Below are 144,179 nucleotides of genomic sequence, written 5' to 3' on the forward strand. Positions count from 1 at the left end.
TAACTAGATAATACACTTCTCAATACGTATTTTAAGTTATTACATTCTTTTATACATGTTACATCTGAAAGTTGAGTTATTGTTTCTCCTTCGGTTTATTTTTCAATAAACATAAAAAAAAAAAAAAAAAAGATGCACTATTTTTGTGCGATCGATTAAATATAATGTGTATGATGAAATTTTTGTTTCAAAAGTGAATCATTCAAGTTGTATTAATTTTTTTTGATAAAATAAAAAGTATCTTTGTAATGCTATTTAACAAATTTTGTAATGTCACGATAAATAAACCTCATAGTAATTAAATTGTTTACTCTAATTAAAGCAAGGGGATGGTATGAATAAATAAAAAACACAGATGCATTTGTTTATTATTAACCTTATGTAATATTGTTTCAAGTTTTCAATTACAATATTATGTATAATATTAATAATATGACGATGTATACAGGTTAGATACAATTTCTTTGTCTCGTATGAAGTTTATGGTTCTCATCCACATCATTTTGTCGTCGCATTATTCACCTTTTCGTATTATTTTATAAGTCGATTGGTTTTTGTTCCTTACATGTTAGCGCGTTATTCCTTTTTTTTTTTTATTTATTATTATTTACTATATACTCTCATTCACTCTGCACATGCTCCGATCGGTGGCGTTCAATTGACGATCGAGACGCGTATTTTCTTTCTCTCGAATGTGTATATGTATAATAATAATGTTAATAATAATTAATAAGTTCCTCGATGGACGCTTGCTCGCCACTTTGCAGGCATTTATCAGTCGTATTGTAGTATAATTCTTCTGAACACAATGTTTTTACACATGACTTTAGGAAACTTACGTTATTTCTGGCGGTACATGTTCCAAAGATTCGTTACTTAGTACATTCAAGCGTCATAATTAAATAAGGTATGGTGTAATATACAAATTAATGGTTTTCCAAACGAAAGAAATGCATTCATAGAATGTGAAAAAAAAAGGATTATACAACTAACAAAGAAAAATTGAAGTAACACTTACGTATATATGTTTGAGAAATAATTATAATACAAGCACCTTTGATTTCCAAAAATCAGCGCACATTAATATAATTTCATCGCTACAATTAAGGATACAAACATCATCAGACGACACGAGAATAACGATTTGGAAAAAAGGTGTGAATTACAAAAATTTAAATCTTGCGGAGCATGTATCGCTGATATCTTATGCTATGTAATGTGTACAATCCTGTCATTTGCTAATTGGCTTAAATACTCGGTATTAAAGGGTCAACTGTTGTTAAGTGGCGAAAGTCTCCGGATTCATCCAGGATCGTCCAGGAACGACGTGTACATTAAAAAAAAAAATATATGTATGTATATATTTATGTATATGTAACGAAAATAAAGAACGCAATTCTTTGATTTTTATAAATTACGAACTAACAATGATTGAATGATCATTCGAAAAAATTTTAAAACTTCACTATACATAATTTCGAGTTCGTAATAATCATTACACATATTTGCCACGAAAGAAATTGTCCCCAATCAACAGAAATATAAAAAGAACCATAGTGACATTAATCGTGTACCAAAAAATACCAATTTTTAATGATCGCTAAAATTATGTTTGCAATTAAAAAAGTTTATTTCATAAAAAAATGTACAGCAGCTTGTTTCGATTAAAATAATCAAAATTTACCAATACTTTTAATTGCTCCATAACAATTTCATTTGAATGCACTGAAAAATCAATATTCTAATAAATATCACTCAGATTCTCTTTTGTACTTCATACATTTTAGCAACATAAATTTAGACTTAAATAAATGACTGAACTAGAATACTAAATGACATGAAAATTAATTGAAAAAAAATTAATGATCGTCATGTGAAAGAGAAAAACTCAATGTAATGAAATAAAGAACAAAATGCCTTGATGCGACTGGTTAAAGGTAACTCTGTACCCAAAAATCACCGCTATAATTGGGTGGTCCTTTTTGCATTTCGCTTTTATTTCATTGAAGGAAAAACAACAAACATTTTGTAAGACGTAAAATGTTCAATTGCTAAAGATTTGCCTAAAAAATCAAGCTAAAATATCCACTTTTGAAACGAGTCACGCCATGACTGCATCGCAAAGGCGTAGTGAAAACTTTCGCGTACGGAATCTTAACAGAGAGATTTGGAAGAGGTTTCACCCGAAAAGTCATACCGTTTGTTTCTTATTTGCTTTATATTTTCTTGAAGTGTACTGATTTTTGCCGTTTCGCTCAGAGATTATTTCTTACGTTTTACTCTTATTCTCTTTTTTCTTCTCATCATTTCTGAGAATGTCAGAATTTATCACAGAAAATTCTGAGCATCGCTCGTACTCGTCAAGAGACCTAGTGATTAATTAATATTAATTTTTAATTTTTACTTTAACCGTGTCCAACGTGCATCAATTTTATTATTACATAATATTTGCTCGGTTAACATGCTCGACTTTTATCCGTTTGGCTGCGGCAAATTCGACAGTTTCCTCGTTACGAACAAATTTTAAAAGTCACCTTTGATTCGTCCATCTAAACGATCGATCTCAAAGCGAGATAAAAATTACGATGCAGTTTTATCCAACAAAATTCGCTGATCTTAGAAAAAGGCTTTGAAACGGACGCGTATTTATATTCTCGACGTTTTGCGTGTAGAAGTAAAGAGAGACATAGCAATGTACACTTACACGCGCCGTCATCGACGCTGTGATATAAAAATATATAAACAATTTGATGAATCTGTACGTCATTCCAACGGAATTCGTCGTTTACAAGCTAAATGATCGATTACGAAATGGTTTTTTTTCTTTTCTTATTTTTTCCAAGAAGCTGAATGAAATATTCGCCCTGTGTGTTGCATTAATTACCATTGCGCTCGAATACGTAACAGCCAAACCGACACGAGAACACGACGCGAGAGTGCGAGGAAAGATTTTCCAACCTGCGTGTGAAAAGGTTGGCATCAACTGCGCGAATTTTATGTTCATTATCGTTAAAAATGCATACATCAGATTTTTTTTTTCTTTTTCTTTTTTTTTTTCTCAAAATTTGTCGTCGCTTTATTATTACAAATAGTGCAAATCATGCTAGTATTACAAAAATGAAACTATACGCTCGAAATGTACATGTATATGTATAATATATGATTCGTCAATTAATTAAATGGTTATTAAAATTCGTTAGTTTTTTTTTTTTTTTTCTTTCATTACCAGTATCTTTAAGCTTATGACATCAGACGCTTTAACAGTCTTGAGCGTTTAGGTATTAAAAAAGGAATTTATGGTTTCTTTTTCAAGAATTGGTAGTACAATCAACGCGCGTTCTCTGCGTGTATATTAATCGTCCGATCGCTCGTCAAAATACTGTGAATAAAAAAATCTTAACCATAGTTTCAGTGTTTTTATTTTATCTCTTCTTTCTCTCTATTATTCAGTACGTGTGAGTCTTCTCCGTTATGTGTTTTTTTTTTCTTTTTTTTTTTTTTTTTTTTTTTCTTATTCTCTTATAATTATCATTATTAATATTATTCTCTTATAATTATAATAATAATTATTATTATCATTATTTTTATTATTACTTTAATAATTCTTACTCTTATTTATATATCTCGAAAAAAAGCAGTTTCTAAAAAATTCGTGCAGCTCGCTATCGTTTCGCATTCTCTCTTTGAGCTCGGATGTAAAATTCAATTCACACTATTACAGGCTGAGAGCACAATAGCATTTTTACACGACAATATACGGTTAATGATAAAGGAATATTATAACGCGTTAATTGGGAGAAAAACGGCAAAAATCAATAACGACGTTGGGACTGCTTTCATGTTTACCTTGTGTGATACGCACATGTGTGTACTGTTTTATTACAAAGTACCTATATGTATGTTTTTTTTTTTTTTTTTAATTTTATTTTCGTATGGTTATATCATTCATGATGATTCTTAGCGTTTATACAATTTAAACTTTCTCATCAATACTTCAATACTTTTTTTTAAATTTTTTTATTTTTTTATTTTTTTTTTATAGTTTATGTATAAATATGTATTGTTAAGTCGCGCAAAGACTCGTTGAGTTTGTCTTGTTTTCTTATTATTTTTTTTACCTTTTTAAATATTTTTATTCAAGTCCCTGTATAAGCAACAGCTTGGAATTTGCGCCGCTCAGCGTGATCGATCCATACATCCACAACGCCTTTTCGAATCCAAAGTAAATAAAAAAAAAAATTGAAATTCACGAATCTCTCGTTCTCTCCCGTAGTATTTCATTTTCACATGCACGCTGTGTTTGTTTACGTCTCTCGCTCTCCCGCATACCAACAGTATTTTCCCCTCGTGCACAAAAAACACACGTTCTCTTTTCTTCGCTATTCTGCATTTACAAAGATAAGACCCTAAAGCTGCACTCACTTAAGCGCATTGTACAAAGAATCCTTTTTTTTATTATTATTATTATTTTGCATTTTTACTGCTGGTACGCGCTATATATACCTTTTACATCCGTCACATCATGTATAAAACTCTGTGAGAGTACATGATTATTACATTGTTTATTTGTATTGTTATTTATTTTATTTTTTTTTTTTTAATCCCCATTAAATTTTAATTATTACAATAATAGGTAATTATCACTTTTTTTCGTCTGTAGGCCACAGAGTTCATGTTTATTGGTAAAAGTTAATATTTGTCCCTAAATTTGCTTTGTCCTTGCAGTTTCTTCATCTTCTTCTTCATCTTCTTCTTCTTCTTTATCATCATCTTCTTCGATAAGCATCGTCATTATTGTTATTTATAACTATCATTGTTATTTGTTTTAAATAATTATTAATTACATTTTAATTAAGTTAATGGTGGGCAGGGCCCGCGAAAACAGAAGGCCAGGCTCGGGTTCCATCCTCACACTAGGCCGTGATTCCTCGCGCGTGCACGCAGATAAGGGTGACACGCGCGGCACGCACATCAACCCCTCTTCTCCACCTTCTCCGTCAACCTTCGCGTGCCTTTCATTGTTATTTTTATATTCGTATACTGCGGCGCTCATCATGTATACATCATTTCTTTAATATGTATATATATATATATACATACACAAGTTCCTTATTAATATTTACACACACATGTTACACACGCAAACGCGTGCGCGCTCGAGCGTTCAAACAATAATTGGAGTAAGTAACGTCTCGCGTGTAGCTCGCTCATCTTTGGCTCTTTAGCTACCAATTTACAGACAAGTCCTTTTATTTTATTTCTTCTTTCTTTTCTTTTCTCTTTTTTTTTTTTTTTTTTTTTTTTTTACTTCAAGCTAGTAGACTTCTAGCAAATCCTCCGATCGTCAGCCTGCTTATTTCGCTTATTCTTCTTCTGGTAAAGCGCAAGCCTTTCGTACGTGGTAAGATATGCTGCGATTCCTTCCCAAGGAATGATCTACTGCTACAGCTTAGAAGGCAAGGGACTTCCTTTCTCTCTTCAGACTGACACCAGGGGGGTCCACCCGATTAACCGATACCTCAATTTTTTTGGTTTTTCTCTTTCTTCTTGTCTCCTTTTGTCCAATAATTATTCGTCGAAACGACGAGAGTTACTTTTCGGCACCATAACTTCGTATTCAACTTGTTGCAACTTAAGCACGTAATCTTGAAAAAAATTATTTTTGCCCTCGATCAGAGATGACGCTCAGCCGCCGAAATAGCGTTCTCCGATGCTCGTCACTGCTGCACACTTTTGTCTTGAACTTCACGTTAAAATTTCGATAAAACTGATGGCCATTTAAAAAATAACATTTGCACCCATGAGTCTCTATGGTTTTTTTCCTCTTTTTTTTTCAATGCACGGAATCCAAAATTCATTTGCAGTTCGATGCAAACAGCCATCGGTGAGTTCACACACAAAGTTGGTCAAAAAAATTGCACTTAAATAATATAAACATATTGTCTTTTGTTCAAACGTGACTGACGAGACACTTGTCACACAATTATTCTTCCTCTTTGGCTCGAAGACAATCAAGCAACTAAAATGTCATTAATTTTTGGATAAACACATATCGCGTCCGTTTGCAGAAACAAGTTGATTTGTCCAAGATGAAATTAAATTAATATAGAAACAGACGATAACATTAACAACAACAACAACAACATCAACAAGAACAACCTCAATAACATTCTCAAAAAAAAAAACAGGTGCCAAAAAGACAATCTCTCGGAGGCGTTGGCCCAAAAGAAGACTCATGTACCAGTTATGTATGTATTATGTATGCGCGTGTGTGTGTGTGTGTGCGTGTAAGCGGATCCTTGACAGTCGAACGAAGAACGTCTCGGAGAAGTTTGGCCTCCTTCGCGGGCAGTTGACTGCCGTGCACAGTGAGCAGACAAACGGCCGCCGGCCACGACGACAAATCAGTGTATGGCCACCGGGCTCTGCTGCACGCAAACGCCCACCATCGGGCTGTCCTCCCGCTCGGCCGAGTCGGGCCCCGTCCGCTGCTTGGCTCCGGCGGCTGCCGCGACGACGACTTGCGAGGGCACGACGACCTGTCGGTGGTGGTGGTGGTGGCCCGCGACCTCCGAGCCCACGGAGCCGTAGCCCGAGTACGAGTTGTAAAAGCTCGGCTGGCTGTGGTGATGATGATGGTGGTGGTGGTGGTGGTGGTGATGGTGCTGTTGCTGCTGCTGCTGAGGATGGTGGAGAGCCGTAGACGAGGAGCCCATCGTGGTCGCGGGTAGGTGGGGAATGCTGGGAAGAATGAGGCTGCGGTTGTACGAGCCGAGGGAGCCCTGCACGAGGGAGGTGGTGGAGGAGGAGGAGGAAGAGGAGCCACCGGTGCCGGGGTCTATGGACGCGGGCGCCGAGTTGGACGGTAACGAGGTACTGGTGCCACCGGCGCTTGAGACCGGGCCAGCTCGCCTGGAGCCAAGCTGCTGCTGCTGGTGTCGGGGCGACGACTCGCACTCCATGGGCTGGTAGCCACAGGCGGAGCTCACGCCGCTCGGGCCCGCTGGCAACTGTTGCTGCTGCTGCGCGCTCGTGCCGCCGCTACCACTGCCAGCGCTCGCACTGCCGCTCCCGGTACTGCTGCTACTGCCTCCGCTGCTGCCCTGTCCGGACATGCTAACCAGTCCTAGAGAAATGGAAAAGATGGGCAAAGATTAGATGATACGCTTGTCAACGTTGACCTTACGGAGAGCCACTTTCCAGGTGTTTCATTGGCTGGGCGCTTGCTTATGCGGAGCTTGGACAAATCCCATCCAACAAATAAGACTTTGTCGAACGAACTTTATCCATAAGTCGCTCGCAAGGACAGTCGCTTCCGTAAGGTGGAAAGTACTAAAGAGATAAACATGAAAGTCTGGGACTACTGTTACTATAAGACTAGAATATATATGTATAGGTTATAGATATAAGTGTGTAATAAACAGTGGGTTGTTTCAATATCACGAAAATATAGGTAAAGGTCATCGAGAACAACATGACTGTTATGAGGATAACGCGAGAGACACACCCACGAGGTGAGGATAAAAAAAAAACGCTTGTGAAGCTTTGGGCTTTTAACTTGACTGAGGATTGCGTTAAAAAATGCTTGAAATCAATAGGTGATGTTTTTTTTAGTTTATAATAATAATTTGCAAAAGCATGCTCAACCAATGATTAAATGCAATTATGCAATAGATGAGACTGTGAATCGAAACCGTTATCCTCGATTTATTATCATTATTCTTCTCTCGATGCATCAAGTTAAGCTTCACATCGCGGTAAATATGACAATTGTAGAGGAATTATTGTATTTTTCATGCATTACTTCATGGTCACAGCAAGCAATTTTGAAAAAGAATGTATAATCTATGCTATGATGAAAAAATCGATATTTCTCTTAAAAAAAAAAAAAAAAAAAAAAATAGGGGGTAGGGGTTTGACATGCCACAAATCCAATTGATTCACCTTATGTAAAATTTACAAAGTACACAAGCCATCAAATACATGCGTAAATGGAATTCGAGGCAATAGATGATAATGATAGATCACACAGATGCTTGGAAGCTGGCACACATCGTTCGAATACATGTTATATAGACTGTTAACCATGTAAAATATACTGTTAGCATTCTCTCAAGCATATTTCATGGCTGGAAAGGTAACATATGCCGTACGAAATTCCTAAGGATGATGTTATGATAATGTACAGGATGCAATGAACAAAACGGAAGCCAGATCTACTGAATTTTCGACTGCAGAAATCAGATCCAAGCTTTGGGCTATGGAGACATACTTTGATCCATTGCTTGGTCATGTTTCTTTCGTTCATCTACCAATTCTTTTTTATGATATCAAGCACATGGTTATGCGCACAAAATTAAAGAGAAATACGTGAGACCAAAAGGGATAGACACAATCAGAGGTTTATACAAATCTCTCAAGATATTAATAATTCTCAGCATTAAAAAAAAAAAAAAAGTAGGAATTTGTGTTTGTTAGAATAGAACTTACTTATGTTAGTAAGTAAGATTAGGGTTGTGGGGCCTAGGACAGGTCGTCACCGCCCCGCGGATACGACAGTCATCGAGCCACGTACTGTCCCCCCATCATATCTACGGGCAACAACAACAAGTATTGTTTAGTTTGTGCAGAAAATAAACACAGTAAAGAGATATTAAATAAATTATTTTAGAAAGTAGAGGAAATAAAAGACATATATGTAGTTGTAGTATTGTTATTACTGTTCACTGACAAGTAAAGTTTTTTTATCTACATTGCGGCGTGCCATTACTTATGAAAAAAAAAAAATTTTAATAAGCTGCAGAGGACAGTATAAACTCTTAGATGGTCAAATGTTATTTTATGAGTAATCAGTGTGAATTTTAAACTAAATCATAAGCTGCGGATAAGATCTAGTTCATAATTCTAAAGAATGTTAGAACCATAAAAGCTTATAAAAAAAAGAAACTCAATCTCCGTACGGACAAAATAAGGACTATTGGTGTTGATGAAACTAAAAAAAAATGATTGACATTGATTTGATAGCTTAAAGTAAACTGCTATATGAGAAAAGACTCCTTACTTTCTGCACAAAACAAAACTTCTCAAATAGCCACTTACTGAGCAAATTGCAATAAATCGTTCAATCGACATTTTTTTTTTATATTTATACAAATATTTACTTTACAAATAATAATTTGCTGTTTTATCGAAAGGTAAATACACAAATTGAGATTCGAATTACATTGAAAACAAAAATGTCGATCAAATGCGTGAAGAAAAAAAAAAATTCCGTCAATATCAACACTTTTAATCGCTCATACGGACATCGTAACTAAAAACAAAAGTTAAATTACTAATGAAAAATGGATGATGAGTGACATTAAGCACATAGAGTATTTTTTTTTCTTTTGATCATTGGTAATTAATCAAGTTAACACGTTGTCCTCTAAAAATAGAAATCCAAAAATGATCAGTGACGTGTATGCGGACACTGCAAAAGTGTTATAACTTTGATCTTGTCTTTTTTTGTTATGAAAAAAAAAATATATATATTATTCGATAGGCATGATATATATATATCGTACAAAATGCTTTCCTGTGCTGACGATCAGTGTAATAAAAAATTTCATTGAAAACAACAAAGCACGAATGGACGTAAGGTTACAGTCAAGTATCAGGAAAGCATTCTCTCGAAAAGATTTTTAATAGAAAGAAAGAGAGAGAGAGAGAAAGGCAGCGTATTTAGACGGGTATATATATGTATATATATATTTGCTTATATCGACAAAGACGACTCACCGTGGTCCTGGGTCATCGACACGACCGCCGGACTCGTGTTGGCACTGTTGGCAGCGGCAATGTTCGTGTTGGTCCCCTCGTCGGCCGTCCTCTTGAAAAAGTTGTGCTGCAGCGCATAGTAAGGTGTGACTCGGGTTTTAGGATCAAAGTCGAGCATCCTGAGAATGAGATCCTTGAATTTGAGGTAGTCGGATATCGAGTGGCCGGGCTCGCCGTGCCGTCTGCCACCCGGACCGCCCGACTCGACGCCCAGTATGTCGTGCAGCCGCCTCGTGCCCGGCTGCTTGTACTTTTTGCCCTCCTTCGACTTTTTCAACACGTACGAGCCATCCGTGGGAACTTTGTCGAAGTACTTTCGCGCTTTGTGCGCTTGGTCCAATATGTGCTTTGGCGGCATTCCCAGCACCTCGACGATCTTGTTCATTTGGTCGACCTGCGCACAATCCCGACAATTAATCATTACTATACATGCGTTACGTGCTTGTGGAGTGTTGCACCTCTTAGTGAGCTATACTCAAGATAAATCTTATTTTTAATGAAACCCCGACTATCTGGTACACAGGCTAAAAACAACGATACTTATGTTATAGCTGTAATTATGAAAAAAAAAGATTTGCCTTTGATGTGCAAAGTGTTTCACTCGTTTTACCAACTTTTTCACATTACATCAGTAAAATACTATCGAAACGTCACAAGTGTACCAGACAGTCTTGTACTTTTGTTTTTGCCCGTAAATAACCCCTTTTGTCTAAACAGAATCCACACGTGTGCAATTAAAGAAGAAAAAAAAAAGACTTTCCGGTAAGCCTAGGTGTAAATATATATGGGCTGGCAACTCACCTCGTTGGCGCCGCTGAACAGGGGCTCTCCCGTGTGCATTTCCACCAAAATACAGCCCAGGCTCCACATGTCTATCGCAAGGTCGTACGGAATACCAAGCAACACTTCGGGCGACCGGTAAAACCTCGACTGTATGTACTGGTATATCTAAAAGACGAGTTGCACATAGTACCGTATGAGCAAAATTATATTTGGCTGATTGTAAAAAAAAAAAAAAATTAGATTACCCTCTGTCCGAGTTGACACGAGCTGCCAAAGTCGACGATTTTGATGGCGCTCCGTTTGGGATTGCAGAGGAGGATGTTCTCGGGTTTGAGATCACAGTGAATGATGTTCAATTCCGGGGTCGAGAGGAACAACAGGGCAGTGCACAGCTGCTGGGCGAACTTGCGCGTCAGGTTGAGCGAGACCCCCCGGAAATTCGTATTCCTGAGTAGGTCGTAGAGGTTGTAGGACAGCAACTCGAACACCAAGCACAAATGGTTCCGCCACATGAAATGCCTCTTTAGTTTAACTGTGGGGAAAAAATCAAGATTTTTAATTCACGAATTATGACGATTTTTCTTATTGAAGGCTACAAAAAGCTCGATTTACCTATATAATACTTGTTTTCGGTGTCCGCTCTGTTCATCATTTCCAACAGCCTGACTTCGATCTGCGCTTGGTTCAGGAAGGGCTTTTTGTTCTTGATGATCTTTATCGCCACCTGGGTCAGGTCCTCGTGGTCGTACGCTTTCACCACTTGGCCGAAACTACCTTTGCCTGTGAATGTTAAGAAAAAAACATATTTACATTTTTTCATTTTAGGCAAAAACTATATATTTTCGTTTATTCAGTACAGTCTGTCTCGGTTCACGTTTTTTTCTCGCAAACGAATGACTTTATCCCGTGCGAATTGTGATTCAGCTCTCAGGCGAGATGAGTAAACCCGTGAGTCATTTTTCTCGAGAAACTCATTTCGCGTCGCGTAAGGAAGATCGTGTTTTTTTTTTTTTTTTTTTTTTTTTTTTTTTTTTTTTTAATTTATGAATGGTATCAAATTGGTTTTTCAATAGCAGAGACAAAAATGTCAGTGAATCGGCTATAAGACGATTGCTTCAAAATCAAATAGAACTTTTGGAAGTTGTTCAGTGGGGTATACGGTGAATGTCCTAACTATCGCTCATACAAGCAGAGGTATTGTCCCAAATATCGGTCGCTTTATTTTTCTTCTCATAGGCCTCAGATATATTATACTTTCAATAAACAACAAGGTGGATTTGCATCAAAAAAATGATTTTTTGGTGCCACCAATAACATTTCATTCGTGTTTTAAAAAATGTATATTAAGAAAAATGATCGATAATCGGGACATTCACTTTAAAAACATATATAGATTGGTTTGCAAGCGAAAGTTAAACGAACACGAGCGATATATACAATATAACTTTCAAAAAAAAGCGATGTGTTCCCAGTCGAGGAAGGTTAGGATTGATTGCCATCATGTCTAATTGTACACTCCCCCATAAAATTTTAAGTTAGGTCAAATTCGGCAAAAACTTTTTGTTAACACTGCTAGATTTCAAAGATGTTTACTAAGCTATAGAAATAAAGTTTATATTTATACGCAATTTCATGCAGGTTATTCGACTTAAAATGATCATTACGAGGATCAAAATGATATTGACAATTAAACATAGACATATAATTGCTGATAACAACATTAGATTTGTTCGACGCTTCTTTAGCTCAGAGGTGCTCCTCCCCGAGGCCAAAATGTAGGTAATTTTTAATTATATCGTGCGGTAGTCATTTTATTAATCAAGTTACAAGCAGCGTAACTATCTTTAAAGCGTACATAACCTTATAACGGTGATATCCCCATTTGATTAAGGTAGTTTTTTCATGGTATGATTATGAACAGAATGGCATGAAATCTTGAGGAATCATTTATTGAGTTACAATACACTACCCTGCAAAATTTCACAGTAGGCTGACGAATATAAACGTAAGAAAATGATAAATGAAAATTAAATTCGGAATATGTGCTCTTATGGCAACTAAGCATTTTTTTACTGAAAGTTGTAGCCTACTTGTTTATTTACTGAACATTATTAAGTAAAAATCCGATACAATAAAGCTTATGCAATTCCAAATATACTATCATCTCGAAATATATGTGATCACGGACTTAATCAAAAGATATTAAAAGAAATACAGGCATACGTTTTCATTTCCTATGTTGAAAGCATAGGTAAGCATCCACTGCTGGTATTTTGAGGTTAAGCACGAATTTGAGATAATCATTCCTATGAATTTTTATATCGTATATTATGACATGAAACTTTAAATCAGTACTAAATTTGCCCAATAACCCCAATAACCCCAATAAATATCAACTTGACAGTCGCACCTTTGACTCGGGAGTCATGAAAGAACCCCCTTAACATTACTGTTCGACTCCTGCCTCTTTTTCTATGGGTCCTTACCATAGGTGTCCAACTTCAGCCGCAAACGACGTTAAGTTTTAAAATTAATTATTTTGGAGTGGAAACAATATTTTGTTTTTTCAATTAACACAAAAACAGGCTGTTTAGTGGTTAAAAAAACCATTTTTTTGTTGTTGAAAGAATCGAGAACTCGGAAAGAATGTGATATTTTGTCGTAGACAAAGGATATTACTTTCATCTTTTAAAAACTGTCTGGATATACCTTATACTTAACCTTACGTACATTTCAAATGTAGTTTTATGGGCCTTCACTAAAGCCTCACCGAACTAATCTATTGCCAATATATTGGAATTATGCCTCTACCACGTGACCTCAGTATATATATGACTAATATAGATGCGAAATAACACAGGTCTTATGGGAGGAATCTTGTTTTTATTTTTTTTTGCACTTAAAAAGATATTGAGCTTTAAAAGGTTGTTAATTCCATGTTACTGACATTATGAGAGTTACGTAGTTATTTTTTTCCTTTGGTGAATTCGTTCACGAAGGTTGAAACAGCGTTTTGAACGTATACGGAGTGCCGTTTAACCCTACTTTGAGCTGTTTGTTTCAGCTGTTGCTGCTACTGCGCCACTGCTGCTGATGCTCAGAGGTAAACAAACAGCTCAAAGTAGGGTTAAACGGCACTCCGTATACGTTCAAAACGCTGTTTCAACCTTCATGAACGAATTCACCAAAGGAAAAAAATAACTACGTAACTCTCATAATGTCAGTAACATGGAATTAACAACTTTTTTAAGCTCAATATCTTTTTAAGTGCGAAAAAAAAATAAAAACAAGATTCCTCCCATAAGACCTGTGTTATTTCGCATCTATATTAGTCATATATATACTGAGGTCACGTGGTAGAGGCATAATCCCAATAGCTTTGTCTGATACAATTTTGATGTTAAGCGCGATAATCTGACGAAAGTCATTTACCAAGACCATAATATTGTAAGTAACTACTCAAAACTCCACGCAAGTATAGGTATGCATAAAAATTGTTTCAACTCGGCAATTTTGACTATCGTCCAAAAGGCATCCTCGAAAGAGGGGCGTGCAATTGTAATGGAATCGAAAAAAAGGACTCACCTATCAACGAATCGATCTCGTACCGATCGAGGAACTTCTCCCCGTTCTTGATGATGTAGTCGTGGTTGTCGTCGTCCCAACCGTCGTTGTACAGCTTTCTCTCCTTCTTGTGCGAGCCGTCCTCGCCCTGCATCTGTTGCGCCCTTCTCTTCTTTTTGGCATAGTACACCTTTTTATCGGCAAAGCAACAGAAAACAGACAAACCCGTCATTAGTTGGTGGAATCTCGTGCTCCTCGGGTGGTTAAACGTCTCGGGGAATAAATACAGGTGTGGTCGGGGTATTGCGTGTTTATGAATAAAATACACCCTGGGCAACGAGACGACTTAATAAAGAGCCATCAATATTAGTGATAGGTATTGCAACTGTTACTTTCCGACTCACATCATTGTTTATTATATAATTTTACACTGATCACTTGTACGTAGTAGTACGTACTCGACGGGTCGTCGTCGAAACAAAGCGTTCGAGGTACCGATTGTTATTGCGAATCATGAAATGATGATAAAAGCGGGATATCTAAATAACGGACCGACTGAAACTCGGTAAAACCAAAAGTTGTGTTATAAGAGGCCTAAGGGAAGGGATTATGAGAAATACGCGGAAAAATACATACATGAGATCATGAGATAACAATAATAATACACATAAGTTGGGGAATGCCCGCATGTGTATACATGTTGTTTATACTAGCACACAATGGATGTAAGTAGATGAAGTGCAAAAAAAAAAAAAATACAAAGTCATTGATCGACATGCAACGAGAAGCGAGAGAAGTTGTTACCTCGAAATGATTTAATTTTTTTTTTTACTTCTTTAATTCCATACTAGTGCTGCTAGTAGTTGGGACTTTGTTTTATATTTATTTGTTGTACTAAGTGGTTAACTTTTTTCCAACGTGTTTAAAAAGTTACTTTGTTTTTCCAAGAAATTTTGCAGTAATGTATAGTGCATTATACGCAATCGGCAACTGGTTTGCCAAACTTTTATTCTTTACTACCACAAAAACAACGAGTGTTTTTCTTTAACCTAAATAATTTGTCATATCTTTACTAAAAGTTTTTTCGGGGAAATAAGCTCGTAAAAAGTTTTTTACAACTCAGATGAAGCTCGCAAAAAGAGCTTTTTAAATGAGACTCTTAATTGTTGGATAAAAATGAATATCCATAGGAGTAACATTTTTCTTCAAATTTCAATAAAAAATAAAGCGAGTAGTTGAAGAAAAAAACTCACTCTTTTCAATTGTAGCTTCGCCCGGACAGATTTGGAGGATATAAAGAGAAGATCAGATCAAAATTTACGGGTTAAGTTTCACTGATTTGATTCATTTTTGACGTAATGTCGCAAATTGCACGTGATTTTAAGGTATTATTTTCTAAATCAACCTTATTTTTGTGCAATTTACTTTAACCATCTTTAATGTTTGACTAAGCAAATGTTTTCCTGATAATGAAATGTTTGACCAAAAAATGCAATCAAAAAAAAAAAAGGATGATACACATCGGTCAAAAACTTGAGTAAATTTTCTCCAGAACCACGATAAAGCAATCAATTTTTCATAGAACTGCTCCTATACTTCTAAACGTAATATACACCTATACTAGATAGAGGCACAGATTTTCATAAAGAAAAAAAAATAAATAAAAATTTGGATTCACCCGCGCACAGCTGCAAGTGGACATGGGCGTGGGCATACGTACACTCGCCGTACCTTGATTTGCAAACCGCCAAGTTTGAAGTCTTAAATTTTTTTTTATGACAAATCAACATGAAATATGATTTTAACATTGTTCAATAGTTGTTAATATGATAGTTGTTTATCGTTGTATTTTAATTTTATGGTTATGGTTGTTCCTCGTGTTTTAATGCGATAAATTACTTCAAGAATTGAAACTTCGCGGTTTGCGAATCAAGGTACGGTGAATGTACTTACTTCGAAGAATTAGAAAGCAACGCATTATTAAAGATATCTTGCATTTTTCTCCCCATGCGGGTCCCTTTCTCAAAAAGATCCGGCAAACGAAGCAAAAAGGAAGTTGCACGCATATATATGTATACAAGTTACATAATGATTATATGTGTACATGTGGAGCTGCGCCATGCCGGCTGCGCTACTCCTTGTGATAAGAATCGCGGGAGAGACGGAGAGATAGCCGCCGCGCGCGGGAAGAGCCGTAGAGGGAGCGCCGCTCTTTCGAGGTCATTGACACTGCCGGGAGGGAGCAGCCCCCGAGCGGCGCACCGTCTCTCTCTCTCTCTCTCGCTCGACAACTTCGCGAACCCCCCCTCTGATTCCGTACTTCGCTTACCCTCTCGCGAGGGTATACACAATATACTCGCCCCGAAGCTATACCTTGCCTCCTCCTCCTCCTCGCGTCTGGCTATCGCATATAGTTCTCCTTGTCGTCTCTCTCGTTCGCGTTGATATCCCTTCGGTGCAGCTCTTTAACGTCGTCCTGTATATTATTATATACCCGTCGGACATGTGCGTGCTGTGTTTAAACTTCACGGGGCACCGAAGCTTCTATCTTTCCTTTCGTCCTTCCTGATGGATGGGGGCTTTTCCTCCCCCCCCCTTTTTTCGTATTTACACCCCGCGTTTTGGAAATTTTGGGAGATTGCAAGAAATTTCGATCCCACGCGCGTGTTTTTTAAAAAATGGTTGATTGAAAAAACAAATAAGGACGCTTTAGACAAATATTTCCAGAAACTATCTTAGTATGCTCATTTTTTTTTTTTTTTTTTTTTTTTTTTGTCTCTTGGTGAACTCAATCTCGTAGTATGGTTTTTCTAGAGCATTTTCAAAGTACGCAACGCACCTTCGGGTAATTAAAAAAAAACACTAAATTAATTTAAAAATGCGGCACCTGTCTGTCTGTTAGTATCCCTCAAAGTTACCTTTTCCTGTTTAATTTTTTTTTTTTAGCTGTTTTTTGTTTTTGTTTTTTCCTTTTTCCTTTATCCTACCATCTATGTTGGTGGTGCAAGTTTTGTCTATGAAGCCCAGTATATTCCTTTAGTGTACAAATCATCTTTTGACGTTTTTAATTTTTTTCTGTTACTTCATTTTTTTTTGCTATTTTAAGTTACGATCCTTTAACAAAGCGCCTTGCATTTGTACTAGAGAGAAATTTATGAACGACGTTTCATCACCTATCACTTTAATCAGTTTTGTTTTACCAACATATTAATATTTTGTGAATGTATATATTTAAAGATGCAAAAATCCAATCTAGCAGCTCAAACGTAAGTTTTTTCAGCAAGTTTTTGATAAATTTTACTAAATTCGGATAATTGTCTTTGAATAATCATAAATTGGTATTTTATTTTCAATTCAATGGCGTAAATTTAATTGATCACTTAGTTTTAAAATGACAGTAAATTTGCATAGAAAATTTTTTTGAGAAAAAAAAACGATAAAACTGAATGAAACCTAAATTTTTTCCATGTCATTACGTAGAAAATCGTCATTGGTTTTCTTGCTTTTATTTTTTTTATTTCATTCCAACTCGAAGAGATTCACGTTAATAATCAAAATTCTTGGTACGATAGAGACTAATACGCATAGTCGAACCGTTGGTTTTTGTACTTTTCACAATGACCCAATTTTTCTCCTTCCACCAGTACAGTACAGGACACAAATTTAGTAAAAAACGACATAGAAAAAAAATCTGAGTGTTTTGACCCCGAATCGAACTCTCGACCCCTTGTTGTTTCTGCGCGCTCACCACACTAAAGCCAACGACCGCTCTCTATAGTTGGATACTTAAACATATTTTTATTTATGCTTCGACCCCAAGGTATTGGAAAAATGCCTTTAATTTAAAAACAGCATTCTATATTTTTCTTTTTTTTTCTACTTTAATTTACGCCCAAATAGTATGAGTGGCGTAAAATCGAGCGTAAAATGCTCAAATCCTGTTGGCCAACAGTATGTTTTATCTCTTCTCACCATCAATACATAACCTACAACATAATTAAGATTTAAAAAACTTAAATCACATACGATTGGACTCTTTGGGGCATCGTAGTATCCACAGTATACTGCATCCTCGAGCATACAATACTATTGCCTCAGACAGGAGAAAATATAGAGCATATACATATTATTGATATGGGCTCCACTTATAGACTGGGGATAAGCTATTTTTATGATTGTGAGCTTTTCACGGGAGTTCGGCTATTATAGGACAGCGTAAAAATAGCATCTTGAACGGGAAGATATATTTTTAATTTTTTTATTTTTCAATTCCCTTGCACAGATTCAACGATATATATTTCGTGTACAATAGCAATCTGTGAGTTTAGCTATCGAATTTCGATCGTTGGGATAAAGATAACCTTTTATCCACGTGCAGCAACGTTGTTTTTTCATCAAAGGCTCTATTTGAACCAAACTACGTGACATCATTAATTTTGGAGTAATGTAGACCGTCATTTTTTTTTTTTTTTTTTAAAGGGATCTGGGCCCCTGCACACCAATCCCCTTCCCACATTTGTACAAGCATAGTTATTTTTATAATTAAAAAAAAATAATATCTCTGAATTTAAGATACCTACTTAAAAGCATCTTACTGTAAAAAAAATTTCAAATTGCTAAAAGTTCTGATTTGCATTATATTTTAGGTAGACATACTTGTTGTATACATTTATAAAAATTATGGGTTCCATATAAGAATACTGTATCGTTGTTCAGGATGGATAAAGTTCTAGATTTTTTTTTAACTACGAAAACCTACAGAAATAGTCGAAAATTTTTATGAATGTTTTAGTAGGCTGGTGAGTTTGTGGAACACGCTGCTTGTGTATACTCATAACACATTATGAGCCCCGTTGATCAGTGGAAGGGGGAGCTAAAAAAAGTTTCCTACAATTACTATGAGGCTATTCTTATGCGTATCGTACATTTTTTTTATATCCACTTTTTTATTTTTATTTTTATATTTATGGCTATATTACTGTATAAAATCTAAATCAAACACATCAACGATTTGTTAAATATTTGCCTAGCGATAGAAAGGCTGAGCCTAGAAATGATTCACAGTATTTTTTTTTTTTTTTTGCTATCTAAGAATTGAGCGCTTTTTCATAATTAATTTGGTTACTAGCGAAGTGGGCTAAGCCCACTAGTTAAGTTAAAATTGAAATATTCAGAAATGGTAAGAAAAATAATATGTATTTATTTGTAGATTAATTAATCATCAAGATTTATCTGATGGAGCTAATAATCTAATTTTTCTCATTAAAACATGACAAAAAAGTTATGTTAAACATAAATTCAAGGAGTTTAGGCATGTAGGGCGCAGGGGACGAAGCCCCTTAATATACACAAGAAAAATATTGATTTGACACAGTAGTGAGTTTTGAATTTCTGGTGCAATAATCGTAGACTAAAACAAATTATATTTAAAACAAAGAAGACATCTTTCGCAATGTAATTTGGTTAACGATAAACAATAATATTTGTTACTTAAATACGCAGTAAAACGTACTTTACCGCACAACTAAAATTAATATACGTATAATCTATAGTGTTGACAAATACGTATACTTTATCGTATACAAAAAAGTGTTTGTTGATAAAAAGTAAGTTACGACAATTTTTAATTTCACAAACTTCTTTGCGGAAGCTCAAAAAAAAAATTTTTACTTGGATATACAACGTAATAGCAGTTTGATAAGTAAAAACGAAGACGGAAACTATGTCGGAAAATGAGAGAAGACGACGAATACGACGCGTGTGAACGTTGGCTCGACGCAACAATAAAGAGAGAAAAAAAATTACGGCAATAACACTAGAGAGAGGGAGCGAAAAAAAAAAAAATATATATAGTAAGCAACATCGGAAAGGGCGCAGAATCCGTCGTGTGCCATTGCTATATACACCGAAGTCGATGACGACGCGCCCGAGAGCACAATCGATATTATTACAGGGCGGGTGAGACCACGTGAAAATCACGCTGTTGCCAGACACGCTGCTGCGACAACTTCCTTCGATCGCATGGGATTTTTGAGTTTTTTTTCCCTCATTTCCGCACAATATACTCTTGGCTTTTCACCAACGTGTTGGCAGCCATTGTGTACATGAATCGAATTATATAACCTACCGAAAATCTATTTGATCGCGTGTACTGCTCGTCACTCATTTTATTTACGTAAACATTACTCAAGGTTTCGGGTAACAATTTCATGCCTTACACAAGCCCGACGCGAAAGTTGTGGTTTGGTAAATACTGAAAATTAAAATTGTACCTCTTTGATGCTACAGTAAACCAACAACTATACAACGTTTATACGCAGTATCGTACGTATAAGCTTACTAAATGTATACCAACGCGTTATCTAACGATAACCATTATACGTGCCTCAAAATAGCAAACGAGGGGACGACCGCTACTTCTGTGTAACACACACACACACAGAGACCTGCTCCGCTCGATGGACGTAATTAGCGGAATAAATAATTCACTTGATTCGCTCGGTCGTTAGCGAGTAACGATTTTCACTCCCCAATTGGCAACCGATGTGTGCCATGGTACGAAAAATTTGTTTCATCCCGATGTATCGTGACGAAAATTCCAAAAATTTTGGGCGACTCGCAATCCACCAAAGTGAAAAAACGACAACACCAGCTTGGTACCCAAAAACAACAACCGGCCAGCCCAGAACCAATACCCACCCTTTAAAAATGTACACTCCGGTCCTAAAATGCAAATGCGTCCTCGAGCCCACCCCCTCCCCCAACCTGGCTCTTGCCTCGTCACTACACATTTTTAGCCCCCGAACAATAGTGAAACGTAATCCGGAAAATATCAGAAAAAAGTCCGCCAAGCGCAACGAAACGACAAAGGAAAAAAAAAAAAAAAAAAAAAATTATAGAAGGGGGAGAGGTAGAAAAAAAAAAAGAATATATAAGAGAGCTCTTACATCGGACTCGTAGATCGGCTTCCTCCCTCCCTCTCTCTGCTATATTACTTATCTTTCCACCCCCGCGCACGCATCTCTTGGTCCTATTACAAGGGGGAGGGGGGCAGCAACAATGTTGCCTATACGCAATACACGCGAAGAGAAATAATACGTATACGTGCCAGAGAGCGACCAACAAACGAAAGTGACTAAGAGAGGGCAAAAAAGGACGCGGGGCGCTTCCACGGGGAGACGGATAGGTATACGTATAAATATATATATATATATATATGGTCGGCCGTGTCTGTTGCTATGCGCGAGCGTCAAGAGACCACCGCGGCCCCATATGGTTCGCCATGGAGCACATTATACATATATACCTATGCAGCAGTAGAGCGCGAAAGCGAAGGAGCGGACCAGTAGATGGAGGGAGAAGGAAAACCTACACACCGGGCCAAAAGCGGAGAGGGTATAAAGGGGAGGGTGAACCATCGACTACGACTATATACTGGGGGGGTGCGCTGGCCCGCTGCTCAATAGGTACATCATGGTGTATATATATATATACGTGTGTATACGCAGCTGCCGTGATGTGCTATATATACATGTACGCCATTGGGGAAGGGATCCTTGATAATACGCGGAAAGGAGAGGATGCGTGTCCTCTTCCACCTTGTGTGTCGTTGGAAAAATCTTGGGGGAGAAGGACGCGCCGTCAGGAAGAAAATTTCCGCGATTCTCTCTGTTGTACACGCCTTGGCTCTCTGTATTTATAAAGGACACGTGTGGATGATGATGGATACATGTATATACCACCGTGCAAGCAAGCATGTATTATTTTGTTCACGGGAGAGGGCGCGCGGGAAAAAGGACACGTGCTAACCATGACGATGATTATTGTTACTTTCGTGCACATGTCTCAATCATTTTTAATACAAATTTGGATTATGAGCAGATTTGTTGTTGTTGTTGTTGTTTTTTTTTTATTCGTCATCAACATTACCTATTACGCATCGCAGACTTCGATACAGTTGAATCAGAAATTGGGTCATCGACTATTTCTGTTTTATGTCAATTCCACAAAGCAGTTAGTTCACGATTAGACTGTTGTGAGAGCCAATCACCTTACGATAAGCATTTACACACGCATATTTTAATGTAGTGGACAATTATTTATTTTTATCGATTCCATCAATTCATAATGTTAAACGTTACATTAATTAGTCATTTAATTATTATTATTATTTTTATAAAATGACTCAAAATTGGACCAATTATTTTTATTGGAAAAAAAACTTAAGAAATTCAAAGGTAGGAAATAATTAAGTCAAAATTATTGTTAATTAAAAATTCGTCAAAATGTCTGGAATTGAACATCCTGATTCATGCACTTGTGTCAACAGAATTTTAATGTTTAATTTACATGACGTTGCTATAGGGACTAGATACAACAGGGGTAAGTAGTAACACGCTAGCTTCGTTGATGGTGTAAGTTTAATTATCAGTACTTTTTGCTTGATTTACTTTTTATATTATACCGCGTCAGCTCATCTCAGTAAGTTTTCCGCCAGACAATGTGGCGGCTGTATGATTACGTATACACATGCGAGTACATATTATGATTAATTATTGTTAGATTACGTATTAAAAAATTGTCTTTGTAAAATTAATGAATTATTTTGTTTGTTAATGTACTTTTTGGTGGCAATTTATACCATTCATGTAAAACCTACTCAAGTTTTTACTCCTCAAATATTTCATCTGTTCGTTATGATTATATACGACATTTTTAGTTCTAGAATAAGGTATTATAAAAAAAATCCAAAAAGGACCGCTCGAAGTACATAAATATGAGTTAACTACACACTCGAAGTTATTAACGATTAACACCGTAGCATTCAAAAAGCTCGTTTAAATTATTTAATGGCCTGTTTTTTTCCCGAAGTTTTTAGTATTAAACATAACAAAACTAAAGCATGAATACGTAGAAAAATAGGCTTTATTTTTACTTTTACTTCCCGCTAGATGACTGTTATAACTATAGCTCCAAGAACGAGGTAAGTTGTAATAGCTATCAAGGATATTAAGGATAATAATTTCATATTTTTCTTTTTCGGTATGAAGAATAATTCAGCTGCCGACAGATGCATTTTAAATATTTAAACAACAAAGAGATGGTGAATCATACTGTTCTTTCTAAAAATTTTATTTTTTAGTTAAAAAGTGAATTGCTCACACGCATAAATACTGGCTTTGGAAGAACGTAGAGAAAATATAATATTCACATTTAACGCACCATCGAGAAATAGATGACATCTATAACATTTTTATAATTCAAAATTATTGAAATTACACATATTTGAAAATTCCAATCTACAATATTACAATGTGCTCGTAAAATAATTTAAAAATTTTTAAATATCAAAAACGCATACTTTTATTTATATGAACGAAAAGCAAACGTTATTGAAAAAAGACCATTTTCTCTTGAACAATTTCTGCGATCATAATTGGTAATTAGTGCACGTTCATTGCTTTTCCGTAGAGCTGATTATTCAGCGAGAAATTTTGGAAAGCGTTTCGAAACTTCGTCATGAACACACGAAAAAGAACGAAAATTACTGCCGCATTTCCGAGGCCCCGTTGCTTGCAAAGGAGAGCATACATATTATACCAGCACCAAAATATGATAATCGCCATCGATTTTTTGGGAGCAGCTGGCAGCAGCGCCCCGTTTCGACGTTCAAAATTTTATTCATGCCGTATCACGTAATTTTTGGAATCCATATATCTTCAGCCCATGTTTTTAGCTTGCAATCGATCTCGTTGTTTTCAATTATTTCCTTATGGTGTTCGAGTCAAATATCTTGGACTGATTTATGATGACATGTCGATATTTTCATGGTTTTACTGTGGTACTTAAATTTATGAGTGCAAAAACCGTCTTGTGAGACAAAAGTCTTTAGAAGAAAAAATCTTTAAAAATAGTAAGAAGGTGTGAAATTTAAGCTTTTTACACGGATAAAGAAATATTAGTTTTAAATAAACCATTAAAAAATTTAAACAATTATAATCTGGAAGATTTTCAATAATTTAAAGTAATTTTATACCGCCGTACTATACGATCACCATAGCAATTTGTCTACATGCAAAAATTCTTACAGTCGAACTACGGTTAAAGTACTATTATATTTTTCTTAAAAGATTTATTGTCACTAAGCTTTTTTTTCCTCGTATAATTGTTTAGTATAGATCACTTGATTTTTTGGTGGGTTTGCATGATTCATTTGGATCACATTGTAGAAATAATTTAAATTAAATAATTTGACAATAGTTTAGTAAACTACTGTTTTTGATTGAAGTTTATGTGGAATGAAATCATACGAAATGTATAATTTTAATTTAAAAATATCCCTTGTTTGTAAATATTAGAGTTATTATTACACTTTCGTTTTATTTTCATGAGAAACAAAAAATAAAGAAAAGAAAATTCATGTCCTACATTTTTGAATAATTTATCCGATAAATTTAAGAATCTCCAACAAAAGGCATTGCATTCTAATTTCTTTTCGTAATAGGGTGCGGAAAATTAATGTTTTCCACAGTATTTTTAGTGCTGCAAATCACATTGCCCACACTGATCATGAAAAAATCTTTGCGGAAAACTTTTTTCTTTTGGTGTGCGGCAAAGACTTATTTTTTAGTGTCCGAAAAATAATTTTCCACACTCCTAAAAATATTTTTACAAAAATTTTTAAAAAGTTGACAAAATATCATACGTTATTGGAAATGTAACTAATAAATCCATAATACACACAGAATATTGTGGAATTCATTAAAAATAACTTGCACATACTCTCTTTATAAATTTTTCAAGCTGTATTAAATTATACTCCATTTAATGTTAATATTATTTAATTAGACAGTTAAAATGCAAGACTTTTGAAACAAATTTATAAAATTTTAATAAAATTACGTTTATTTATATAGTTTTCAAAAAATAAAAATGTTTTTTTTTTAAAGAACAATTACTTTATTTGTAGCGATGACTAGCCAATAAATTATTAATGGAATCGGTTTGGTTCTTACAAGGACAGAGCCTAGTACAATGCTGCCCTCTGGTGGTAATTTTTTTTATAATGACACCCTCATTCCATCAAGTTTATTTTTTTTGTTTGGAAAATGGTTGTAAAATTTTTTTTCAAATTTTTTCAAATAATTGTTTGAAATCCAAACAGTTTTAACAAATATCTATTTGTTATTAATATCCCCCCTTCACTCGGGAGTCATGAAAGAACTCGAAAAAACCACCTGAAATATGCCCATACCAGTTTACAACACTATCTTTTTTTTCAAAAAAACCAATGCAACATATGCACGTAGATTAAATGCCGTTGAATCAGATCCAAATAACAATCAAGGCCCTGTGCTTCCACCATAAAATCGCAACGACAGTTGATGAAAATTTACCCGCAAAAGTCTTGTTACATTGATCTTGCAACCACTTCGGTACTCTAAAGATCCCCCCGTTCGCCATATATATTTCCCCTTCAAATCGCGTGATTTTTCCGGCTGTCGCACAAAAAAATGGCCCCACGAAATAAAACTAGTAGCGCAAAGAGGAAATAAGCGAATTAACTACTGTAAGTAAATGATACATCTGCATACTCAACGTACCATCAGCTGCAAGCTTCTGCAATTGTAAAAAGAAAAAAATTGTACGCGGCAGTCTCTTTAGGCGTAACGAGCGACTGTACAGGTCAAAAAAAAAAGGCTACGACGACGCCGAAAAAAAAAAAAAAGAGAAAAGCCCCTCGCGCATATACAAGCTCGGCCCTGGGAGTTATGAATGAAAGCGCACGCGAGCGCGGAAAAAAGACAACCACCGTCAGCCCGGCGTCTCTTTCTTTTCCATTTCTCCTCTCTCAGACCGCGCTCTCCATCTTCGTCCGATATTACATATGCGTATACACTAGCTGCCATACGTACCTATCGACCTTCTCTCGCTCGTATCTATACATCATAATATGCATGTCGGAGCTATTCGAGTCCTTCACGATTTGGATATGATTGCGCCGTACGTCTCTAGTCCGTCGCGACGTTTGACGTGCTCTCATAGGCAGATGCTCCGTGTGTAATATACATCATATTGTAACAGTCTCGTGTGGTGTTTTTGGTACATCGATGTAGTTTTACTTACTGTACGTACGAAAGGGAAATAATTTTACGGAAAGGCCATTTTTTTAAGGACTGATGCCGTCGTCTCTCGACACATCTTCGTGTACCGCAAAATTTTTATTTTTTTAACGCAATGTTCCTGGAATGGCGGGCGTTCGGTGTTCCATTGTACAGGTTCATGTGGGCGGACGAGACATGATTCGATTGACCAAAAAATGTGTATACATCATCGTTCGATAATATTTGGACGGACTACCAGTGGGTGGAATATATTGGAAGCACCGAACGATTGATTCTACCTCTACCATGCGTACATGCAAAAAGTGGTAAATGGCTCGTAGAAGTAAAATTTCAACCATGTGTATAAAAAAGAAAGGATTATTAAAATTATGTTTCTTTCACAGGTATCGTCATTATTGTCTTGAGTTTGTTATGATTATTTTGGTTCATGCCCCGCGAGATTTTTTCACTTTTACAATGGATACGCGAAAAAGTACAATAATATCGAAAGTATCAAAACTCGGCGAAAATATTACAGGGATGATAACTGTTTCATTGAAAATTTTCGTAAAATGAATCGAGAAATAAATTGTGCTCGAAAATAAATCAGTAGCATTTGGAATGAATAGCTGCGGGTGATGAAAATGTCGATCAAAACCGCGATTATTTATCGAGCGTGAAATTATAGGTTCATAATTCATTATTTAATTAATAATAAAATCTAATAAAATGAGCCGTTACTTTTAATCTGGTTCAACTTTTTAAAATTCACCAGTTGTATCAAAATTAAAGCTCGATTAAGCGCGTGCTTTTGACTTACTTTTGAGTAAACATCCTTTATTGCAAGCGGAGACTAACACTAGTTAGTATATACATAATTTGATAGAAGCAGACTCATTTTGGCTTTTAACTTTGATATCTTTACAAGCTAGTATTTTCCTAGGATGAAAATAGAGACCTTAAAGGGCGTTGCGTATCCAGAATGGATTAAATCATGAAAAAGGGGGTGTGCTGCGAGCAAAATTTAATTTTTTTATTTTTAGAGATTCCGACAAGTGTAAACTTAAAAAAGAGTGGAAAAGACCAGACAAAACAACAAAGAGATACAACGATGGAGTTTTTTGATTTCCAAATTCAGCTGCACGTCCACTTTGATACTTGAGCAGCATATACGTGTATGTCTTATCAGTGTCGTGTCCTTGAAAAAAGAGTGCAGACAAAATAAGATCATAATTAGAAAAAAAATAAATAAAAAAAAAACAAACAAACCAACTAACCGAAGATCTTACATTAGAACTTTTGAGCCACATGACCGGCTCGAGTTGTTATCAGTAGCCTGTCACTACACTCTCTCTCTTTCTTTTTATCATCGACGGCGTTAATGGGCAACCATTAAATCGTGGTGATTGGCCTTAAACTTCATTGAAATTACGTACACTAGAAAATAATTTGGTGTACCACTCACCTAATTTTTTTTCCCACTGAACAGTTCGTGGAACCTTGACCTGTCCATCCGGGTTGTCAACACGTGGTCAATAATGGTCATAACCTACGATAACCCGTAAATAACATAACGTCCATGAAATTTATTGACAAATCAGAGTCCTACTGACTGCACCTAATCAATAATTTTTTTAATAAATTTGAGGAATACAAAAACCCTTCGACCATTAAATTACTCTCAGAATAATTAATGAACCAGCATACTTTTATTGCTTTGTAATATCCTCTTGAAAACTATGATGCTGTCACTGGACAACACCACTTCCATACATTTCTTTATACTATTATCCTGAGAGTTGTATAATATACTTAATAAGTATCTTTAAATTTTTTTTTGTTTTTAAGGTAGTACTGTCGTATGAGTGAGGAGTGTAAGAGAGAAAGAGACAGATGCGATATTTTAAGGTCATAAATCTCCTACGTATAGATATAACTTTAACAGGAACTGTTGTTGATCATTAATTATTAACTTTCTGTACAGCCACCTAATCGATTAAAATTTTTTACGTGCATGTTCTGAAGCGTCTCTTTTATCATTGGCCTACTTTTTCATTGAAAATTTTTGAATCAATTTTAAGTAAAATCTAAATTTCGACCATTTCTCATAAGAAACTATGTTAAAATTAATAATTTGTTTTCATCATTTCCGATCCCCAAGGCAACCTAAGGTCTTGAATTTTTACAGTCGAGTATTTGTGTACTTGAATTAAACATAGGTAAAATATTTATAAAAATCTTTTAGATCAATGTATGTATGACATTACTACCTAAATTAAAGTAGTACTACCATTACGAAATTTGTGACGTGAAAATTCTCCTAACCAGCAGCTTTTTTCTTTTGCCGAATAAACCTAGCTTTTTTTCTTTTTTCGAGCCATCGATACGTGGAATTTAGTGGTAACAAACAAACTGTAAACCTATACAAAACATGCACATACGCAACTCGCGTTTATCGAAGACAGTAACATTCTCTGCACATGATACACTCGTGTTATTTTCGAATTCCTGAAATGACGTTGCAATTTCGTGCTCGATTTCGTGCGTACATGCTAGAAGCACGTGTTGCTATCCATGTCTTCCCGGTCTCATCGGCCCTGCAATGTATTTGATTCCGCATCAACCGGCGGAGCAAAGCTTCAGCTAACTGTCGTGTCCACACACATTGTAGTATCACATGTACATTACGCACTACTAAAAAAAAAAAAAAAAAAAAATTTGCTCGGTGTACGGAAGGCCAGATACTGCTTATCGCACTATTTTTCTCAGCTAACTTTATTTCTTTGTAGGAGTATATACAGGTACACTACGCGCGCCGCATCGAAAAAGACTACACGCACGATAATAATTGGTTTCATAAAAGCGGAGAGGGTATTGAATATCGTCCCGGAAATGGTATCGGTAATATAAATCAATGGATGCATCTTTGTTTACTGCTGTGATTTCACATGTCTGGTTACTATATACAAAGAGAAAATTGGTTCAGGGGTTTTCACCTCGGTTTTTACTGTAACAGTTGAGGGAATGTTGGGACACCAGGTTATTATTGTGCATTTTTAATTATTACCACAATGTTAGGATTATTTTAATATCGAGTACAAAAATTTAACTTGAGATTCTTTAATAAAGTTCTTTTTCCTTTTATGTACACCCACTTGATCGATTTTTACGGGCATATCTGGGTGATGCGTGTTAATTCTAACAGTCAAAGTGCGGTTAAGTTCAAACACATGACAGTTACTAAAATTTTTAGAGTAGTTTTTTGGTGAACATGACCCAATAATTACCATAAAATTTCAGAGTAAAATTTACTACCAAGCATTTAGTAACTAAAATTTTTGCTCCAAGTTCGTTTTAAAATTATATTATTGCAATATGTCACAGTTTTAGACGAGAAATAAATCATTCACCAATTCTATTTGTTTACCCGTATCGAATTAAGCTTTTGGATATAAATGAAACGCGAGTCAAGTTCGTCCAAACATATAAAAACTCGTAAAAACTTTCAAATAGCATGCAAGTATTCAATGAATACATAAATTATCCATTTAAAATTATTAAAAAATTGAAAAAAGAATCATTTCTAGCTGTTTACTATCAAGCATTTCTTGTGAGAAAAGTTACCGTACAGCGATACAATGAAAATGACAGTGATGGTTTAAAAAAAAATTCATCAGGGTGAAAATTATAGACCATTACCTTTATCTACTTTAGCTGTACCAACGTAATGTTCTCTCGTGTGCACACAGCTGCGGGGTCTGATTGAGTGCGAGCGACACACGCGATCGAGTTCAAGATTGATGGTCACCCCAACCTTCAGATCTCGTTGTTTTAAGTACTCTTGCGTGAAAGTCAATCTCAACCTCACGCAATTAGACCCTCGTACTTATAACTGACATTCCCGCTAGCGCGAGGACAACCTACCCAATAAGTAAGAATTTCACGTAAGATAACAAATGGAGATAGTCTACCAAAAACCTGTGCGCGACTCGTCCATAGAGTGAATTCGACACGTAGTGATCGCCTCTCGCTTCAAATTTCAACACGACAAATCACACTTGCCCTTTGAGTATTCCCACATCAATTCCAATTTACACGACAACCGTTATCTTGCACATGAGTACAGATCGAGAGTAGAAAATGCGAGATCACTCACAAGGCTCGTGTAACGAAAGACAACCCATGCATTGCGACCCAAACTATGGGCCCATTCATAGTGGCGTGTTTGTTTCATGTTGCCGGCTTTCTTCCAATGTTCTAATGCTTCATAAGATGCGAGGATTGAGGCATCACAAATGGACTTTTACGGAGAGCGTATCAAGGCACAGAAGCCACGCTGATGGCCGGAATTCGCGTGGAATGAAAAAAGAAATGCAAGGAGCGCTTCCGCTTCTTCTTGTGTTGCCTAAGGGGGTATAGTGAGCGAGATGTACAGAAGTCAGAAAAAAAAAAAAGATGGGCGGCAACTCTCCCCATCTTCCTCTCTTCAGCTGTTACGTGCCCAAATGACGGCTGTAGCGAAGGAGGGATAAAACTGTGGGTGAGTCACGCGTGATACGCACGAGATATAAGACGCAGCTAGACGGTCGGACGAGCAACGGTCAGTGGAAAGTTTTTGGCGCGGCATCCGTGCAGGCATGCGGTGTGAGGCAGAGCAGTGGTGGTGGCCGAGCTTATGGTAAACGACGGGAGGATATAATACAGGGATACTGTGGATGCTACACCAATCAGCATCCGCGTTTTTTGCTTATCATTGTTAAGTGAGTCCAGCACCGTGTGGCGGCCGAGTTTGGTACTAAGATGACCACGTGATTGGAGAGAATGAAAAATCACATAAACAACCACTTGAAAATCACAAAAATGAAAAAATAAAAGACTTTGAATGGGAGAGGAAATAGTGTTTTTGAGGGATGAAGTTTAAAATGACAGTGTGGAGTTAGTTTTGTTGGTTATCTTATATTGAAAGAAAACAAAAAATAAACCTGCACTTGTAAGGTTACGTTTTCGTAAACATTGATCTTTTCTGACGCCAATGTTTCGAGACACCTAACCTAGAAGGCACAGATTTATTCATGGTTATCTTTGATTACAACAGTTGGACAACCGTCAAAAGTACATTTTTTAAATCCTTATAAAAGCCATTTATTTTTTCTATTTTTGATTTTCAAATGATTTGTAATGTAACTTCATTCCATTCACCTGTCTACATGAATAAGTTGCACATATGAATAACTTGCACGTGAAAAAAATAAGTTATAATAATTTTTCGGCAATTTTTTTATCACAATAAAATTCTTTTAATTTAACTATGTGTTTTTTATTATAGAAACTACGGTAATTTTTACTTTAATTGAGGAAAAGGATCGTTAAATAGTCATATTATATAGCTGATGATTCAAAAAAAAAAAGTAATTAAAACTGTCGCGTGGATAAATTTTACTGCGTTATATTCGGGATGATAAGAAGTTATTCAAAATCTAGCTCGGTTTTCATTTGTTCTCAAAGTTCTGATTTTCTCAATAGACCAAGAGCTGAGGCCCGAGGGTGATGGTCATTTATGAAATAGACCATATGGCACTTCTAAAATGCCAACAAAACTTTTCACCAGAATAAAATATGAACAAAATATTTCGGATTTCCACGAATCATAAGGTTCTTCAATTCTGGTGAGAGTGGCGGCTGGTTAAGATTTTTGGCTACCCTTGGGCCTCAGCTCTTTGTCTACAATAAACGCGATGTTTTTTCTGTGTTTTCTTATCCTTATCCCTCCTTCTACCGATAATTTTGCCCCGAGGCTGTCATACGCAGATAATGACGATAAATACTTTAGGAACTCCAAAAACTCCTCGTTCCCGGGTTATGAGAAAGTTAGATTTGAAAATGGACGTAGCGCCCCGAGAATGTAATAAGGAAAGCCATTGGGAATATTGGTTTGTCAGAAAAATCAATTTCAGGTTTGACGTCTAGTTCCACAACAATTTTAGTTTTATAATTAATACTTTTTTTTGCAATTCATTACGCAAGATATTTTTTCACTATATTAATTTGTTAAAGGAAAGAAAAGCATTAAGAAGCTGTATATGCCTTAAGAAAAGTAAAATAAAAGAAGGATTATATTGTACAAATATAATGAAAAAAGTCCTTTACTTTTGTCGTGATTTTTTCAATATTTAATAATGTTTTTGACCGTAAGGTTTATTAATTAGGTGTATGAAATGAACAATTGTTGAATACTAGTAATTCTTTGTAAACTGTATTTAGTATTTAAAAATGTAATAAAATGTAATTCTACATTTAAATAGTACTCAAGTTCCCTATGTATCTTCAAAAATTTTAGTTATTTGGCAAAGTAGGAAAAGGGTAAACACACAATATGTTAAGTAGGTAAGGCTAATTTTTTGTTAATTACTCATTATACTTTGTTACTTTAATTTTTAAAATAAAATTTCAATCCTTGTAAGTTACATACAGGTATGATAAATACAGGATTAACAAATAAAACGCATTAAATATTATAAACGAGATTATGAAATAATAATAATAATATCCTACAGCCACCTAATCGATTAAAATTTTTTACGTGCATGTTCTTATGCGTCTCTTTCACCATTGGCCACGTTTTCATTGAAATTTTTAAGTCAATTTTAAATCTAAATTTTGACAATTTCTCATAAGAGGTTACGTTAAAATTGAAAATTTCTATTTCATCATTTCTCATCTCCAAGGCACCCTAAGGTCTTGAAACTTTAAAGTTGAGAATTTGTGTACTCGTACTTGAATAAATCTGAAGTAAAATATTTATAAAAAATTTTGTAGGCCAACCTATATATGCGACAGTGCCACCTTAAAAATCGATCATAAAATTTTGCCTGTAGCTACGAACATCCAGGCAGTACAAGTTAACTAAAAGCGCATAAAACTCGGGGAGTAATGTCGAAATCCATTAAAAAGAAAAAAAACAAAAAAAAACAAAAAAAACTCAAACAAACCACGGAGAATCCCCTGGAATTCTCACGACACTTGCGAATTCGGACCGGCGACGCAGCGCGGAAGCGTTCCGGATGTCCACACCGCGATTTTCCGCAGCTCTCCTCTAAAATCCTCGCGAGGACCAATATATACCAAAGTGACACATAATGCACGACGGAAGCGAAAAAGAATGCAATTGGCACGCCCACCGAGGTATTCCTTATTGTAGATGCGACGCGAGGGGAGCTGAGGGGTTATGTATGCGGAAGAGTCGTCGAGAGCGGAGTGAATCGAGAAAATGAGGAAAACCTGCAGTGGATGAACGAGATGAGGAAAAAAATACTACCGAGCGCGGATGGGAGGGGGAGTGGGCGGGGGCGCAGTACGACAGGAAGAATCCACGGAAGCCGGCGGCGGTACACGGGAAACCAATAAAATCAATCTGTACAGCTTCCGCGCGGCAGAAAACAAGGGGCTCTGTGTACATGGGTGTACGTGCCCGCATACACATCTACACGATCGCTTTACCACCGCGAAGCACTTAGCATATATACGAGGGGAAAACCGAGCGTGGACGTTGTCTCGCGACTTATGTACGGTGTGTGGATTAGTTTTTTTCCTTCTTTTCTCTCCATCTCTGAGTATTCGACCACACAAGAAGGATCGAAAGTTAAGATTCGAGAGGACGAGGTGGCACCCGATTGTTTTATAACTTTTACCGGACGCTTTTATTTTGATCGTCTGTGATGGACAAATGTCGAACCAATTTAGTTAATAAATGCTTCTTTGCTTTTGGAATTTTAGAATTTTTAGGTTACTGACTCGATGACCTGTCGGATCAACGAAAATAAAGTATGAAAATCATGATGCAATGAGGTTAACTTCTCCGTTAATTTACAAATTTTGAAGGACGAAGATTACATTGCGAAAACGATTTTTTTCTTTGTATCTTAGAAAGGTTCTGGAAATTTTTTTAAATAACGCTGAAAAAATTACTTTTCTTTACATTTTTTAAGAACATTATGTGTGTGTTGACAATTAAAAAAAAAAAGCCACACGAAAAATCTTCAAAAAAGTTACATTCAATAATAATGGCTCAGCCAATCAAGAGATATTTATAACCACCAATACTTAGCCAATAAAGATAATAAAAATTATTTTATTAATTTGTATGGATACATGAACTCCCCCCCCCCCTTGAAAAGTTTTTTCTGAAAAACTAAATTAGTCATTTCCTGCGTATATTTGGATCGCTGAATTGGAACCAAAATCTGAAATATCAGCTCTTGTCTTTTTCTTTGACAAAGAAGCTTCGCCCCTTGCATACTTCGCGTGCGAACCCTAAATTTTTGATCGAATGTTTATTTTTTCTTAAATAATTATTTTTTAAGTAACAAATGATTTTCATTTTCACGACAATCCAAATATCAAATTATACTAAATATTTGGAATAAATTGGCGAACCGCAAAATACACATAAGAAACGATTAGTCTTTGATAATAATAAAAATGGGAGGTGACTTCGTGATAATCGTTACCTTATGCTTATGAAAACTTACGAAGATTACAGTTGTAACCTCATACAGCAAGTATTTGTCCGGCTAACTGTATTTAACTCTCAATTGGATCGAAATTTATAAAAATAAGTGTAAATAACATCGCACACGGAGAAAAGAAACAAGGTTATTTTCACCATGAAACCACAGTCAAATTTAAACGCCCACGCCAGTTACTAAGTATAATTTTTCGGTTTTTCACGGTAACTTTTTACCTTCCTAGGACATCGATACTCTGGAGACGCGCATTTTTCGCGACTTAAGTACGATTGCGAAATTCCTACACGGTGTGATATCACGATGATAACTCCACAAAAACACGCATTGGAAAAATTATTTAGTAAAATATCTACTAAATGCTGAGTAATAGTTACTCAATGTAGTTGAGTGAACTACGTTGAGTATGATTTGTACATAGACTTGAGTAAAATTTACTTAACTTCTTAAGTAGAATTTTTACAAATGCTTGAGTTGAATTTTTTTTGCCTTGTGTCGCAATATACCATACAAGGGTTTTGCATTTTTATACGTTCGAAAGCTAAGAAAAATAAACCCTGTGTACCGTTAATTAAATTCAGAGTTTTATAACTTCCAGGACGGATATGTAATGTCATTGTAAGTTACACTGCAAATGCAATAGCGATAGAATGAATTTATGTTTATCGACAACAATTAAATATTGGAAATGACTAGGTCTACGCTCATATTAAAATGACGTAAATAAATGATTTACACGTGTAAATACAAAAATATGATTTATAATTATTAAGCACATTATCGTCAACTACACTGAAAGTTATCGTCTCTAAGCGTACAGTATTCTCAAACGTTAGCAGAGGTTATAACATAACATGCTTATTCTTATCTTTCACAGGTTACGATTAAAAAGCTTGGATCACTTACCTTCAAAATTAGCATTGAAAATTCAAGCTTCCATGATCTTAGCATGTCTTTTACAAAACTTTTGTTCATCATGAATTCCGAACGTTTAAATAAAAATTTCACGCTCATGCAAACTTCGCTGACTGCAGACAACGCATCATGTACAAACATAAGTATGGTTACATTGTAACGGTTACCCAACTATTTACGTAAATTTTACTCAACTTTAGTGTCAGTAAAATCTACTCAACTAGACTGAGCAAAACTCGTTTAAAAACTTGATTAATTTGTATTCAATAGCAATTTTACTAGCGTTTACTTAACTAGGTTAAATAAATTTTACTAAATAATTTTCCCCGTGATACTTTGATAATAATTATTTTTTATTCACATTATACTACAATAACCATCGTACGATTATTCGTTGCAAATTGTGAGGGCAGAGGAACGCAAGCTTGGCAATATCTACACGCACCGTGGCTTTGAGGACCTGTCTCTCCCTGATGCGTCTATACCTCGAGATGTTCCGTGCAAGGGCTGACCTACTGGTAGTTGCAGTCGACGCATAACTGCAGACAAGACACGTAAGGCATATCCGCTGGATTCCAGCGAGAGCGGCCCCTCTCTCTAGCGTATTTGTGTGCGTGTGAGTGTGTATTTATGATAGTCCTACACATGTACACGAGTGTTGTATGTATGCGTCGCAGCTTATAATATGTATAGATAGGAATGTGCGAGCCAAGTCCCTCCGTGTAATAAACCTGTTTTCCATTTTCTTTTTTTTTTGCCATCGACTCGTCGCCACCACACCGCGTGTTCATCACCGGAAACGAGATACTATATGGACGTAGTATGATGTATACTATTATAAGTTTGTCCGCGGTGGATGTGCCGTGAGTAATTTCCTTTTTCCTTGTCGTCCTTTGAGCTCTACTCAATCACACGTCGCGCAGAGCGAACGAGTTTGCGTGAAAAGTGTGCGACTTGTAATTGTTGACGCAGGAAATACAGATTGCGTTGGTGCGTGTACTTAGTTTTCTCGTTTTTTTTTTTTTTTTTCTTTGCGCACGAGTTGGGACACAGACGAAACGCAGAAAGGCGCAGTGACAAAGAAACACGCTCACTAAGATTAATTAGTGTAAAAATTGTGCGTTTACTTATATATTGAAACCTGTTTGGTGAGAGGAAAAAAAAGAATCTACCATTGCAAAACACGCGTATCCCGATGAAAGAAAAAACTTTGCCACTGTGTAAGCTGGTAGATGAAAAAAATCCTACAAAGTGCAACAACAAAAATCGGAGTATCGAATACAAATAATGGGATACTTTTTGTTCTCTTTCCATCGAGTTGAGGCGAGCTTTTTGTATGGTTTTTATGGGTTATGATAATTTTGCGAGCAAGAGCATTTTACTTTTATCTGTCGAAAATATTATTATTTAGTGGGAGAAAAAAAATTATGACACGTTTTATGGCCATCGTCTCTGATGAAAGTCATTGTTTATTGTCTCGAGTTCGTTTTCGAATGAGTGGGCTACAATAAATTGATCGTTCGTTTGTAGCTATATTTAATGTAAAAGAGTATACATTAATGGTTATCAGTCTTAATGAAATTTATATGGATTTCTCTTGATGACTCAAGGCAACGTAAATAAAGTTGGAAAGCATTGCAGGACATGAACCTCTAAATTATTCATCTCACTTACGTTGCACATCATTAAATTACTAAAATTGAAAAAAAACTATCTCATCATAGAGTTATATTTGATAGTTGCAATGAATTATAGTCCATGATTTTCTATACAGTACGAGGGTTACATGAGATTGGTTTGACAATGTCAAATTCGGCACTTTACTCAAACTACCAGAGATAATCTTTAAAACGAAAAAATTACTTTGAGTATATAACAAATTGTCTATTCCATGTAAAAGAACTGGTTTCCACTTATCATCAAATTTTAGTTATTTAACAGTGCGGAACACAATAAACAATTTAGAGATTCAGCGTGTTGCCTGTCATGCTTTACATTTCATACAGATGGACGGTAGCATATTATTACGTGGCTAGGCCAGAAAGTAAACTAATCATCGCTTGTGTGGCTAACTGTGGTAGTTTACTTGATGGCAGTGGTGCTTACTCTATTTTTTTGCAACACACGCTTGATGGTTTGTACTTTTTTGAACTTGAAAATTGTAAGGTTATGTTGCACAGGCACAGAAAATATGAACTTTCGGCGGGGTTGACAAAAAAATATATTTATAACAAAGAATGGCAGTTTGTTTTTCAATTCATCAACTAACTAGAATCAATTCCAGTTTGTAAAAAACTCCTACTTTGCGAGAAACGATTCCTCACAAAAGTCTTTTCGTTTTATCCTGATTGGAAGTTATTAATGGAGACACAAAACGTTGCAAAGTAAATTCTCAAGTTTCACCTAAAAGTGTGAGGTTCTGAAAAGGGCTGATTTCGTGATTTTTTAAATAGCGGTTCCATTGGTACCCTCTAAGCAACAAAGAAAATCCTTGTATATAATCCTACTGTGTAAACTGACCAGGAAATCGTCCATAACCTAATTTTTGAAACCCTCAAAAATCCATCCGACGCTAGCTTTAAAAGTTTATATTCGTATAAGTCAAGTTTTTTCGTGAATCCGTTAATCCTTGGAGCAGCTATAGTCCGCAACCGATGTATAAGTACCCACAATAACTGCCGGCAGTAAAATATCCCTGAAGCATCGTTTGTTATTTTCTCCCAAAAAATGTAAAGTTACAAGCTTACCGTGAGATGCAAGAAGTACGCATTATAACCATCAAGCTATCAGAGTTTTTTTAAAGAGCTTATGTCATTTGGGTAATATGTTTAAGGATTAACGGTTTTGTGAGCTACGGGGATTGAAATCTGATAAACCATAACTTACTGCACTCCATAATATTCTCTGAAGTGGTTCCAGTGAAACTTACACTATCAAAGTTGTAACAGTTCAACCTCATAACTTTTTATTGCTTTGTGCATGCGTGTAGCTTATCACGAACCAAAATTGTGTAAGAAACGAAGAATACCATTGCACGAATCGCATCACGCTGTTACTAAGCGTGGAATACTACTTAAACAACTGTGTTAACGCACACGCTTTCCATAGGGTATACGCGTGCATGTCCTAAAACCTCCAAAGCATCCACAGCACCGATGAAGCAACACGGTATATTATGCAAAACCCACTTAACGCCACTTCTCTCTTCCTCTGCGACTTGGGTGGCCTACATTTCGGACCGCCGTGGTTTTTTCAAAATCCCACACATCAATTTCAATAAATTTAGCACCGGAAACGTGTATCCTCCGCTTTCGCGCACGCGCTCAACCGCCTCGTGAGGAGGGGCGCCCATCAGGGAGCGAACACGGGGGGGGGGAAGACGACGGCGCGAGAGACAACGATTCCACTGAATATGCATGCGGCAATCGTGTCTTTGCGATACGTATATGCACTATTTGCATCTCGTGATACGATCCCCGGGATTTCGGCTCTTGGTCGTTTTGTTTTATGTGCTCGACGTATCAATTTTTGTTTCATCATTTGCCATCCATTCGTCCGCAAGGTGTGTTACAAGCATTGTTGAGTTTAAAAAAAAAATCTAGTCTATATTTTGTCGATAAGATTATAGGTCGTGTATTGGCGATTTCGTTGATTGTTGGGTGAGTTTGGGTTTTTAAAAACGTTAATACTTGAAAATACAAGAAATAAAATTGTACTTATTTGCGTAGCAGAAACGAAAAAAAAAAAAAAAAAAAAAAATTCAATGCAAGCCAAATTCGCTGTTCCCAAAGTAGAATCTTTGAAAATTCCACTTGCCAAAACAAAAGCACATAAATTAAAGCGTTAAATGTTTCCGACAGGATAGTGTCGTAGAAACAACAAACTTCCATCCAAATACCAGTTGTTTTTGTTCATACGTGGAAGTTTTGTGCACTTTAACGAAAACAAACAAACAAACAAACTAACAATTGGTGCTGATCTATGTTTAAAAAAAAGCGAGTGCAGTAATAGCGTGAAAAAAAAAATAGAAGCTTCTCTCTTCCAAAACGAGTTTGCAGAGCAATGAAATTTGACTTTCTGCAGATCGTTTCGCAAAATATGCCTGGATAATGTCCAAATGGTTAACCCAAGGCATATTTCAACGTTTCAACAATTGGATGTCACGCATCGTTTTCCAACGCGCTGCAGCAGCTCACAACTTTGTCCTGCATCGTTGCTGCTGCGGCATGGATATTTCTGCATATGACACAATAAATAAGTACGTACGAAATTTAGAAAAGTATAGTGCATTACAAAAGAATAAGATAACAATAACAACCCACTACTAAAACGTAATTTTACAACTTTAAATGTTCTTTGCTGTTTCACCGAATGTGAGTGTCTCTACTGAATCTCCACAGGTGACTGATACACCAACGCTTAGTATCATCTTTCTTGGATCTTCGAACCAACCAAAGTAGTCCCTTTACGCCAATCTTAAATTTTGTCAAGCTATTAGAGTCCAATTTTTCTCATATATTTAAAATTTGACCAAGGTGTGATTGTTTCACTATAATTACAGTAGATACAACAAAAAAAAACACACTCGCAGCACGTCCACGCATACCACAAGAGCGACTGTAAAAAAAACAATCAACAACACCAAGCATAACGTAACGAAAATTTCCAAGGAAAACACAGTAGATAAACGCAATCGGTGGCCTTCCCGCCCACCCGATTCACTTTGCCGATACAGCTTGCACTGCCCACTCGGGCATGATTTTGCTGAGAGAAGCGTGGGTGACGAGGCTCTTTTACGCTGTGTACGCTGTGCAGACATACATAAGTATATGTGTATCTCCGAAAAATATTTTTCGAGCGGAGCTGGTAATTCCTTCATAAAAAAAAAAAAACACCCTAATAGCTTCAGGGGCTCTTTATCAAGTCGTCACGTAAAACCTGAAAAAGGGAAGGGGGGGAAAAAAAACTCACCTCGTTGATGTGCTTGTAGGTCTTGATGAGGTCGACGCTGAGTTTCCTCAAGGGCGCGCTCGCGGGATCGCGAAACCTGTGCGGTATCCGGGCCTGCATCGCGTGAATGTCGGCCGGGGTCTCCTGCGGCGTGACCCCGGAGCTGGTACCGCCGCTGCTTCCTGTTCCGCATACCGCACCTGGTAGCGGCTCCTCGGCCACGAGCCTACCGTACAGAGGCGCTCCGCCCGTCACCGTTCTACCGCTCACTGAAACATCAACAGACACCTGCGTTATTGAGGGTCGATGGTTACATGTATATATGTACATAGCATCTTACTCCACTTTATACCTATAATCTCTAACTCTTCGCCTTGGAAGTCATCGATTGCCTGATCTAATATGTATAGGATACCACTACTAAGTTCTCTCTCTGTGTGTGTGTGTGTATTTACTACGGTAGTTGGCCCATCAGCCATAACCACGACTTACGCTGGCCTATCCATGAGTGGTCGACACTTTGTTCCCACTCTGTATCGCTCCTGTGAGCTTTCACGGTGTGATATTGCAGGTGCGCGTCAGTGTGTAGGTATATAACGACACGTGACATATGACGACGCGTGTGGGATAATCCGAAAGGACGCGTTCATGTAACTCGTAGAGGGGAGAGGAACACCTTGTGGCAGGTATAAATGGAGTTTTTACGTTTGCGAAATTTTAAACATTTCTTTTTTTTTATTATGATGATGTAACGAGATTGCAGTGTGTGGGTCTAGTTTGAATCAGAGGGCCATTTGAACCAAGGGTTTCTTCAGCTCAGCGATGCTCACAAAAAAGTGGAATTAAATTTTTTTTTTTTTTTTAATCAGGGAATGGACTGTGAACAGGAATTTACTGTTGACAGAAAGATTAGTGCTGCAACTTACTCCATCACAATGTACACTGTGAACATCTATCAATCAGGTATATTATCCGCGTATGTGTGTCTTGTTAATTTTCGCTTGACTTTATAAGCTATTTTTTTTCTACACAAGTTTATTAAGGGGAACGATTTCATTATAGTTTAGTTACAATCTCAGATTACGTATTCATTTAAGGATGTGTTAACATATCGTTAAACAATTTTTCTACTTGCATCGAGTTTTCACCGATTAGAGTGATTTGTATAAATTTCCTTTTTTTTATGTCATGACTTCAGCCTATTAGTCTACTGTATAGTACTTTAGGTATATATTTTATAGAGATGATAATAATAATAATAATAATAATAATAATAATAATAATAACTATATTGTTACATAATCCTGCAAATGATGAAAAATAAATTTACATCATGATAAATCACACGTAGCAGTAGTATTAATAGACAAGTGACGATTTTCAGTAGTACAGGTCAACACACGGTCAGACATTCGGCCAGTAGAGTAAAACCAAAAGATGAAAAATTTTCGTATACTTAAATAGTTTTTAGGTGCATATATGGCGATATATGTGGAGGTAGGCGCATATTCAACGCGTATATACTATATCGTACGTGGAAAACTCTGCTACGATTGTGCGTAAATTGGAAAATCCCACCCACGTTGATACCTCGTCTCTTTATTTTTTTTTTCTCCAATAACAAGACACATTGTAGCAAGCTTATACTCGTATCAACAAATCGTGGCATTCGAAACATGCGATGTCTCATCGATTGCTCGAGATCTCATCGTCATCACTCGAAAATATTATAGTATAATCAGTCTATAATTAGTTCCTATAAGCACGTACGTAATTGCTAATTTACTTAACGTCAGGAGGCATTTAAGACTTGTAGGGAGTTTATACAACGACTTATACTAGACAAACTACATTTTATCGCACCAATTTTCGAGTAATTTTCAACCCCAGCAGTAGTGAGTAGCAGCAGCCCATGGAGGGAAGATCGAGCATATAGTAAGGAGGGCTGGGACAGCGCGTTTAGATCGAAGTGCAGTGTTGCGCGCACAGGAAAGTGAAATATATATATAGATACACATACGTATGTGTACATATGTGTGTGTATAGCAGCCACACGAGCACGAGTATTACACCAACAACAGCCGAGAGGGAGGAGGCGAGCGAGGTGCGCCTGCCCGAGCGAGCGAAATGTAGGCCAGGGCGCGGCTGAATGAAAAAAATATCATTCATTAACGCGGTCGTGTAGAGGCTCTCAATCAGGCCATTCCCTCCCTCTCCCTTCACGAGGCTCTCTCTCTCTCTCTCTTTACACGCCAAAAGTGGGGAGGTCGCCGTCGTCCTCTCGCTCACCTGTCTGCTCCCCCCCGCCCCTTCTTACCTTTCAGTCCCTCCCCCGCCATCTCTCGCATGTACTCTTTCATCGCTGAATTTTCCGTCCGTTTCCCTCCTCCTCCTCCTCCCTGCATCTCCTCTCTACTACGCGCCAGCCAGCCACCTACTACGACTTTTTTTTTTTTTTTTTTTCTCCCAACACCCACACAACCCGCCCCGGTACTAAGCCGCACGTAGTAATCAGCCCCCGAACCACTCATCACCCCCTCCCCCGGGCAACGTCACAACTCTCGCTCGCTCATTTGCATGTCTGCCGCTGTGGAGGAACTCGCCACGCGACTCGGCTCCTGCCGTGCACTTCGGAAAAACGATAGTATACTACTACTCTATGTGTATATATGAATGTACATTCCAGGGGGGGGGGTGCAGACAGACTGGAGCACAGAGCAAAGAGAGCGCGGGGGGAGGAGGAGATATTCAAGACAGGAGGAGTGTGCCCACGGGCGAAGCCGCGAATCGATTGACAGCGGCGGATGAGAGAGGGAGAGAGGACGTCGAGCCTAGACCATGCAGTTCGCGGTTCGGGTGGGAGGCTGCAGCGTCTCGTCGTCGTGTGTGCGGGACCTCGCTGTGTGGGGGTGACTTTCGTTAGTGTATTGCTGTTATAGTGTTGGGGAAGTTCGATTGATGGTCCTTTTTTTACCTTTGTATATTAGTCACTGGTAAAAATAAGCAAGTTTGCGTAAGTCAAAATTTACTACGAAAAAAAAAAAAAAAAAAAAAAAAAAAAAAATTGTCAGTTAAGGAGGAAATTGAATTGGGAAAAGAAGGGGTTTCTCTCGTGGTTTTGGTCTTCAAAACAAAAATACGCCAAGATGAATAATGAAGTTTAAAAAAATAAATAAACAAAATACAAAGTAAAATTACGTTGTTATTTGTGAAAACGAGAGTCCCCAATGTATACGTTTCAACAGATGGTTCCATGACTCATGCGCTTTTGTCGTCAGTCCTGCGTATGATGAAAAATTATTTTCCACTTTTTAGTTCATCAATAACAGTGTATTTTTATTATTTTTTCGATACAAATACTTAGTTATGAATATGAATCTTCAATATAACATTTTGAATTGCATTCCGAGAGATTCTAGTCTGCGAAATGAATCAAGTAGATACAGACAAGTAAGGGAAGACAAGCCTGTGAGAAAGCGAAGAGCGACCAAACTTGGTCTGAGTAAATCTGTCACTTTGAATAAGAAACAAATGATGATAAAAAAAAATTTATAATAAATTTGTCAAAAAATATTCATTACACCTGGCAGCAAATATCTACCAGAGTAATACGTATGGTCTTTTGTGATTGCCGTGATCAGGTAAGGTTTCGCACCTTATTCACCATATTGAATTTGTCCTATTGGGGATACAAAAAACGCCAAAAAGTCATGAAAAACATTTTTATCTGCTTATCTAGAAGAAGGTTTTTAAATCAAATAAAAGATTTCACTCATCCCGCCACAGACAAACAAACAATACATTATAACATCATTAAAAAAACATAATCAGTGACAATTGTTGCATATCTCTTACAGTTTCCACTCAAGTTTGGGAAAAATTACAAAAAAAAAAAAAAAAAAAAAAACATCAATTAAAAGTGCGCGAAACAAGCTTTAACTCGAGATCTGAAGGTGTCAAAAATGTTTGTCAATGAGATTCCAGTTGAGGTTCGAAGTGTAAAACGTCATTGCCTATTGATGGGTGTCCGGTGTTGCGGGAGTTACAATTGAAGGAGCTTTAATTTTCATGGAATTTCTTAATAAAAATTCAACATTGGCCACAATTGTGCCACAACACATTGATGGACCAACCGTGCTCCTCGCCGTGCTCCTTACAATGTATACAGCGAATGATTATTACACGTTTATTAAGGAGCATCGCGTGTCTTTTGTCTCGACCATACGAGCATTGATCCATCAAGAGGGGAAGAAAAAAATAAAATGCCAAGCGAGGGAAAAAAAGTGCTGTGCGATATTATCACAATATAAGTATCGAAAAAGTGTAGTTGTATCAAGACGTCAATCATTTTAAACTGCATTCGAAATACGTTACGGTTACACCACGTTTTATCTCACTCTCGACATATCGAATACCCCGATTGAACCCCTGCAGTGACGAAAAAGCATCAGCAGAGAGAAATTCCGTAATCATATACTCGTACATGGCAGTGTCCACAATATTACACGCAAGGTTGGGAGCCGCTGTTGCACCGCGAGGAGGTCACGTAAGCGTCGGCCTCCCTGATGCACACATACCAGGCGGTGATACGTACAGCCAACAAGCATATTTGCCCCCCCCCTTACGTCTCGCGATGGACTTCATTCATGTTTCCTCCGTCCGCACGACCTTACCAAAACTCTCTCCCCCCACCCGCCACCCTCCCCACTTTTAACAATGCAAGATCCATCACGTTTAAAATGTTATTATGTGTGCCTATTCCACATACACACTCGCTGGCTGGTGTTGCAGGGTTGTATTTCCAGTTGGGATTGCTGGCACACTGAGAGATCAATTTGTTGATTCTCATAATGGTATGGTAACCTTTGAACCGCCATTAGAATTTAATATCGTATAGTCTGTGTATGTCTATGTGCATGACAATGATGACAATTAACGTATCAACTAATTGGTCTTTCATAAGTAGGTTCATCACTTCTAAGTTTATCGAAGACACCGATATGACAATATTTCAAGGCACCCTGTACATTAAACTAATAGTTATGATTCATAGTAAAAACGCAACAGTTGAACTAAGAGAATATATTATTTTCGCTGTGACTCATTGAGTTTCACACTTGATCTTAACATTAATAGATTTCCGTAGAATTAAAGTTTGACATTGATACCAACACGGAACCAATTATAATTCATTGTACTCATAAAGTGAAGTTTTAGATGTACTGTGAGAAAAGAAAAGTCATAAAATTACTGTTTTGGTAGTGTACATACTTTATAGGCGTCTAGAAAATGTTTTTTCTTACCAAGGAAACCCCTATTTTTTACTCTTTAGAACAATGTTATCTTTAGGACTATTATTACAGTTCAGCTGAGTGAAAATCAGGTTTCAAAAAGTAAAAAGTCCCCGGGTGATGGGTTGACAACAGTCAACGGTGTTAGCACAATTATTTCAAAGATTATTTTCTTTCGGAGACTGCCAATACCCCATCGCTGAGCACCAATAGTTCTCGATCCCTATAAAATGAACTAAACTCAAACAACGAGCTATATGTATTATATACTGTACTTATGGTAGCTCATTTTTTGTCAATGGGAGCACAGGCAACAGAAGAAGTGAGTCCCCAGAACAGCAGATCGCGAGAGTTACAAGATTCTTCAACTCCTGCTCATGTATACGTAACGTACCCCACCAACAATCATCCATCACACGACTCTGCTACGAAATGTAGTGTTGGGGTGGGGGGTTCGCATAGTAACAGCAGCAGCCGTGGCGAGTACACAGGTTTAAGGGCGTTTTCCACTACGTCACCACCAAGATGAAAGAAGATGTCAGTGACGAAGAAGACTCTGAATGAATGTATACCTAAAGCAAATAACAACAAGAACCACGTAGCCTGCAAGCACGCGTGTGTGCGCGTTATTTCCGTGCGCTCGCCCTTAAGTACTTTACTCACCAAAAGTGCGCTCGCCGCCGTTTGACGCTGCAAGAGAGGAGGTAATCTCCTCTTTCTCCGTTGCAACCAAACAGTAGCAACAGTCTTCTACTCCTCTCTTTTCACTTCCATTCCCCCCCGTCTTCCCCGATTCTCTGACCTTCTCTCTCTCTCCTCCTTTCTCGGATTCGCGCCTCATTTTCTTGAATACAACTTCCTCCCCCTGCCCCGCGGCCGCAGCGCGCGGAACAAACGAGGCTCCGCCGTTCATTCTGACTTTCAGCCGCTCATTCTCGTGCGCTGCCGGTGCTGTCTCGTCCCTCACTCTCACTTGCCCGGCAGTATAGTTTCGTTCTTTGCACTCGTGTTTCATACACACTTGCGCTCCTCTTCTCTCCCTATACTGTATAGGGCCGTCAAAGGGAATTTACACTCTCTCTTTCCCGTTCTGAATTTTTGGGACATTACTCATTTCGTCGCGGTGTATCCATGCTGCACTGAATCACACCGAGTGTGCAATTTACGGGGTCATCAATGAACCTTTTTTTTTTTTTTATTGAACATAATATACTTACAAGAGTTGCGATTGACAATCCTGAGTACGTGTCAATGGTTGCTGTTTGGGGACGGAATGGTAAAGTCAATTCTTTTATGGCAGGATTAACGAGAAGTTGTAAAAAATGAAAAATCCTTGAGGGTATCGTCGAACAGAAACAATAAAATTTTGTTTCCAGCTCAGTGTACTTATTCGTGGGAAATTTGGCAAAAATCTACGGGTGTCCCACCCTTTTATTGTGATTTCCTACAGTTTCATCAAAATCCAATACTGCAATACTGCGAATTTATGTACGTTCTTTTTTATATAAAAATCAATTCCTTGTTATATTCCTTCATATTGTGGGTTTTCTTCTACCCCGTAGATGTGTAAACTTAAGAACTTAGGGTCATATTCACAACTGCAGTAGCAGTGTTAGATAAAATAAAAATTGATATGGATGAGTACAAGTGTATATGTATATATATATATATATATATAAACATTATAGAAAAAAGGCCAATACGTTGTTCACGGCAATAGGACAAAAATATGTCACAAAAATGGCCCTATTCAGGGTCGTAGACAACTTTCTAGAATTTAATGTAATTTTGTTTGCGTAAGTTCCGTTATTTTTCATTGAAATGTTTGTTAACTAATTAATGCATCATGTGTGGATTTGTGAACCACCATGTATTACAAACTGATTGAAAGAGAAAAACACAAAAAACCAAACATAAAATAAATCAACAACCAAAACCTTAACAAATAGCGATGCACGTAGTGATACCAAATGTTCAAGTTCCTCATCATCATCACACATGCATCAAACGAGGCAATAATTAGTCCAAATGACGCAAATGCGCGGTAGAAAAAAAGGCCCTCGTGGCATTACGTAGCAAAAGTAATTCAAACCGCTTGGACGCAGATAAGCAGGAACATGCGAATAAAAGAGCAGCTGTGACAGCAGAACCAAGTGACGATTGCGATTAAAAATACATCGTCGATAATGGCAATTATCATCACCCGCCGCCGCAGGCGCCAGTAAGTAGACGCCCAACAATTGAACGCACCGCATGTACACACGCGTCACCGCGTGATAAAAAGAGAATGTAATTTCATAGGTATTCTTGCCAATGATAAAAAATAAAAACTAAAAAAAAATTAAAAAAGATCTTGATTTAGCAATTCCATTGTATGCAGGAGCTATCTACCGAAATAGATATTTTTTTAGACTTAGTAACTCGTAATTTTGGCAAGCGTAGGGTCTCCGAAGTACCAAATAGTTTTCACATACACTTCACAGAGAAGAAGCGATACTTTGTTTTTTTCTTCATTTTTTTCTCTTTTTTAACGCAATGCCAAAAATTTTGCGACCATCGTGGGTCGTTGGTCGTACACGGCAGCCAACAAAGTTGCAGTCACCAGGTCATAATTGGCACTAGGCATACTATGCGGCAGCTATTACACATCGCTTGCTCGCATATGATAATAATAAAATATACGGAAACGACTGTGACTCCCACGCCCGCGCCGTTGCCGACTATGCGGTGGTGATGCGGTAATCGAGGCAGTATAACGTATGACATCTATACATATATGTGTCTGTATATATGTACACATGGGGACACCGAGAGGAAAAATAAAACATTGGAAAAGTAGAAAAAGTAAAAGGAAGGAAAGTGGGGAAAATCGAGGAAATTTATAGAATAAGGCAGACGGAGGCACCATACCCATACCAGAAGACAGAACGCACGCGAGAACGGCATTGAAAGTCGCAACGCTGGGCACGCACACAAAAGTATACACTTTATGCAAATAAAAAACAGGGGAAAAGTTTGGAGTAGCCCTCTAATTTTCACGGCTGCACCTTTTTTTTTTTTTTTTTTTTTTTTTTTTTTTTAAGGTGCTTAAAACGTGTTGGTCCACGGTGTGAAGGAAGAAGTGGCGCGAGGGAGGCCGCGGAAGAAGGATTGTCAGCGTTACGGCGTGACTCTTTAACTCTTTACTTCCACATCGTTACTTCTGCTGCTTCAAGGAAGCAAAATCCAGTGGCCAATTTAAAGTTTCGCGTTACAATCTGTACATCCTCGTCCCTGTCCTCGACTTCTGTTGTGTATTGTATGTGTGAGTGTACTGCGGATTTACATCCGATACATAGGTATGATGATATAACGAAGTTTTGTGGAAAGTGTTCGAATTAGCAATAAAATTGTTTTTGTTCGATGTTGTCGTACAATAAATAAAGACATCTAAGCAACTTGACCATATAAATATTTTTTTAGTTCAAGCTGTTCGTAGAAAAATAAATATTTTTATTTCTATTTATTTTTATTTTTTAAGCCATCAAGACCGTAGTCCAATAGGCCAAAAACAAACTTGATCGTGTATTTTACGTGTTAAAGAATAAGGTAGAAAACATGATAGAGCACTAGAAGAATAACCCGTTAAGTTATTACACGTGTGTATTATGCTTGTAATACGCGTGAATTACACGTTGGGTATAATTGATTCCTAGCTTAATCCTGCGTGGTGTCGTTAATTGGGTTGTTTGTTACATGTTTGGAATAAAAAGTATTTTATAAACCGTAAGGATAAGGATCTCATTTTATTGAAAATCCTATTTGAAAAGACCGATTTCCAAATTGAATAAGTTCAATTGTGACAACATGAGATAGGAAAACGATTTGGATGTGATTAATCCATTTAAAAGAAATAAGTTTAAAAAAAACCATTTTTAATGCAGTTAATGTGAAAAAAAGATCGTAAGGAATGCATGTTTGTATTGAGTTATTTTATGACTCAGACATTTAGTGGCGTCGTTTTTGTTAAAAAAAATCGAATTATAAAATTAGTCGCAACAATTGAGATCGCGCCAAATATACTGGGTTTGTTCATCTGCACGCGATCACAGGACAAAGAAGTATATTTATGAGTGGACGAGCATAATTGTGTACGGAATATGCGCACACAATATTACGAAAAACAGCAAACTTCATTAAAAAGAAAAGAACGAGTCGGTAAGTTGGTCACTTACTTTTGAGACATGAACGCGCGTCACACTTTTTTCAATATTTCGAGTGCGCCACTGGCTTATGAATGATTCATCGTGTGTTCACGATACAAAAATTTTCGTAATAGCAGCAAATAGCGGACTATGTGTACAGTAGTAGGGCAGTAGCTCACAAGGACCAGTTCTCAAAAAAAAAAAAAAAAAAACTTCTGAATTTCCGTACTCGTTGTAGTCTATTGTTCTTAGTATGTTGCAAATGTATTATTTTACAGATTGATTCAGTTTTTCGTGAAAGCGTAAGAAATTGAGTAAAGTTGGTCGAGTTACGTGTGCAAATTTTGTAAAGAAAATATTCGATTACTCACAAAAATCACTAGGATATGTATATAGTACACGACTCGAAGTAGTAAGTACGACTAATCGATAAGATTTGACAGGACGTATGATACGAAATGTGATCAAGGAAAAGTATTTGACTCAAAATATACTCATGATCTGTGGGAGTGGTTGCAGTTCGTTGATGAGAAGCTGATCTGAGGTACGGCTGCGATTCCCGATCAGGTCAACTTTGCAAAAGATTTGTTCTCGAGTTTTACGATCAGTTCTGCACCTGAGGGCAACCAGGAGGTATAGCTCCGTATAAATGCCTTGGGGAAAGGAGTCAGAAGCCGTTTGGAAGTTTGGAGTGAGGGTTAGGGTAATTGGTGGACATGGCACGACATTGTATATACTCGGTTCGAGTCGATGACGACGACTACGGTGTTGAAAAATCACAGTTCGATGGCTTGGGTATATTATACTGTCTGCAAGACAAGATCGGCTTGGTTATCGTAGTATATAAATCACTTTTTTTTTTTTTTTTTTTTTTTTTGTGTGGACGTACATAAGAAGGTTACTTGATCTGCCCCTTCCAACAATCATTCGACGAGGCCAAGGTAGTCATCAGTTGTGTGGTCTCCGGGTTTTTTTTATTTAGTCGCAAGAAAAATGGGCAGTTATGATATTTGCGATATAAAAATTTTCATTTTACGAAGGAGATTAATATATTTGTATTTGTCAAACGATTCAACAGTTTAGACACCAAGAATGGTCATATTCGCTTTGTGCTGTAATTTGAGACAGCGCCACCTGCATGCAGGCAAGAAGGGGGCGATACTGGATAACACGATTACATAGCCAGTTATGGGCTGCAAACTTTGTTTATTGTTTTTTGTAGGTATAAAGCATTTTTGATACTTGAAGCATAGATTTTCAGTGTCAAGTATTTGTTTCAAACAGATAATAATTATTTTCTTAAGTTAAAAATAATAAATAAGTAAATAATATAACAAAAACTTGTTTTCTGTTTAATACAAATTCTCAACACTGAAAATCTATACTTCAAGTATCAAAAATGCTTTAAAACTACAAAAAAACAATAAACAAAGTTTGCAGCCAATAACAGGCTATGTACTTAATCGTGTTATCCAGCATAACCTCTTTTTTGCCGTGCAGGTGATGCTGTTTTACGCTGTTTTAGATTACTGCACACAGCGAATACAGTTTTTTAATTCGAGATTTGCTCAACAAGTTGCAGTTAATGTACGTCAAACAGCTCTGAGCGACTTTGAACAATTGTTTCAAAAAATAGTTGTTAAAAACAAATACATTTTTTTTTAAACTATCAAGTGAAATAATCTTAATGGTAATACAAATATGACTTCTACAATTTTTATCATCACTTTTGAAAATCAAGCAGATAAAAATTAAGTTTAAAAACTTAGGGAGTGATTTTGACATAGAAATTTAGTGAATTCCTTGATCTTAGAGATAAAATTTTTTTCCTCGGAAATAATAACCACTATATGATTAAAATTTTCTTAATAATGTAGGATATATGATTCTCTAGTAAAACGGGTGCAAAGTTTTAAAAAATTTTTCAATTTGTTTATTAATTTAAAAATAAATGTAAAGCTTGTAATGAATTAAAAAAATAAATAAATACAACTATCTAGTTTCTACATTATTTTCTATTTTAAATCTCAGTAAATATGTATTTTACTAATGTGCTTGGAGAATGAAAAACAAATTCGTGGAATAAAGGTTTTCGTGGGCTTTCTCGTATACGTGAAATCTAATACAACACATTCAAACGTTTTATTAGATGTATATGTATCGTAAGAAAAATATTAAAGGTTCGTTCAAGCCCCTTTTGGTTCGGTTCGGTTCTCTTAACAAAATATACCTATATATAGGGAACCAAACAGAACTGGTTCTGTATATATAGGTATATTTTGTTAAGAGAACCGAACCGAACCAAAAGGGGCTTGAACAAATCTTAAGAAGTAATTAGAATACCTCAGCATTAAATTAGTAGCCAATCATGCGCAATCATGTAGCCTCTTGTATACATAAGATTTATCAATCTTAGCGACGACAAAACATTGGTGTACGCTGAGAGAAAACATTTATTAGAATCAAAAAAATATTTCAAATAGTTTCAAGTAAATATTTACAAAAAAGATGATATATTTTTACATTCAGAATTTTTCCTTATTTATGATTAATTTTTTCTTCAAGTAAAAAAGTATAAATTAATTAAAGATATTATTTACTTAGGACCATTTTCGGGATCATTCTAGCAAATATTTTCTTAATCCTAAGAAATTTACTTTCATAGAACTCAAACAAATTTTTTTTCAGCACCGTACGAGTACATTACATAGAAAATAATTATGTACTCTATTTTTTATGAACATATCACGATTGATTGACAATAAATTAAGTGTATTTGCTTTATATTTCAAGTATATTTTGTTTAATATGTTTATGTTAAATTACGTTCATGCTTTTGGCATCATAGGGGTTACCGGGCTACTGCACGATTTGTGTTTAGGTTCAATATACAATGAAGGTGACGTCTTTTTATAGTATAGTTATATAGTCGTTCACCGTTATTGTCTTTGCCTTTAGGTATATTTATATGCTCAGTCTTTCTCTCACTCGCCATCGACACCACCACCACCACCACCGGAAAGTCGTTGGCCTTGCGACTCATTCCGATGAATGGCTTTTTTCCACTTTATTATCTTTTTTTTTTTCTTATTCTTTTCCTTGAGAGCGCATGGGACATTGTACGCACGCTTCAGCCCTTTTTGCTCTACACCATCTGTAGGCCTATTTTAAGACTGAAATATTTTTTTTTTTTTTTTTTTTTTTTTTTTTTACATTCTTTTTCAAAGTTGGTTTTCTTTTAAAAGCTTTGTTATTATTTTTAGACTGGGAAGATTCAAGAGTTGGGAGTTTTTTTGTACTCGTCAACTAAAATGTAACTTTATTAGTAGTTTTAATCATCAAAACCGAGATCAAAACTGAGAGTGTATTTATCAGTGCTATTCATATGTTGTAGAACTGTCGCTATGAATTTTATTGTTTTTTTTACCTAAAGCATGAAAAAGTCTTTTCATTACGAACTATATAGTTATGACCAAGGATCCGTATTCCCTTCATATCTTTTGCTGGTCCAAATGATGTCACGTCAGTTGATAGCTATATTGCAGTTATGTAATATATTATACATGTATGAGGCTCTTTTACCGTCAAGCTTGAATCAGATGGCGCCAGGGCACGTCGCGGCTGTCATACTTACACACCGTCAAATTTACAGTTGTGTATTGTGTCCGTGAGCCTATCTGTGTGATGAGCAAAGCAGAAGACATAACCTTTGTAAATGATTGCTGTTGTTTGCAGACAATTTTTGTTTGCATTTACGTTTAAAGATAGTAGGAAAAATGAAGTGCAGTGTAATATCCTGCGATAAGAAAGTGAAATTTAAATTTCCTTCTGATTGTGTGATAAAAAAAGTGGCTCGAAGCAATTGGGAGACCAACATTTTTGCCGCTCCCAAGTCATGGCTTACCTGTCCACGAGTTCTGCTTTTCTTTCACTGACTCTTGCTCCTTTCCCTTTTAAAAGCTTTTTCAATTCTGAAACTTTTAAGCTCCCATAATATTCTTTCTTGTCTTCCTTATTCATTTCAAAATTTCAAATATTGCGCTTTACCACTACACTTTAATTTCCTATGTACATACAATACTGAAAAGTAATGTTGTGTGAGTGAGACGGCCATGACAGCCGCGACGTGCCCTGGCGCCATCTGATTCAAGCTTGACGGTAAAAGAGCCTCATACACTAATTCACACACACACATCGCAGTAAGGATATACTATAGAGAATGGTGTGTATGTGTGTATATATGACGCGTAAGATCACGTGATTTTTTTGGATCCCGATAACATCCCTTGTAAAATCCTATTATGTGTAAACTTTTACGTAATCAAAGTGAAAACTTTCAAAGCATTGTATATTTGAAATATTAAAATAAGCATGCATGGAATATTTTAAAATCACAATGACAACTCAACCTTCGAAAACCATAAAAAACGTTTCATCTCAAAGGGAAAGCTAAAAAGTCAAAAATAAGAATTTCTCTCAGGTTTTCTAACGAGAAACGAAATTATCGAGGTGCACAAATAGAGATGTGTAAGACAACATATAAACATAACCTTTAATTTTTTATGATTGAGCAATATCTTCATAAAATTAAGGTGAAATAAAAAATATGTTAAATGTTAAGAAAATAGTATACACTATCGTCAATTTTAATACTGTGTCAGCATATATAGGTAAAACGAGAAAGGAATTTTAAATAGTTTTTTTTTTTTTTTTTTTTTTTTTTTTTTTTTTTTTTTTTTTTTTATCAAACTAATAGAACAACAGTACAAGTTTGCACCATTATTGCACTTGACAACAATTAAAAATCTTGAAAGTTTCATTGTACATGAATGTAGTTTAACCAAAAACTAGTTAGTCATAGCTCGAAAACGCTATAATCTACGATAAGACAATATCTGTGTAGTTTACAAAAACCAACAACATTCGACGTAGAAATAACCCAACAACAATATACCTGTAATGAAAGCAAAAAAAGAGATGCACACAGTTTGTTTCCACTTTTATACTTAATAATAATACGTTGCACACCAGAGCTTCAAGAAATTCGTCCGCACCTCTTTTTATAACAAAAATAAAGGAAACAGCCATGTGTGAGTGATTCATACTGTATTACTCGTTACGATCTATTTATATACCATGTATGAAGAAAAAAAAATGACGAGGCTCATTCATGCTGCGTGATGATGCCGTCAAGGTCATTGCATATCCGATAGCATGTCTGATGTATTCTGCAACAAAGAGTTCCAGAAAAAAAATTTTTTTTTGTTCAAATTTTCTTATACAGCGAAACAAGGTGAACAAATTAAATTTTTTCAGAAATTGCAAAAAACTGATGACGTAAGTACAAGGTTTTTCGACACGGGTCTTGCAACTTCGGTTACAATACTGGCTTGTAATAGAGGCATGTCTATACTTTCAACCTCCCCCTTCTTTGGATTTAGTTCCATTTTAAAAATAACTTCTCACCACGATTATCTACTAAAAACAAATTGTTTTACAAGAAAAATTAGAGAGGGAGAAAGCTGTATTTATTTATTTACGTTCATTCACTTTTGGCAGGTCAACAAGACTATTTACATGTCGCGGGTTGTAAAATAGCCTAAACAGAGAGTATCACATTGAATTAACTTTAAATTATTTTTTTTCTTATATATTATGTAATTGATCGTGCCAGGATCAGATAATACAATAAAACACTATATTCATTTTTTTAATGCTTCCTGAAGAAATCAACATTAATAAATGTCTCTCCAGTAGATGATATGCAAGAAAGTGATACAGATATCTGTTATATTACACACGTAGTTTATCAAAGTGCAGGAATACAGGAATAATCTCCCAATCTCTCGAAACACTATAAATGCCTTTACCATTGATGGTAAATATTTATTGACTATTTTCAAATGATTAAAAACTATTCATGTAATGAAAATATTATATTGAGTTAAAAAACGGACTATATTGAAGAGATATTGTCCTTCTTTATAAAAAAAAGTCAAGTGACTGAAGCCCTATACTCGTGACGTGATTGGCTTAGGCTGATTTTGAACGGGTAAATTCAAAAGTTTGATAATAAAAAAAAGCACTTAGCTAAGTGAATAAAAATTGAAATTATCGGTACAATCAAATTAATTGACTGAAATTTAATCATTCTATTTGGAATAAATAATTGCTTTAGAGATACGTATGATTAAAAATCAGGCGTCGGCACGCAAAGCGAGCAGGGGGCAAAATTTATATTAATACTAAAAAAGAGACGATATCTTTTTAAAATTCAAAAAACAAATCATGGACGAAGTATTAATCAAGCACCTCGAAAAAAAATCTCAACCAAAAAACCGTGAGATAAACATTTATTACTGCAGAAACTTGCTCTTAGAACTTTCATATTTTAGTATTTAAAAAATTACGCTCCCTCCTTATTTTTTTCCCCCAATTATATATCAAGACCTTCACCTCTCTATTAGCAACGCAGTGAAAAAAAAAGAAACCCCCCTCGCTCTCGTTCCTCCATCTTTGTCCAGAGCGTCTTAATCTCCAATGCCACCCCCCCCCCCACCAATTCTTTTTACTACTCGTTCAACGAAACGTCGTTTGGGCGCGAGTTTTGCGTTTTCATTTCATTTTTCTGAGCCCCAAAAGATTCAACCAGCCAGCTATCCAGCAGGACTCTTCCACACTTCTTGGTTCGCAATACGCATACATACATATACATAATGTCATGAAGTGAGAGAGAGAGAGAGAGCTGATAGTGGAAGAGAAGACAAGGTGGACGCGAGGAGGGAGGGGATCCTTGGCGTACAGGGGGCGAAAAACGCAAGGACCTATCCTGCAGGACGTCGGTCGACGGTACAGCGCGCTAAAATCTCTCTCTCTCCTCGCCCATCCCAGCAAGGGGGTGTATTCGCAAGCGTGTGTATGAAAGAAAGAGATAGAGGACACGGGGATAGAGAAAATGGGGGGTTGACTCTTAGAAGGGGTGCAAGGACTAAAGAGAGAGCGAGAGAGAGGGATAAAGATAGCGAAATAGGTAGCCAGAGAGAGACGACGACTGCACTATACCGTTATTATTATACGACGACGAAGAGAAGAGAGAGGGGAGGGAAAGAGGAGGAGGTGGTGTGGCAGTGCAGGCAGTGGAGAGCCGGCAGGAGAAGCCGGCATAGCAACAGAGAGACCGCTGCTGCTCCAAAACGAACTGGCTCTGGGTGCCGCCATGGGCCATGTATGTATACATATATTTATACATGCGCTCGAGCTACTGCATGGCGAGCAGCCACGCCATGCCTGCTGCATGCTGACGAGAAAACGCGCGCTACTGTTGCTGTTGCAGTCGCAGTGAGCCTGAGTTATCTATACCCTAAGTACTGCATGGAAGAACTCGAAATGTTTGTTTTTTTGTTTTTAATGTTTTGTTTATTTTTTTTATTTTCAACATCATACATTTTTTTTTTTTTTTTTTTTTTTTTCCAAGACAAAATAAAATTATAGTTACCCCGCATAAGAGGAAAATTAAGTGTTCTCGTGGATGATTTTAAGTACTTAATCATGGGTTTCAGGAAATATTTCAAAAATATATAAGTAATTACTTGAAAGTTTTAACAAAATCTGAAAAATTACGTCGGTAAAAATACAATATTTGAAGTAGAAACTTGAGAAAAAAAACCGTGGAGGAAATTTTTTTCAATCAACTTTCTTTTTTTTCTTCAAGGTAATTTATTTCATGTCACATATAATTTGCTACACTGTTTAACGTTGTTGTTGTTGTTTTTTTTTTTTTTTTTTTTTTTTCTGTGACGTTAAAATAATGAGTTTTTGTCGCAAGACCCCTGTTGGGTCCACACTGAAAAGAAAAATTGTCGCTTGAAGAAGAATCAAATTTTCCGAAAAATATTCAGGAAAAGTAAAAGAAAAACCATTTGAAATGAAGCTCCGCATATTCTTGCAAATGAAGCACAAAATGCAAGACAAACGCGCTTGACAGCATCAGCAACAACAATGATTTCCAAGACTAGAGGAGCAGCTGTTGAAGTTGAAGGAAAAAAAAATAAGGAAGGAAGAACGGGACCAAGAGCTAAGGGGGGGAGGGAAAAAAAGCAAAGTCTGGCCAAGAGAGAGCCGACAGCGAAACGAAAAAGAGAAACTCGACGAGCAGCCGAGAAAACCGAGGAGAAAACAGAGAGAGGGAGGGAGCAGCAGAATCAGCGCGGAGAGCAGCGGAAGAAGAACGGACGAACAGACCGGCAGAGAGGTACGTGGAGAGCCGGTCTTGCTTCCTCCTCGCTCGCGCGGAATATCGCGTATTGATCGCGTCGGCGCGCGCGCCGTGAGTCGGGAAGACCGGAGAGAGAGAGAGAGAGAGTACACCGTTGCACGGGGGGTGGAGCGCGCACCCAAAGAGTATGCCTCCCTGCTGCTGCTGATGCTCTTGCAGCTTCTTGCCATGCCGGTGTATATAGTATATACTCCTCGAATTCTCTCTTTCTCTGTATAAGGTACCTCATACTTACTACCACGTATAGGGTATAGGTATATCATACTGATGGTGCTGGTGCCGAATTGTAAACATGCAGTAGACACACGCGAAGAGAGAACTATACTCTGTGCGTTACACTGCTGCTGCTATGCGGGCGGAGAAAAACGTGAGCGGGAAAAAGTACCTATACATACTTCTCGCGCGTGTCTTTATTGAAATTCGGATCCAGGTGATCTATACTTAATTGATCCTGAATAAATGTGTGAATGAAGCGTAAATCAAAAATCCCATCAAGATGCTCTCTTTTCTTTTTTTGGCAAATTTTTATAGGCATGATAATTAATGTGATTCGCTCGAGAATTCGCGTAGCGGATTGACTCTCCATTTGGATCACTTTTTTTTTTTTTGTTTTTTGTTTTTATATATTCGAGCCACGTCATCGGTAAACCGTATCTATGGTAAAAGTATTGTGTGTAGACTCTGTTGGTTAAGTTTATTTCTGGTTATTATTCGATTTTGTATGTGGATACAACACCTATATATATGTGCTTATGGTTTGGTAATTGATGTCTTTTGTGTTTTGGGCTACAATTTTCAACAAATATAATTTTTTACTGAGGCTTGGATCACTGTAGGATTAGATTAAGCATATATAAAGCTTAGTGAATCGCATTAAATTCTAAATTAATAAAACTATATTTGTTTTTTAAAAGATTGATAAATATTTACGTGACGAAGCCTGTAATGTGTACTTTAAATTCTAATAATTTCGATTTAATCATGTAAATAGTTCAGAATGAATGGTTTTGAAATATTTAAATACAAAAACAAACTAAATAACATACGTAACGATATATTTATTTGATTCAAATTAATTTAAATATTGATGACTATTATTCAAGAAATTATATGACAAAAAATATGAATGCACGTTAGTAACGACGAATTTAAAAAATAAAAGGTCAAAGCTTTTTTAATACAGGTTACATAGTTCCCAAATTAACGGGTAATCATATCAATACGTTAGTTGTACCTTTAATATTTTCTCGATTATCATATCAGTAGGTAGTGACCGGATAATTAACAAGGGAAAGTTTATAGATACAAAATCGATAAAACACACAAACTTCCTACTAAAACACCAAACTATTAAACGAAAAATAGTTTTGTAATCATAGTATTTATCCCCGATAACAATCAATCTACAAAAGCTGAAAAACCAAACACTGTATACACACGCACGCACGTTGGGTGTGACGTAACGCGTGGACTGAGAAGAAGAAAATGAAGAAAGTCCATGCTCAAGCAATATCGAATAACTGAGGAAAACAATTTTTCTTCAGTCATTCAAAATTGTGACACCGAAAAAGCAGAGCTCTTCGAAGCTCGCCTGAATTCTAATGGCTCAGACGCTCGTGAAGAATACTTAATTTAGTGCAGCCGTGGTTTATTACGAAAAAAAAAAAAAGAAAATTCCAACTACAAGTTGTCATCCCCTAGCCATTAGTGTTATCAAACAACTTATCACCTAAACTAATATATTTTTCTTCTTATCCAAGCAAAGCTTTTGGTTTTCTTTAAAGAGTCATTCGCCACATCTTAATTAGGTTAACGAAACTATCTAGATTCAATGTCATTAAACACACGTGATTTATAATCGATTGACCAGAACATCGTTCGACTTTGCTTATCACTGACGAAGATCGATGTTATCAATGAAAAGAGTAAAAATATACTTGTACATTTATCTACACAACAAAACACAAACCACATCAAACGTTATCGGATACTGACATTAAACGTATTTTAAACACCACTCTTTTTCACAAGTACGTTACGGTTGACTTTTTTTTTCATTTCTATTTGGAACAATAAATCTCATTAAATTAGGTTTTAATCATTCGCATGAAAACTCAAACACAAACAAGTGTAAAATAGGAATAGACTTGTTTATGTCGAGCGGGAAGAAGACAAGTTCGAATGGACTGGGAAAGCAGGGAGAAAAGAATTTGTACTTGCACCCTCAAAAAATTTCAATAAATGAAGTGAGTGCGAGTCACTTGATGCCTGAGGAACGGTTAATTTTCTGTTTCGATCGAACGATACATAGACGTGACGAGTGGACGCATCTCGCTATATTTGTAGGTGGGGCGAATGGTACGTTGATTGTTGCGGAGGGGCAATGTCGTTGGTAAGAGAAGAACCCAGTAATTGCAAAAAAAAAAAGTTAGAACATCGTTTAACTTTACAGCTAATAGTCGATTAACTGGCGTAAAATGTTTAGTTTTATGTAAAGTCTTCTAGTTTTTCATAGACTCTATCCAAAGATGGAAAATTCTATGATTTTCTCGCAAAGAATTCTAATTCGAGTGAAAAATTCCAAGACGCCTTTAACCAGCAAGAATGTGTCAAAAAAACTTCCGGCAAGTCCGTTTGTTTTTGTGCTCACATTATTTCTGTTATATGTTTTACGAGTAAGTATATACGAATTCCAAGTCGTAAAATTTAAGAAAAAATTTTCATAAAATTGTATTTTTCAGCTTGAACAAACAATGTTTATTTTGAATAAAATGAAAAAATAGTAGTTTTCGGACCTGGTGACGCATGTCGCCAGGGCAAGCACCAGCCCCAAGTACTGTATCGGCTCCTCGTTTACCGATCGTTTGCATTCTTTGCTAATCTAAAGAAATTAAGTTCGATTGAACGCGAATGAGTGTGTGAGGGAAACCGAGGGGTAAATGCGTGTTTTTACTTGTTTCTACCATCGTCCTTCCTCACTCCGAGCTCACCACACTCTCGCCCCTTTGATTAGACGTTTGTTCCCGACCGCAGTTTCGCCGTGAGGTAATCGAATCCAACGAGTATCAATATTTAAAGGAATTATCAGAAAACCGTGCTTTTGCGGGTCGACACGTCTACAGAAACAACAACAATAGCTTATCCAGTTTTAAAAATCGAACATCGACAACCGCCTCGTTTATTTTTGAAGTTATACTTCTAGAGTAAACCAAAAATTTTTAATTGGTGACATTGAGAAAATATGTAACGGAAGTGAATTTTCATTTTCTCCTCCCTTTCCCCACCGTTCCATCAAAGTCCATATCTGAAGAAAGAAAATATTGGTTTTTATTGAATTTTGTTGTTTCATAGAAGGTATATTTATAATCATAATCATATTGTTTGCCATATAATTCCATAAAAGTATAACTTCATACTTGGATACCCAAGCACCCACTGTGCACTGGTTTTTTGACAACTTTTTCCAAACTTTTCAACACAAAATTGAACCTCTCCGTCTATATATCCGATAACCCGAGGTCAGCAGGTATAATGAGCAGATAGCTTCCGATGTTGTTGCTCGTGCGCTCTCTAGCGCTGAGGAGAAGTAGGATAATCAGCCCTGGATGAAGGATAATTGCGGCTCAAGCGCTGAAAGGAGCTAAATCGCGAGATAGAAGGATGATGGGAAGACAGAGGCGCTCATTTCTTTCCACAATAACAGCAACAAACTACAACGTAAACGCAATTCCTTTTTTCTGCCCGCCTCCTACACGTATGGTATATATAGGTAATATAAGAGCTTTGGCAGTGCTGCATCGCGGTTGGGGGCAGGTTGAGCTGGGGGGCGCTTGAAAATTGGAGAGGTCAGTGTCGGAAATCGCGGGGGATGCTGCTATATACTGCTGCAGAGGCTCGAGTTGCCAGGGGAATAAAGGCTTGGGGGTGCAGTACACTCACATACACAAACATATCACTCTGGATGCGCATACACACACGCGTATGTATTCAGGTACCGTAAGCGGAGGGAAGTAACAGTGGTATAGCGAGAGAGAAATGGAGCTACATATATGTAGCATAGAAAGGACGCTGCTTGTTTTGCCGGCATTTATATATAGATCGCTGGTGTGGCACGTGTGAGGGTGTGGGTGTACAGTGTTACCACGCGGGCACCTCAAACCCCCGCAAGTCTCTCTATAGTGCCAAGTGCTAAGTGAAAGAAAGAGAGAGAGAGAGAGATAGATGGTTATATACAGTACTTCCGCCTGCACGCACGCGTTCAGCCTCGCATTCAGCTGCAAGCTCTCGATTCGCGATCAGCATGAGTTTTCACTACATTTCTTCACTCGGTAAGTAACGGTCGCAGAAGCACCCGCCCCTCAAAAACGTCCGAGGTCGGAAATGGTACATTACGTCACTATGGCACAAAGTACAAACGTAAGTGCCCGAAGGGCGCGCATGTTGTAGGTTGGTGCCCGAATCGCGCACAATGTTTTTCTTACCGAGGGCACAAAGTGCAATTTTGCGTCCGTGGGCACATTTTGCGCCCAGTTAATCACTTTGGGCCTGGAGGGCGCAAAAAACTTTTCTGCCCGTAGACCCAAAATGATTTCAAGAGCGCAAAGTGTGATCCGAGGGCACGAAGCGGCAATTGCACTTTGTGCACATGGTAAGAAAATTAATAGTTTTCCTACGAGTTTGAAAAGTCTTTGTTTGCGAACCGAGAGGTTTGCGGCCCGAGCCGAAGGCGAGGTCCGTAAAGGAGACTTTTCGAACGAGTATCGGAAAACTGCTTTTTCGCCCGAGGAAGTACCAGCCTCCCAAAACCACCCGAGGGCGGAAAAGTACTATTTCCTACCTCGAGCGTTTTTGAGAGGCTGGTGTGCCCTCGGTAGGAAAAATAGTATTCGCCACATAAGCGCTATCGCTCCGTGGTTACCTTACATCCCTCGGGCCCTGCTTCGCAGGTCCCTTGGGCCGCAAAATAGCCCCGGAGACGATGGCACTTATCCGACGAAAACTACTAATTCTTACCATGGGCCCAAAGTGAAACTGCCGCTTTGAGCCCTTGGGCCATACTTTGCGCTCTTGAAATCATTTTGGGTCCACGGGCAGAAAAGTTTTTTGCGTTACTTTTCTGCTCTAGGGCCCAAAGTGATTTACTGGGCGCAAAATTGCACTTTGCGCCCTCGATAAGAAAAACATTATACGCGTCTCGGGCACCAACATACTTACAGCAATCGCGCCCTTCGGGTGCTCATGTTTGTACTTTGTGCCCTAGTGACGTAAAGTACCATTTTTTTTCTATCACTGGCGAAATGCACCATCGATATGGGTGCACAAATGTGAACATGTATCTGATACTATAGTATACCTATTTTTACACATCATACAGTTTGTACATGTGTGACCACGTATGCAAGTGTACGAGGATAATAAAAAAAAAAAAATTTATTGCGAAAGAGGAGGAAGGGAATGCTGCAGCAGCACACCTCGCTCTTATATACATGAGTGTGCACGGCAACAGCGGAAGGTGAAAGTCTTAAAATTGCCCGAGAGCCGTGCTGTGCTGGCCGAGGTGCTGGCCACCCTTGCCCCTTTAGCTGAGTGGGGGCATCGGCCCAACTACTCTGCTGTTACCCATCTCTCAGATATGCCCAGTATATATATTTTTTTTCTCCTCACTTTCTTTGTACTACATACAGCATACAGCACCAGTGACCACATCTCGATGTTGATGCGACAATGTAAGAAAGAGAATAAAATCAAGCAGCTACACAATAGGAACGAGCGGAGGGAGTCTATATAGATATGCAATAATCCGCCAGCGGCGACTGCGGATTCGTGCCGGTGACTCAATGTTGCGCGACGACGAGATGTATACATATATAGGAAATCGAACGATGACAACGACAGCAGATATTGTCTTTTGCATATTTTATGCAGAAGTTTTGTTGCACTTGCAGCTTTTGAAGAAAGAGGACATGCTCAGTTTGACAATTTATTATCAAGAGTGCAGGTGCAGCATCACGTGCACGCAAGCGATAGGCAAACGATATTCTTGGGTATGTGTACCAAGGAGAAGTCGCACAAATTTCTAAAAATAATTGAAGAATCGCGAAACGACGTATTCATTGTGCTCCAAGATCATTACGAGCGAGTTGATAGGCTATCTTTTAAAATGGATAAAAAGTAGGAGGAAGTGTTTATGTGTATATTACATTTTCAATCGAACAAGTTTCAATCGAACAAAGTGCGTGAGGGTTAAATAAAAAGATATGGCGCAAAGGTTGTGCAATAAATTTGTTAACATACGTTTTTATTACTAATTTGCGTTAAGGTGGCTCATCACACCTGTTCTACCTTTTTACGTGACATCAGACTACCACGCCTAAAAACATCGGTAGAGAAAGTTGCCACAGTTCAAGTGACCTGTATCTTTTTATAAACAATAATCTAATCGATAAAATATTGTACAATATTGCCCGGAGAATCTACATTTTCTTGGTGTCATAAGCTCGTGATTTCTTTTTTCAGTACCTAGTTTTTTTAAGTATAATTTATGAGATATTGTATCAAATGTGACAAGATTGAATAGCCTCTTATAAGAGACCACGTTAAACATACATTTTTCAAGTAATTTGTATTGAAAAAATTGCCTGGCTACGTGGTTTGAAATTTTGTGAGATGATTCAGTTAATATTAAAGTGTTATTCTTGCAAGTTTTATTCATACTTAGAGTATTTTGATTTTGTGATGAGCTACCTTAACTCATGTGTCATCCATACAAGTGGAGGTTCCGTGCAACCTCTCAGTTTAGCCTTTGACCATGAGTTTTTACTTTCAGTCTTCTTGCACGGTATCTTTTTTTCATCATGCAAGCCATGATTCACATCTTCTCCTCAAACATTTTTTCACAGTGTAACTGTGACTGCAGCCAGTTTTCAAAGTCTGCCTGGATACGTGAGTGTTGCATTTTATACATAATACACCTAGTTACTTCTTTGCGTTCAGTATAGACTCGCACGTCATTTCGTTTCTAGTGATTCGATTTATAATTTTTTAATCCTGATTTTTCATGAAAAAATCTATTTTGTCCGTCATGTAGATCATCAAAAAAATATGAAGCATCTTTTTTTACGTAAACAAAAAATGACGGAGAGAGAGCATAATATAGCAGTTCAGGAGTGGGAGGCCAATGACGTCAGAAAGTCATAAAATCATACGTATATGAATTTAATGACTTTTTGGCGTCATAATATTCCACTCCTAAACTATTCTAATGTACTTTATCTCCGTCATTTTTATCAACCTAAAAATAAAAATAATAATAATATTTTTACATTACTTTTTGATAATTTACATGACCGATCAAAAATATTTTCCATGTGATATTTTTACTAATTGTTTTTTTCGATAGGGAACTGAGCGATGGGTGTTATCCGAATCATAACCACGTGATCTTAGCTGGAACCAATCACACAACGAATATTTCCTTTTTAAGATAGCAAAAAATAGTCAGCTTTCTCAACGTAAGTCTGTAGTGTACTCGTCATATTTATATTTTTAGTGTAGTTTATACACGTGACTTATGTTATAGACTCGAGCACGGACTTATTCAATTTGTTGGCAGTATGATTTTATTGTTAATAATGTAATGAATTATATTAAATGATTTTATTTTTTTTTTTTAGTAGCACTTATAGCGTAACGCTAAAACCAAAATTTTTGTAGGAAAAGGAGTGCATTAAAATTTGAAAAATTCGGAAAAAAAGTATTTGTCCCTAAATCTGTGTGTAAGTAATATCATAGTCTTTCATTTTTTAATTTTTTTATAAAATCAAACCACACATTGTCTTCATGTTGAAGGTTCTGTGACATTGATCGCTCGATCAAACAAGTATTATAACTAAAATTTAAAACGATAATTACACAACATATAATTTTTTTAAGAGGAAAAAAAAAAACAATTTAATACTTGATTTGTTTAAATAGCAATTTTTTTTAATTTTAACATATTAAGTATACTCGCTACGAGTTTTCCACGCACGACTATTCGCTATGCGCCTGTCATTTGGCGCTACCTGTCACTTTCACACATATTCTTATGAGAATGTAAAGAACTTTTGTCGACGGCGGCCGCTTTAACTATTTTGCTCTATAAGATTTAACACAAAAAATTAATGACAATGAGGAGGGCAGCACCGTAGATGCGCATAGCGAATACTGCTGTTGCTGCAGTCGGCCGCAGTATGTAAAGGTACCAACCAATACATCTACACAGCTAGATTTGAGCACCACCGTACCGTACCGCGCTTCCGTCTTTTAACCGCATTCCCGAGTGTCGGACGATGTATACAACAGCAGAGGCGCCTCTATTTTCTTTTCCTCCATTTTTCGTCAACATACCTTACACACGTGCTCAATACACACACACACACGATTGTCGCACGCTGCTTGGACGAAAGAAATAGAACATGACTGTACTATTCTTGATATTCTAGAGCTTTATAGCACACCACCAAAAGACAGATTACCTTTGTGTAGAGGGAACGCACGGATCTTTGCTCTCTCTCTCTGTCGCGCTCGAAAATAAATACATTTGAATAAGCCCCGAGTCCCCCCTCTGTATTTTTTTCGCGTTAGTCGCTTTTCTCTTTCGTCGCGCTCGTACCCATCAATCTTCCCCTTTTATCTTTTTTTTTTTTTTTTTTTTTATCTTCTTCCGCTCTACCTATCTTGGTTACTGCAACAGGGATTTTCTATTTTTCCCATCTACGCATTCTTTCTTTCTTGTAACGTCTGCGGCATGTGCGCTTAAATGAATCTCTCTTCTCTCGATTTCCATTAAAGATTAGTCAACTAATGGAAAACATTGATTCAATGAGTGCGTATCTCTTCTTAATGAACGATAAGGTCAAGTTTTTGAAATATGATTGTCATGGAAAATATTTTTTTTTAAAAGGTTACTAAACTTATGGTAACTTCTAGTTGCGATTTTTTTTTTTTTTTTTTTTTGTAAATTTTATAAAAATATGTAATTGAAGTATAGTTTTTTTTTTTTTTTTTTTTTTTTTTGGGGGGGGGGCATTACGTATTACAATTGAGTCTCTAATATGATGTAGCTCAGAAAAAATTTTGAGACCTTTTTTGAACATAAAACAGATACATTCTTTAGAGGGACGCACGTTAGAATACTAAAAAATTTAAGATTTGTTTTTAAATTTTTAATCTAGTACAGTTTTATTGTAGGCCCCAGATACGTGGAAAAAAAAAGAAAAAAAGTAACGTTTCCAATAATCAAAATCAAATTGATAGTATACAATAAGAAGAAAAGTATTTAATAAGTGAGTGAAATAATTATGTTGCGATACATTTCGTAAATAGATATCAGTAGTTTTCCTACGACTTTATCCAAAGGTCTACTCAAGAAATCAAAGAGCTCAAATCTATGCGATATAAGTTTTAAAATTCTTGTAAGTTTAATTGATATTAATCGCTCTACAGTTTGGACGCGGTATAGTCAAAATCACAATTCTTTATTAGATAATATCCAACATAGAGTTTTCCGAGGTGTTTGATTTCTTTGTGCTTCTTGCTTAACGCCCATGTCGATATTTCGTCATAATAGAGGTTTTCTGTCTTACAAAAGTGATTGTCACGTGACTTAAGCCTTTTTATTCGTTGTGATTGGTTAAGACAGATAAAGGATTTTGTTTGGCGGGATTTTCAAAAAGTTAAATAATTTAAATTGTTAGGTAACTGCAGTTGTATGAAAAAGATTTATAAAACTAAATAGTTCCGTTAGATGGACTATAAAAAAAAATGACTTCAAAACGATATGTAGATTTTCATTTATCATTATCGCACTTGCACAATAGTGCATTTAGTCGCTAAAACTCTCAAGTGCTGAAAATCATTATTCAGTGGTGTTAAACGTTAGATTAGAACAGGCGTTTATCTCAAGTTCTAACTTTGATTTATCAATAAAAATTCATTTCACAAATTAAACAATAAAAATATCTCAAATACATATGGACAGTATACTACAAATCATCTTCATTAATCTACTGTTTTTTTTTTTTTGCCAACCTTGATGGTAAAATATTCAACCATCATGAGGGGATTTATCATCGGAGAAAGGGTAAAATCTATGACTTAATATATTTACCTCTTTAATCTCTTAATAACAAATTTTTACTTGCTTTCGAATTGGTATACTTTATAGTTAGTGGTTAAAATGTTTTTATTTTTACTGTGTGCAAATTATAACTGTAGTTCTACTTAAAATGCATGAATGGCACATAAATGAATCAAAAATAATTGAAGAAAAAAAAAAAAAAAAAAAAAAACGAGTACTCACGTTGTTGTTGCTGTTGTTGCTTGTGCCTCGACTCCATGAGCAGCATTTGCTCGTGCTTGTGCCAGGCGGCGTCCGTCGTGTCGGTCCCGGCAACAATGCCCCGCGAGCCGGTGATCGGCGGCTGTATGGGCCCGCGACCCGCGCTGCCGCCACCCCCGCCGGGCCCACCACTCCCGTACTCCATGTTCGGCCTCTACCTCCCCCAAACAGCGCCGCGGGGAGGCTCTGCCCGCCAAGGCAGTCCTCGGCGCAGCTCACAACGACATAGGGCCCCCTACAGCGAGCCCGCACCCCAGCACCACCTCCACCTTCTCCCTAGTCCTCGATACTTTCTCCTCCCTTGTCGCTACAAGCACCACTTTTGGCTCTGCCTCTCCTCCACCCTCCGTTCTCGTCTCCGCTTGCTCTTCTCCTGCAGCCACCAAGCTCAGCTGGCCCAAGCTTCCGAGCTGTTGGACGTCATCGGGGTTGACCTTCACCAGGAGTCCGCTACAGTGCCCCACGCGCAAGACCACGACAATGACCGTCTTCTCTTCCGCTTCGCCCCTGATGACCCTCGTCCCCGCAGGGGCATACGAGGAGGCTGTTTGGCTCGGCGAGCTTTTCCACCCCGTGGTCCGGCTCCTCCCGGGCTCGCTCGAGCGCACGGCTTGCCTGTCCTTCGCCGTACTTGCGCCGGTTGCTGTTCACCTCGTGTGTGCCTGGCTGCGTTGTCTATCGACCGGGGCGCGATTTTTTTTCGTGGCGGAGCGGTGGCGGAGATGCTCTCTCGCGCGATCACCAGGAATTTATTGCGAGCGACCTGAAAATCAGAAAATTCGACACAAGCGTTAATGACTGGACGCGTTGGATCGATTCGTATACAAAAATTACTGGTCTAAACATTAAAAATTACTGTTCAAATAGTAAGAAGTCTCTAGACAACCGAATAGTACTAGATTACCATTCTAGCACAGTTATTTTTATTATATTTTTCTTTCAGTGTATAGCATTTACCCCTGGTGATGAACTTTCACTTTTTTTCTTTTTTTTTTTTTCATAGTTTGGCACATCAAAACTATCAACTTTGCATATAATTTTCTAGTTGGAACTTTCAGAGTAATAACCTAGAGAAATTAGTTTTTAGATGGGATATTTCAAAGGGATAACGCTGAGTTTCAAACAACATTATGAATAACCCGTGTTTTGGTCTAAAAAAATATATATAAACTTTGCGGTACCTACTCTTAAATAATGCAAATCAAACGGGCACATGAAAATACGTGATTACAAATATACAAGACAATTTTTGTAGCGCTATAGTTACTTATTTGCTGAGAAATCAGGTGAAAAATCATTTCCCTAAAATGTAAGTGCTTTCCATAGCCATCATGACTTTTTATCAATATGATTTAAAAAAAAAGGAGCAATGGGTAATCACGAGAGAGTTAAACATTATAATGTCGTTAAATAAGTGAAAGTAGATAGATAGAGAAAGAAAGAAAAAAAGCACCAGAGTTTTTCTTTATATGGCCGAAGGAAAATCTAACTTACGCGCGTGCACATTTGTATTTCCAACATCCTAATTGATCGTATCTTTTTTTTTTCATCAATTTTATTGTAACTCAACGACTCGTTGAATTTCGCGATAAATAAGTCGTCAAACTCCTTCTCGGATCGAACGATACCAAGGCAGTCGAAGTAGAAGAGAAAGAGAGAGAGTTTCGTAAGCGCGCATCTATCTCGATATGTCACTGTATACGTGCAACTCAATAATCTTTTTTTGACGCGCACATGACCTAAATCCCAGATTTTAATCCATCGGCTAAAATAAATCTGTGCAGCGTCTGACCGGTAAAACTTTCATCATCATCATCCATTGACAATCGACGCGTTTGTTAGCCAACGGCGCATTAGGTATACATAGGGTCAGTGGTATTTTTACATGTTCCTTTCTAAAAAGAAGAATGTCACGTGACTGAAGCCTTTTATTCGTGACGCGGTTGGTTTCGGCTGATTTTGAGCGGATAAATTGAAGAGATCGGAAAAAAAATTGCATTTTACTTATTGAATAAAAGTTTACATTATATCTGTTAAGTCAGATTAGTAAACTGAAATTCTATCATTTCATTTGGATTTAATAATTGTTAGAAATATGTATAGTTAAAAGTTTGAGGTTGGCACCATCCATTAGGAGCAAAACTTCAAACATGAAATTTTTTTTTAAATTGTCTTTTTCAAACAGCGTTTAAAATGAAGATTCTCCACTTTTTATAATGTGTAACTTCAATGCATTGGCCTAGAATACTGAAAATCTAATGGAAAACCATAAAAAATAGATCAAATAACAGCGATACCGCAAATTAGCAAATTCTATTTTGGGTACAGTTTAATTATATTGAAGGGTACCTAACGTAAAATTTGGTATTTAATGGCACCACTGTTGCAGTTTGGTAGACTTTTCCAAAACCAAATGCATTTAATTGTTGCAGTATATATATATAAAAAAAAAAAAAAAAAAAAAAAAAGATATTTTAATGTAAGAATATTTGATTGATGATCATTAAAAAAATAAATAAATATGAATACATTTTTTTTCGATTGAATCAATAATGATATTGCTTGGAAAGTTCAATCGGGTGACGACGCATACCCCGGTCTTTAAATACAACGCAATCTAACAATCTGCTATTTGCAATTAATGCTAATTAATTGCGCAACAATAGAAATAAAAAAAATTTGGAAAAAAAGATACAATATTACCTTAAAAATACTATCGACATAAATACTACTCATGACATTTGGTAGTAGTCACAACATCAAATTACGTTGGCACACAAAAAATGATCGATATTTGTTGAAATTGGTTGAAACAAGATGATTAAAATATTGACTGCAAACCAGAGTGAAATAATATTATTACAGCTCTTATTAACCTTTTTTTATTACTTTTATACGTAATGAAGTACAACTTGAACCAACGATTAAATCGCGATTTAATTCATATAACAACAACTAGTTCAAGCAAATAATATAGCTTCATTTAAAATAAGTGACGTGTCTCGTTGCGCACCAAAACAAGTCGTAATCTTCCTTTAGCCGTATTATATATGTAACAAGAGTAGAAAGAAGAACGAATTGGTCACCAGCAACAATAGCTTATCACGCAGGTATGCAGATTGCTCGGATTGTGGGGGGAGGAGAGGGATATGTGGAATTCGCGGTCACGCGCCTCCCTCTGCTGCTCGCTACCACCGCGGCCTATTGAGCTCTCTCTCTCTCCTCTCTCCGTGTTAAAACAAAGTCAGACGGATGTATATACACGCGTGTACACTTATTTATACACGAGTATGGTCGTCAGTCCACACCGCGCAAGATTCGACGGCGGCTTGTTTTTAAAATAGCTGCAGGCCAATTCGCAAATCGATTACACGGGGCTCTCTCCCCTGCTGTGTGTACACACATATCCACTGACATATTCGTTGCTTTTTTACGAGACGTTTAACTGATTTTTTTTTTTCGCCACATTTTAAATGCGCTATCATCGTATAAGACAACAGACAAATGTAATGATCAAATTAAAATTGCGCAAAAGAGTAGTACGAATCTTAAAACTATACATCACAAGTTTCATAGTTCATCCATATCATTAAAATTATAAAAATTTCATTGATGATCAGTATTTGATTCCAGATGGTCATATCAACAGAAACTCATCGGATACAAGGACTGTGTTACGATACTTTCATTTTATTATATTGAGCTAGAGATAACGAGAGAGAGAGAGAGAGAGAGAGAGAGAGAGAAAGTGCTGGAACGACGTACAGAGCGGATTTGACTCTCGCAGAATAAATAATACCGAAGTACATGACATGTGTTCTCATATTATAGGCTCGATTATAGGTATACAGCAAAGCATGCAGTAAAATAGTAAAAGAAGAGAAAAAAAAAAAGACGCAGAGAGAGTGTACGAGCCTCGGGTGGTGGTGGTTCATGCAGCGCATGCCTGGCCGTTTACCTGAAATTATGCAACTATGCGCTTGCCTCGCGGGCAAAAGTGTGTTGACAGAGAGGAGAGAGAGAGATACAGAGAGAGGGAGTGAGTAGCACCACCACAGGTATACGTAACGGGGCTGCTTAGCCTGAAGCAACCTTTAACACTGCGTACTTGTATCTGTGCTACCTTCTCCTTCTTCCTCCTACATTACTCTCGACATTACTACTCTTCGAGCGTTATATTTTCGAGTATATTTTTATCCAAAGTTTTTGTTCGACATTGATACACCATCACCGCCACTACAACATTTTTATATCAGGGTATATTTATGGCAAAAGTAGACGTTCTATAAGGTTATTCGTGTTTATAAGTCTTTCTCTCTAGTCTATTTGATACAAAAATTTTACTATAGACACAACATAAAAAATATTTTCAGAAATATTGCCCTCATTTAAAATAATTTAAAATGAATGTAGGTGATTCTCGCAAAATGGTACTTTTCGTCACAAAAATGTCATCATCTCCGGAGCTATTTTGCGGCCCAAGGGACGTAAGGTAGCCCCGGATGGATGGCACTTGCGTGCCGAACACTGTTTTTCCTACCGAGGGTATCGAGGAGGAGGGTATACCAGCCCCTTTAAAAACGTCCGAGGTCATTTTTTTGAAGGTCGGTTGTGCCTTTGGTAGAAATGAGAAGGATTCGAATCTGGTGCAAATCCAATCAGAGGGCCAGCACAAAGAGTCCCTTGGGCCTGGTGCTTGCCCTGGCGACACGTGCCACCAGGTACGAAAATTACCATTTTTTTTACCATTGGCACAAAGTGTGCAACATCCACTTTACCCTCTTGAAACCACTTTGGGCCTACATAACGACTTTTTGGTATCTTAACCAGTAATAATTAACCATCATTATTGGAAAAATCAATAATTAGTTGGTAAATGGAGTCAGTTGAGAACAACTGTACAAGTTGTAAACATCGCTAACTTTTCCTTATAGGTAATTCTATGTTTTAATGCTTATTTGGAATATCAGACAGAACTATACAGGTACTGGACATGAGAAAAATTATTTTTCAAGATGTTTAAATACACATTTTGTGCACCAATTAAAAACTTTTTACTTAATTTTTATAATTTCAGAAACATTGTGGTGGTTTCGTTGTGGTCAGCTGTCAAAAAAAATTCGTACGTTTCCTTCCATAAGCAATTTTAGTAGTAAATCGTAGTTAAGCGTAAAAATAAGTTAATATGATACTGCCAACTCTTATGTAGATGAAAAAATTGGTTCATCAAAAGGTAACTTTTACAAAAGAACCACCTCTCGAGCAGATTTCAAACGAATTTGGTAGTCCACCGACAAGATCAATCGACAAGTTCGACCGAACGATTTGAACGGATTTGAAAGCTAAAATTAATATGACACTGAAGTTCGGAACGTTCCGGGAACGAAATTTAAGAATTTAATTAATCACTTTAAAAAGTAGCAAAAATGCTTAAAAATAACTGAAAGTAGCATTAAAGACTACTAATCATATGTATTAGTCGTAGAAAGGATAATTGTCCATTATTTTACCCGCACCAAAAAATTATCATGTAGGTGCCTATATGCTAGCTTTACTACTCCTTCAAACCTCTGGCTTTCCTAACTATAAAACCAAATCGAAGACCCCGCTAGAAACGATACGAAATGTTTATAATTATGTAAAATACAAAATCAATTCAGAATATCCAAAAAAAATCGACAGGGCGGGTGATTTTCACTCGATTTTCCACTACACGCGTAGTGCAAAATCAACCAAGTTCGCTCTTCTGACCCTCATAACTAAAAATCTAGATCGAAGGCCCCGCTAAAAACGATACAGGTTGTTTATTATTATATAAACAATAAAATAAAATCAAAATATCCAGAAAAAATCGACAGGGCGGGTGATTTTCACTCGATTTTCCACTACACGCGTAGTGCAAAATCAACCAAGTTCGCTATTCTGGCCCTCATAACTAAAAATCTAGATCGAAGGCCCCGCTAAAAACGATACGGGTTGTTTATTATTATATAAACAACAAAATAAATTCAAAATATCCAGAAAAAATCGACAGGGCGGGTGATTTTCACTCGATTTTCCACAACACGCGTAGTGCAAAATTAACAAGTTCGCTCTTCTGGCCCTCATAACTAAAAATCTAGATCGAAGGCCCCGCTAAAAACGATACGGGTTGTTTATTATTATATAAACAACAAAGTAAATTCAAAATATCCAGAAAAAATCGACAGGGCGGGTGATTTTCACTCGATTTTCCACAACACGCGTAGTGCAAAATCAACCAAGTTCGCTCTTCTGGCCCTCATAACTTAAAATCTAGATCGAAGGCCCCGCTAAAAACGATACGGGTTGTTTATTATTATATAAACAACAAAATAAATTCAAAATATCCAGAAAAAATCGACAGGGCGGGTGATTTTCACTCGATTTTCCACAACACGCGTAGTGCAAAATCAACCAAGTTCGCTCTTCTGACCCTCATAACTAAAAATCTAGATCGAAGGCCCCGCTAAAAACGATACGGGTTGTTTATTATTATATAAACAACAAAATAAATTCAAAATATCCAGAAAAAATCGACAGGGCGGGTGATTTTCACTCGATTTTCCACTACACGCGTAGTGCAAAATCAACCAAGTTCGCTCTTCTGACCCTCATAACTTAAAATCTAGATGGAAGGCCCCGCTAAAAACGATACAGGTTGTTTATTATAATATAAACAACAAAATAAATTCAAAATATCCAGAAAAAATCGACAGGGCGGGTGATTTTCACTCGATTTTCCACAACACGCGTAGTGCAAAATTAACAAGTTCGCTCTTCTGGCCCTCATAACTAAAAATCTAGATCGAAGGCCCCGCTAAAAACGATACGGGTTGTTTATTATTATATAAACAACAAAGTAAATTCAAAATATCCAGAAAAAATCGACAGGGCGGGTGATTTTCACTCGATTTTCCACAACACGCGTAGTGCAAAATCAACCAAGTTCGCTCTTCTGGCCCTCATAACTTAAAATCTAGATCGAAGGCCCCGCTAAAAACGATACGGGTTGTTTATTATTATATAAACAACAAAATAAATTCAAAATATCCAGAAAAAATCGACAGGGCGGGTGATTTTCACTCGATTTTCCACAACACGCGTAGTGCAAAATCAACCAAGTTCGCTCTTCTGACCCTCATAACTAAAAATCTAGATCGAAGGCCCCGCTAAAAACGATACGGGTTGTTTATTATTATATAAACAACAAAATAAATTCAAAATATCCAGAAAAAATCGACAGGGCGGGTGATTTTCACTCGATTTTCCACTACACGCGTAGTGCAAAATCAACCAAGTTCGCTCTTCTGACCCTCATAACTTAAAATCTAGATGGAAGGCCCCGCTAAAAACGATACAGGTTGTTTATTATAATATAAACAATGCAATTAATTCAAAATATCCAGAAAAAATCGACAGGGCGGGTGATTTTCACTCGATTTTCCACTACACGCGTAGTGCAAAATCAACCAAGTTCGCTCTTCTGGCCATCATAACTGAAAATCTAGATCGAAGGCCCCGCTCAAAACGATACGGGTTGTTTAATTCTATATAAATAATAAAATGAAATCAAAATATCCAAAAAAAATCGACAGGGCGGGTGATTTTCACTCGATTTTCCCCTACACGCGTAGTGCAAAATCAACCAAGTTCGCTCTTCTGACCCTCATAACTAAAAATCTAGATCGAAGGCCCCGCTAAAAACGATACGGGTTGTTTATTATTATATAAACAACAAAATAAATTCAAAATATCCAGAAAAAATCGACAGGGCGGGTGATTTTCACTCGATTTTCCACTACACGCGTAGTGCAAAATTAACCAAGTTCGCTCTTCTGGCCCTCATAACTAAAAATCTAGATCGAAGGCCCCGCTAAAAACGATACGGGTTGTTTATTATTATATAAACAACAAAATAAATTCAAAATATCCAGAAAAAATCGACAGAGCGGGTGATTTTCACTCGATTTTCCACTACACGCGTAGTGCAAAATCAACCAAGTTCGCTCTTCTGGCCCTCATAACTAAAAATCTAGATCGAAGGCCCCGCTAAAAACGATACAGGTTGTTTATTATTATATAAACAATAAAATAAAATCAAAATATCCAAAAAAAATCGACAGGGCGGGTGATTTTCACTCGATTTTCCACAACACGCGTAGTGCAAAATTAACCAAGTTCGCTCTTCTGGCCCTCATAACTAAAAATCTAGATCGAAGGCCCCGCTAAAAACGATACGGGTTGTTTATTATTATATAAACAACAAAGTAAATTCAAAATATCCAGAAAAAATCGACAGGGCGGGTGATTTTCACTCGATTTTCCACAACACGCGTAGTGCAAAATCAACCAAGTTCGCTCTTCTGGCCCTCATAACTTAAAATCTAGATCGAAGGCCCCGCTACAAACGATACGGGTTGTTTATTATTATATAAACAACAAAATAAATTCAAAATATCCAGAAAAAATCGACAGGGCGGGTGATTTTCACTCGATTTTCCACAACACGCGTAGTGCAAAATCAACCAAGTTCGCTCTTCTGGCCCTCATAACTTAAAATCTAGATGGAAGGCCCCGCTAAAAACGATACAGGTTGTTTATTATAATATAAACAATGCAATTAATTCAAAATATCCAGAAAAAATCGACAGGGCGGGTGATTTTCACTCGATTTTCCACTACACGCGTAGTGCAAAATCAACCAAGTTCGCTCTTCTGGCCCTCATAACTAAAAATCTAGATCGAAGGCCCCGCTAAAAACGATACAGGTTGTTTATTATTATATAAACAATAAAATAAAATCAAAATATCCAAAAAAAATCGACAGGGCGGGTGATTTTCACTCGATTTTCCACTACACGCGTAGTGCAAAATCAACCAAGTTCGCTATTCTGGCCCTCATAACTAAAAATCTAGATCGAAGGCCCCGCTAAAAACGATACGGGTTGTTTATTATTATATAAACAACAAAATAAATTCAAAATATCCAGAAAAAATCGACAGGGCGGGTGATTTTCACTCGATTTTTCCCTACACGCGTAGTGCAAAATCAACCAAGTTCGCTCTTCTGACCCTCATAACTAAAAATCTAGATCGAAGGCCCCGCTCAAAACGATACGGGTTGTTTATTATTATATAAACAACAAAATAAATTCAAAATATCCAGAAAAAATCGACAGGGCGGGTGATTTTCACTCGATTTTCCACTACACGCGTAGTGCAAAATCAACCAAGTTCGCTCTTCTGACCCTCATAACTAAAAATCTAGATCGAAGGCCCCGCTAAAAACGATACGGGTTGTTTATTATTATATGAACAACAAAATAAATTCAAAATATCCAGAAAACATCGACAGGGCGGGTGATTTTCACTCGATTTTCCACTACACGCGTAGTGCAAAATCAACCAAGTTCGCTCTTCTGACCCTCATAACTAAAAATCTAGATCGAAGGCCCCGCTAAAAACGATACAGGTTGTTTATTATTATATAAACAATAAAATAAAATCAAAATATCCAGAAAAAATCGACAGGGCGGGTGATTTTCACTCGATTTTCCACTACACGCGTAGTGCAAAATCAACCAAGTTCGCTCTTCTGGCCCTCATAACTAAAAATCTAGATCGAAGGCCCCGCTAAAAACGATACGGGTTGTTTATTATTATATAAACAACAAAATAAATTCAAAATATCCAGAAAAAATCGACAGGGCGGGTGATTTTCACTCGATTTTCCACTACACGCGTAGTGCAAAATCAACCAAGTTCGCTCTTCTGGCCCTCATAACTAAAAATCTAGATCGAAGGCCCCGCTAAAAACGATACAGGTTGTTTATTATAATATAAACAATGCAATTAATTCAAAATATCCAGAAAAAATCGACAGGGCGGGTGATTTTCACTCGATTTTCCACTACACGCGTAGTGCAAAATCAACCAAGTTCGCTCTTCTGACCCTCATAACTAAAAATCTATATCGAAGGCCCCGCTCAAAACGATACGGGTTGTTTATTATTATATAAAAAACAAAATAAATTCAAAATATCCAAAAAAAATTGACAGGGCGGGTGATTTTCACTCGATTTTCCCCTACACGCGTAGTGCAAAATCAACCAAGTTCGCTCTTCTGACCCTCATAACTAAAAATCTATATCGAAGGCCCCGCTCAAAACGATACAGGTTGTTTATTATAATATAAACAACAAAATAAATTCAAAATATCCAGAAAAAATCGACAGGGCGGGTGATTTTCACTCGATTTTCCACTACACGCGTAGTGCAAAATCAACCAAGTTCGCTCTTCTGACCCTCATAACTAAAAATCTAGATCGAAGGCCCCGCTCAAAACGATACGGGTTGTTTATTATTATATAAACAACAAAATAAATTCAAAATATCCAGAAAAAATCGACAGGGCGGGTGATTTTCACTCGATTTTCCACTACACGCGTAGTGCAAAATCAACCAAGTTCGCTCTTCTGACCCTCATAACTAAAAATCTAGATCGAAGGCCCCGCTAAAAACGATACAGGTTGTTTATTATAATATAAACAATGCAATAAATTCAAAATATCCAGAAAAAATCGACAGGGCGGGTGATTTTCACTCGATTTTCCACTACACGCGTAGTGCAAAATCAACCAAGTTCGCTCTTCTGGCCATCATAACTGAAAATCTAGATCGAAGGCCCCGCTCGAAACGATACATGTTGTTTATTATTATATAAACAATAAAATAAAATTAAAATATCCATAAAAAATCGAAAGGGCGGGTGATTTTCACTCGATTTTCCCCTACACGCGTAGTGCAAAATCAACCAAGTTCGCTCTTCTGACCCTCATAACTAAAAATCTAGATCGAAGGCCCCGCTAAAAACGATACGGGTTGTTTATTATTATATAAACAACAAAATAAATTCAAAATATCCAGAAAAAATCGACAGGGCGGGTGATTTTCACTCGATTTTCCACTACACGCGTAGTGCAAAATCAACCAAGTTCGCTCTTCTGGCCCTCATAACTAAAAATCTAGATCGAAGGCCCCGCTAAAAACGATACAGGTTGTTTATTATTATATAAACAATAAAATAAAATCAAAATATCCAAAAAAAATCGACAGGGCGGGTGATTTTCACTCGATTTTCCACTACACGCGTAGTGCAAAATCAACCAAGTTCGCTCTTCTGGCCCTCATAACTAAAAATCTAGATTGAAGGCCCCGCTAAAAACGATACAGGTTGTTTACTATTATATAAACAATGAAATAAAATCAAAATATCTAGAAACAATCGACAGGTTGGGTGATTTTTATTTAATTTTCTTCTTTACGTGAAAGGCGAAATGAACCACGTGCGCACGTCTGGCGTTTATAGATTGAAATCCTGAGCGAAGGACCTACTAAAATCAACCTTGATTTTGTCATATTATATATAAGAAGTTGTAAGATAATTTTCTCAATTTTTTGTTTGGAAACGAAATCAAAAATTTTTATAACTTTTATGGATGCTTTTATTTAACTGTGTTTGGTCATGCTGATTCTAGGATTTTTTTTCTTTTAAGGTTTACATATTGTTTACGTTTGTTTGTTTTTATAATCGGTGTTACAGTTTTTTGATTATTCGCATTTTTTTCGGTTCACACAATGTAATGTATTACTTTAATTGAACAAATGTAAAAAGAAAATATCGATCAATGCATGTGGCACCAGTTGGGGTGTCTAAATGTATGTTGGATATTGCTGGTGGCAGGTTGAGTACAGTCTATGAAACCTTGTGGTGTCAAACATGATGTCGGCATTACACCTCGTTGACTGCAGAAAGCCGAAGGTTGGAATCCGACAGAACTCGTTTGCATGGCATTCCCTGCGTTGTACATTGGATTCATTTGCTGGGTGCTCTACAATGATTCAATAGATATACTCATGAGCTTCTTTTAAACAAATTGAAAAATTTTAAAATAAAATTTATATCTTACATTTATTGGCGTTAATTTTGGATCATATGGGAGATACTGCACTCCTTTTATGTTGTTGTCATTCTGAGGAAAACGATCATTTCTTTAAAACAAATACGTCATATACATTGCCTTTAATTTTAAAATTACACACCATTAGCATAACTTGTTTATGATTTAATCATCCTTAGAATCTAGTGTTATAAAATGAGCAGCCTCTATGTTTATACATGTCTATCATGAATTGTTATCCTAGGTATAATAACGACTGACGTAGTTTCTTCGAACAATATTGAAAACCAAAACAAATTTATTCTAAAAGACTCAAAAAAGAGACCAATGAATTTTTTTATTTTTACTGTTACCTTCGAATAAGCAAATACAGTGGTATTTTATTTTTTAATTAATGTAAAGCAGGGTTCAAGAAAAAGTGATTATTTATCCACTTAATAGTACACAACAGATTAGCCAATCTTTAAAATACCATTACAATCCACATTCTACTTGGAAATTTAAATTTGGAGAGTACGCCTGGGACCACAAACGTGTCTTAGCTCCTTAATGATGTAAGAAAACCCATCTATTATTCATAAACATAGTACTCAGGAACTTGGTCAGTTGATATTGTGTCTAGAATAATGAAAAAATAGTAAATCCTAACATTCAGTCTGGTCACTATCCCAAATTTACAGATTTGTAGGTCTAAAAACATAATTATGACTGGGTGCTGTTTGAAGTATATGTAAATAATGCTACACCAAGTTTCTCAGGCCAGTATTCAGAAGTAAACAATTGATCTTCTGCCTAAGTGTTAAATACAATGTAATTTCTAAGGGGCAAATTCTCTCCTTATTCCAAATAGCATCTGATCATTATCAAGCGTTTGGACCTACACATCTTGAATTTGGGATAGTGACCAGACTTAATGTTAGGATTAACTATTTTTTCATTATTCCAGACACAACATCAACTGACCAAGTTCCTGAGTACTATGGTTAGAAATAATAGATGGGTGTTTTTACATCATTAAGTAGCTAAGACAATTTTGTGGTCCCAGGCGTACTGTCCAAATTTACATTTCCAAGTATAATGTGGATTTTAATGAAATTTTACAGATGTGGCTTATCTGCTGTGTACTATTAAGTGGAAAAAGAAACATTTTTTGTTCATAATCTTTTTTTACGTTGATGGTATGGTATTTTTTCTGTTACCTTCGAATAAGCAAATACAGTGGTATTTCATTTTATAATTAATGTAAAGCAAGGTTCAAGAAAAAGTGATTATTTATCCACTTAATAGTACACAACAGATTAGCCAATCTTTAAAATACCATTACAATCCACATTATACTTGGAAATTTAAATTTGGACAGTACGCTTGGGACCACAAACGTGTCTTAGCTTCTGAATGATGTAACAATACCCATCTATTATTTCCAAACATACTACTTAGGAACTTGGTCAGTTGCTATTGTGTCTAGAAAAATAAAAAAATAGTTAATCCTAACATTCAGTCTGGTCACTATCCCAAATTTACAGATTTGTAGGTCTAAAAACATAATTATGACTGGGTGCTGTTTGAAGTATACTTAGAAGTAAACAATTGATCTCCTGCCTGAGTGTTAAATACAATGTAATTTCGAAGGGGCAAATTCTCTCCTTATTTCAAAAAGTATCCAATCATCATTAAGCGTTTGGACGTACACATCTTGAATTTGGGATAGTGACCAGACTGAATGTTAGGATTAACTATTTTTTCATTATTCCAGACACAACATCAACTGACCAAGTTCCTGAGTACTATGGTTAGAAATAATAGATGGGTGTTTTTACATCATTAAGTAGCTAAGACAATTTTGTGGTCCCAGGCGTACTGTCCAAATTTACATTTCCAAGTATAATGTGGATTTTAATGAAATTTTACAGATGTGGCTTATCTGCTGTGTACTATTAAGTGGAAAAAGAAACATTTTTTGTTCATAATCTTTTTTTACGTTGATGGTATGGTATTTTTTCTGTTACCTTCGAATAAGCAAATACAGTGGTATTTCATTTTATAATTAATGTAAAGCAAGGTTCAAGAAAAAGTGATTATTTATCCACTTAATAGTACACAACAGATTAGCCAATCTTTAAAATACCATTACAATCCACATTATACTTGGAAATTTAAATTTGGACAGTACGCTTGGGACCACAAACGTGTCTTAGCTTCTGAATGATGTAACAATACCCATCTATTATTTCCAAACATACTACTTAGGAACTTGGTCAGTTGCTATTGTGTCTAGAAAAATAAAAAAATAGTTAATCCTAACATTCAGTCTGGTCACTATCCCAAATTTACAGATTTGTAGGTCTAAAAACATAATTATGACTGGGTGCTGTTTGAAGTATACTTAGAAGTAAACAATTGATCTCCTGCCTGAGTGTTAAATACAATGTAATTTCGAAGGGGCAAATTCTCTCCTTATTTCAAAAAGTATCCAATCATCATTAAGCGTTTGGACGTACACATCTTGAATTTGGGATAGTGACCAGACTGAATGTTAGGATTAACTATTTTTTAATTATTCTAGACACAATATCAACTGACCAAGTTCCTGAGTACTATGTTTAGAAATAATAGACGGGTATTCTTACATCATTAAGAAGCTAAGACACGTTTGTGGTCCCAGGCGTACTGTCCAAATTTAAATTTCCAAGTATTAGGTGGATTGTAACGAAATTTTAAGGATTGGCTAGTCTGCTGTGTACTATTAAGTGGAAAAAGAAACATTTTTTGTTCATAACCTTTTTTTACGTTGATTATACAATATTTTACCAATATATTTGCTCATTTAGAGGCAACTGCCGAAAAAAAATTTATAATTCTAAATAACAACTCTTTTGCAGTGACTGTTTAATTTTTTTTGTCGTTCAGAGAAACTTGGGTAGTTGTTACATGTAAAAATAGACGTTTTGATTGCCATGGCAAGAAATGCTTAACACGTTATGTCGTGGCAAATTCAAAACCTTAATAATAAGCAAACTTACACTACTTCGTCTTGATAGTAGGTCCTTCATAAGGTTCGATTCTACAATATTACGTTTATTTTCCGCAAATAGCTTATTGTACTCTCGTTGGCGCCGGATTATGTATTTTTCTTTTTTTTCCAGCACGTCTTGTGTGGTTAACAATAATTCTAAAATATAAGTTCATTTTTTTCATTTATTATTATAAGTATTGAACAAGTAAAGAGTTTTACCTTGACATTTATCAAGTTCCTTCTCCAAGCTCTTGATTTTCTGCTTAGCTTTTTGAAGCTCCTCGTGTTCTATTAAAAACCAATTTATTACCAATAAAGTGATAAGAGTCATATTTATTTAGTAAACTATGAAAATACTTTGACTAAATTGAACTTGGAAATACTAAATGAAAATATTTGTATTTTCTTACCATTTTCAGTGTCAGACATACTGCAGGCTGTTGTTACAACCGTTGTAGTAGCAAAGCTTGTTCCTCACACCTACAGAATAAAAATACAAATACTTATTGCTACCGTAATGTTTGTCATGCAAGTTAATTTTTTCAACGGGGGATGGTCTGTAGCCAGCGGACCGTTATAGACCTCTCTCTCACTCTCGTGAGTTCAAGTGGTTCCGCTGTGACGTTCCGCAAAATTGCGCTTTATGTAGCTGCGGCCAAATGCATGGATAAACCTACGACCTCGCGGCACATTCATGCTGGGCACTGAATCCACAATATGGAACTGTTTGAGTCCTTGAGAGCAAGAGAGGAGTCTTTTTTCGTACACCTCTCTATCATTTTCACGAGCTTTATCGGATTCTGTATACGGTATAGATTGGTAACGGCAAGAAACAGTGCACTGTTGCAGACGAAAACAGCCGGCGTGGTAAGTAAGCGAAATAACTGATGCGAATCGCGCGCATAAACACGAGCTCTGGCTGCCCGCCTTTGCCTCGTGCAAGCCATCGGTGTTTCATACAGTGTAAGGCCCGAGATGTTAAAAAACAACATGCACAATTAAAGAGGCTTCAACAATTATCGCTGTAAATTATAGTTATACCACCGTGGTCGTTGGCTAACACGACATTAGTTGGCAAGTACACGAGATTCGTGGTAATTAAAAAAAATAGCGTTATTAGGTACTTATTTACTATGAGCAATCCACAAACCTTATATATTAAATAAATAAGTGACACCGAAAAGCGCAATGCCTGGAACTGGCTTCTATCAATACACACTACTAAAACAATAACACTGCACTACTTACTTATTATTTAAGATGACGAATTACGAGATGCACACGACATGAGCACTTACACGTAAGAGACGCGCGGCAAGCGTGCGAAGAAAACATGTGTCAACGGCGCGGCCGGCCGCGCTGCATTTACATAAAGGTGGGTTTACATGAAAGACAATGTCATCTTGAGCTTGCCGCCAAATTTTAGAATTGTAAAAAAATTCTGTAGACGGCTTATGACAAGTCTCACATCACTGAGTACCCGGATTAAAGAACTTACCATTAACAAAAAAAATTATTTAAACGACGCTTTACGTTAAAACAACTATCACTCCCGACTCAAAAAAAAAACCCCTCACCTCCTACTGTATGCGCGTCTGAGGTTGCGCAAGTTTGAGTTATATTAATACGCAGCTTGATGCTTTCCCGCTTATTATACTATAGATAATGATATATATAATATATTTACCTCGAATCAAGCTAGCAAACAAGTCATATATTGTTTACATAACTGTTTTTCTTGGCAAAGAAAGGATTTTTATTTTCTTATAACCAATTATTTATTTGTTTTTATTTTTTCTCACGTGCACGGCACTTATATTATACTGACTAGGAATAAAATTATCAACAATTCTTCTTACAAGAATAGGTAATTATGGCTGACCATGAGTCCCTGGATCAGGTATTTTCTCGTTCTTTACATAATATTATTGCAGAGACGTTCAGAACATCGTGATAAACTCATAAAATCACTAACGCTAAACATGAAGGGTATTTCAACCAAACGGTTATTAGATGTATGTGTAGACGTTATTACAAGTAACGTGGAAAAAATTGAAGACACCACTTTCAACTTGTACCCTAACGACGAAGAAAAAAACTCTGATGGCAAGCCCAAGACAACTTTAATGCAAAAGGTACGTCATTTAGTTGAAATATGTCATTTACAAGCTAGTTTTAGTATATTAAAAAAAGGGTATTCGATTTTTTTTTTTTTTTTATCCAACAAATTATTTTCCTTTAAACTAATGGACTGACAAAACAAAAGTTTTAGATTTTTTAAATTAAATTTTTATTATTCAGCTAAAGAATCTACCTTTTCCTACTAAATAAAGCATATGATGCTTCAAAACCCATCAAGTCATAAATAACCATAATAGCTGCCATTTATACAGTGAATTTTGATTTTAGGACAGTGCTCAGAAAACCGTTATTGTTAAATGTTGTCACCATCATTAAATTAAAATCATCTTACCTAGTTCCTCAGAAAAACGTTAAAAAAATATCAAAATTAAATGCGACAGTTAGAAATGGGATTTGTGAATTTTGGAGATTACCTCCAATTGAGCAAATATGTGAGTAAATTCATTTATAGGTAATGTAAAGCAAAAAATTATTAACAAAAATGACTATATATCAACTTATTAGTACACAACAGATTAGCCAATCCTTAAAATTTCGTTACAATCCACATAATACTTGGAAATTTAAATTTGGACAGTACGCCTGGGACCACAAACGTGTCGTAGCTTCTTAATGATGTAAGAATACCCGTCTATTATTTCTAAACATAGTACTCAGGAACTTGGTCAGTTGATATTGTGTCTAGAATAATGAAAAAATAGTTAATCCTAACATTCAGTCTGGTCACTATCCCAAATTCAAAGATGTGTACGTCCAAACGCTTAATGATGATTGGATACTTTTTGAAATAAGGAGAGAATTTGCCCCTTAGAAATTACATTGTATTTAACACTCAGGCAGGAGATCAATTGTTTACTTCTAAGTATACTTCAAACAGCACCCAGTCATAATTATGTTTTTAGACCTACAAATCTGTAAATTTGGGATAGTGACCAGACTGAATGTTAGGATTAACTATTTTTTTATTTTTCTAGACACAATAGCAACTGACCAAGTTCCTAAGTAGTATGTTTGGAAATAATAGATGGGTATTCTTACATCATTCAGAAGCTAAGACACGTTTGTGGTCCCAAGCGTACTGTCCAATTTTAAATTTCCAAGTATAATGTGGATTGTAATGGTATTTTAAAGATTGGCTAATCTGTTGTGTACTATTAAGTGGATAAATAATCACTTTTTCTTGAACCTTGCTTTACATTAATTATAAAATGAAATACCACTGTATTTGCTTATTCGAAGGTAACAGAAAAAATACCATACCATCAACGTAAAAAAAGATTATGAACAAAAAATGTTTCTTTTTCCACTTAATAGTACACAGCAGATAAGCCACATCTGTAAAATTTCATTAAAATCCACATTATACTTGGAAATGTAAATTTGGACAGTACGCCTGGGACCACAAAATTGTCTTAGCTACTTAATGATGTAAAAACACCCATCTATTATTTCTAACCATAGTACTCAGGAACTTGGTCAGTTGATGTTGTGTCTGGAATAATGAAAAAATAGTTAATCCTAACATTCAGTCTGGTCACTATCCCAAATTCAAGATGTGTAGGTCCAAACGCTTGATAATGATCAGATGCTATTTGGAATAAGGAGAGAATTTGCCCCTTAGAAATTACATTGTATTTAACACTTAGGCAGAAGATCAATTGTTTACTTCTGAATACTGGCCTGAGAAACTTGGTGTAGCATTATTTACATATACTTCAAACAGCACCCAGTCATAATTATGTTTTTAGACCTACAAATCTGTAAATTTGGGATAGTGACCAGACTGAATGTTAGGATTTACTATTTTTTCATTATTATAGACACAATATCAACTGACCAAGTTCCTGAGTACTATGTTTATGAATAATAGATGGGTATTCTTACATCATTAAGGAGCTAAGACACGTTTGTGGTCCCAGGCGTACTCTCCAAATTTAAATTTTCAAGTATTATGTGGATTGTAATGAAATTTTAAGGATTGGCTAATCTGTTGTGTACTAATAAGTTGATATACAGTCATTTTTGTTAATAATTTTGCTGTACATTACCTATAAAAGAATTTACCCACATATTTGCTCAATTGGAGGTAACCTCCAAAATTCACAAATCCTATTTCTAACTCTGTCGCATTTAATATTGATTTTTTTTCTACGTTTTTCTGAGGAACTTGGTTAGATGTTTAATCTTTTTTCTTAGTACTGTCATAATTCCAGAAATAACTATATGTAGGCTACTATGGTTATATAGACGTCTCTTACGAAAAACAACGGAACTCAGATTTTCTTATTTAAAATAACATTGGAATTTCTGAGTTCCGTTGTTTTTCGTAATAGCCGTCGATTATAGACTTGGTGGGTTTTACAATGCAAATTGCAAATTTTGTAAAGGTTCCGGTTGAACCATACAGGGGGTAAAAAATATAAAATTAAGCGTAGTACAGAAATATTACTAAATTTACTTCAAAATAATGTTGTAATCTTGTGAAAATTGTATGTGAATCGTCTTTTTTTTTGCTTTTAAATTTTGTTACATTACTCAAAAGTAATTTGAAATATGCAGAAGGGACTGAGCATAGCTTCGTAGCCATCAAGTGCTTGCGCCCTCGGCCGCTAACCGCACGGCCGGCTCGATGTTTTTGTCATGCGAACGATTTGTATGGCACCTTGGCGTTAATATCGTTACGTTGGAAGGTTTCACGAAGGTACAACTTCTTGTAAGTGTAATTGAGAAGGAGAGAGCGGCCACCGCTGACTCAGCCACGATGAGCTACGAGCCATACCCCCTTCCATTCTCTACTACATGCATGCGTTGTGTATAAACATGGATCATGGTGCGGAGAGAAAGATTCAAAAGCTCGGGGACGCGGCAGTGAAAGTACATAGACGACTCGCTTAAGCTGTGAGTTAGAAATTTGTTGTTAAAGAGGGCGTTTGATGTTTTTCAACGTATGTTTCTACGCTCATTGCGGGAAAAACGATTATAATTTTTTTTTAAATAATTGGATCAATGTGAAAATCGCGTCTGACGTTTATTTCACTCATATCTCTCAAAAGGTACCAGATGCGACAAAAATAAAAATACCAGCTTGTAGGGCGGAAAATTTCCTATCGATTTGATCCATTACATACCTTCAGACAAGCACGAAACCATTCTTAAAAAAATTAATCAAGCGTTTTCAACAGTTGCTGTAAGAGTGAGTGAAAAGGAGAGAGCGGCGGTGGTGCGCCAGCCACTATGAGCTATAGCTTATATATAAGCAATGAGCCATACTCCCTTCATCTCCTCTATTCATGTCATTCGTGCGTTGTATACGTATATGTATGACGATGCGTGGCGTGAGGGAAGCAAGAGAGGGAGCAGCAGCGCAAGTAAATTTAACTGTAGTATTTTATTTTCCAGGTTGCGGGCCGCGCACTAAAATAATTTTAAGTCCTCAAAAGATATTTAACGATGAAAAAAAAGGTTTCCGAAGAAAGAGGTTTTTGTAGGTTTCTTTGTATTTTTTATCGATTGGTAATAGTGTCGAATGAGGTTTTTTTTCTTTTGTATAATAAATCAACCTTTAGCGTTATTTGGCTGTGGTAAACACGTGTGTTTAAGCATATTGTGAATAAACGTAAAAGAAAAATTTTAATTTTTGCATTTTTAACAATGTTTTACAATTCTGACATTGCAAATATCTCGTATGTGTTGTAGAAAACAAAACAATGCCAAGCGATTATAATACAATTGAACAAGAAACATTTTCAAGTAAGGTTTGAAAAAAAGTGGCAACAATTTTAAAACGAGATTTTTAGCATCGGTAACGAAACAAGCCTTAAAAAAAAAAATACTAACAAACCAAGTATAAAAGTATGCGTGGCAAACAGACGAACAAAATAAGCTGCGGTCGATCCCAAGTGGTCCTGTGGTTATTCCCCGCAACATGTAAGAAACCTCGTTGTTTGAGCCAATATTAAAAAATTAATAAATCCCTTTTGTATAAATATTAAAAGCTGAAATGTGGCAGGGTTGTACTTTTAGTAATTTTCAACAACCATTTTAAATTTTAACAAGATTGGATGAATAGTTTTTACAAACCTCAGCTAAATGCAAAAAAAAATACGCCTTTTTTGAGACATTTTTGTCAAAGCAATGACTATTTTTTTTTTTTAAGGCTTGTTTCGTTACCGATGCTAAAAATCTCGTTTTAAAATTGTTGCCACTTTTTTTCAAACCTTACTTGAAAATGTTTCTTGTTCAATTATATTATAATCGCTTGGCATTGTTTTGTTTTCTACAACACATACGAGATATTTGCAATGTCAGAATTGTAAAACATTGTTAAAAATGCAAAAATTAAAATTTTTCTTTTACGTTTATTCACAATATGCTTAAACACACGTGTTTACCACAGCCAAATAACGCTAAAGGTTGATTTATTATACAAAAGAAAAAAAACCTCATTCGACACTATTACCAATCGATAAAAAATACAAAGAAACCTACAAAAACCTCTTTCTTCGGAAACCTTTTTTTTCATCGTTAAATATCTTTTGAGGACTTAAAATTATTTTAGTGCGCAGCCCGCAACCTGGAAAATAAAATACTACAGTTAAATTTACTTGCACTGCTGCTCCCTCTCTTGCTTCCCTCACGCCACGCATCGTCATACATATACGTATACAACGCACGAATGACATGAATAGAGGAGATGAAGGGAGTATGGCTCATTGCTTATATATAAGCTATAGCTCATAGTGGCTGGCGCACCACCGCCGCTCTCTCCTTTTCACTCACTCTTACAGCAACTGTTGAAAACGCTTGATTAATTTTTTTAAGAATGATTTCGTGCTTGTCTGAAGATATGTAATGGATCAAATCGATAGGAAATTTTCCGCCCTACACGCTGGTATTTTTATGTTTGTCGCATCTGGTACCTTTTGAGAGATATGAGTGAAATAAACGTCAGACGCGATTTTCACATTGATCCAATTATTTAAAAAAAAATTATAATCGTTTTTCCCGTAATTAGCGTAGAAAAATACGTTGAAAAACATGAAACGCCCTCTTTAACAACAAATTTCTAACTCACAGCTTAAGCAAATCGTCTAAAACGTTGGATCAGAGTTTTCTTTTTCAGGTTTTTGGCAACACGCTAAAATTTGTATAAGTCTTTAAACAATTTATAACGGAGGAAAAAAAAGTCTCCGATGTCATTTTTTTTTATGTTCCATTGTATGTCCTATCGTTTGGTTAGAGTGTCAAATAAATTTCTTTTTTCCTTCTTTTTGGACCTAAAAATCTTAAAGCGCATTTTTTGATTAATTGGCTTCGATGAATATATTGTTTGTTGAAGAATATTGTGCATGAGCATGAAAAGAAGAGAGTCAAATTTTGGCATTTTCAATACAATTTGAATTTTGTGTTGTGTGTGTACGGGACGGACCTGGCCCCCTACCCAGCTCTCTCCTTCTTACTTACACTTACAAGAAATTTTGAAAATGCTTAATTAATTGTTTTAGCATCTTGTCGTGCTTGTCCGAAAATTTATTATATATGGAAAAAATCGATAAAACATTCTCCGCCCTACGCGCGGGTATTTTTGTTTTTGTTGTATCTGCTTCTGTAAAAAGTGTTCAATATGTGAAGCACTATAGTACTGTTGATAGTTTCATTTTAAGCAAAAGGCTTCTGTTATTATATCTTCACTGTAACTCCATATACATATTACTTTTATATACATATCTTCATTATTGTGTTTGAATAATATCAATAGTTTCGTATAGGTGTATGAATATACTGAGTTTTGCAAGCAAGAATTGTTTCAGTAATATAAAACTGAGCTACATAAATTCTAATGTTCTGTTAACATAAAATAAATAATTTAAACGTATAAAGTAACACTTAATTCTATTGACACTAAGTACAGATAAAGTCTTTTACAAATTTTTTCATGTAAAAACAAACGATTGAAGAACAAACAATCTTCAATGATTACGATGTATGTACGAAATACCTATTACTTACTAATCCCGAATTTTTATAAACACTAATAAGAATTTTACTCTTAATCTTTATCATAATCATTGCTTGCAGTGCAAGAGTGTGAAGCACAAACTGTCAATTACTTAAAAATATACATATTTGTCCATTGCAGTCAATGCGCGATTCCCTACGCCCCATCAAGAGTAATATCTGGCATATAACTTTAAGGAGGTTGACCACCTTTGGGGTCCGACTTTTAGATGTGTGTGCGCATGTTCCGTAGGTAATTATTGAGTGGTATCTATACTCTACATTATTCATTAATAACTATTTTTGCAAGGATCTAATCGACGAGATTGTTTTACTTAATAAAAAGCCAGATATTAATGTACTGTTGACTACAGTTTAGTTCAAATATGACTATAGTTGTATTAATATTTTTTATTGTAATAGTCGTTTTTGAAAATCCCTCATAAAAACAGATATAAAAATAATAAATTTTGTTATTATTTTCTCGTTTCATAAGTACCCAGAGTAGTAGAAACTTTGCATGAATTGTTTAAATACATTTTTGAAGCTCTGTACGAATTTTAGTTGAAAACTAACTGTCAATTGCTGAAGGTAGTCAATCTCTTTAATGATAGATATTACATTTACTATCACGTGTTACTGAGATAGTTTTTTTTTTACTATCGCAGCGCAATATAACTATCGTATCGTATTTTTCTGAGAGATGTTATACTTACATCCACCATCGAAACGTAGAATCTCGTTCGTCTTGTAATTATAATAGCTGATTGTATTTATCATGCTGCTAGTAAAATTAATGTGGTGAGAATAGGTCTCACTGTTATCTATGCTCAGTGCATAAACTTTCATAGCGGATAGTAATTATAAGTACATTTCTAGCAAAATTGCGAAGCTTAACGTATACTTTTCAATATAAGGTTTTATAAGATTATTAAGCTCAGAACAGTGTAAACAATACTATCCTCAAGTAATAAACGGAATATGAACAGTTTATCAAATTATTATGTGTTTGAAATTTCAAAAGTTGGAGCCCAACGAAAATCCAAAAAAAAAAATTTTTGTTTTTGTCGTAAATAACCCAATAAACCACCGGGAAGAGGTGTATGATACCGTAAAAAAAAATTCAACATCTAACCAGTTTAAACATAATTATTAACAATCAGAGTAACATACGTATAAAACGAACATTAAGCACTACGCCTCTCAGTAATACATGGTGAAAAAAATCCGAAATAAATATTTCTGCATACCTATGGTTGTAAAAAATAATTCAAGTACCTTATAGGCCTAAAAAACATAACCTCAAAGTGTAATAAACTCCTGAAATTAAAAAAAAAAGTAGGAAAACAGACGTTTTTATGCTACCTACGTCCAGTAGGGGCTGCGATAATTGTAAAACGTATAGATATTCTTATAAGGTACTAAAAGTAGTTGCCCTGATTTTCTTAAGAATTTGGAAACCTAACCTCACCGTGCAAAATTGTATCAAATTTGGTACTTACAGTCATTTTTAGCTCCCGGAAACATAACCTCGTTCAGTAATGTGATCTTTATGTTCGAAACAATTCGAAAGAACGACGTTTTTACGCTACCTACGTCCATTAGGGGCTGCGATAATTGTAAAACGTATAGATATTCTTATAAGGTACTAGAACTAGTTGCCCTGATTTGTTTCAGGATTAGAAAACTAGTTTTAGTACCTTATAAGAATATTTATACGACTTTCTTTTAATTTCAGGAGTTTGTTACTCTTTGAGGTTATGTTTTTGAGGCCTATAAGGTACTTGAATTATTTTTTACAACCATAGGTATGCAGAAATATTTATTTCGGATTTTTTTCACCATGTATTACTAAGAGGTGTAGTGCTTAATGTTCGTTTTATACGTATGTTACTCTGATTGTTAATAATTATGTTTAAACTGGTTAGATGTTGATTTTTTTTACGGTATCATACACCTCTTGCCGTTGGTTTATTGGGTTATTTACGACAAAAACAAAAAAATTTTTCTTGGATTTTCGTTGGGCTCCAACGTTTGAAACTTGAAACACATAAATTATTTGTTCCGTTGATGAATAAAACCAAGTTCAATACGACTGAATTCAAAGTTACATTTAATTCTCATTATACTTACGTGGAATAAGGTTCTTAATGATCTCATTTTTGTTAAGGAAACCTCTACAAACTGTTCTTTTTCGTGTATTGTACTATTGGACTAGCGAGTAGGTAAGCTCAGCTCAAAAGGTGCTAGAGAGAAGAGCCTCCGGTAAATATTAGTAACTATATGTATGTATGTATCTTCTAAGCACGGTACTGTAAATACAAATATACTTTCTATTCTGGTTTGCTCCAATCAGATTGGCAGGTGGCTTGTACCTTTAGCACCCGATGATCTAAGCTTATCAACTCGCTAGCATATAATAAATTTGAGTAACTAGTATCATTTTTATTTAAATTTTTATTTTGATTTTTGTGTTATATGTTGTTAGGACAAAACCTTTCTTCTCTTACTTAGGGCACAGCAAATGTTCATATTAGTAATCTAAACATCAATAATTAAAATTTAGTAGGTTTTCCCCTTCATCCCGTTAACACCATACTGCATATTGTTTTTCAGATTGCTTGTGAATTGCGTCTACCTTGCAATAAGCGTTTGAGGAATGAGATCGTTAAATTGTGGAAATATGGTTCGTTGAAAACGGACGTAAAGCAGCGGTTAGGTAATGATATAAGAAAAAAAGGTGTAGGTTGGGCAGATATACGTTGTCAAGAGCAGCAAAATTTTAAAAGCATGGAAAAAGTAACCGTCGGCTTGCGAACTTTTTTTGTTAAAAAAATAAGTGGTGATGGCAATTGTTTGTTCAGAAGCTTGTCATTTCATGTTCATGGCAATGAAAATAACCACTTACTAATAAGAAAAAATGTTGTGCAGTATGCTGTAGAAAACTGGACCGATAATGTAGATACATTAAATGCTACCTCCATCTACAGACATTACGACGATAAACAACACTACGAGGAAGTTATGGGAGCCAACAAAGAATATGGCACAGATTTTGAACTTGGTATGTTTTCTAGTTTGTACAATACATATGTGGATGTTTATACAGAAGACCAAATAAGCGGTAAAATTCGTTGGTCATATCTAGCAGATCCCTATCGTCCTAGTACGTCACATTTGAATTTGCTGTTCAAAGGAAAAAATATGTCAGGACACTGGGAAGTTTTACTTGAAGATGCAACTTCTCGTAAACATGAACAAGATCCAGAATCTGTTAACGAAGAAGCCATCAAAACAACAACAGAAAGTACAACAAATAACGATGTAGTTGTTCAAGGACGTGCTAATGACAATGATAAAAAAATACCGAAAATCAATGATGAAAAATGTAATGATGTACTGGACAGCAGAATTTTGAGTGACGAAAAATGTCACCAACATATTGAAGCAGTAGATGATAGTGGATTTGATGATATTGAATTTTCAGACCGTAATAAAGTAGAAGCCAATAAATCATCTGAACTTTTACAGAAACCTCTAGGGGACATAAGTGTGTACGAGTTTTCTGAGGACACAACACTGCATGAGAATATTCCAAATTTTAAAAGCACAAAGCCAAATACTCTTTCAACGTATGACCATACTTCGAATGATAAGCATGAATCAACTGCAGGTAATGGTAACAAACAAAATAAATCAGATAATGTCAGTTGTAAAGTGCGTGATGAAAACAGTATTGCAAGAGAAAGAAATTATTCGGAATCTTCAAGTAAGTCAACTACAGACTTTGCAAAAAAGTTAGGTATTGGAAACGATACAGTAGTTGAAAAGGATATTAATAATAAAAACGATTGTTTACATGATGACAGTGAAGACGAAAACTATTCTGACGTTTTAAGTAACTGTAGTGAAGAGCACATTCTCAAAGATGATTCTGATGAGGATTTAATTAACTTGGATATCAAACAGTTGAATAGTGTTTTAAACGAGACCCCAAATTCAAATGCTATAAAAAAAAAAAAATTTTGCTGTACTGTGACTCAAGGTCAAGTGTCATCAACCCAATTTACAAATAAATTTGGAGAGGTAAATGATGATATATTGCGTGATGCTTTGGAATACATCATGTTACATGAGCTCGACATTAAATGTTCTTTACGCTTTTATGGTGGTATTCGTATAAATATTCAGGACTGTGTTGCTTATGCATTTTGCAAAGACCCTGAGCATGAAATAAGTTATAGGTTCTGCATCGAAAGAAAATTTGATCGTAGAGAAGTAAATCTTATCATTACGAGTAGTAATCAAGATTTCCGATCATTTAAACACACTGTCAGTCCAAAATTACTAAAACCAATACGCGGTGAGCGAAGAAATGAAATGAAAAAAGAATTAAGAGTCAAACCAGCCATCTCGGTGCAACAAGACATTATAAACAATATAGACCGAGAATTAGCATGGGATGGCCACATGCAAAATCTAGTACGTTTACCAACACTTCATAAAATGTCTTCTGAAGACAGATGTGGTAAACATTTAAAACTAGAATCACGAGATATGGCAGATCTTATACAGTTGTGGATATCTGAACAAAACATAAACGATAATTTCTTTAAGTATGTGTCGCTGCCTTTAACTGTGATGTTGTATACAAAAGAAGACTTAGATATCGTAATGAAGGAAAAGAAAAAGAGCAGAATAATACATTTTGATGCAACTGGCTCCATTGGTAGATTACCACAAGGTTTTGAAAGCAAAAGACTACTATATTATACGGCAGTAATAAGGTTGGACTATGAAGTTCTTGAAGTATTTCGCATGTTTACAGCTGAACATGGTATAGTGTCAGTTAGCAACTGCTTAAATCGATATAAGTATTTTGTAATGGATTATCACAAGTGGCCAATATTCAAAGCTGTCGTAATAGATTGGTCTTGGCCTTCCATTCATTCAATATCTCTAGTTTGGAACGAAATGTCCATAGAGGAATACATTAAGGTGATGTATGCATACTGCGAGAACCATGAGAATAACTCTGTGGGTGATATTATTATTCTGAAAATATGTTTTGCACACTTTTCACATATAGTATCAAGAGCTATAGAAAAGCAATTCAAAAAACTGAAACCCCATAACTTAATTCTGGACGCTATAGCATTATTATGTTTGTCACGCGATTTAATTCAATTTGATGACATTTTTAAGCATCTTTGCAATATTTTGTTAACAAAATGCGTAGAAAACTGTAACGATAGTTTGAAGACCCTCAGCAATTTTATTGATGATAATAAACAAAATTCAGAGGATATTGAAGAACTACGCATCGAGAAAGAGCATGACGATGTAGATGATGAATGGGAGGACGACATTTCAACAAAAACGAATAACACTAAAGCGATGTACAGTCAGTCACCATTTTATCAAAGATACAATAAAATAATGGCAAAAATTGAAGTAGAGATAGAAGACAACGAATGTGACATAGATGATAAGGATATAAGCAATCCACATCATTGTCCAGAATTTTTAAACCATTTCTTGACTCAATGGATACCTTATGCTCCGTTGTGGAGTGCTCTTGATCTTGATCTTGTAGATCCCAAAATTTCTCGCGTGACAAATGCGTATGTTGAAGGCACTCATAGAGTTAATAAAGACAGAGTTGTTAAAAATACGAAAAATACATCAGTCAGTGACTGTGTAAGGGTCATAAAAAACCATCGAAAAGACATGCTTAATAGGATACATTTAAATATTGACCTGAAGGGAGCTATATCCAATAAGAAACCTCGTTATCCTGAAACAATACCAAATCCAACCATAGAAGAGACATGGAAGAAAGAAAAAAAAAGTAAACGTAATGAAGGCCATATAAAAGGAGCACAAATCATAAAATATTGTAAAAAATTTGCAGACAGCCCTGAAACTGAAACGAATGGCAGTATTGATAACTTATATCATTCTAAAAATGAAGATGTTGAGATATCTAACGCGGACAGACTTTTTAATCTTATGTGTGGTAAGCAAATTGACGATAAGAAAGGAATAAAAAAAACAATCAGTAGAAAAACTATTGATCCGAAAGGACTAAGTCATGTATTACATGAAACAAAGAAACGATGTAAGAGTGAAATAGAAGAAAACAATGAAACCAAGCAAGATACATCTCATGTCACTGCCAACAGTGATAAATCAACAAAGACATCAACAATCGTTGAAGAAAAACATGTTAAAAATTATAAATCGAGAATTCAAGAAAAATTAAACAACAGAAAACGTAGGACTAAGCGCACTACAAAAATTCCAGACAAAAAATTAAAATATGATGAAAGTTATTCATCCGACAGTAGTGTGCCAAGCACTGACAGTGAAATCTATGATGTATTAACAAGTCATAAATCAAAGCGCAATAAGGAAGTACGTGAAACCAAGGCATGTGTAGACATTGATTTAACATCATCTGAAATCATAACAACTAATACTCATTCCAATGGATTGTTAAACAGCGTAAAGTATTACAGTAACTGTTTAACTACTAAAGTAATAATTAGCCGGTACTTAACTGATAAATCTTTGACCTTAAAACAGTTTGATTTATCGGGTGCGGAGTTTGGCACTCTGTATGGTACACGATGGTTTAACGGATTAATACTTGATTCTTTTATATCCACTCAAATTGATGAATGGGAAGGCGTGTCATTCGTACCAACGGATGATACGTTGGCAATTATAGGTAACTTGGCAGCAAGAGAAGAAGCACGATCAAGGCTCTACAATGTTAACGAACCCATACAAAATGTTCTCATCATGTGCTACCTGTATAGTTTTCATTGGCGGCTGTTTAAAGTTGATATAAAAAATAGTACTTTGACCGTATTAGATCCTTACGGCGATACTTCAGATGAAACTAGAGTGGTTCGAGCTTTTAAAAATTTTATTAAAAAATGTTCACCTGGATCAGCTTTTCATAACTTAAATGGAATAACATGGAAAGTTGAAAAAAAAGTGAAACGCCCGTTACAACGGCGAGATGATGGTCATAGCTGTGGACCACTTGTTTTATATTACGCGGAGTGCATTGGAAGTGGAAGAGATTTTGATACAGAACTTGATCCAAAAGAGTATCGGAAACGCGTAATACAACAATTACTTATGAAATCCCAGAATATGACAGAATTATGCTTATACTGTGCAAAACCAACGGAAAACTGTTTGCAATGCGCAACATGTAAGCGGAAGTCACATAAAAAGTGTGCATTATATTCATTTGATAACAATAATGTCAAAGACGCAGACAAGTCAATGCCAACTGTGCCAGAAAAATACTATTGTAAATTATGCCAAACACATAAAAATTGTCGGAATCTCTTCAGTGTAATGTAATACATTGTGCTGACGTCTGCATAGTCGGCATCAGCAAGGACTCGTGCTATATTTCAATTGCATACAAGTACCTGGAATGATATTCTTTCCTTGCCTAATGCAGGTATCTTTAAAGAATATCTCGAATGATGTATGTGTGGTATAATTACGTATTAATTTTTGTTTCCAATTAGCGATCATATAAAATTCCGAAGATGTACATCAGATCACGTTCAGTTTAAAAAAAAAAATTTAAGGGAAACCAAAAGATTCTGCAGTAAAAAAAGTTAAAACAAACGCGAACCAATCAATAATATAATTAAACATGGACAAATACCAACGTACGTTACATAGATGTATTGATAGACATCACTAGTAACATTGCGAATGCAGAGATAATATATAATCCGTAGATTCTTCAAACAAATCTTACGGGCCTTTTCCTTCATACGCCTGATTCATCCATTTGAAAATCGAAATAACTAAGTGAGCTCTACAATTAATTAAACAATAACGGAAACCTTTGTCACCATTAACTTTTGATATAATAACTCTCGGCCCCGGAAAGTAATTCGTGGCTGAGAATTGCATGAATTCCAAATAACAAGCGGACCCAAACAAATTGTTGCAAGTCCTTGTATTAAATATGCAAAGTTGCATATAAATAAATGTATAATGTAAACTTCGTAATATCGTACAGATTAGTTATTTACAGTTCCCATTATATTTAAAAAATATATATATATGTATTGCAACTGCAATGTGTAATTGCATGAATACACATGTAATAACTATCTAAGAAAATATTGACGTCAAAAAATTATATCAAAAAATTTGACAGAACATCATATAATGAAAGCTAAGAAGACATACGTTAGTACACGAAAACATTTAATGTAATTCTTTTCACAAATCTTTTATAACAAAACATAAAATTAAAATATAATGAAGATATATCTCATGAATGTGTAAATCTCCTGTATGATATGTAAATGTGTGGATCTCGAAATAGTGTGAATGCATGAATACACAGTAAATAACTGACTCAAGAAATATTCCATAACTTTTAAATAAAGAAATAACGAAAACGCTTTATTAAATCCATCCATCCATCAGAGTTAAAGTTAACATAAAATTAAAAGATAATCCAAATACATCTCGTTAATGTGTAAATGCATGTATACACAGTAAATAACTGTCTCAAGCAATATTCCATTAATTATGAATAACAAAAATGCTGTATAAAAACATCCATAGGAAAAAAGCTAATCATAAAAAGCGCACATCTTCTAGATTGTGTAAATGCATGGATACACATATAATGTTACACCATATACAGCGTTGAGGGACCTTAAAAACCAGAAACTTTATGTATGTTGTACGTTTCAAGTTGCTCCTTACCAGTAATGTTCCAAAAATATGTGTAAATGCATGTATACACAGTAAATAATTGTGTCAGGAAATATTCCATAACTTTTAAATAAACAAATAACGAAAACGCTTTATTAAATCCATCCACCCATCCATCAGAGTTAAAGTTAACATAAAATTAAAAGATAATCCAAATACATCTCGTTAATGTGTAAATGCATGTATACACAGTAAATAACTGTCTCAAGCAATATTCCATTAATTATGGATATCAAAAATGCTGTATAAAACATCCATCGGAGTTAAGCTAATCATAAAAAGCGCACATCTTCTAGATTGTGTAAATGCATGAATACACATAAAATGTTACACCATATACAGCGTTGAGGGACCTTAAAAACCAGAAACTTTATGTATATTGTACGTTTCAAGTTGCTCCTTACCAGTAATGTTCCAAAAATATGTGTAAATGCATGTATACACAGATATAAACCTGGAGAAAAAAGTTTGTCATAGTGTACAATTAATCAATATAAAAAGTATTACATGAACGACTTCAATAACAACAAGTGTAAAATGTATCTCAACGAGTTTGTATCTCAGAAGGTGCATTAAATTAATAAAACTATTATTATTGTAATTAATACAAGCAACTACATAAAAATACAATAATGCAAGTAAACCTTGCGGCATAAAATTGTTTATTGCAGAATGAAAAGCATCGGCAGATTGCAACTTAAACAAATGATCAAATTATAAAACATTGACTAATGAAGTAGCTTGTAATGCGGCCGTAACAGTAATACGTCGGTCTCAAGCCCGAAAAAACGCAGAGAGAAAGCATTCTTACGAAATAAAATTAAAAAAATTTTACATACTATCAACGATGCTTAAAGAAGTTTCTTCACCAAATTGTAAGTAAGAACGAAATGTAGTATTGATATAATTTACCAACTAAACTGAATAAAAAACATAACAATGCGTATTATGAGTTAAAACTGCATGTAATAATGCAAAAACAGTTTACACCCCCTAAACTGTATACGTATTATTATAAGGCTAGTGCGAAAAAAAAGCAACAGCTGAAATGATAAAGCTATAGAAAAGGAACACTAGGAACCAACTGGAAAACGCAGAACCCCTACGTAACAGCAAAGCAGAGCAAATTCGGTTAATTTTGCACTACGCGTGTAGTGGAAAATCGAGTGAAAATCACCCGCCCTGTCGATTTTTTCTGGATATTTTGAATTTATTTTGTTGTTTATATAATAATAAACAACCCGTATCGTTTTTAGCGGGGCCTTCGATCTAGATTTTTAGTTATGAGGGCCAGAAGAGCGAACTTGGTTAATTTTGCACTACGCGTGTAGTGGAAAATCGAGTGAAAATCACCCGCCCTGTCGATTTTTTTTGGATATTTTGATTTTATTTTATTGTTTATATAATAATAAACAACCTGTATCGTTTTTAGCGGGGCCTTCGATCTAGATTTTTAGTTATGAGGGCCAGAAGAGCGAACTTGGTTGATTTTGCACTACGCGTGTAGTGGAAAATCGAGTGAAAATCACCCGTTCTGTCGATTTTTTCTGGATATTTTGAATTTATTGCATTGTTTATATTATAATAAACAACCTGTATCGTTTTTAGCGGGGCCTTCGATCTAGATTTTTAGTTATGAGGGCCAGAAGAGCGAACTTGGTTGATTTTGCACTACGCGTGTAGTGGAAAATCGAGTGAAAATCACCCGCCCTGTCGATTTTTTCTGGATATTTTAAATTTATTGCATTGTTTATATTATAATAAACAACCCGTATCGTTTTTAGCGGGGCCTTCGATCTAGATTTTTAGTTATGAGGGTCAGAAGAGCGAACTTGGTTGATTTTGCACTACGCGTGTTGGGGAAAATCGAGTGAAAATCACCCGCCCTTTCGATTTTTTATGGATATTTTGATTTTATTTTATTGTTTATATAATAATAAACAACATGTATCGTTTCGAGCGGGGCCTTCGATCTAGATTTTCAGTTATGATGGCCAGAAGAGCGAACTTGGTTGATTTTGCACTACGCGTGTAGTGGAAAATCGAGTGAAAATCACCCGCCCTGTCGATTTTTTCTGGATATTTTGAATTTATTGCATTGTTTATATTATAATAAACAACCTGTATCGTTTTTAGCGGGGCCTTCGATCTAGATTTTTAGTTATGAGGGCCAGAAGAGCGAACTTGGTTAATTTTGCACTACGCGTGTAGTGGAAAATCGAGTGAAAATCACCCGCCCTGTCGATTTTTTTTGGATATTTTGAATTTATTTTGTTGTTTATATTATAATAAACAACCTGTATCGTTTTGAGCGGGGCCTTCGATATAGATTTTTAGTTATGAGGGTCAGAAGAGCGAACTTGGTTGATTTTGCACTACGCGTGTAGTGGAAAATCGAGTGAAAATCACCCGCCCTGTCGATTTTTTCTGGATATTTTGAATTTATTTTGTTGTTTATATAATAATAAACAACCCGTATCGTTTTGAGCGGGGCCTTCGATCTAGATTTTTAGTTATGATGGCCAGAAGAGCGAACTTGGTTGATTTTGCACTACGCGTGTAGGGGAAAATCGAGTGAAAATCACCCGCCCTTTCGATTTTTTATGGATATTTTGATTTTATTTTATTGTTTATATAATAATAAACAACATGTATCGTTTCGAGCGGGGCCTTCGATCTAGATTTTCAGTTATGATGGCCAGAAGAGCGAACTTGGTTAATTTTGCATTACGCGTGTAGTGGAAAATCGAGTGAAAATCACCCGCCCTGTCGATTTTTTCTGGATATTTTGAATTTATTTTGTTGTTTATATAATAATAAACAACCCGCATCGTTTTTAGCGGGGCCTTCGATCTAGATTTTTAGTTATGAGGGTCAGAAGAGCGAACTTGGTTGATTTTGCACTACGCGTGTTGGGGAAAATCGAGTGAAAATCACCCGCCCTTTCGATTTTTTATGGATATTTTGATTTTATTTTATTGTTTATATAATAATAAACAACATGTATCGTTTCGAGCGGGGCCTTCGATCTAGATTTTCAGTTATGATGGCCAGAAGAGCGAACTTGGTTGATTTTGCACTACGCGTGTAGTGGAAAATCGAGTGAAAATCACCCGCCCTGTCGATTTTTTCTGGATATTTTGAATTTATTGCATTGTTTATATTATAATAAACAACCTGTATCGTTTTTAGCGGGGCCTTCGATCTAGATTTTTAGTTATGAGGGTCAGAAGAGCGAACTTGGTTGATTTTGCACTACGCGTGTTGGGGAAAATCGAGTGAAAATCACCCGCCCTTTCGATTTTTTATGGATATTTTGATTTTATTTTATTGTTTATATAATAATAAACAACATGTATCGTTTCGAGCGGGGCCTTCGATCTAGATTTTCAGTTATGATGGCCAGAAGAGCGAACTTGGTTGATTTTGCACTACGCGTGTAGTGGAAAATCGAGTGAAAATCACCCGCCCTGTCGATTTTTTCTGGATATTTTGAATTTATTGCATTGTTTATATTATAATGAACAACCTGTATCGTTTTTAGCGGGGCCTTCGATCTAGATTTTTAGTTATGAGGGCCAGAAGAGCGAACTTGGTTAATTTTGCACTACGCGTGTAGTGGAAAATCGAGTGAAAATCACCCGCCCTGTCGATTTTTTTTGGATATTTTGAATTTATTTTGTTGTTTATATTATAATAAACAACCTGTATCGTTTTGAGCGGGGCCTTCGATATAGATTTTTAGTTATGAGGGTCAGAAGAGCGAACTTGGTTGATTTTGCACTACGCGTGTAGTGGAAAATCGAGTGAAAATCACCCGCCCTGTCGATTTTTTCTGGATATTTTGAATTTATTTTGTTGTTTATATAATAATAAACAACCCGTATCGTTTTGAGCGGGGCCTTCGATCTAGATTTTTAGTTATGATGGCCAGAAGAGCGAACTTGGTTGATTTTGCACTACGCGTGTAGGGGAAAATCGAGTGAAAATCACCCGCCCTTTCGATTTTTTATGGATATTTTGATTTTATTTTATTGTTTATATAATAATAAACAACATGTATCGTTTCGAGCGGGGCCTTCGATCTAGATTTTCAGTTATGATGGCCAGAAGAGCGAACTTGGTTAATTTTGCATTACGCGTGTAGTGGAAAATCGAGTGAAAATCACCCGCCCTGTCGATTTTTTCTGGATATTTTGAATTTATTTTGTTGTTTATATAATAATAAACAACCCGCATCGTTTTTAGCGGGGCCTTCGATCTAGATTTTTAGTTATGAGGGTCAGAAGAGCGAACTTGGTTGATTTTGCACTACGCGTGTTGGGGAAAATCGAGTGAAAATCACCCGCCCTTTCGATTTTTTATGGATATTTTGATTTTATTTTATTGTTTATATAATAATAAACAACATGTATCGTTTCGAGCGGGGCCTTCGATCTAGATTTTCAGTTATGATGGCCAGAAGAGCGAACTTGGTTGATTTTGCACTACGCGTGTAGTGGAAAATCGAGTGAAAATCACCCGCCCTGTCGATTTTTTCTGGATATTTTGAATTTATTGCATTGTTTATATTATAATAAACAACCTGTATCGTTTTTAGCGGGGCCTTCGATCTAGATTTTTAGTTATGAGGGCCAGAAGAGCGAACTTGGTTAATTTTGCACTACGCGTGTAGTGGAAAATCGAGTGAAAATCACCCGCCCTGTCGATTTTTTTTGGATATTTTGAATTTATTTTGTTGTTTATATTATAATAAACAACCTGTATCGTTTTGAGCGGGGCCTTCGATATAGATTTTTAGTTATGAGGGTCAGAAGAGCGAACTTGGTTGATTTTGCACTACGCGTGTAGTGGAAAATCGAGTGAAAATCACCCGCCCTGTCGATTTTTTCTGGATATTTTGAATTTATTTTGTTGTTTATATAATAATAAACAACCCGTATCGTTTTGAGCGGGGCCTTCGATCTAGATTTTTAGTTATGATGGCCAGAAGAGCGAACTTGGTTGATTTTGCACTACGCGTGTAGGGGAAAATCGAGTGAAAATCACCCGCCCTTTCGATTTTTTATGGATATTTTGATTTTATTTTATTGTTTATATAATAATAAACAACATGTATCGTTTCGAGCGGGGCCTTCGATCTAGATTTTCAGTTATGATGGCCAGAAGAGCGAACTTGGTTAATTTTGCATTACGCGTGTAGTGGAAAATCGAGTGAAAATCACCCGCCCTGTCGATTTTTTCTGGATATTTTGAATTTATTTTGTTGTTTATATAATAATAAACAACCCGCATCGTTTTTAGCGGGGCCTTCGATCTAGATTTTTAGTTATGAGGGTCAGAAGAGCGAACTTGGTTGATTTTGCACTACGCGTGTAGGGGAAAATCGAGTGAAAATCACCCGCCCTGTCTATTTTTTCTGGATATTTTGATTTTTTTTAATTGTTTATATAATAATAAACAACATGTATCGTTTTGAGCGGGGCCTTCGATCTAGATTTTTAGTTATGATGGCCAGAAGAGCGAACTTGGTTGATTTTGCACTACGCTCGTAGTGGAAAATCGAGTGAAAATCACCCGCCCTGTCTATTTTTTCTGGATATTTTGATTTTATTTTATTGTTTATATAATAATAAACAACCTGTATCGTTTTTAGCGGGGCCTTCGATCTAGATTTTTAGTTATGAGGGCCAGAAGAGCGAACTTGGTTGATTTTGCACTACGCGTGTAGTGGAAAATCGAGTGAAAATCACCCGCCCTGTCGATTTTTTTTGGATATTTTGATTTTATTTTATTGTTTATATAATAATAAACAACCTGTATCGTTTTTAGTGGGGCCTTCGATCTAGATTTTTAGTTATGAGGGCCAGAAGAGCGAACTTGGTTGATTTTGCACTACGCGTGTAGTGGAAAATCGAGTGAAAATCACCCGCCCTGTCGATTTTTTCTGGATATTTTGAATTTATTGCATTGTTTATATTATAATAAACAACCTGTATCGTTTTTAGCGGGGCCTTCGATCTAGATTTTTAGTTATGAGGGCCAGAAGAGCGAACTTGGTTGATTTTGCACTACGCGTGTAGTGGAAAATCGAGTGAAAATCACCCGCCCTGTCGATTTTTTCTGGATATTTTGAATTTATTTTGTTGTTTATATAATAATAAACAACCCGTATCGTTTTGAGCGGGGCCTTCGATCTAGATTTTTAGTTATGAGGGTCAGAAGAGCGAACTTGGTTGATTTTGCACTACGCGTGTAGGGGAAAATCGAGTGAAAATCACCCGCCCTGTCGATTTTTTATGGATATTTTGATTTTATTTTATTGTTTATATAATAATAAACAACATGTATCGTTTTGAGCGGGGCCTTCGATCTAGATTTTTAGTTATGAGGGTCAGAAGAGCGAACTTGGTTGATTTTGCACTACGCGTGTAGTGGAAAATCGAGTGAAAATCACCCGCCCTGTCGATTTTTTTTGGATATTTTGATTTTATTTTATTGTTTATATAATAATAAACAACCTGTATCGTTTTTAGCGGGGCCTTTGATCTAGATTTTTAGTTATGAGGGCCAGAAGAGCGAACTTGGTTGATTTTGCACTACGCGTGTAGTGGAAAATCGAGTGAAAATCACCCGCCCTGTCGATTTTTTCTGGATATTTTGAATTTATTGCATTGTTTATATTATAATAAACAACCTGTATCGTTTTTAGCGGGGCCTTCGATCTAGATTTTTTGTTATGAGGGCCAGAAGAGCGAACTTGGTTGATTTTGCACTACGCGTGTAGTGGTAAATCGAGTGAAAATCACCCGCCCTGTCGATTTTTTCTGGATATTTTGAATTTATTTTGTTGTTTATATAATAATAAACAACCCGTATCGTTTTTAGCGGGGCCTTCGATCTAGATTTTTAGTTATGAGGGTCAGAAGAGCGAACTTGGTTGATTTTGCACTACGCGTGTTGGGGAAAATCGAGTGAAAATCACCCGCCCTTTCGATTTTTTATGGATATTTTGATTTTATTTTATTGTTTATATAATAATAAACAACATGTATCGTTTCGAGCGGGGCCTTCGATCTAGATTTTCAGTTATGATGGCCAGAAGAGCGAACTTGGTTGATTTTGCACTACGCGTGTAGTGGAAAATCGAGTGAAAATCACCCGCCCTGTCGATTTTTTCTGGATATTTTGAATTTATTGCATTGTTTATATTATAATAAACAACCTGTATCGTTTTTAGCGGGGCCTTCGATCTAGATTTTTAGTTATGAGGGCCAGAAGAGCGAACTTGGTTAATTTTGCACTACGCGTGTAGTGGAAAATCGAGTGAAAATCACCCGCCCTGTCGATTTTTTTTGGATATTTTGAATTTATTTTGTTGTTTATATTATAATAAACAACCTGTATCGTTTTGAGCGGGGCCTTCGATATAGATTTTTAGTTATGAGGGTCAGAAGAGCGAACTTGGTTGATTTTGCACTACGCGTGTAGTGGAAATTCGAGTGAAAATCACCCGCCCTGTCGATTTTTTTTGGATATTTTGAATTTATTTTGTTGTTTATATAATAATAAACAACCCGTATCGTTTTGAGCGGGGCCTTCGATCTAGATTTTTAGTTATGATGGCCAGAAGAGCGAACTTGGTTGATTTTGCACTACGCGTGTAGGGGAAAATCGAGTGAAAATCACCCGCCCTTTCGATTTTTAATGGATATTTTGATTTTATTTTATTGTTTATATAATAATAAACAACATGTATCGTTTCGAGCGGGGCCTTCGATCTAGATTTTCAGTTATGATGGCCAGAAGAGCGAACTTGGTTAATTTTGCATTACGCGTGTAGTGGAAAATCGAGTGAAAATCACCCGCCCTGTCGATTTTTTCTGGATATTTTGAATTTATTTTGTTGTTTATATAATAATAAACAACCCGCATCGTTTTTAGCGGGGCCTTCGATCTAGATTTTTAGTTATGAGGGTCAGAAGAGCGAACTTGGTTGATTTTGCACTACGCGTGTAGGGGAAAATCGAGTGAAAATCACCCGCCCTGTCGATTTTTTATGGATATTTTGATTTTATTTAATTGTTTATATAATAATAAACAACATGTATCGTTTTGAGCGGGGCCTTCGATCTAGATTTTTAGTTATGATGGCCAGAAGAGCGAACTTGGTTGATTTTGCACTACGCTCGTAGTGGAAAATCGAGTGAAAATCACCCGCCCTGTCTATTTTTTCTGGATATTTTGATTTTATTTTATTGTTTATATAATAATAAACAACCTGTATCGTTTTTAGCGGGGCCTTCGATCTAGATTTTTAGTTATGAGGGCCAGAAGAGCGAACTTGGTTGATTTTGCACTACGCGTGTAGTGGAAAATCGAGTGAAAATCACCCTTCCTGTCGATTTTTTCTGGATATTTTGAATTAATTGCATTGTTTATATTATAATAAACAACCTGTATCGTTTTTAGCGGGGCCTTCGATCTAGATTTTTAGTTATGATGGCCAGAAGAGCGAACTTGGTTAATTTTGCATTACGCGTGTAGTGGAAAATCGAGTGAAAATCACCCGCCCTGTCGATTTTTTCTGGATATTTTGAATTTATTTTGTTGTTTATATAATAATAAACAACCCGCATCGTTTTTAGCGGGGCCTTCGATCTAGATTTTTAGTTATGAGGGTCAGAAGAGCGAACTTGGTTGATTTTGCACTACGCGTGTAGGGGAAAATCGAGTGAAAATCACCCGCCCTGTCGATTTTTTATGGATATTTTGATTTTATTTAATTGTTTATATAATAATAAACAACATGTATCGTTTTGAGCGGGGCCTTCGATCTAGATTTTTAGTTATGATGGCCAGAAGAGCGAACTTGGTTGATTTTGCACTACGCTCGTAGTGGAAAATCGAGTGAAAATCACCCGCCCTGTCTATTTTTTCTGGATATTTTGATTTTATTTTATTGTTTATATAATAATAAACAACCTGTATCGTTTTTAGCGGGGCCTTCGATCTAGATTTTTAGTTATGAGGGCCAGAAGAGCGAACTTGGTTGATTTTGCACTACGCGTGTAGTGGAAAATCGAGTGAAAATCACCCTTCCTGTCGATTTTTTCTGGATATTTTGAATTAATTGCATTGTTTATATTATAATAAACAACATGTATCGTTTTGAGCGGGGCCTTCGATCTAGATTTTTAGTTATGAGGGCCAGAAGAGCGAACTTGGTTGATTTTGCACTACGCGTGTAGTGGAAAATCGAGTGAAAATCACCCGCCCTGTCGATTTTTTCTGGATATTTTGAATTTATTGCATTGTTTATATTATAATAAACAACCCGTATCGTTTTTAGCGGGGCCTTCGATCTAGATTTTTAGTTATGAGGGTCAGAAGAGCGAACTTGGTTGATTTTGCACTACGCGTGTAGGGGAAAATCGAGTGAAAATCACCCGCCCTTTCGATTTTTTATGGATATTTTGATTTTATTTGATTGTTTATATAATAATAAACAACATGTATCGTTTCGAGCGGGGCCTTCGATCTAGATTTTCAGTTATGATGGCCAGAAGAGCGAACTTGGTTGATTTTGCACTACGCGTGTAGTGGAAAATCGAGTGAAAATCACCCGCCCTGTCGATTTTTTCTGGATATTTTGAATTTATTTTGTTGTTTATATTATAATAAACAACCTGTATCGTTTTTAGCGGGGCCTTCGATCTAGATTTTTAGTTATGAGGGTCAGAAGAGCGAACTTGGTTGATTTTGCACTACGCGTGTAGTGGAAAATCGAGTGAAAATCACCCGCCCTGTCGATTTTTTTTGGATATTCTGAATTGATTTTGTATTTTACATAATTATAAACATTTCGTATCGTTTCTAGCGGGGTCTTCGATTTGGTTTTATAGTTAGGAAAGCCAGAGGTTTGAAGGAGTAGTAAAGCTAGCATATAGGCACCTACATGATAATTTTTTGGTGCGGGTAAAATAATGGACAATTATCCTTTCTACGACTAATACATATGATTAGTAGTCTTTAATGCTACTTTCAGTTATTTTTAAGCATTTTTGCTACTTTTTAAAGTGATTAATTAAATTCTTAAATTTCGTTCCCGGAACGTTCCGAACTTCAGTGTCATAAATTAATGCACCGAAACAACAACGAGAGAATGAGAAAGACACGAAAAGCTCTTTGTCAGCTCACCCCCATTTCGCCCCATCCGATACTCCAACAACCCGTACAGGGGTCCTTTTAAATATTCCAGCCGTCTTTCTCCCTCGAGACTCTTATCTGTTTCGTCTTCCCTCCCTCCTCCTCTTTCCTCCGTTACGATATTACCTACTTTGTAAGGATTCATTGGGTCACGCGCATTTAACGTTTGCTACACACCTACACACACACACAACAGCAATTCCGAGCTTCCGTACGCGGCTTCGCCGATATTGAAAACGAGTGACTAATGATCATTGGCCGCAATGCATCGGCTACTATAACGCGACGCCGTTGTCGTGACGATTTGTCGACACAAAAGTACTCCTCAGGCTCCTCCTTGTATTTTTCAACTTCACGATCTCTCCTCCACCCCCCCCCCCTCTCTCTCTCTCGCTTTCTTTGCCTATACCTTATTCTATTTTTTAAACGGGGTATCCAATGGATGGATGCACACGCGCATTAGCAAGTTTCACATCTATATGAACGAGGAAAATGTATATGGGTCAAATAAAATTAAAGGCTTGTGAACTTTTTATTTTGTGACATTTTACGGGAAAAAAGAAAGTTCATAAATTCATTGATTTTAATGAAAAAGTATATCGTCCTTTGCAGGGCTCGGACCGACTCGCCATAATATTATGTGCATGATTGTTGTACACAGCGCAATATATCCAGCATTGAACTTATCTTTTCAATTTGCTTCATCGGTACTTACGCGCACCGATGACGGAATTTTGGAAAATTAAAAAAAAAAAAAAATGTGTGTACAGTACATGCGACGCGCTAAACACACACGTATACGTGATACGTAATATATACGCGGAACGACGAGTAAAGTGTGTACACTTGCTTGTAACACAATAAAGCTACTATACTTGGTAATACCTTGTACTTTTTTTTTTTTTTTTTTTTTTTTTTTTTTTTTTCCCGTAGTTGTAAAAATATACAATAATATGAAACTGCTTCGAAGGAAGAGAACCGCCAGACGAGAATCTTTATTTTATTGCCATCAATTGCGATCATTATTTACAGAGATCGTAAGATAAAAAAATTATGAAACTTGGTTCCTCCACGAGAAATTTTTTTTTTTTTTTTATCAAGTATTTATATTTTAAGGCGTACGGTTATGAAACACAAAAAAAAAGTTAAACCATCCGAGTTTCAAGAGCATATAGTTGCTAAAGCGCACTTGTTTTGAAGCCCCGAGGCAGGACTTGGAAGATTTTTTTCACGCGGAAAAGGTTTTTCTTGTACCACAAGTTATGCCGTTGAATATATACTTCGAATCACCCGAACTAAGTGTGGGATTAATTTCAAAAATTAAAGGGGATGTCAGAACGGTTTAAGGCATCAACATACTCATATACGGGAAATGGAAAAAAAATATTTATCTGAGTTGCAAGTGTTCATCCATACTTTAAAACTCTTAATTTTAGTCCAAAACACAAATTCTCGCGATCGGTACTCTCTACGAAACTGATTTTTTTCTCTACAAATTTATTACAAATTAGCTTCAAAATACTAGTCTGATTAGACTTGGGGGAGTTGCGTATGGGATCTGCTTTCGTGACATACCTACATATCGTAAAACCATAAAAGTAGAGTTTTACTAAAAAAAGATATGGGATCTACTTCTAATCATCGCTCTTATTTGACGATTGTATAAAAAAAAAAAAAAAAAAAAAAAAAAAAAATCTCAAGACATTGATTTCTACTAAGGCGCGAGGAGGGTCAATTGAAGATAATAGTGGATAAATCAAAGTATCGTGTGACTTTCTTTGCAGTATTGGCGTCAGTTACCAGAAAGCACCTACGGCCAGTTCTGATTAGAATTAACTTATTTCGAATAGGCATACTCGATAATGTGTACATACATGTGTCATATACAATACGCAATTGCAGCACTACACAAAAAATAAAACGTCGTACGCCACTGCAGCTGTGTGACATTTATTGCCTTGATCGTTAATGCTATTTATTTTTTCTCCATTTAATTTCGGAAAAATAATTTTTCTTATCGCGAACAGTTGTTTGCCTTTTTAGGGACACTTACTGTGCCCTCAATATGAAAAAAAAAAATGTCCAACCAGAACAGGTACAAAGGATCCCGAGAAGGATCCCCTGGAGATCTGTGGTTTGTATGGGCGAACACAAGGTCAACATACGTCACCTCGTACGTCACCTTATGGAAAATCTAATTTTTTTTTTATTACTCATACTTGATAGTTTTCAGCGAGGCTTTTCAGCATTGAGGCTTAAAAAACTGAATCGTATACTGTAACGACGCTTATTCTGACGATTTAGCCAACTTTGAGAAAAAAAAAAAAAAACACCGTTTTTTGTAATAAGGCAAGTGACACAACTACGATTTCTGGTAATTAAAGGCCTATAAAGATACTATACCTAGTAACAGTCCTATAACAATAAATAAATTATGGACCCGAAAAATTGAAATCATTCTGTAATATCCGACTAGCTAAGTATTTTTAATTTAATTTCATACGTATATTTTTGCTTAAAATAATTAGTCGGATTTATTATTGTACGTGTTGATGTATTACTTTGAATAACTTTTTTTGTATTTGTTTTGTATGATATCTGGTATAGGAGTATTTAATTTTTACATATTTTTATTACTACATACTTTAAAAAAAAAAAAAAGTTTTATTTCTATAATTTAAGAGTACTATTTAGAATATTTGGAGGTAAATTATCGTTCACCTGCTAAATTCAGTGGGTTAAAAACGACCGAGGGGGTCGCTAAATCTCTCAATACAGGAAATTAAGTCCAATCTCGAAATAGTTCGCGTTCCAAGGAGCACTTTTGAACCACCTAATTTGAAGCAAAAATGCATTAACTCATGCACGAAAATCCAATTCATTCACGATTAAACAATTTTTTTAGACAAACAAGTATCTTTGAACCATCAGTCCGGCAAAAAAAGCTCAGAGTTATGGAACAACCCTCCGATCATAATATATATATCGAGTACTGAAACCACCTACGGGGACGTGCAAAGGACATCAATCCTGTGCAGGGCAGTATAAGATACAACAAAACGTTCCAAAAAAATTTTTCTCGACGACAAACGCCAACCCCCAAATTCCCGGCGCGCAGCTGATCGACCTCGAAACCGACCGACGAGAAAACCCGTTCGGGATCTGACGTAACGCAAAAAATTGTTTTTCCCCGATTGCGCACACGTTGGAAAAAAAAAAACTACAGACGCGGATAACGAAGATAATAATAAAAAAAAAAATAAAAAACGCACACAGCTGGTGCTGGATTATCCGAGCGAGCCTGTGTATAAAAAAACACTCCATCAGTAACGAAGAAAAAGCACACACACGACAGTGGAAGGAGAGAGAGACACGCGCTCGGTGACCTTTGGCCCGTGCGATCCGACGTGCAGCGAGCAATACATACATACAAACATACCGATGATAAAAAAAAAAAAAAAAAAAAAAAAGAATTTCTCGCTAAATGTCAGCCGTGTAAGCGAGATATAGGTACAATGATTTGCCGTTGGCTGCAAAGCCGTTCGTCGCTTCTTTTCCTTGCTTGCCTACTATACGCACATGTCATATCTACCGTCCTCATTTTTTCAGACAAGCTGGGCTTATCGTTAAGTACAGCTCTTTTTTCCTCGTCAAGCTTTCCTCTCTCCCTGTATAATTTTGTTCCACAAAAACGAGTGCGTCTAGATAATGTTTTTTGCCCTTGTCATCGTCCTCCAAAATTTGGAGTCGCCGCTTCAATTGGTAAACAAATCAGATGACGGTTGGCTCGAGCATTAAAATAACAGTGTAGGTACTACCCCAATTATTCCGGAGCTAAACATATATAGACGATCGGACGTTATGATGCGTGTGTTGTCTTTGGCGAAGGAGAGAGAGAGAGAGAGGGGGGACCTACTGATCCGAACGACAACGAAAAATCGTGGAGCCATCAGGTGCAACGACCTTCGGAGTCGTCAACTCGCGAGAGTCGTGTTGCTGTCGCGTCTCCAACTCTGCCCCCCATCGTCGTCCCTTCTTTTTTTACGACCATCGGGCAGCGCGAGCCAAAGACACCACTTTCGCGGGATCATTATTCAATGGACACACCACACACTAATTTTTTACATACAAATGGGGAAAAAAAAAAAAATAATAAATCACTCGTTGGTGACGTGATCGATGCTACTGCGAGTGAATTTTGTAGTAATGATCAATCCGATTAAATCATAATGTTGCGCTAACTATAGTATCAAATGGTTGTTGTTCGAAGAACTTTATCATCAGTTTACTGGGGCCGATCCGATCTAAAATATTTATAAACCGATCATCACCGGAACACAGCTGAATTTCACGCGTGCGATATGGGTATATGTATAATATTCACCGTAAGTGTAAGGTTATGTCAATTTTTGGGGCAGTATGGGACTATATATGGGCGGAGGGACAACGATCGACGATACATTTAAACCCCGCGTACATAGCAAACTTGACAATTGTGACTCGGGGAGCTGATGTTATATCTTTTGATTGGAATGGTCAACAAGGCATGCCACATGGGACTCTCTGCGGGCAATGACGAGGTAAGAGTATATATACAGGCATCACCCACGCACGCCTTTTCTTCGGACGATTCTTCCCCTCCTTGTATAGTAAGTAAGTATATCAACAGCATACGCCCATTACCTATTCCCCGTGAAGCAGCGGTGGTAGTGTATATATAGTATAATATATGTATGTGTGTATGGAGAACGGGAAACGGGATAGAAGGACAGGACAGGAAGAGAAAGATGTATGTACACGCCGAGTGTATAGGTATATTATGGGTCGGGGCACGGCGCTGACGGGGCGCTTGTGGCTTTTGCTCCGTCTCGATCGCTCTCCCTATAATACCCATTATAGTCCGGTAAAATAACTCCTGAAGACTGATATTTTACGAAGCACTGCTTTTTCATGGGTTATACGTTGCAGGGGCCTAATTTACTAACTTTTTTTTTTGTAATGATCGACTATCAGAGGGCCCTCTAGCCCTGCATCGGTTTTGTTACTTGACATTATATAATATAGGACCCTGTTTTGAATCTGTCATGTAACTGATACATGAGCAAGATAGGGTTGAACAATTACGCGAGCCTCATTTCTGTGGCAAAAGTGTTTGAAAGACATTTTTATGTTTGGTTAAATTCGAATGTGTATAAAATGGTGCCTCGGTAATTAAATAATGGTTGAATTCCCGAGAAAAAAGGTGCCTTTACAAAGTGGACGATGGAACCATGCGGCCTGCAACAAGCATCACTGCACTCTCGCCAGCTATTATACTTGGCAAACAACTGATCAGAATTTAAATTATCACCTTGAAATTTTGCACTCTCACATACTTATTTCTCTTACCTGAGATAAGAGCTCTATACATAATTAATTTATAAACTGTATAAATGTTGATTAGATGCACGCATATCTAACTTTTCGAGGAACATTTGATAATTAAAATAGAGCCAAGCTCAAAACTTGTTTACCACTGTATATCGGGACATGGGCATTTAAAAAAGCTTCGAACCCTGCAGGCTCGAATGATTTTCCTAAAAAAGCCGTAGTTAGTGTCATCAGGTAAATGATTCGATTTCAGGAGCAATTCTACCTGACTAACACGCACACGTCGAGGACGACGACGCGCGAGACGCAAGGAAAAAGAGAGAGAGAGAGAAAGAGAGAGAGCCATATTCCCGACCGTTGAGGTTGAGCCATGGGAGTGACTCTTAACCTCAAAATTTCGACGTCTGGCACACACGCACCAACATTAAATACACCCTCTCCAGACAATAACTCACCTTCGAAGGCGTGGGTGGACATGGTACGTTAAAGCGACTGTTGGCCGCTCAGCTGTGCCCCGTGCATGTTATAACTGCACACGCCTTCCAAAGCAGTAAGCTCAAGTGGCAACAACAACATCGGACGGATCAGACTCTTTTTAGCATGGTGTTTTTATAAAAGGCACTTTGGCGAGCACGCCACAAATCTAGCTATCCATGCACACACGTCGTTGTAAACAAAACAAAAGAAAAAAAACCATAGGATCCACCAAGGCCGTGTACTATACTTCAAACGTACCGGAGAACACTTTCCCCGCGGGGACTCCGAAAAATCACCCGACTTGTTGGATGATTGTGGTGTTGTTGCTGCTCAAAATAATCACGAAAAACATCACGCGCACTCACAAAGAGTCGATTATACATGCATATATTAATAATATATAAACACACGTAAAGGTACACACAGCGTTTCGGAGAACCGGAGCAGACAACAAGCAGTGTGCATGTATACACCCGCGATAAGAATTATTATATATAAGGCGAGAGACAGAGAGAGATCAGACTTCAGAGAGGACTCAAACTGCTGTCGTCGGACGCGCACGCACGCACATCACACACAACACACTCCGACACACATCCACGCAGAGATACACTGGATAATACGATTCTTCTCGGTCACGAGAGCACTTGCTTAATCATTATTATTAATAATATTACCACCATCCAAGTATTACACGGCGGGATGAGTATAAAAAATAGATTGACGCGCGAACAGCACGCTGTTGTGCACACGACGACCAAGTACACCGACACTGTACTGACTCCGAGGTTGCTCCGACTCCGACTCTCCCGCCTCTCGAATCAAAACTCGAGGGGGACGCTGCACGGCGCGGCTGCGCTGCAGGTAAACCCTGAGCTGCTGCGCTGCATGCAGTCAGTCAAGAAGAGGCGACGACGATCTTCGCCTATATATATATGTGTTGGCGCGCGCAGCAACAACGCAGATGGAGGGGAAAAAAAAGTGCGTATATATATACATACATACATATATATATGTGTGTCATGAACGCGCAGCAGCATGAGCCACCCACCACTTTGCGCCGAGACTTTTTTTCGTTTCGCGATTCTGTACAGAAACTGTATGCATGTGTGTCTAGTGTCTACATCAAATTGTGTAAATCACCCACATGAGGACAGGACATAATATTTTATAGGTAAGTCAGTGTACCGCGCGACGATTGACGATACCTATACTGGCAAATATTCTACAGCGAGGTATATATGGGTACACACATATACACACACTTGTAGGGGTACCGTTCGGTTATCTCCGAGTATATACTTATTTCGGAGTCTCGGCCAGCGGTGCGCGCATAGAGATAATATAAGGATGGAATGTCCTCTCCATCTCTTTCTAGCTGAGCGCTGTGATTGGCTGAATGGCTGCTGCTCAAGGGGGTATCCTGGCCGTCAGCGGCAGTTACTGACATAGGTTATTGCCTCTTGAGCATCAGCCAATCACAGCGCTCGGGTAGAAAGAGACAGAGAGAACACTCGGCAACCATCTCTTTCTTTTACTGTATCGCTGTATTCAGCCTCTAGCGGCTCTAGGCCGGAACTATAGGTATCCCAACTCCCAACACTGGCTCTACTCTAGCGCACTCTGTCCTTATATCTCTATGGGTGCGCGTGCGCTAGCTCACCCTCTCCTCCTCTCTCTCTTTCCCTCTTCGGCGCACATACACACATCGAGAGAGATACATCACACATATATTTCTCTCTCTTTTGACTGCATATATATATATGTTCTCTCTCCTTAATTCCTTCCTTTTTCCTTCTCTCTCTCTCTTTCTCTCCTTCGCAACAACGATAATTGCGCAAATTTCGTTGAGCCCGCGCCGCGCTCTTTTTCCTCCATAGAGCAATAATATACTGCAAGTGTTTAAATATATGGGAATATGGATATTACAGATACATCGTTTTTGCTTTCACAGCACGCGTGTGCGTGCACAATACATGTACGGCCCATTTTGTTTTATTTTGCTCTATATTTTGACTCATGAACGCACACGGACTGTCTAATATAAACAATAACAAACGTGGGGGCGGTTCAGGGGAGGAGGGTGTGGGAAACAACGCGTAACCAACCACCTTACCCTATATTATACCCCTTAGTAAGGGTACCTGCAAAAGTTAAAATACGAGTGTGTCAGGCATCAAATCGGGGGGGAAAAAATATATGACACTAAAATGTGACTAAATAACTTGACATCCATTCTTAATTTTTTGTTTTTCACTTACAAACAGTAGATTAAGTGGGGGAGAAAAAATGGAGGAAAAAATGTAATTGACATCACACAACTGTCACTTGACTGGCAAGTGTCACGCTATATATACTCACTGTAAGACAACACGGGCGATGACGAAGTCGACGGGACGACCTTCGACGAGAGGTGTACGTATATATACACACATATACAGCTCGGCACACTTTTTTATCCTCGTATGCTTATGGACTTGGTAACAACAGACGGGAAACAAGCACAGAACACATGCACTTATATTTGTCGCACCCACTCAAAGCACAATTCCACGACAGCTACGACGACGACGACGACACATCGGCAGCCGGGTCATCAGCCTCTTCTGCCGCTCCTCGTCCCGTTGACGATCGGCCAGCAACAACGGCGCGTCCGATCTTCCCGCGACTTTCAACTTCAATCTTCCACGTCCTCATCGAGTCAAGTACATTTTACATCACACTGTACGCGTATACACATCTCACTTCCGCGGCTCTGTTGCTGATTGTTTATTCATCAGATTACCGGCCATCAGCTCTCACTGCCGCACTTTGATTTCTTCACCACGAGATAACACCTTTTTTTTTTTTTTTTCCAACTTTACACACACATATACGACTACGACGGGCAAACGACTCGCTCAGGCGGCTCAGGGGTGCGATGTTGGGGATAATCCACAGCTGTCATTGACACCTCTTATATTATGTTCTTATTCAGCGGTGGTAAGCAACAACAAACGTGGCACACGTAGTAGACTCCAGGTAAATTTAAAAGCTATAGTGTTTTAACGTGCGGCCCGCACCGCCGCCGCCGCCGCCGCTTGACAACGCTCGCTCCGTCTGCGAGTCACGTGGCCTCTCCTCCGATGTGGTGTCTCCCCGTGTACACAAGAAAGGTGGTCGACCTCCTCTCCTCTCGTTGTTGTTGCTTTTTCACACCATATTAGGCAACACGTATGATGTATACACGTGAGAACAGAGTCGCCAGGAGATTTTCAAATTCGTGGCGAGAGCTTCTACGGAAGCAAAAAAAAAAAAAAAAAAAAAAATGCATCAATTGTAACAACGAAGAGGCTCTCTCGCGGTAAACTACTATACCGCAGCGCTGCGCAAACACAACACAATCGAATCGGCCCCTCCACAAATGAACTCGTCCACCGGCGGCGAACGGCGGCAGTTCGGATACTTATAAAAAAAAAAAAAAAAAAAAGGTTGTTGATATGCGTTCAAACGCCGCAAGCTCTGCTCTCTCGGTTGACGCGTGTTTAAAATATAGGATATCTTCTCACGTTCGATTGGTGACTTTTAAGCACTGTCCTTTCAACTAACGGGTTATATTTATAGGTAATATGTCTGACACCGTCTCAAAATACATTACCGCGTTGTTAACACGCGTATGGTGTACAAGAGCGCGGGAGGTGATTCAGGCGATGCGTTTGCCGTCACGGACGATAATCCTGTTGGTGGTGCAGGGCAGCAGAGCGTCGACGGCGGTGCCGGGGGTGATGGGACAGCGGCTGCAGACGTCGGACGGTCCCCCGACTCTTTTTCTTCCTCGTCTCCAACTTCATTCGCGAAACTAGCCTCCGGGGGGGGGGAAAGAAGAAAGCTTTCACTCCGTGGCCTTACCCCTGTATTGTATGTGTGTACGAGAGGGTGGCCGAAAAAATAATATAATGATGTATTGCGCGGAGAGGACAACACGGGGGTTGCACTTGGCTGTCATGAAAAGAGCCGCGCTGATGAGTCGGAAGCCGCCCCTGCGTTTCATATAAACTCTGGCTTGAACCGTGAAGGCTCCCTCCCTCCTTGGACTCGCGCAGGCGCTTCACAGTTGAAAAATAAAAACAATTAAAATGTAAGGTAAATGTCCCTATTATGATAACAAATTTCATCACACTTACATCTTTAACTTTTTTTTCTTAACTGTGAGCTTTAACAGTAGAAATTTTGGTATTAGCTGGTGCGCTATCCCAGAAGGCAAAAACCATTAAAAAAGAATTCATTATGTCGTCAGATCAATTTTATAAGTTCTTTAAGACCTTAAAATCCGAATCATATGAGTTCATTATAAGTTCATAATTTGATCAAGATACGGTTGAGCAATTGAATGCCTTAGAGATTCCTAAAGGGTTCATGAAACTTGAAGGTTAAGTTTCCCCGATGAGGTGACAACCAGTACATAATGGCACAATAGAAAAAGAATTTATTTTAAATACAAATAGAACTTGTCAGTCCACATTATATAGTTCTAAATGCATTCATTCTTAGCTTTTTTAATATTTGTTTTTTTATAGTTATGTAGTTCTAAATGAATTTATTTTCAACTTATTTAGTATTATTTTTGGTATGGAAAATCGTACTTTAATTTTTAACTGGTCTGGATTACTATAAATTATTAAACTAAATAAAACAGTTGGATAATTGGTATATTTCTCAAACACATTCTTTATTGAACTTTGTACATGAATTCTAAAAGCGCTACTTTGCAAATAACAAATGATATGGTCCCTTTAGTGTTTCATTGAACTTTCACATTATACTTGACTATCGTGAGTATTAACAAAAACTTAGTAGTTTTCTATTTACTACAAGTTACTTAATGTTAGTTATCTTACATGCCTTGCTCAGTACACATCGATCAAGTATGATACTGAGTTAACGCTGTAATGAAGCAAGTGAGTAGATCATTGCTAACGAGTTGAAAGAGGACAGTGAGGAAAATAGAAGGATTTTCCCAAAAAAATTAAACGTTCAGAATCCTTCAATTTTCGACAATGATGTAAATTTAATTTCTCTGAATACCGAACGAATAAATTACAATGTGATGTAATATTTTACTTATATGCAAAAGGTGTGTTGTAACTTTTTGCTGACACTTTTTACGTCGTTTGCAATGATCTTTACATTCGTTGCTAGCCACACTTTACAAGGCTAATACTGAACAATGTGAATCTTAATTGCTATCATTGGATTTGCGACAAGAATTTTTGTCAGTCTTTGATTACAATTTATTATATTATAATTAACAGCGTACAATAATATAACACATAAACAACGAAATTGTCCAATCAACGTCTTACAGCAAAATCTAAATATGTATACGCATGAATCTTACGGTCATTAATATTTGCATTAATCAAGGTACGAATTAACAAATCATAAAATAAAATTTGTACCATTGACATATCACAGGTATTAATTATTGCGATTGAATATTTTTTCAATGCATTTATGAAAATAATAATAAAAGTACATAAATTGTTAAAAAAAAAAATTACGAACACTATCCATTAAAATATCTGTTATTTACTTAGCTTAATTTTTTAGTCATATACCCCCTGAGATCTTTTCATTACAATCCAAAATGAAAATCCGTACCATGAGAGTTCTAAAATTCTTGGGTTAAACGGTGTCACCAAACAAAAAATGATTTCTTAAATAAATGGCTCGCAATTCACATTTTTTAACTTCGTTTAATTTTTTCTACCACTTACAATATTTTTTATGATTTTATTTTTTAAGTATCAAAAAACAATATTTTTCAACTTTCAAAGATTCTTACATATTACTCTAACTTAATACACATTCTTTTAGCTCAAACAACAAAGAACTAGGTTAAAAAATTTTAATTTAGGCCTTCGAAGTCTTCAAAGAAGTCAAAAGTGGAAAAATTCAGAAAAAATTTTTTTTCAACTTCATAGTTTTGAGCTTAAAAAAATAAATGACTAATTCCAGTAGTATATAAAAAATTTACAAAAAATCAAGCAAAGTTAAAAATTAAAATCCTATGCTATTTACATGTGAAATCATTTTGTTTTTAGTAAAACGGGTTAACTCGAAAATTTGTGGAGTTTCACGGTATGGATTATAATTATGGAATAGAAAAAAGTGATTAAATAGGGTCAGTAACTAAAAAATGAAATTAGGTAAATAACGGACACCCTACTATCCATGCATGAACCAATGTACTAACGTTTCAAAAATATCTCTACATTAGGCTACCATTGCTTCAGCCAATGCAATTGCTGCATTATTTTTTGCCTTACTCTGAAGCCGATCAGAAGCGTGCTGCAACCAGGTTCGAATGCAACTATGACAATCCTTTTGAGTGTACAAATTACAGGTTTTCATTACTGCACCTGAAATCAATGAATAATACATAATGTATTTCTAAAGAAAATTAATTTGTATCTATTCTATGTTATGAATTTTTTAAATACTTGTGAAGATTTCACATATTTTCGTGTTGCGAAAGCATTTCTTTGTTCCTTTTTGGCCGGACCATGAGTAGCATTTAGCAACTTCATCTTTCATGATTGCTCGTAAAGCACACCGAACGTGATCTCCCACATCTTTTCCTCCTATTGATTTTATCACGGTGGCCTGAAAAAAAGGAATGTTTTTAATTTATTCGATGTTACCACTGTTCTTACATGTTTTTACCAACAGCACTATACTATTATTTGATGAAACTTTAGTTATGCAGAGAAACTTAACTATTTTAACTCATGAAAAATCTGTCTTAGTCCTTCCCACAACTAATATTTTTATTTCCGATTATTTTAGTTTCTTTTAAAATCCACATGTTTAAACAAAACTATTCACAACATATAACTCTTGCTACTATTATTTAAACTGCTTTACAATATAATTAGGAAGTATATTAAGAAATTAACATTACAGTTTGTCGGTACATTATTGAAAGAAAAAAATTACAATCAAAACCACAGTTTTACAAGGCATTTTAAAGTACGTCAAAAGTTGAGATTGTGACTATAGAACAGCTTTTAATAAATTTCTACTTTTTTGTCACTTAAGGTAGAAAATCCGTTGCTACTAACAAATCCAACCTTCCTTTAATTCCAAATGCTACACATTACATTTTTTTAAATCTCATTAAAAATATCTTAAGAAGTAACGTATCGTTACTAGTTTTTAAGATATTTGAATTCAAGACATATTTCTAAATATGGGCTAAAATCAGGCACAGAAATAGTACAACTTTCAAGACATATTTAACAACTCAAACTGTTTTTATAGAAAATACTGTACGAATCGTATAAATTTGTATGTTATTTGAATTCTTTTAAATTATTATGCGTTAGTACGAATTGAAAATCATTTTATTAATTAAAAATATTCCCATACGAAATAATACAGCTATAATCTTTAAGAGCGTTATAAAACGTTAAATAAAGAACTTTAATTGCTTGACTTCCTAAGTCCACGATTTTTCCACCTTCACAAAAATTATGAATCTCTAAAAATAGTCTTTATTACAACTATAACCGAGTGTTGAACTCTTGGTTTGGAAAAAAGAAATGTCATTATACGGATTATTCGCTTTGAGCATAATTTTGAAACAGCGCCCCCATCGATCAACTTGGGAACGATTGGTCATGATTAGAAAAGGATAGTACTATGAATTGATTTCCATATGCTAGCAGAGAAGTGACGTTTAAGGGTTGGCCACCTGGTGAATGGAGCCGTAATCTCGATTTTATTATACTCTTACCTTTTCTAATCATGACCAATCGTTCCCAAGTTGCTCGATAGGGGCGCTGTTTCAAAATTGCGCTCAAAGCGAATAGCATTTATCATGGCTGGTATGTCAAAAAAAAAATTATTTGATAAATTTTGTTTAAAATTTACGTGAAATTTACAGCCTTAAACTGCTACTTTTTATAGTCATTATTTGTACATAACCACGGCTTTATTGTAGTTAATTATAGCTATTATTGTACATAATTACAGCTGTAAATATATCTATAATTTACAGAGAAAATAAAGACTAACAATTTTTTACTCAGAGGACTTGGTACATAAGCATTACATGAGGCAAAAATTTTTTTAATATTACATCCTTGTCTTCTACATTAATTAACTAAAATAAATAAAACACTTGATGTGAAAGTGTTACATTAGTCATAAAAGGGCGCCCGATTCTCGGTTTAAAAAAAAAAACTATGACAGTGAAAGCAAAACAATTCGTAACCTTTACTTCTCGTACGTACTATTTTTATAACCAACAAATACTTACAAAGTCTTTTTTCGCCTTTTCACACGATTTTAGCAACTCCTCCAATCCTTTAAACTCTTCCTCATTGCCAATAGGCAAATCAGGAAGGATCCACTCTTCCTCGTCATCTTGACTCGCATGCCTTCCTGTCATTAGTTTTCGGATAGCTTTCAGCTCTCGTAGAATGAGAGTTTGACCAGCCCAATATTCACCTCTCGTTAAAACACCTGAAACCATTGAAGGAACGTGTGATGAAAAAATACATTTATAAAATAAATATAATAACGGGACACTCAATTTCGGAAGATGCAAAAGTTAAACAATAATTTCATAATTGTTCACGTACCATTTGGTGAAAGGTCTTGGCTCTTTTTTAAAATATTTTTGGCTTTTACTTGAGTTGTTCTGGAGCATGAAGGAGTTAAAAATCCAACTTGCACTGACGTGCTTGGGATACTTGGACTATTTTGTACTCTTGGTAGCAATGATTCTGCAACAAAGATATTTCTATCATTGTAAAATAATAACTTAATTAACTAATATACTTGATTGCAAATTAAAAACCTATTTGATTTTACTCAATGTAATGTCTAGGTTTTTGAAAAAGTAAGAAATTAACTACTATTTTAATCAATTGGTCCATAATACAACAAGCAATTTTTTTCGATGTTAATCGTTTCGAAAAAAAATATAGAAGACAATTGCATTTTGGAGGAACAAGAAACTCAACTAAAACTGTCAATTTTAACAAAATTTAATTTTTACAATACTAAGTCTGGTTGTAGATAACTAAACATTTTCAGGGGGCTACAAAACTCACTCTATTATTATTATTTTTTATTCGATGGTTTTTTTACGATTCCTGCGTAGTATAAAACTCTCAGTCAAAAATTTATAGCTATAAATATACCTATAATTTATAGCTATAACTACCTATAAAACAGATAATAATGTATAAAATTCAGCTATAAATATAGCTATAAATTACAGCTGTAAATTTTCCACAAATTTTGAACAAAAATAAGATTAAAATCAGATTTTTTAAACATATATTGATCAGTATAGATGGTATCATCCGTATGATAATAGTAAAACTGGGGGCCTGAAGTATTTTTGAATAAGCAGAAAAAAAGCAAAAAAACATATACAATTCCAAGTTTTTTTTTAAATTGTTTAAAAATACTTTAGGTCCTCGGTTTTACCGTTATCACACGGATGATATCATCTATACTGATCGATATATATATATATATATATATATAAATTTGATTTTAAACTAATTTTTATTGAAATTTTGTGAAAAATTTACAGCTGTAATTTATAACTATACTTATTGCTGAATTTTATACATTATTATAGCTGTTTTATAGGTTTTGTTATAGCTATAAATTATAGCTGTAATTATAGCTAAAAATTTTTAACTGAGCTACCTTTATGAAAGTAATACTCTATTACTACAATCGTTCTAAATTATTAAATTAATTAATATTAAACACTCAACGAAGATACAATATTTTTTGCTAGAAGATGCTAGAATGTCAGGGCTAGATTTTACACGGATTTCGACATCATTAATAGTGTCCAAAATCAAAATAACGAAAGCTCGGGTGATAACATGACGGAGGCAGACGGTTGCGAGAACGATGTCATTAAGAATAATGCTTAACGTGAACTTTGTACTTTGAGAACGTATTCAAAGAGGTCGGAAGGAATGAACGATAATATTTTTTATTTTCAAAAAGTATTAGTAATGTGCTTGGAATGCAGTTTACGAAATCTAAATAAAAAAAAAAAAAAATAGTACAATACGCCTCGCTCCACTCAGGAGTGAACTAACATGCGTGCATCAATCGCGTTTTACCGCGCACGTGTATCGTATATTATCTTTCGACAAGAGTGCTGTGGGGCTATATCAAATCAATGTATATGAGAATAGAGACTCACTGTCGTTCGATCATATATTGTTAGTTTATTTGTAGTTTTCCCTTTCAAGTAAATCTTAAGGGCAGTCCGGAGAAAATGGTAGTTTCCTACCTTATCGGCAAGGTCACTTTAATTGCATAGCTTTATAACATTATTTATTAAGCAGCTAGCTATTTTATGGAAAAAGTAAGAGTAGACGCACATTCTTGACACATCAAAGAACAAATCAAGCCCACACTGAGCAAAATTGATGGAGAATTCAAGGCAAAAAGTGAAAAATTAGATCTTAAATTGATAAGATGTAATCTGATTTTTCACTTTTCTTCTTCATATTTCAATAAATCTCCCCAAAATCAAGCAATATTTATTCGTTGTAGATCCAAGAATGTGCGTCTACTCTTATTTTTTTCACAAAATTATGTAGAGTAAATTACTGACGCAAATAACATGACCTAACTATAGAATTCGGCATGAGATATTACTTTGCATAACTGAGTTTCCTACTCTATCGACCAACAGATATTTTACTTAGTATACAATAATCAATTGATCTGGAATATTTACATGTAAGAGAAACAGTAGGCGTACATTCCTGAATCTACAAGGAATAAATATTGCTTGATTTCAGGGAGATTTATTGAAATATGAATAAGAAAAGTGAAAAATCAGATCACATCTTATCAATTCAAAATTTGATTTTTCACTTTTTGCCTAGAATTCTCAATCAATGTTGCTAAGTGTGGGCTTGATTTGTTCTTTGATGTGTCAAGAATGTGCATCTACTCTTATTTTTTTAATAAAATAGCTAGCTGCTAAATAAACAATGTATTAAAGCTATGCAATTAACCTTACCGATAAGGTAGGAAACTACAATTTCCTCCGGACTGCCCTTAATACATTTAAAGTAATCGGACGTTTATAATATACATGCAATGTATCGAACGACTAACTAAAGGTTTTTAATAGAATAAAAAATGTCAGATTTCACCCATGTTGACTAGAAAAAAAAAAAAAAGAAAAGAAAAAAAAACACTAATTTCGTTCACGTTGGGAAGATCTGTGACTCGCTCGCTTGCTGGTTGTGATACGTGTGTCTGCTTCTCGTTACGCTTTTAGACTTGAAACCTCGATCGATTTCGTTAGCAATTAGTAAAATCTATTTTAGGTTACTACTCTACTCCACACACTTCGGCATGTGTTATAAGCAGTGAGTACTAGAGGTTATAAGTCAAGTATAAGACGAGTAAGCGATTCACACGTACATTAGTATATAAACCTATACAGGCTGTTATACCGACTGCTAAAAATTTCCCCGCGCACGCCGCAAACTTCCCCGCACATGCAGCTACAAACGTGTGTAAATCGAGGTCCTTACACCCACAACACATGGCTCATAATCGAGTCGAAAAATAATAATTTTTTTGGTAATGTTTAAATCGCAATAAATACAAGACGTTTAACCCCTTTAACTTAAAGTGTATTATATTCGACCTTCTTATCTCAAATAATTCTTCAACTTGAATTACTCGCTTACTCGAAAAATTTATCGTTCTCTTTATATTCGATTTAACTAGGTTATACTAAATATTTAAATATTGTTTATGTTAATAACTGTGAAATTCCGTGACGTAAAGAAATTTAAAAGCCATATTTTGATTCCAGACAGTGCACTATTAGCTAGTGTGCCTAAATTGGGTTAAAAATAAGATTAATATTAACGGCAAACGCCGATTTAGACTTGTTTTTTATTTTTAAGCGTTAGGATAATAGACCATGAAAATAAAATTATTCCAGTTGTACTGTTTTTAATGTTCCCGAATGTCATGTTAGTGGATTGTAGACAAATGAAAATGGCCTCCCTAATATCGTGAGCACAATAACTAACATTTTCTTGAGTTTAATATTCACTTGTTGATTCAGCTAAAACCCTCAATATTAATTTTACAGTTCATTTTAAATTATACAAAGTTCAAGTAGCTTATTACATTTTGTATTTCAAATTGTGGCACAAAATGGCAGTTAATGTACATCTCTAAAGCCCACACAACATGGGTGTCAAATAAAACAGCTTTTTAAGTAGAATAAAATTAAATAGACTGTACCCTAATAAGTTAAAAATTGTAAAGATGATAAGAATAACAATGAGTATTATGCTTTTTAAAAATTATTGACGAAATGTACCTTCAGGCGAGCAAGCATTAGCGATTGATAACTTCGCTTTTTTTCGTATTATTTAAGAATACTGGTGTCCTTAAGTGAGCAAGGATCAGGGATTAGCAACCCAACTATTTATTAGTATTACATAATACTGTTAATATGCTATCAGTTATTAAGATCCGAATGTAGGTAGCATTTTGTCCACTAATTATACTAAAAACAGTTAAGTTGTTAATCACCATTTAATTACAGCCACCATTTTTAATAGAGAATTAAATATGCCATTTGAATTTTATGTAATTTGAAATGATTTGTAACTTTAATGTTGAGGATTATACCAGATTCAACAAGTAAACATGAAACTTAAAAAAATTTTAATTATTGTGCTCATCATGTTGCAGAGGCCTTTTTGAATTGTCTCAAATCCACAAATTTTGGGTTCTTCAGCATTAAAAAACTGTAGTTTATTTATTAATTTAAAAAAAATCTATTTTCAGCGATCAATATAATTTTTTTTTTATTACAATGAGCTTTATTTACAGGTTTAGGGCAGTTTGCAAGGTTTTCATCCCCTTCCTATCACAGAATGTGTGTGGACAAGTTTTTGTTCAATAGTCTACTATCCTTACCCTTAAAAAAAAAAACTGTGTAAATCGGTGGTATACGTCAATAGTTATCTCATTTTAGAACAAATTTAGGCATTCTAGCCCATAGTGCGGCGTTTACGTTGTTTATTTAGAGGCGAGCCCATGATGCCAATTAAACCCTTATTTGTATCTAAAACCAAGCAAAGTTTTTAATAAGACGAATTCTAATATACCTTTAGGTACAACTTCTCTTTATTATTGAAAAAAGTTTAAAAATCAATGTTTTTTACATGACGTTATCATCGACTGGGGCATAAAATAGACCACTTTAGGTAGAATTGCCAACATACCACATGGGTACAAATATCTAAGTAAGAACTGCATCCTTTCTGAAATAATAAAGTCTTTTGAAAAAATGACTACATTCTCACCAGCAATTATAATTATTACTTGGGGTATGTACACAGATGAGTAATTAATATTGCTGGAAAACCATATTGATAAATGTGTTAGAAAAAACCACGATGAATATATCAATTTATAAGAATGATATTCGCTATGCGCCTATGTCAAGTGGCGCCATCGAGAGAGAGAGAAATTGTCCCTCGCTGAGATGGCCACAATGCACGGAGCCTTATAGGAAATTTTTTTAATAAATAAAAAAAAGATTATTAAATATGAATTGACCAAATGAATCGGTGATTAGAATGTATATTATGTTTGTGTAAAGTAATAAATTTTGTTTGGTGTTGTTATGTGTAGTACAAAATTGTAAACAATAAAAAGATGGATTGCGAATGCGATAACACAACTTGTATAAGTGCATATATATGCTTGTACTTGCGTAAACCTTAAAGGACACAAGTAATCCACGGAAATGTTATATGAATGTGTAAAAGTTGACCTAACCTGCCATTAGTATTTATGTTTATTGAACACTGTGTTGTGACAAATGGATGAATTAAAGTAGTACTTGTGTTTCTCAAGCTCCACACAAGTGCAAGCATATATATGTTGTGTTATCACAGTCGCAATCCATGTTTTTATTTTTTCCTATTTTGTACTACACATAACAACACCAAACAAAATTTATCACTGTCCACCAACATAATATACACTCAAATCACTGATTCATTTGGTCAATTCACTTTTAATAATCTTTTTTTTTAATTTATTAAAAAACTTTTCTATAAGGTTCTTTGCATTGTGGCGACTTCAGCGAGGGACAATTTCTCTCACTCGACAGCGCCACCTGATATAGGCGCATAGCGAATACTTGCTATCAAGTTCCTCATGCAAAACCTATCTTGAGTACGTAAAAATAGAAAAAAAACTGTTATAACAAATGTATTTATAACAAATTGTACTACTTTCAAAAACCTACAACGTATAGCAAAAGCCCCAAAAAAATTGTAAAATTGTTCAAAAAAAGTTTTTGCGCCTAGAAAAAGAACTAAAAATAAAAAAAAAAAAATCAAATACAACATAGTTGCGCGATTCTAATACGAAAAGAATAAGCAGCGTAAAGCTCTAATCGGTTAGGGCAGTTTTGCAAAAATTGCAAAAAACTCTCATTTTTGGCCTTTTTGGAAAATTCAATAACTCGCGTTCTAATTAATATTTAAAGCTTAAATTTAGACATTAGGTAGGTATTAGTACCCTTAACATACACACAAAATTTCAGCAACATCGGTTGTAAACTTTTCGCGAACCGCTAAGAAAACTAAAAAAAGGTCCTTTCGTAAAACGGCCGTAAAAAAAGTTTTGGCACAACGTTGCTTAATTTTTCAAAAACGCTCTAGCTCGTCGAGAGTTCATCTATAAGATCTCCAAATACCGTTTCATTGAACGACGAGCAAATATGTTATAAATTAACGGTAAAAAAACGGGAAAAAGTAAAAAAAATGTTTTGGCCACTTTTACCATTTTTTGGGGGGCTTTTGCTAAACTTTGTAGGTGTTTAAAAGTAGTACAATTTATTATCAATACAAAAAACTAGCAATCATAGTTTTTTCATGCTACCTTTAATTTTCCGAAATTTTAATCGATTTGAAGCTAATTCTTTCATACTAATTATACGTACGAACAATATTGCTAGGCAACGTCCTTAATTTATATAACGGAGGATTAAATGTCTCTCAACACGTAAGGTCTACATAATTTATTCTTACTGTAGAATAGGCATCACAGTAAAAAAAACAGTTTTATTACTTTTTTAAAAAAAAAAGGTATTTTTTTTTTTAAAAGAGTACTATAAGAATAACCAATTAGAAATTAAAGTTGAAAATCGTTTAATAATATGTTATGGTTTAATGTTAACTAACATTAGACTGCAATGTGATCGTAATTGATAACATGTTTTCAGATTAATAGCGACTTGAGCTGCATAACTGTAAATGTCAACGAACGTTTCTCAATAGATAAGAGGCACACCATTTTATGCGTACTTTAGAGCTAACAATTTTATAACATGCTAATGCGCAAAAAAAAAGTGTACAATCAACTTTTTAGGGGTGGTGCCTATCGTTGTTTGAAAACTTAATGTTAAGGTAGTATAAGTATAATGTATAAATTTACCAAACGGTCCTAATAGCTTTTTTACTTTATGTTGTTTCCATGAATTATTGGGAATCAAACTGTAATCTTTTTTCAAAACACGTTTTTGATTAGGCCAATAAGTTATCTTGTTATCTTGATCCACCCAGTGCTGTGGTGAAATTGAGCAAAACATGTCGAAGAATACGACGAAATAATCCGCCATCTGAAACATTTCCATATTTTTTTATAAAACTAATTAGTATGAATTAATAAAAGAACTTGTATAAGTTCATCAATAGGTTTGTAGATTATCATTAACACCCTTATCAATGTTCAATAATAATTAAATTGATTTTTGTTCCCAATTTTCATCTTTAAGCCCAGCAAATACGAAGGGTGAACTGTGGTAGATCTTGAAATAACCATCCCAACAAGAGTTCACAGTTTAAAAATTGGGCAATGGATGCCGCAAGAAACATCAGGGGATACTTCAGTAGGAGTTTATTTCATAAAGATGATATAGAGTAGAACAGCTGTCCGTAAAAAAGCAACAGCATTAGAAAAAGAGAAAGAGAACATTGAGCAGGCTTTGTATCTTTCTCTTCTCTTTGTACTGATATACTGTAACAGTTCTGTATCATTGTGCCTGTTGTAAAAGGTACAGATATGGAGGACTATCTGCATAGAGGACAGCGTCATCCAATCGGTGGAGAGGGAAGACAGAGTTGCAAGATCTACACGATCTTTTTTTTTGTAACTCTGTTACGCTTTAATACAATAAGGTAGCGCCACGCCTATTTTTAAATTTTTATTGTGCAAATATCACGCAAACTGTTTGATCTGCAAATAAAAGTTTAAGTGGATGCTCATTCCACAAGGGAGGAAGAATGGTTTTAGCCCTAAATAGTTGTCAGACAATAATATGTAATAATTATCGGCACTAGCTGCACAGCTTTACCAATGCACCTCTATTACAAAAAGTGCCTACTTATCTGACAAGATGGGATAACTTTAGAATATTTCGTCGAAAAAATTCCTACGGAATACATGTTCCGTAGATGCGTATGAAGTTGGAGGGGATACGAGAATATATGCTGACGCTTATGTTAGTAAATGTGCGTGATCTGTAGGTATGCTACACAACCAAAGCCAATATCATTCGTGTTTTAATGAAATACCTTAAAAAAATGGAAGTTATAGAGAAAAAAGGTATAGGAGTTACAAGTTATCCAAAAAAGTGGGTTGTATCATGAGATTTTGTCAGCAATTATCACTCAGTAGACATTAGAAGTACAAACACAGTGATCTCGAATGCTCTACGTGCATCGTACTTGTATGGTAGATGAAACTACGAGGTTATCAATCAGTCTGAGTTCTGTAATATTTCTATTCAGACTTCTCACTAGGAAATCAATAGAATGATTTGATAAGTTATTGTACTTAATCTTACTCATTGAAACGAATAATGTTGAGAATCATTAAACTTTTTTGTTTTTAAAATATTATTATCAATAGGATAATAATGCCTCAGTACATGTAAATTTTTGTTTACTATCATATAAAAAGATACGTTTCCGTATCTCCAGAATGCTAGCTTTGACCACGAGCGAAGCGCTACGGTCATTCTTGGAGCGAATTCACCCTTACTCATAGGTGGTAAGTAGATGACTCATGTGACTGAACATGTAAGGCTGTCACGGTAACCTGATAAAAAAAACAAAAAGATGATAATTTAATAAGAATACACAAGAGAAAAGTATATAATTTGAGAGACACAAAGTTTTTTTTTTTAAATTAAAAGTCAATGAAACTAAAAGGTTCAGTAATGTAGATAATGTAACTGCAAGACGCTTTTAACGTAATATTATGTTGTAGATTAATATATTTACTCGTATCTACTTATTTTTGTTTAGCATCGACAAATAATAATGGATAAAAGCAGAAACCTATTCGACAATCTTAAAGAAGGAATAATAGTGCATTCAATGATTGAGAATAATACTAGCGATATATTACTAGTTTATCTAGACTGCACCATATGTAGATGAAAAATTGTATAACAGACAACTGTAATTATAAAAATTGTATTTTAATTTTTTAATACGAAAAACAATTTATATCAAATTAATTTTGTGTTAATTTTTGTCATGACATTTGAGAGATTTAAATTTGGAACTAGATAAGAATTTCAGATGTTGTAATATTTGAAGATAGAGTTATGATGAGTCCATAATTTATTGTTGATCGATCCATCTAAAAGTATGTATGCGCTTGAAGCTTAGGCTCCGTTTATTATTTTATTTTCGATTGCATGAGATCGTTAAGATTAATAAGATTGTTAATGATAGTTAAGAGAGTGTTTCTAAAAAATCACGTATATTTTCAAGGAAATGTATTTGCTTTTTTTTTATTTTTTTATTTCTACACACGCAAATATTTGACAATTAATTTTATAAGTTTTTTTCAAGTCACTTATACTTTTGGAATGTGACAATATCCGTATCTATATCCGTAATTACGAGATTATGTATATTTATTATAACCAAAGATTTACCTGCCTTTTGTTGGCAACGTGGTTCGCTAGAAGATGTTATGTGACGTGACCAGCTTCTCTTACACGATCTCCTTTTTTGAAAAAGGATGAAGGATCGTATAGTACTAAGAATATCGTCTATGATACCAATTTTCTTGGGCTTTTTGCAGATTAATGAATGAAAGTGTCCATTGTTTAATACGTTTATTAAAAATACTTGTTTGGACATTAAAATCTAGTAAAAAGTGTAAGTATAAATGTAATAAATGTAACATTTGTAACTGTATAGCTTATAAAACGAAACGTGATTATATTTTAGCTAATGGTGTAACAAGGGAATTGCGAAATTCTTGTTATTCGTTGTAAATAAACACATTTTTCCAGTGATACTACTAGCCGAAAACATTTCCATGTTTGATAGCTCTGTGACTTCGAAAATATTCATGACAACAGAGTTAAAAGGATAATTTTGTATACCTGTTTTATTTTTAAACTGTTTTCCAACAACAACAGTATTGTCATTGTGCATGCCAATAAAATAAACAAGTATTATACTATTATCACGTAAAACACAACAATTATCAGGTCTTCTAGTTGTTAAAGTGAAGTTTTTAAATTCTAGTTTTTTATGACTATTTGTGCAATTGAAAGGCATGTCCACATTCAACCTATATTTTAATATTGGCCAACGAGGAGATATTTTATTTGTTTTTTTACAAGATGGGTACATCTGTTCTGTAAAACGACGATGCAACTGTTGTAGCGGTTTGTAAAATTTTCGTATTAGTTTTTTCAAAAACTTCATATAATTTTCATAAGGAAAAGCACTAAAGTTGTCAAGAGGTCCAAAATTTTTAACGTCATTTGATAAATGTATCAAATTGTGAACATTAGAAACTACATATTCGTTCCCATACAATATTTTAAATTGTTGAACGAAATACGTTAGTAGATTCGATGCGTAAAGTATTGTTTCTTCCGTATTCTCCGAAGCACAAAGTAAACGAACAGCAGCACTCAACGTATTGAAATGCATCACATAATCAGTGGGAAGAGACTCGTCAAGTATGATTGGACCAACATACAATAAAAAAAATCGAAACTCTGTAGCCTTCCATCTTTTCATTTCTAATATTGGCCTTGTTTTCCGATTAAATTCCGTAGGCACAAATTTAGATAATTCAGATAATTTTCTTGATAAATTATCCATATTTGCAGCTGAAAACTTCGGATTTATTTTTATTCACATTGTCAATAGTAATTTAGTGACCCCTAAGCAAACCAAATGCATATAATCCAATGGGAATTGTTTAACCATGTCAATTGCCATTTGTTCGAATGGTGAATCTCCTCGGTGATGGTCTTCTTGGTACCGATTTCTAAAATTTTCATCCGTACGTAAGGGAGCAGATTCATTTAGAAAAACCATTCTATTCCTAATAAAATTACCCTCTTCTGTGCACTTTCCACATCCAAAATATCCGTTATGTTGTTTAACAAAAGTACAAAAACTTCTTGCCGGGGCATCACATATGACGCAGCGCAAGTAAACCATATAAGTCTTGTTGTTGTATACTAAATTTTCATTGAAAGTGGTTTTTCAGAACCATGATAGCAACCGATTAAAAATGGAGTCAAGTCTGTACCAACAATTTTGCCTTGTATTGGCCACAAAGTCATTTTTACGAATAGTTATTGTCATCAGTAATCTGAAGAGATGAAACAAAATCAATGTAATTATTAGCAGTAACATTATTATCCGTTTCAGTATTGTACAACGACTGCCTAATTCTGTGCAAAGCAACATCATTTGGAATTGATGCGGTTAGTGGTTCTACAATCACATCTGTAGTACCAGTAATGATATTCTGATGTATGAGCAGAGAAGATCCTCGCTCATCATTTCTGGAAATATCCTCTACACCGCAATCTAACAACAAATCGTCTATATCTTCTTCGATTTCTCTATCAATTCGTATTAATTGTTGCTGTTTGGAAAGCTTGTGAAAAGCTTTTCTTTGAGACATCTGAAAACATTATGCTTGTACATATTTTTGAATAAACATACACAATGAGGGTTATTCTACCGTCAGGTGGCGATAGTGTGCCCATGTAAGATTTCCACAGAACATTATCTATAAATTGAATGCATACATAGTTATAGTTCTATAAAAATCTTACACGGGCCGTCTACCACCACCTGACGGTAGAATAACCCTCATTCCGTAATTTGTATAGTTTAAACGTAATATGTTATTTGACTCGAGTAAGATTTAGCTTATAATGTCATGTAATTGCTTACTATGATTAAATATTTGGATTCGTTCAATAACTAAATTAACATGATCTGTGGTTTATATTCACATGTTTATTGGCATACTCATAGCAACACGCAGGTAATTGTTATTTCGACACATACAAATGTGATAATCCATCATTTGGCAAATACTTATAAAAACCCTTTTACAATAATGGATTAGTATAACATTTGTCAGTAGAAAAGAGTATTACAAAATAAATTGAGAGTAAAAGCTTGTAAAAAATAATTAATTTGTAATGTACTGAATCAACTGGAAGGCTAAAGAACAATGTTGAATGAATTTAAAACTCGAATAAAGTATTAATTTTAAGACGTAGGAACCAAAAGAAATCTCTATAACTTGATGCAAATTCGTAATAGTTTTGTGAATGATACATTTCCTAAAAATGTTCAAGTTTATTTTTTCATGAAAATGGATATCAAGCTATCCAAAACATTTAAAATCAAGATTATGTTTGAATATCAATTAATACTTCTATTTGTGCGCTGTGATGATTTTTTTCTCTTCAGGAAAAACGTATGATACATTTTTTTTTAAAACTTGCTTCTTCTTCACGATATGGCATATTTTCATATATTTTTAGATTAAGTCACAATAACGACCTGTTGAATAAATATTAGGCATCTGCATCGATATGCCAAGCATGCAAACATTTTTTATTAATCGTTGAATACGTAAGGTGGCTCATCACATGTGTACTACCTATTTACGCGACATCAGATTATCACACACAAAAATATCGGGTGATAAAGTTGCCACAGTTCAAGTAACGTATATGTTCTTATAAACGGTCACCTAATTAATTAAATATTATACAATATTGTCTACATAACTAATGGAGATTATGTTTTCAGACGTTTATACTTATGAGATAGTTGTATAATTGTACAATAAGTGAAATAAAAATTTTTTTGTATTATTATCACTGGCAAATAAAATGGTGTCGGCAAAAATGTGCAATTTTTGCAATTTGTTATTAATTTTGCTATTTATAACTTATAAAGGTTATGTTTTCAGACGTGTATACGTATATAATCGTTGTATCAGTGGACAAGAAGTATAAATATTTTTTTAAATTTTTATTACCGGCGAATAAATGAGTTTTACCAATAATACATTGATTTTTGCATATTTCATTATTTTCATCTTGTCCTACACAGTGAGGTTTGGTGTCCAGAAGGTGTATAATTATGTAGTTGGACATTATAACCTTATACTGTGTCTTTTATGAGATTCACTGCCTAGTACACTTATATCTTTGAAATATTCGCATTCTAAAGCTTATTTATTTATAAATAGCCTTAGAAATAGTTGAGGTTATGTTTGCGGGTGCTCATACCTGAAGTATAGTTTTATTGTAGTACACAGATAGTACTTGTAACGCTGTTAGCTTAATATCGCAAGCAAATAGTGAGATGTGTGTTTTTTGCACGTTAAAAATATTTTCATGCATTTTCTATCATTAATTATCCTATAACACGTTCGTATAATGTAATTTCTTCAGTTATTTTAGTTATTAAATAAAAAAAAAGTTTCAGATTTTCGTTGAATTTTAACATTTGAACCCTGGTGTTTCAAGAGTCAGAAGCCAATAATTAATTAGACAGGTACCTTCCACCAGATGACCAGGTGCGTTAGCTGGCCACTTTATTATTTAAACGGACATTGATAATCCACACACGCTCTTATCACCACATAACTTAGGGATCATTCTGATCACTGATTACTTAATTGTTATATATGTTACAAATTCTCTATTTTCATTAATAATAAAGTTTCTTAAAAACGCCATAAGTCTTCGGCTGAAAAGTGCTTGTGTCATAAATTATTGCTTAGATTTCTCAAAAAGTGTCAAGTGAACGCTTAAGGTCATTTGGTGACAGGTGCTTGTGTTATTATTTATTGAATGATCAATAATACATAATCATTATCAATGTGTACTTTTTATCATCAACAAAGTAGCCAGTAGTAGATTTGAGTTACCTGATTATGGACACCTATGTTATTAATTTAGCATTATTGTCAACCAATTGGCCATTAAATGCCCTACGTCACCTGGTGACAGCTGCTGATGTTCATATTTATTTATTTATTTATTTATTTTTATTTATAATGTAGTGGCCAGTACACGCTCTTGGTCATGTGATTGTTGGTCCTTATATTATTAATGTATTATTATTATTTATAAAGTGTCCAGTGAATGTCCTACGTTACCTGGTGTTTGGTGCAGATGTTATTATTACTTTGTTTTCAATCCTCTAAAACTTTTAGATCAAAAAAATTTATTATCGAATTATAAAATTTTTTTGAAAATTCGGATTCAAAATATGCGTGCCGTCGAAAATTTGTAAGCTTTATTTGGATAGCTAATAATTATTCAAGGATTTTAAAATTAGGTACGATTGAAAGAGCCATTTAAGAGCTTTCAGGAACAGGTCGAGTTATTATTTTACTGCATTTAAAAAAAAAGTTGTACTGATTTAAAAAAGATGTGTTATAGGGGTAGGCCGGTCACCAACTAGAGGGGCAGGATGAGCACGGCGACTAGTCCCAAGCAGGCAATTAGTATGGCTTTCCTAACCCAACTTTTCATTTTCCAAAACTTTGTTTATTTATTGTAAAGCTTTTGATATAATTAGTTAGAATTTAGAATGGTACGAAATTACCAAAGAAAAAGTAAAGGAAAAGAGTGGGTCGATGGTCAATTTCAATTGGCCATCAATGCAGTACACAGTGGTAAAAGCATAAAAAGTTCTGCTGTTGAGTTTGATATACCCAGAACGACTCTTCAGAGGGATTGAAAAACGAAAGTGTAAAAAGTGTAGCTAAGTTAACAAACGATAAATTTCAATAAATTGTGCCAATATTGGTTGATTTTGTTTGTAAAAATTTATATTTATACACTTATATACTATTTCAGGTTCACAAAAGTTTTTTCTGATGAGCAGGAACAAGCTCTGTGTCAATATGTACTTGACATGGAAAAAAGACTGATGGGCTTGTCAACCTTGGAACTGAGACAATTAGCATATGATTTTGCCAATAAACTAAGTATTGCACACCCATTTAACAAAGAAACAGGTAATAAACAAGTTTAGATATGGCATAATTCATCTCATTTTACTTCTTTGTTGAAATCAATAAAAATAAGTTTATTCTTAAATTACTTTGCAGGTCTTGCAGGTAAGGATTGGCTGCAAGGTTTTATGAAAAGACATGAGCTGTCCAACAGAAAAGCTCAGCCCACATCTGCAGCTAGGGCTTTTGGATTCAATAAGTTGTGTGTCGATGCTATTTTTTCACTCTTACAAGAAGTTACTGAAAAATACAATTTCAGTGCTACTAATATTTGGAACGTTGACGAAACTGGAATTTCAATTGTGCCCAAATCTGAGTCAAGAGTTGTTGACAAAAAAGGGAGACGTCAGGTTGGAGGAAAGACGTCAGCAGAGCGTGGTGAGACTGTTACTGCTGAGCTGTGCATGTCTGCAACAGGTAGCTTCATGCCTCCAATGCTGATTTTCCCTCGTGTCAAACAAAACGAATCCTTTTTAATTGACAAGCCAGAAGGATCTTGGGCTGTTTTCCGGAAAAGTGGTTGGATGGAAACAGACATTTTCACCCAATGGTTTCTTAAATTTATTGATTTTTCTAAGGCATCACCGGAGAACCCAGTGCTGTTACTTTTAGATGGTCATTGCTCTCGTGTAAAGAATCTCGAGGTGGCAGAATTGGGTAAAGAGAAAGGTGTAATCATACTTTGTTTCCCCCCCCCATTATACTCACCGGATGCAACCATTAGATGTTGGTTTTATGAAGCCCTTAAATTTGTATTATACTGAAGAGGTCAACAAGTTTCAGCGGAATCGTTCGCAAGTACACATGAGAGATGTATTTGGAATCTTTGGAAAAGCTTGGCAAAAAGCAAGCAAAATTGAGGCAGCTGTCAATGCTTTTAAAAAAACCGATATTTGGCCATTTGATAAATCAGTTTTTGATTCTTCTTTCTCCAATACTCAAGATTCTACTCACGATTTAGGTGACTATTTGGATAAAATACGTAAGATTTTTTTAATACTCATTTTTCCTTTAAATACATGGTACTTTTTAATTATAGAGCCTAATGATGTACCTGCTTACACGGAAACAATTGCAAACATCATGAAAGAGTCACCTGGTAACAACAGTCTATCCGAAGATAATAGTTACAAAAATATCACCTTCACTTTAGACACTACTCAAAGTTTTTTTCATTCTATCACATCCTCAACTTCTACGGAGTCTATGCGAGACATGGATTCGATAGCATCTGAACCAATGGTGGAAATTCCTCTTTCTCATGCAAAAAGCCTTATGGACTTTCTGGTAAGTGATATAATTTTATTCCTTTGAGTTTAATAGACTATAGTAACACATTTTTTTTCAAAAAGCCATCGATAAGGTGGACCATAGACAGGAAAGCAGGCTGCAACTCAAAGGAGCAATCAAAATAATTTAGTAAGTAATAACTCTATTTTTTCTGAATGCATTGTGAAGCAGCCAAAAAAAACTTTCGCGTCTCGAAAGCTTGGAGCTGCTGCAATTGTCACGAGTGATGCTTACATCGAGGAGTTGAGTGTCAATAAAAATAAAAAAATTTAAACGGAACCAAAGAAAACAGTAAAAGTAAAAAAAGAAGCAAACGAAAAGAAAAAGAATAGTGTGAGAGTTAAGTCTAATGTACTGCTGAAAAATCCTGTTGGTTTAAAAAATCCGTTAGCTCCAAATGGTCATGTATTATTCAGAAAGCCATTAAGTGATATTAATCAGGATATTTTACCTAGCGATTTCAATGATATAATTAATAATCATGATATTCCTTTAGGCACTTTCTTGGTGCAATCAGACAACGGAGTGCTTCAACAACAATCTAGTCTGCCTTTTGAAAATTGTTAGAATAAGAGTTTGTATAAAGCGCCATCTCTGCTATTATATATGTACTGTGCATACGCGAGCCCCGATGCTGCGCATCAGGCCAGTTCAGTTGATCGCTAGTCTCTAGCCAGTAAAGACTTAATTGTAACAACAGCTTGTAAAGACGGTATTACGACAGTTTATTCTAAATAATAATAATTCTGATTTCTCTACAAAGTGTTTAGTGCTTTTCCCTTCTTGTTATCCTTCCTGGCTTTTTCCCGAATCCTGAAAGCCTCACGCAGTGGATTAAAATCTCAATAGGTTATGGGCCCAGCACGCTTCCACTGCGCGGGGCTTTTCTTTGTGATAAGGGACTTGCGCCGGGATTGACGCGTTTTTTTCTCTTTTCCATCTAGCAACTACTAAAATGAGTGAAAGTGAAGAAAGCAACGTGCCAGTAAATGAGATTGGGTTCGAGGCAGAAGTGCCAGTAAATGAGATTGGGCTCGAAGCAGAGGTGTCAGTAAATGAGATCGGGGTCGAGGTAGAGGTGCGAGTGAATGACGGCGAGACGTCGGCCAACGACAGCGAGGTGGCCCCAACTGGGTTAGAAGGTGCGGCGGAAGGCGTGGAGGAGGCACGAGCTGTGTCACCGGAGACGAGGATACAAGGACAGGAGGGAAGAGGAAGGATCATGAAGGACGCAGCATGTCAAGGTATTAGTGAGTCCTGTATTGTAATTGTGTTAAGGGGGCAGTCATTTTTCGTGCTTAAAATTCGTTGCCTATTGGCTGGGCCTAGCCCTGGAAGAGGAGGTGAGCGAGCGCACGGACGGATTGGCGGCGCTGTCCGTGGTTGCTGTCGCGGGCGGCCAAGGCGCCGGGTTGGGGCTGGGGACGCCTGGTCACACCTGTGTGCCAGAACGCCGTCACCGCGGCGCAATCATGGCGGTCGGCTCGTTTCTTTCCTCTCTGTAGTCCCATAGTGCGCGCACATGTGTTGTGTTCACATATGTGTGTGCATGCACGAGCAGCTCATGCGCCATCTTTTCTTCCTTTAATTACATCCCGGCGTGCCGGACTGTATGTGTTCTACGGTTTACGTGTGCGTGGGGAAGGGGCGGCCCAACCTGCCTGCTCTTCGCGCGCAAAATGGTAACGTGTGCAGTGTGCATGAACAACTGTGTCTCGTTGTTTACACACGCTTGTACATTTCCAGTTGTATCCCTTCTTGGAAATAAACAGGTAAACTTACGTAATGACGACTTTATTTTAGATGAAGATGTGATCGACGCGTATATGCGACTTTTCCAACTCGGTGACCTCGGTGTGGATATTTGCGGAGAAGATCTCGTAAGAGATTTATCTGTGAGATTAGAAGACGGATTAATTATATTCGCAAATAAGAAAGAATCGATCGCAGCCATCTCAAAGGGTAACTTTAAGCCCTCAGAGTTTGACAAAATATCGCGAACAATTAGAAACTCTGGCGGCGTTGTATCCCTGTCTGCAAAAAGGACTGAAAATTCGCAAGTCCCAAAATTTTTGGACGCGCTTGATTTCTCGCCCGGGTATTCAAAGAAAGCACTGTTTAAAACGACGGAACTGCAAAAGACTGAACTTCTGACTGATAAAAGGACGGACGATGAGAGTTTTGACGAAATGCATTTCGGAAATTATCGTGACAGAGTTCCAAAAGAGAAATCAACGAGTTCAACTATCTCGGGAAAGCCGAAAATAATAAAGAATGAAAACGTTAATTTTAAATACGACAGAGAAAAAGATAAACTGGTCACTCAAAGACAAGTTATCAATAACTACTCAAGACAGGCAATTGATAAAAATGAACTTTTAGTTAGAAGGAGTGCGGCCGCGGAAGAAAGGGACAGCCTGAGACGTCGGATTGGTTGGCTTGAAGAACGGCAGAGGGCGGAGCACCAGAGTGCTGTACAGACCACGACTGAGGCCGTTGCCCGTATAAGGGCCTTAGAAGAGGCAGTGGCGACAATTTCCAGGTTGTCCGAACGACTGGAACACTTTATGACAGCTCAAGAGGTAGGTCAATCAAATTTTGCAGTAGACGCGCTAAACTCTACTGCAATACCTTCACCAAATCAAAATCTCAATAAGTTATGGGCCGAGCACGTAAATCGTAAACACAAAATTGATCCACTCTCGGAAAGAACCCTAAA

General features: G+C 36.0%; 1 protein-coding gene across 3 annotated transcripts; it reads right to left on the reverse strand.

Annotated features, from left to right (window-relative positions):
* Positions 1–360: 360 nt before the first annotated feature.
* mnb (minibrain) lies at positions 361–119,952 on the reverse strand. Of its 3 annotated transcripts, none has more exons than XM_089591279.1 (9): positions 119,114–119,952; positions 68,750–69,551; positions 40,679–40,926; positions 14,188–14,356; positions 11,215–11,382; positions 10,848–11,134; positions 10,621–10,767; positions 9,781–10,213; positions 361–7,126 (listed from the first exon to the last, which is right to left on the reverse strand). In XM_089591279.1, the coding sequence occupies exons 2-9, from the start codon at positions 68,931–68,933 to the stop codon at positions 6,405–6,407; spliced, it is 2,358 nt and encodes a 785-aa protein (XP_089447405.1). In that variant the 5' UTR covers positions 68,934–69,551; positions 119,114–119,952; the 3' UTR covers positions 361–6,404. The 3 variants fall into 3 exon arrangements, with proteins under 3 accessions (XP_089447405.1, XP_089447404.1, XP_014206421.2); XM_089591278.1 differs by lacking the exon at positions 119,114–119,952 and adding an exon at positions 116,731–117,617; XM_014350935.2 differs by lacking the exons at positions 40,679–40,926; positions 68,750–69,551; positions 119,114–119,952 and adding an exon at positions 14,571–14,799.
* Positions 119,953–144,179: the final 24,227 nt, after the last annotated feature.

The sequence above is a fragment of the Copidosoma floridanum genome, unplaced genomic scaffold (assembly GCF_036245765.1).
Source record: "Copidosoma floridanum isolate Cflo_tuat_1 unplaced genomic scaffold, Cflo_Japanese_pri ptg000013l, whole genome shotgun sequence".
Classification (NCBI taxonomy): domain Eukaryota; kingdom Metazoa; phylum Arthropoda; class Insecta; order Hymenoptera; family Encyrtidae; genus Copidosoma; species Copidosoma floridanum.

Excerpts from the sequence above, each read along its gene's own strand:
- mnb (XM_089591279.1), bottom strand. The coding sequence starts at position 68,933 with ATGGAGTACGGGAGTGGTGGGCCCGGCGGGGGTGGCGGCAGCGCGGGT. Across the intron at positions 14,357-40,678 it reads CCTACAAGCACATCAACGAG|GTGTACTATGCCAAAAAGAA; the intron begins GTGAGTTTTTTT and ends GCCGATAAAAAG. Across the intron at positions 10,768-10,847 it reads CGTGTCAACTCGGACAGAGG|ATATACCAGTACATACAGTC; the intron begins GTAATCTAATTT and ends CTCGTCTTTTAG.